This window comes from Henckelia pumila, chromosome 4, assembly GCF_033568475.1.
Source record: "Henckelia pumila isolate YLH828 chromosome 4, ASM3356847v2, whole genome shotgun sequence".
NCBI lineage: Eukaryota > Viridiplantae > Streptophyta > Magnoliopsida > Lamiales > Gesneriaceae > Henckelia > Henckelia pumila.
Genome location: NC_133123.1, coordinates 132,472,739 through 132,597,167, shown reverse-complemented (window position 1 = coordinate 132,597,167; position 124,429 = coordinate 132,472,739). Strand labels below are relative to the sequence as shown.

At 36.7% G+C, this 124,429-nt stretch overlaps 6 protein-coding genes, 2 long non-coding RNA genes and 1 other non-coding gene across 16 annotated transcripts; 4 read left to right on the top strand and 5 right to left on the bottom strand.

Moving 5' to 3' along the window:
• Positions 1 to 3,916: 3,916 nt before the first annotated feature.
• LOC140870158 (small nucleolar RNA R71) lies at positions 3,917 to 4,022 on the top strand. The gene has a single exon (XR_012147134.1). It is a non-coding gene; the product is annotated as a small nucleolar RNA R71 (small nucleolar RNA).
• Positions 4,023 to 28,140: 24,118 nt separating this feature from the next.
• Positions 28,141 to 54,556, top strand: LOC140894368 (uncharacterized). Of its 5 annotated transcripts, none has more exons than XM_073302874.1 (32): positions 28,141 to 28,388; positions 29,041 to 29,128; positions 29,520 to 29,628; positions 31,770 to 31,868; positions 32,430 to 32,472; positions 32,958 to 33,029; positions 33,129 to 33,224; positions 33,337 to 33,582; positions 34,339 to 34,522; positions 37,311 to 37,422; positions 37,497 to 37,583; positions 37,815 to 37,953; positions 38,765 to 38,858; positions 38,946 to 39,008; positions 39,121 to 39,230; positions 40,688 to 40,792; positions 41,370 to 41,443; positions 42,869 to 42,944; positions 46,483 to 46,749; positions 47,005 to 47,076; positions 48,630 to 48,701; positions 49,003 to 49,067; positions 49,170 to 49,272; positions 49,354 to 49,485; positions 49,973 to 50,116; positions 51,353 to 51,460; positions 52,444 to 52,494; positions 52,590 to 52,667; positions 52,744 to 52,857; positions 53,073 to 53,269; positions 53,470 to 53,539; positions 53,889 to 54,556. In XM_073302874.1, exons 1-32 carry the CDS (start codon positions 28,305 to 28,307, stop codon positions 54,075 to 54,077), a joined length of 3,543 nt encoding a protein of 1,180 aa, XP_073158975.1. In that variant the 5' UTR covers positions 28,141 to 28,304; the 3' UTR covers positions 54,078 to 54,556. The 5 variants fall into 5 exon arrangements, with proteins under 5 accessions (XP_073158975.1, XP_073158974.1, XP_073158976.1 ...); XM_073302873.1 differs by having other exon boundaries at positions 38,762 to 38,858; XM_073302875.1 differs by having other exon boundaries at positions 28,579 to 29,128; positions 38,762 to 38,858.
• Positions 54,557 to 55,293: 737 nt separating this feature from the next.
• Positions 55,294 to 62,774, top strand: LOC140867658 (elongator complex protein 1). Of its 2 annotated transcripts, XM_073272710.1 has the most exons (6): positions 55,294 to 55,558; positions 55,899 to 56,232; positions 57,520 to 60,577; positions 61,897 to 61,983; positions 62,066 to 62,419; positions 62,511 to 62,774. In XM_073272710.1, exons 1-5 carry the CDS (start codon positions 55,394 to 55,396, stop codon positions 62,376 to 62,378), a joined length of 3,957 nt encoding a protein of 1,318 aa, XP_073128811.1. In that variant the 5' UTR covers positions 55,294 to 55,393; the 3' UTR covers positions 62,379 to 62,419; positions 62,511 to 62,774. The 2 variants fall into 2 exon arrangements, with proteins under 2 accessions (XP_073128811.1, XP_073128810.1); XM_073272709.1 differs by having other exon boundaries at positions 62,066 to 62,774.
• Positions 62,775 to 63,100: 326 nt separating this feature from the next.
• On the bottom strand, positions 63,101 to 66,140 carry LOC140867659 (glucan endo-1,3-beta-glucosidase-like). The gene is made up of 3 exons (XM_073272711.1): positions 64,917 to 66,140; positions 63,504 to 63,771; positions 63,101 to 63,332 (listed from the first exon to the last, which is right to left on the bottom strand). Exons 1-3 carry the CDS (start codon positions 66,003 to 66,005, stop codon positions 63,304 to 63,306), a joined length of 1,386 nt encoding a protein of 461 aa, XP_073128812.1. The 5' UTR covers positions 66,006 to 66,140; the 3' UTR covers positions 63,101 to 63,303.
• Positions 66,141 to 68,518: 2,378 nt separating this feature from the next.
• LOC140866134 (uncharacterized) lies at positions 68,519 to 71,226 on the bottom strand. Of its 2 annotated transcripts, none has more exons than XM_073271037.1 (6): positions 70,965 to 71,226; positions 70,750 to 70,827; positions 70,539 to 70,601; positions 70,284 to 70,385; positions 69,003 to 69,222; positions 68,519 to 68,924 (listed from the first exon to the last, which is right to left on the bottom strand). In XM_073271037.1, exons 1-6 carry the CDS (start codon positions 71,043 to 71,045, stop codon positions 68,809 to 68,811), a joined length of 660 nt encoding a protein of 219 aa, XP_073127138.1. In that variant the 5' UTR covers positions 71,046 to 71,226; the 3' UTR covers positions 68,519 to 68,808. The 2 variants fall into 2 exon arrangements, with proteins under 2 accessions (XP_073127138.1, XP_073127137.1); XM_073271036.1 differs by having other exon boundaries at positions 70,750 to 70,836; positions 70,965 to 71,215.
• An 830-nt stretch (positions 71,227 to 72,056) lies between these two features.
• LOC140866368 (CASP-like protein 5B1) lies at positions 72,057 to 74,632 on the bottom strand. The gene is made up of 3 exons (XM_073271344.1): positions 74,086 to 74,632; positions 72,992 to 73,124; positions 72,057 to 72,566 (listed from the first exon to the last, which is right to left on the bottom strand). The coding sequence occupies exons 1-3, from the start codon at positions 74,214 to 74,216 to the stop codon at positions 72,366 to 72,368; spliced, it is 465 nt and encodes a 154-aa protein (XP_073127445.1). The 5' UTR covers positions 74,217 to 74,632; the 3' UTR covers positions 72,057 to 72,365.
• A 983-nt stretch (positions 74,633 to 75,615) lies between these two features.
• LOC140863820 (uncharacterized) lies at positions 75,616 to 79,923 on the bottom strand. 2 transcript variants are annotated; one of them, XM_073267531.1, is made up of 6 exons: positions 79,720 to 79,923; positions 79,177 to 79,216; positions 79,008 to 79,085; positions 77,524 to 77,686; positions 76,224 to 76,497; positions 75,616 to 76,100 (listed from the first exon to the last, which is right to left on the bottom strand). In XM_073267531.1, the coding sequence occupies exons 1-6, from the start codon at positions 79,771 to 79,773 to the stop codon at positions 75,909 to 75,911; spliced, it is 801 nt and encodes a 266-aa protein (XP_073123632.1). In that variant the 5' UTR covers positions 79,774 to 79,923; the 3' UTR covers positions 75,616 to 75,908. The 2 variants fall into 2 exon arrangements, with proteins under 2 accessions (XP_073123632.1, XP_073123631.1); XM_073267530.1 differs by having other exon boundaries at positions 75,618 to 76,100; positions 78,996 to 79,085.
• A 22,014-nt stretch (positions 79,924 to 101,937) lies between these two features.
• LOC140866924 (uncharacterized) lies at positions 101,938 to 103,949 on the top strand. Its single transcript, XR_012144994.1, has 3 exons — positions 101,938 to 102,256; positions 102,394 to 102,498; positions 103,667 to 103,949. It is a non-coding gene; the product is annotated as an uncharacterized lncRNA (long non-coding RNA).
• Positions 103,950 to 107,239: 3,290 nt separating this feature from the next.
• Positions 107,240 to 109,728, bottom strand: LOC140866778 (uncharacterized). The gene is made up of 2 exons (XR_012144971.1): positions 109,266 to 109,728; positions 107,240 to 107,513 (listed from the first exon to the last, which is right to left on the bottom strand). It is a non-coding gene; the product is annotated as an uncharacterized lncRNA (long non-coding RNA).
• Between the last annotated feature and the right edge of the window lie 14,701 nt (positions 109,729 to 124,429).

Below are 124,429 nucleotides of genomic sequence, written 5' to 3'. Positions count from 1 at the left end.
GTGGTGTCCCAAACCGTGTAAAAATGTTCTTCTGCAAAAATTTTACTACAACACGAGCATCATTAGTAGAGGTGGCGATTGCTTCCACCCATTTCGACACATAATCCACTGCTAATAAGATATAAGTGTAGCCAAAAGAAGGGGGAAAATGACCCATAAAATCAATACCCCACACATCAAATAATTCAACTTCTAAAATGTTTGTGAGGGGTAATTCATGCTTTCTAGAAATATTTCCCGTTCTCTGGCACTTATCACATGATTTCACTAAAGTATAACTATCTTTAAATAACGTAGGCCAATAAAAACCAGACTGTAATACCTTAGCGGCAGTTCGGGTAGCTCCAAAATGTCCTCCATAGGGAGAGGAATGGCATTGTTCCAAAATTTCAGCTGCCTCTTGCCCCGCCACACATCGTCTAATCACTTGATCAGCACAACGTTTGAAAACATAGGGATCATCCCATAAATAGAACTTAACGTCATGGAAAAACTTCTTCTTTTGGTGTCGATTCAACTCTGGAGGCAGAACACCACAAGACAAAAAATTCGCTATATCAGCAAACCAAGGGGTATAGGAACTTACCTCAAAGATCTGTTCATCCGGAAACAGTTCCTTTATGCTTTCCTCCTCCTTCACGTTCTCTAACTCCAATCTCGATAAGTGATCTGCGACTTGATTTTCACTTCCCTTCTTATCCTTGATTTCAAAGTCAAACTCTTGCAACAGTAGGATCCACCTTATCAAGCGTGGCTTAGCGTCCTTTTTTGCAAATAAGTAGCGAATCGCTGCATGGTCAGTATAAACAACTACTTTAGTACCAATTAAATATGGACGGAATTTATCAAAGGCAAAAACTACTGCAAGCATCTCTTTTTCTGTAGTAGTGTAGTTTTGCTGGGCGGCATCCATGGTGCGGCTGGCATAATATATGGCTCTGAAAATTTTATCTCTCCTCTGGCCTAATACTGCGCCCACTGCGTAGTCACTAGCATCACACATAAGCTCAAAGGGCTCCTTCCAATCCGGTGCAATCATGATGGGTGTTGTGGTTAACACTGTCTTTATCTTTTCAAAGGCCTGCAAACAAACATCATCAAAAATGAATGTAGAGTCTTTTTCAAGTAAATTACACAAGGGTTTTGTGATTTTAGAAAAATCCTTGATGAACCGCCGATAAAACCCTGCATGGCCTAAAAAACTTCTGATGCCTTTTATGTTCTTTGGAGGTGGAAGCTTCTCAATTGCAACAACTTTAGCTCGATCTACCTCTAACCCATTGGATGACACTTTATGTCCAAGGACAATGCCCTCTTGAACCATAAAGTGACATTTTTCCCAATTTAGCACTAAATTCTTTTCCTGACACCTCTGCAAAACAAGAGACAAATTATGCAAGCAATGATCAAAAGATGTACCAAATACAGAAAAGTCATCCATAAAAACTTCCATCACGTCCTCCACCATATCTGCAAAAATCGCCATCATACACCGCTGAAAAGTTGCAGGTGCATTACACAATCCAAACGGCATCCTCCTGAAAGCAAACGTGCCATAGGGACACGTAAAAGTGGTCTTCTCCTGATCCTCTGGTGCTATAGCAATTTGATTATAACCTGAATACCCATCTAAGAAGCAGTAATAGCAATAACCAGAAAGTCTATCCAGCATTTGATCAATGAAAGGAAGTGGAAAATGATCCTTACGAGTAGCTTTGTTTAACTTCCTATAGTCTATACAAACTCGCCAGCCAGTTACTGTACGTGTGGAGATTAACTCATTATTTTCGTTTTTAACTACAGTAATCCCACCCTTCTTAGGCACCACTTGAACCGGAGATACCCAACTACTATCAGAAATAGCATAAATCACTCCCGCATTCAGCAACTTTAAAACTTCTTTCTTAACTACCTCTTTCATGGCGGGATTCAACCGCCTCTGATGATCAACATAAGGAGTATACGATTCTTCCATCAAAATTTTATGCATGCAAATTGTTGGACTAATACCCTTAATGTCAGAAATTGACCACCCTAAAGCAGTTTTAAATTTTCTCAGAACTCGCAACAATTTATCTTTTTCTACATCAGACAAATGAGCAGATATAATAACATGACAAGTAGAATTTTCACCAAGGAATTCATAACATAGGTGCGCAGGCAATGCTTTCAGATCATGAGTTTCAGGCGATACCTCAGGTGCACTATTTTCCAATGCTTCAGATTCCTTAGAACTCACCATTTTTTCTTTTGGAGCGCTGTCTAGGAATATTTTTTGTTCATGTAACTCCCAATCTTCTTCCTTATCAACCACCTCGTCCATCACTAAACACCTTTCTAGTGGGTCATTACTTCCTGCACATGAAAAGGAATTATGAGAATTAACAATTTCAATGCTCTTACATGTACTCACCTCGCGTGGCTCCCTCATGGTATGATAAATGTTGAAAATCACAGCTTCACCACCAACGCGAAGTGTGAGCTCTCCTTTATGGACATCGATCAATGCACGTGCAGTAGCTAGAAAGGGTCGTCCAAAGATCAAAGGAGTTTCTTCATCTTCATCCATGTCTAAAATTACGAAATCTGCGGGAAAGATGAACTTGTCGACCTTCACCAAAACATCCTCCACAATACCTCGAGGATATGTGAGACTTCGATCAGCCAACTGTAAAGTGATGGTGGCTGCCCTAACTTCTCCAAGCTCTAAGGTCCTGTAGACAGAAAAAGGCATCAAATTAATACTTGCTCTTAAATCACATAACGCTCTATTAACTTTAGAACCACCAATAAAACAAGGGATAGTAAAACTCCCTGGATCCTTAAGCTTTTGTGGCAATTTTTTCTGCAGGATTGCACTACATTCTTCTGTCAAATTTACCACTTCATTGTCTTGCAGTCTTCTCTTCTTGGACATTACATCTTTGATGAACTTTGCATAGTTAGGCATTTGTTCCAAGGCATCTGCAAATGGAATATTGATGTGTATCTTCTTAAAGATATCTAGAAACTTGGAAAATTGCTCATCAAGTGCCTTCTTCTTAAACCGCTGTGGGTATGGAAGTTGCGGTTTGTACATCGGTTTAGAGTCAGCTTCCTTCTTGGGCTCTTCAACCACAATTTCTTCAGCCACTGATTCTTCTACTTCTTTTTCTCTGCACTTTTATTCAGCTTCTAACTTCTTCCCACTTCTTAACTCAACTGATTTACATTGTTCTTTTGGGTTCACTTCAGTATTGCTTGGAAACTGCCCTCTGTTTTGATCCTTCAGAGCATATGCAAGCTGTCCAATCTGTGTCTCCATGGATTTCATCATAGCTCCCAAACTGCACATGTGTGTCTCCATGCTGTCCATTCGAGTTTCATTCCTCGACATTCGCTTGTTAGATTCAGTAACAAATGTAGACACCACATCTTCCAACGACGCTTTACCTTCCCCTTGATCGGTGTTGAATCCCGGAGGGGGTTTTTCAGCACATTCTTGTTGTTGGCATAAGAAAAGTTTTCATGGTTACGTAAACCAGGATGATAAGTATTAGGAGGAGGGTTACCTCGATAATTTCCATAGCCTCTGGGATTGATATATTGAGCTTCCTCCGGTGGATGAGATTCTTCTATGGCAACCGATACACCTGCAGGTTCTGTGATATTCACTTTGTTCAGAGAAGAAACTTGTGTACTCAACGCAGATAACTGTGCAGTAATGGATGTAAGAGAATCCACACTGTACACTCCCCTCTTGACTCCCGTACGTTCAGATGGCCATTGATAACTATTGATAGTCATCTGTTCCAGCATATCATAAGCTTGAACGGGGTCCTTGGCAAATATAGTACCTCCAGCAGCAGAGTCCACCGACATTCTTGTATGCGTATTTAATCCATTGTAGAAAAACTCTATTTCTTCCCAATCTGCAATATTATGATTAGGACAACGCCTTAACAAATCTTTGTACCTTTCCCATGCCTCATATAGCTGTTCAGAATCATGCTGTTGGAAGGTACTGATCTCAATCTTTAGCTGGGTTGCCTTGGATGGTGGAAAGAATTTCTCTAAGAATTTCATAGCCATGCCCTCCCAAGTTGTTATGCGTCCTAGTGGCAATGCCTGTAGCCAACTCCGTGCTTTGTCCCTAAGAGAAAAAGGAAACAAACGTAAGCGTATTGTATCCTCAGAAACACCATTTATTTTAACAGTATCAGTAATCTCTAGAAAAGTGCGCAAGTGTAAATGAGGGTCAGCTGTGGCAGTTCCATTGAATTGGTTCTGCTGAACCATGTTGATTAATGCCGGCTTCAACTCAAAGTTGTTGGCATTTATTGTCCCTCGAGCGATTCCAGAATAGTGAGCCTGGATCGTCGGCCTGAAATGATCTCTAATTGGCACCAAGGGCAATTCATTAACATTTTCTTCAGCCATGTTAAATTGTTCTTCTCTCCTAGCTCTTCTCAAAGCTCGTGCAGTTCGTTCAATCTCTGGATCAAAGAACAAAGAATTCGCACTTTGAGATCTTCGCATAGACTGAAATTAAGAACAATAACAAATTATTAGTAATTAGATTAAAATAAAGAAAAGCTCTAAATTAAAACTTCGACTAATTGGTAACAAGATTAAAAAATAATCAAAATTATTCCCCGGCAACGGCGCCAAAAACTTGTTGTGAAAAATTACTCGCAAGCGTACGAGTGTCAAGTTTTAGTAAAGTGAAAAATAGAGTGTCGATCCCACAGGGAATAATTTGAAAATATTCAATACTTGCAATTATAATAGTCTTAATTTTATTTAGAAAATTACACTTTAGAGAGTTGATGACAAAGTAAATAAATATAGAAAAATGATAAACGCACACAAACACTATCCTGTAAAGATTATCAATCAAAGGAAAATAGTCTAGAGGTTTGATTTCACCTGGTCTCAACTATATTTAATCTCAATCAATCTATTTTCATGAATTCATGTAAATTAATAACCAAGAACACATAGATTATACTATTTCCCTCTCCCGAGTATCAAATAGAATGTATCAATTACAGATCGATTTCAATATCCCTATACAAAATCTACTTGTAATTATATGTGTGAAACAATGTTCTTTTTAAGTTCTATTAAAGTTATGAGCTCTCCCGAGTCAAATAAACAATTAACAGTGTGAATTATATTGATCCTATTCTAAATCCCCTCTCCCGAGTGCCGGATTCTGAATAAATATGACAAATCAATTTATGGCCAGTAAATTGAAAATACTATCAAACCTAAAATTACAATTAATTTAGAAGAATTCATTCATAAAAATCAACCATTCATAAATATGTCTTGACCAGGCTACATCTACCTCTAGACTTAAAAAGTTTAGTTCATAATAAAATTCATAAAAATATAAATCCTATTCAAAAATTCAAACATAATTCAATCTCAAAAGAAAAAAAATAAAGTAAAGATAACAAATCCGAAGTGTTTCTTCCGTGTCCGGTCGAAAAGTCTTTGTCTTCGTTCCAAACAACTCCAAATCTCGATCGAAAACCTTTTCAACTTTTCTCTCAAGATAATTTTTTGTATAATAGCCGCCGCCTCCTTAGGTCTAAAAAAAATCCTTAAAATATACCCTTAAGATTCGTCCAAACACCTTCCAAAAGTATCCAAAATTTCCCAAAATTAAACACAGCACTTCGTAATACAGACTCCGACGCGCGGGCGCACCACAACAGGCGCGAGCGCGCATAGTCTCCTGTGGATAAATTGTTGAATCACTTCTGTTGACGCGCGGGCGCTCCATTACAGGCGCGGGCGCGCATAGTCGTCTGTCCAAATTTCTTCAAACTACGAACCATCTTCGCTTACTTCGCTCTTTACTTGACTTCTATGATTTTTTTTATCATACTTTCATTATTTCCTGTAATTCCTGACATCCACAAAAACAACAACATCTTCCACATAATACAGCTCGAAACCAAGCAATTATCCAATAATATCAACACAAATTACGTGCACAAAATGCACTTATCAAGTGTAGAGCAGACTATAGGCGTGGACCTAGAGTTGGTAGAGCTTGCACTGATTTGAGGTACGAAAGTACTGTTCGAGATATCCTGACTGAGTATGCATATATTATGTGACCGCATGGTTTATATGTCATTGATTTATGCTGCATTCATTTGCATACTGAGCTATCTCCTTCGAGATGTCTGTTAGTAGGGTTTTTCTCTATCCTGTTAGTGGTTGGACTTTCATCGATTTGGGTCCGGCATATCCACTTGTATTATGGTATGGGAGCCACCTCCTGAAGCGACGGCACAGCGTGCTACATACTAGGGCCCGGTCTGTCTCTGTTATCTGATCCTTGACCTCGAGTTCATAGGGAGTTCACTTTGCATGCATGTATACTCATACTCTCGTACTGAGCGTTTTATGCTCACGTCTCGTACTCTGTGTTTCTGGACACCCTATTCCATGGGGCAGGTTTGCGATTGGACGAGGCGGGTGGATCCAAGAGGGGCTAGTCAGTGGTTGACCGGCTGGAGCTTCGTCTAGGTTTTATTTCTGTTGTTTTGAGGTTGATACAGCTATTCGATTTGGTTGTATATTATTTGGATAAATTACAGATTCTTTTACTTGTGATTGTATAATGTTTATGATTTCCGCAAGATTATTTCTAATATCTGTTTTATTAAGTTAATTGCATACCTAAGTTCTGTTAGTAGGTGATCCAGGTAAGGGTCACTACATTTATGGTATCAGAGCATGCAAAGTATTCTTGGGATTTAGTCTCATCATGAGGTATTTTTGAGATGGCAAATCGTGATGACCAGAGTTCTCATGGCAGTATTGGTGGGCGTTGGGGTGATGCCGACCGAGAGCATCGTCGAGAACGGCGTCATCGTCATCATGACGATGAGCGTTTCACTGTGCGTCGATTCTTAGCTATGGGTCCTAAGCCCTTAATTGGAGGTGAGTCTCCGGAGGATGCGGAGAACTGGTTAGACCGCATGGAGACGAATTTTCAGACTTTCCAATGCACCGAGGAGCAGAAGATGGAGACCCTGGGCTATCTTCTGGATGGACGTGCGTGCAGGTGGTGGAGGTTTACTTCTGCACCCTTTATTGCGGCGAGAGGAGTGGCCACCTGGGCCGAGTTCCGCACAGCTTTCCAAAAGCTTTATTTTCCTCCTGCACTCCGACAGTCGAAGGCAGGCGAGCTACTGAGTCTGCGACAGAGAGCCATGTCTATTAATGAGTATCAGCAGAGGTTCTTTGATCTGCTATCCTATTGCCCCGAGATTGCTGATAGCTCAGAGATGAAGTATAATCTGTTCCTTCAGGGCCTTAACCCTGAGATCCATGACCGTGTGGTGGTTGGCGACGACATGTCCTACGAGGGTTTGGTGAGCCGTTGTCACCAGGCAGAGGATAGCATTCGGCGGAACAGGTCTTTCCCTCAATCGAGGCCTGCTAGTTCTTTGGGTCCCCGTGCCCAATCTTTCAAGAAGTCTGGATCTACTTCTTCCTCTGGCTCTGCTGGTGTTGTCCGTTTCGGTAAGAAGGACAAGTGTGATCACTGTGAGAAGAACCATCCATCCGACAAGTGCCATAGAGCTTCTGGAGCTTGTTTCCGTTGTGGAGAGACTGGTCATATCCGGAGGGATTGTCCACTGTTCGGGGGAGGCGGTTCTGGTTCTGGTTCAGGATCTGGTTCTCAGGCCACCGTTCAGCAGAGGTCGCAGGGACAGCCTGCTGGGAGTTCTCATTTGAGGCCATGAGCTTCTGTCCAGGTGTTTGGCCTGAGACATGATTAGGCAGTGGAGGAGAATGAGAAAGTCATCGCATGTACATTTCTGCTTTATGGTATACCTGCTCTTGTACTTATTGACACTGGTGCATCTCATTCCTTCATTTATGCACGTTTTGTTAAGAGGCATAAGTTACCATGCATTACACTACACGTAGTGATGTCTGTTTCTACTCCGATGGGCCAATCTGTTTTGGCTAAGCGTCTAGTGATGGGTTGCCCTTTAGAGTTCAAAGGGAACATTCTGTTAGCAAATCTCACGGTCCTGGCGATGGACGACTTTGATTGCATTATGGGAATAGATATGTTGACTACCTATCGAGCTTCAGTGGACTGTTATCAGAAATTAGTACGCTTTCATCCGGAGGGGAGTGAGAGCTGGTTTTTCTATGGTGAGGGAGCGCAAATCCCGATGCCTTTGGTAACAGCTTTGAGAGCCTGTCGAGCTCTAGAGTCTGGCGGGGAAGGCTACCTTATCTATGCAGTTGATTTGTCCGCAGAGATTATTGGGATAGAGAGCATTCCTGTTGTGGATGAATTTTCAGATGTATTTCTTGATGAGATTCCGGGTTTTCCTCCTGTTAGGGAAGTCGAGTTTGGCATAGAGTTGATGCCGGGTACTTCGCCTATTTCTCGAGCACCGTATCGTCTGGCTCCGTCAGAGATGCGTGAGTTGAAAAATCAGCTACAGGATCTTTTGGACAAGGGGTACATTCGTCCTAGTGTATCTCCTTGGGGAGCTCCTGTTCTCTTTGTTAAGAAGAAGGATGGGTCAATGCGGCTGTGCATTGACTATCGGCACCTGAATCGAGTCACTGTGAAGAACAAGTATCCGTTGCCTCGTATTGATGACTTGTTTGATCAGCTACAGGGCACGTCAGTTTACTCCAAGATTGACTTGAGATCTGGGTATCATCAGTTGAGAGTCCGTGATCAGGACGTAGCCAAGACTGCATTTCGTACTCGCTATGGGCATTACGAGTTCCTAGTGATGCCATTTGGTTTGACTAATGCGCCGGCTATATTCATGGATCTGATGAACCGTGTTTTCAGGGAGTATTTGGACAAGTTTGTCGTGGTCTTCATTGACGACATCTTGGTGTATTCGCGTAATACGGAAGAGCAAGTTTCTCACTTGCGGTTGGTACTGCAGACTCTTCGAGATGAGCAGTTGTACACCAAGCTGAGCAAGTGTGAGTTCTGGATGGATAGATGGTCTTTCTTGGCCATATCATATCCAGGGAGGGGATTTCTGTTGATCCAAGCAAGATTGAAGCGGTACTTAATTGGTCGCGTCCGACGACAGTTGCTGAGATCCGTAGTTTTCTGGGTCTAGCAGGGTATTATCGTCGCTTCATTCTGAACTTCTCTCAACTAGCTCGACCTTTGACGCAGCTTACCCGCAAGGGTGTGGATTTCGAGTGGTCCTCCAAGTGTGAGGAGAATTTCTGTGAGCTTCGACGGTGGTTGACTTCTGCGCCGGTGTTGGCATTACCGTCAGGATCTGGAGGGTATGTGGTATACACTGATGCTTCTCTTCAGGGGTTAGGTTGTGTTCTGACTCAGAATGGGCATGTGATCGTATACGCTTCTAGACAGTTGAAGCTTCACGAGGACAACTATCCAGTCCATGATTTGGAGTTGGCAGCCATTGTGTTCGCTTTGAAGATCTGGCGTCATTATCTGTATGGCAAGAAATTTGAGATCTTCACCGACCATAAGAGTCTCAAGTATTTGTTCACTCAGGCGGAATTGAACATGAGGCAGAGACGTTGGATGGACTTGCTTAAGGACTATGATTGCGAGATTAAGTACCATCCGGGAGCTGCTAATCTCACCGCTAATGCTTTGAGTCGCAAGATGCGACTATCCGCACTTCAGACTTGTTTGATGTCTAGTGCGATCAGTGACTGTTGTACTTCGGGATATACCTTCAAGCATAAGAAAGGTATGCAGAGTATCCAGATGTTTGCGATATTATCTGAGCCAGCTTTGTATTCTCGGATTCGAGATGCTCAGATGTCTGATTCGAAGACCCAACGTTTAGCTCGTCTAGCTAACGAGGGTAGCTCGTCTGGATTTCATTATCAGTCAGATGGCTTTCTGTGTTTGTCTGGTAGGCTTGTGATTCCGCAGGATGAAGAGTTGCGAGAAGAGATTTTGTCTCAGGCGCATCGCACTAAGTTGAGTATTCATCCTGGAAGCAACAAGATGTACAAGGATCTACGTACTCGTTTCTGGTGGAAGGGTATGAAACGCAGTGTTTATCAGTTTGTTTCGAGATGTTTGGTGTGTCAACAGGTCAAAGCAGAGCACCGACGACCTGGAGGATTGCTTCACAGTCTGCCTATTCCTGAATGGAAATGGGAGTTTATCACAATGGACTTTGTGACCCATTTGCCGGTATCTCCGAGGAACTGTGATGCTATCTGGGTTGTGGTGGACCGACTCACCAAGTCAGCGCATTTTATTGCCTATAGCCGGGAGTACAATGTGGATCATATGGCTCGGTTGTACATTCAGGAGATCGTTCGACTTCATGGAGTGCCTGTGAGCATTGTCAGCGATCGGGACCCCAGGTTTACTTCTAGATTCTGGGGGAGTGTTCAGCGTGCGATGGGTACTACTCTCAGTTTGAGTACTGCCTATCATCCGGAGACTGATGGTCAGTCAGAGCGCACTATCCGTACTTTGGAGGATATGCTTAGAGCGTGCGTCATGGATTTTGGTTCAGCCTGGCAGGATCATTTGCCGTTGATCGAGTTCGCGTACAACAACAGCTATCATACTAGTATTGGGATGGCACCTTTTGAGGCGTTGTATGTGCGACATTGTCGTACTCCACTCTTCTGGAAAGAAGTGGGGGAGAGACAGACTGAGGGACTGGAGCTTATCCAGCAGGTGGTAGACATTGTCGATCAGATCAAGAAACGGATTAAGACTGCACAGGATCGTCAGGCCAGCTATGCTAATATCAAGCGTAGGCCTTTGCAGTTCGATATCGGGGAGAAAGTGTTTCTGAGAGTGTCACCTTTCCGCAAGATTCTCAGATTTGGCCTTAAGGGCAAGTTATCTCCCAGGTTTATCGGTCCGTTTGAGATTTTGGAAAGCATTGGCGATTTGGCTTATCGACTAGCTTTGCCACCGCATCTATCCAGTATTCACGACGTGTTCCAAGTATCTCTGTTGCGACGGTATGTGGCGGATGAATCTCATATTCTGCAGCGGTCTGAGGTTCAGGTGAACAAGGATTTGACTTATGTTGAGAAACCTATTCGTATCCTGGATTATAAGGATAAGGTTTTGCGGAACAAAGTCATTCCTTTGGTTTTAGTTCAGTGGCAGCGTCGAGGCACTGAGGAAGCTACTTGGGAGCTTGAGGACAAGATGCGTGAAGACCATCCTGAGTTGTTTTGATTTCATTCTTAAGTTGTATTCAGTTGCAAACTCTGTAAACGTTTGATTTGAATAAAGAATGTTTCTGATTTCTGTATTACATTCAGTACTTAAGATCTGATTTCGAGGACAAAATATCTTAAGTGGGGGAGAATGTAGTAGCCCGTAACCAAAATCAGTAATTAAGGAATTAATCATAATTACTTGGATAGAGTTCGGAAGCTCCGAAGGTGAGTTCGGAAGTTTCGAATAGGATCGGAAGCTCCGATGCAGGATCGGAAGCTCCGATGGTATTACGTCAGGCGTGACGTGTGGCAAGATCGAAAGCTCCGATCAGGATCGAAAGCTCCGATCACCCCTATCCGAAGTCAACAAGTGATATTTTGACACGTGGCAGATCAGGATCTTCGGAAGCTCCGATGGCAGGATCGGACGTTCCGATCGAGGATCGGAAGCTCCGATCGTTGTCTATAAATAGAGGGTCGAGGCTTCATTTCCGATTGCCAATTCCGAGTATTTTCCTCTCCTTTCTAGTCTATTCGAGTTGTTCTAGCCTTCCTAGGCTTGACCCGGCGGTCGGCGAGGCGTTCGGAAGTCGTAGCGGAGTTGTGCCCAAGTTCTGGAGGCATCGACATCAAAGGGCTAACGACGGACGAAGGTATAGCTTTTGCTTCCTATGAATATTTAGGAGTATGCAATAGCTTAGTTAAGGCTTTTAGAGCACTTTAATGATAGTAGTATCATTTGGCAGTGTAGAGCAGACTATAGGCGTGGACCTAGAGTTGGTAGAGCTTGCACTGATTTGAGGTACGAAAGTACTGTTCGAGATATCCTGACTGAGTATGCATGTATTATGTGACCGCATGGTTTATATGTCATTGATTTATGCTGCATTCATTTGCATACTGAGCTATCTCCTTCGAGATGTCTGTTAGTAGGGTTTTTCCCTATCCTGTTAGTGGTTGGACTTCCATCGATTTGGGTCCGGCATATCCACTTGTATTATGGTATGGGAGCCACCTCCTAAAGCGACGGCACAGCGTGCTACATACCAGGGCCCGGTCTGTCTCTGTTATCTGATCCTTGACCTCGAGTTCATAGGGAGTTCACTTTGCATGCATGTATACTCATACTCTCGTACTGAGTGTTTTATGCTCACGTCTCGTACTCTGTGTTTCTGGACACCCTATTCCATGGGGCAGGTTTGCGATTGGACGAGGCGGGTGGATCCAAGAGGGGCTAGTCAGTGGTTGACCGGCTGGAGCTTCGTCTAGGTTTTATTTCTGTTGTTTTGAGGTTGATACAGCTATTCGATTTGGTTGTATATTATTTGGATAAATTACAGATTCCTTTACTTGGGATTGTATAATGTTTATGGTTTTCGCAAGATTATTTCTAGTATCTGTTTTATTAAGTTAATTGCATGCCTAAGTTCTGTTAGTAGGTGATCCGGGTAAGGGTCACTACAATAGATAAGGTAGCCTTCCCCGCCAGACTCTAGAGCTCGACAGGCTCTCAAAGCTGATACCAAAGGCATCGGGGGTCGCGCTCCCTCACCATAGAAAAACCAGCTCTCACTCCCTTCCGTATGAAAGCGTACTAATCTCTGATAGCAGTCCACTGAAGCTCGATAGGTAGTCAACATATCTATCCCTAGAATGCAATCAAAGTCGTCCATCGCCAGGACCATGAGATTCGCAATCAAAATGTTACCCTCGAACTCTAAATGGCAACCCATCACTAGACGCTTAGCCAAAGCAGATTGACCCGTCGGAGTAGAAACAGACATCATTACGTTTAGTGCAATGCATGGTAACTTATGCCTCTTAACAAAACGTGCAAAAATGAAGGAATGAGATGCACCAGTGTCAATAAGTACAAGAGCAGGTATACCATAAAGCATAAATGTACCTGCGATGACTTTCTCATTCTCCTCCACTGCCTGATCATGCCTCAAGGCAAACACCTGGCCAGAAGCTCGTGGCCTCAAATGAGAACTCCCAGCAGGCTGTCCCTGCGACCTCTGCTGAACGGTGGCCTGAGAACCAGATCCTGAACCAGAACCAGAACCGCCTCCCCCAGATAGTGGACAATCCCTCCGGATATGACCCACCTCGCCGCAACGAAAATAAGCTCCAGAAGCTCTACGACACTTGTCGGATGGATGGTTCTTCCCACAGTGATCACACTTGTCCTTCCTACCAAAACGGACAACACCAGCAGAGCCATAGGAAGAAGAAGTAGATCCAGACTTCTTGAAAGGTTGGGCACGGGGACCCAAAGAACTAGCAGGTCTCGACTGAGAGAAAGACCTGTTCCGCCGAATGCTGTCCTCCGCCTGGTGACAATGGCTCACCAAACCCTCGTAGGACATGTCGTCGTCAACCGCCACACGGTCATGGATCTCAGGGTTAAGGCCCTAAAGGAACATGTTATACTTCATATGGGAGCTGTCAGCAATCTCCGGACAATAAGATAACAGATCGAGAAACTTCTGCTGATACTCCTCGATACTCATGGCTCCCTGACGCAGACTCAGAAGCTCACCTGCCTTTGCCTGTCGGAGAGCAGGAGGAAAATACATCTTATAGAAAGCTGTACGAAACTCGGCCCAGGTGGCCACTCCTCTAACCGAAACCAAAGGTGCAGAAGTAATCCTCCACCACCTGCGGGCACGTCCCTCTAGAAGATAGCCCAGTGTCTCCATCTTCTGATCCTTGGTGCAGTGCAATGTCTGAAAGGTCGTCTCCATGCGTTCCAACCAGTTCTCAGCTTCCTCCGGAGGCTCACCTCCAACTAAGGGCTTAGGACCCATAGCTAAGAATCGACGCACAGTGAAACGCTCGTCGTCATGATGACGATGACGCCGTTCTCGACGACGCTCTCGATCGGCATCGCCCCAACGACCGCCTCCACTTCCGTGACTACTCTAATCATCGTAGTTTGCCATCTACAAAAATACCTCATGATGAGACTAAATCCCAAGAATACTTTTGCATGCTCTGATACCATAAATGTAGTGACCCTTATCTGGATCACCTACTAAACAGAACTTAGGCATGCAATTAACTTAATTAAACAGATATCAGAATAAACTTGCGGAAACCATAAACAAATACAATCCCAAGGAAAGGAATCTGTAATTTATCCAAATATTATACAACCAAATCGAATAACTGTATCAACCCAAAACAACAGAAATAAAACCTAGACGAAGCTCCAGCTGGCCAACCACTGCCTAGCCCCTCTTGGATCCACCTGCCTCGTCCAATCGCAAACCTGCCCCATGGAATAGGGTGTCCAGAAACACAGAGTACGAGACGTGAGTATAAAACCTCAGTACGAGAGTATGAGTATACATGCATGCAAAGTGAACTCCCTATAAACTCGAGGTCAAGGATCACATAACAGAGATGAAAGAGTGGGTGCCCAGTGAGCCAACTTGTGGCTATGGGCTTTGATGACTCTTTGTACAAACAATCTTTTGTTTAATATTATTTACACTTTTATTAATGGCAATGACTTTATCTTTCTTCATATTGTTATATTGTGATATACTATTGTTGTTTTGATAAAGACCTTGAATGTACTATAGTGTATGTAAGATGTGGTAGAACATGGAGATGTCTATCATGAAACATGTCTTATAGTCACTGTATATTCTAAAACCGTTCCTAGTCGATTGAGCCGTCCGAGAATAAGGATAAGGATCGCTCGAGTTTGAGACTAGCATTTGCGATGCGGAGTACCACGTTTCATTGGTAGGGAACATGGAGATGTTCGAAGCATGCAAATGGATATTCATAGGATGAATAATCGAACTACCCTATCCGGACTTTCCAAGTGGTTATCACTTATCGAGTGGATAAAGTCCGCGGTTTTGGTTGTACACCATTAGTCCTTACGACTTGAAACATCATGGAGACTCTATATGCTAGTACTGTGCTTTGACTCGTTTACCGACTCTATGAGGGTCATCAGGTGTCGGGATTGGGTACAGTTACAATACATATAGGAGTCGATGCATTGTTGTCAAGGATTCACCACATACTTGCGAGTGTGGATATCCTATGCGATCTGAGGAGATATTAGTGTGACAAATCTCTGGCCAGAGTACTTGATGTGATTTAAGAAATGGTTTCTTAGTAGCACATGCGATGTCACTAATTTTATCTTCAAGATGTATTGCATAGTTATCGAATCTTGAGCGACTCTCGATATACCAATGATTGTTGATTCGATCGGGATATATGGATGAAGGGACCGTACTGTACGCTAACCAAAATCTACTGGTTCTTGTAGGCACTATCAGTGATACCTAGGGAATCATGGGGCGATGTTGCTAGGCGCTCTACCATGATTCGTTGGGCAAGTCGGAAAGTGTTGTTCCGAGTCACAAGGAGTTGTGAGCCCACGGCTAGCTGTATCCCTGAACCATTGAGGGTCACACAGTGTAATGGAGTTTTAATCCCCGTTGAGATAGTTAAATTTAAAGAGTTAAATTTAATGAATAAAGAAGTTGGACTTCTTAAATAAGAGTAAGGGAGTAGGATTTCCTAAAATGACATAGGGATGGACATTTTTGGAAATCACTGAATTCGGATTCAGGAAAATTTATCTTGACTTTAAAATATGCAGAAATGGTTTCTGTGCACATTGGTGAAATCGGTTCATCAATCGGAGTCACGATGAATTTTATATTAATTTCTGAACATGCGGGCTTTGCCTGTCGGGCCTCAACTTATGACTAATGGGCCCTAAGGTGTTAGTGGCCTGCATTATAAATAAGTTATTGCAGTACAGAAATTACACACAACAGGTCATAATTTTGAGAGACAAAAATCGAAAACCCTAGCCTCCCTCTCTCAGTATTCGGCCGCCCCTCCCTCTCTGTCAGAGATTTTCCGGTCTGTGATTTTTGAATTGCAGACAGGATTAGCGAATCAAATTCGTTATTCTCTTCGCAGAAAACTTCTGGTAGATTTTCTAGTGCAATCTATCAGAGGGATTAAACCTCTATTCGTGGACCTGATAGAAGGAGTTCATCAGTTCCTGGGAGATACAAGAAGCGCAGAGAAATCTGTGTGGTGTCCAATAATCTCGCTTCGAGATTGAAGGTAAAATTTAATAATTGTTATTTAATTTTACACACACTTATAATTTAATCGTTGAACGGTTGATACTCACACTATGGAATTGTTCCATAATAAAATTTTTAAACTTCCGCTGCACCGGGTATCAATCGTGATTGATCTGAACGCCAGTTTTTTCCAACAGTGGTATCAAAGCCAGGTTGCTCAAATCAAACGATTAAATTAATCGATTGCACAAAAAAATTTTTGAGTCTCGGTTTTTGAAACAAAATAAATATTTTTAAATAAAAAAAAAAAAATTTCGGGGCAAAACCCGGGCAGCGATTGGATCGCTGCCCGGTGGGGCAGCAATTGTTGCTGCCCCGGGCGGCGCACGGCGCCGCCCAGGGGCGGCGCTCAGCGCCGCCAGGGCAGCGCTGGGCGCTGCCCAGGGCGGCGCACGGCGCCGCCCAGGGGCGACGCTCGGCGCCGCCCAGGGGCGGCACCAGGCGCCGCCAGGGCAGCAACTGTTGCTGCCCTAAAGGGGCAGCCGGGCTGCCCCGGCCCGCGCCCACGGGTGCGGGCCGGCCCGGGAGTGTCCCGGGCGGCCCGCGGGAAAAAATTAAATTTTTTATTTAAAATTAATTTTAATGTGTTAAAATTTTATTTTTGGTCCGGTCAAAAATTGTTTTTGATTGGTTCACGAGATTTCGGATCGAATTGTTCGAGTCCGTAAATTTTAAAATTGATTTTTGGATAAATTTGAATTTTTTGAAAATTTTAATATTTTATCCTTAAATTGAATTTTGAAATCAATTATTTTTGGTACAATTGATGATAAGATTTGATCTTATGGATATATTAAGTAAAATATGATTTTATCTATAAAATTGGATTTTGTAGATAAAATATGATTTTATTTGATAAAGAGATAAAATATGATTTTATATGTAAAATAAGATTTTATATATAAAATATGATTTTATCCTGTTTAAATTTGAATTGCCACTGCATGTTATCCAATAAATTAATTTGAATTAAATGTTATTGGATAAGGATGATCGATTGCCATGACCAATTTTGTAGGTGTATGTTAGGAATTTACATTTGTTTTTATTGTTGTTGGTTTTATTAATGGGCCTGGTTTATGGCCCAGTATGAATGTCATATGTAATAAAAGTGGGCTTGGTTTATGGCCCGTTCCCACCCCCTAAAAATGTATCCCCTACTTGTCATTGTTATTTATTGTAAATACATTAGATTTAGTGGGAGATCAAGATTTGAAGATGGTGGGCCCAGCAGACAATAAAGACTGAAGAAATGTAAATTGGAAGCACATGTAATAGGATTGCATTGCATACTGCATATTACCTAGGATTGGACTAAGACTCGTGATTGGCAACCACGGGTCAATTAGAAATGGAATCGATCATCCTATATAATATATGATATTATGATTGTATGCATGTTTTAGACATAATTGCGTGAATCCGGCAAGCATGCAATAAAATGATTATGATGAGACAAATTTTTTATAATTAAAATCCCTCATTTTAAATATGATTTAAAATTGATATCAAGATAAATAAAGGAAATTTAAATTTGTTTAAATGTTCCTACCTTCCATCAACGGTCAATGTATGTGATGCTACCAGCGGATACGGTCCGGCTCATATTATTGGGGGGGCCCGTTCGTCGGAAAGCTGTACATTGGATCGACAAATGTTGTAAGTTGGGTGGAACTCCCATGGGATCGGCTCATATTATTGGGGGATCCACATGGCGACCGTCCATCACAACTTAATATTGATGGGTCATCTTGACATGTCACTTTAAACGGCGTCATATTATTGGGCCCTTATTGGACATGAGGTAAATACATGGGGGTTGCTTTGGAAGCAATTGGGCTCTACCTTTTGAGAATTATGGTTGGCTGATATTATTCGGGACCATAAGTTTGTCAATTGGACTCCATGTTCTCACTAAGAAAAAAGTTTTCCGTTTTCACTAGAGGGTAGTGAAATCGTTAAAATAGTGGGAGTGAGATTCATAGAATAAATTTCGCCTATTTTATGTCTTAGTAAATTGCTTAAACAATCATCGATAATTGTCTGTTTCATCTCAGTAATCCACATGTTTCTATTCTCCAACAAAACAAACTTACTGGCGCAAACAATACAGAATGATTCCATAAGTTAAGATTGTCCTAAGTTCGGAAAAGATTTTCTAAAGTGTTAGAAAAGGCTTCTCCGAAAACAGCCCCGGCTGATGTAACTGCCGAAAGGTTGGCCGAACTAGAGAAATGGTTGGACCATAATCTCAAGGCCAAATGTTACATGCAAAATTGGACAAGTCTAAACAAGTTTGCCATCACTGCAAGAAACCCGGTCATTGGAAACGTAACTGCAAGGAATACCTCAAGCAGTTGCGAACTGCAAAGGGTATGTTTTACATTAAAATGTTTTTCTTAATACTACTTCTTGGGTATTGGATACCAGATGTAGATCTCATATTTGCAATGAGTTGCAAATGATGACAAGAAGTAATAGGCTAAGGATGGGTGAGACCCAGTCAAGGCTCGGGAATGGTTCCAGAGATAAATCCAAAGCTATAGGAGACATTTTTGCAGAACAATTTTAAGTTTTTTTGAGAGATGTTTTATTTGTTCCAGATTTGATTAAAAACATTATTTCTGTTTCTATGCTTGATAGAGATAGTTATTCTTGCAATTTTGTGAATGGGATTTGCAATATTTACAAGAATGAATGTTTGATTGGAAATGGACAACTTGAAAACGATCTATACAACTTAAAACTAAAAGACGTTCCAATAAATTATGCTGATAAACCGGCAACAGCAAACAAAAGGAAAATCGATAGTCAAAACCCGGCAAACCTTTGGCACGCTAGGCTAGGCCATATTTCCTCAAGCAGAATGAACAAGCTAGTGGGAGAGGGCATGTTTGATATGTCTGATATTAACTCTCTACCTACTTGTGAATCCTGCCTAAAAGGAAAAATGACTAAATCTCCTTTTAAGGGGAAACCTGAGCGTAGTCAAAATCTGTTGGATTTGATCCATACAGATGTTTGTGGACCATTTAGAGTTGGGACTCAATATGGCCACACCTACTTCATTACCTTTACTGACGATTATTCAAGGTATGGGTATTTATATTTAATGAAATATAAGTCTGAAGCATTTGAAAAGTTCAAAGAATTCAAGGCTGAAGTAGAAAACAAGCTAGGTAAAAGTATTAAAGCACTTCGATCGGATCGAGGTGGAGAATACTTAAGTACCGAGTTTTTGGACTATCTAAAAGAGAATGGGATTCTCTCTCAGTGGACTCCTCCTATGACACCACAACTTAATGGTGTATCGGAGCGTCGTAATCGAACTTTGTTGGACATGGTTCGATCCATGATGAGCTTCACTGAACTTCCACCTTCGTTTTGGGGCTATGCGCTTGAAACGGCGGTATTGTTGTTGAACAACGTCCACACTAAAGCAGTGGACAAAACACCATACGAGTTATGGAATGGCAAAGCTCCTAAGTATTCGTACTTGAGGATTTGGGGATGTCCTGCTTACGTGAAGCGGACAGTGGGAGATAAGTTGGATAGTCGATCCAGCTTATGTTATTTTGTAGGGTATCCGAAGAATTCAATCGGATATTATTTCTATTATCCTGCTGAAACAAAGGTGTTTGTTTCTAGGAATGCCACCTTCTTGGAGAAGGAGTTCTTATTGGATAAGAAAGGCGAGATGATGGAACTCGAAGAAGTTCGAGAAGAACCCGAAATACAAAATAACGATCCTACGCCGCAGGAACCATTACCGGACACGCCTGAACCTAGAAGATCCGAGAGGACTTCTAGACCTCCTGTTCGATATGGTCTTCTTCTTGAAGGGGATCAAGATGAACCCGACATTGGATGTGATCAAAGAAACTTCAAGGAAGCAATTTCTGATGCGGATTCAAATTTATGGCTTGAAGCTATGCAGTCTGAATTGGATTCGATGCATACAAACCAAGTTTGGTCTTTAGTAGATCCTCCTGATGGAATTGTTCCAATAGGGTGTAAATGGATCTACAAGAGAAAGCTTGGGCCTGATGGTAAGGTATTGACCTACAAGGCACGATTGGTGGCAAAAGGTTATACTCAAAGACAAGGAGTTGACTATGATGAAACCTTTTCACCAGTTGCAATGTTCAAGTCCATAAGAATCCTTATTGCCATAGCTGCATGGTATGACTATGAGATATGGCAAATGGATGTGAAGACTGCCTTTCTTAATGGAGACATTAAGGAAGAAATCTATATGAAGCAGCCTGAGGGGTTCACATCCATGGGAAGCGAGCATAAGGTATGCAAGCTTCAGAGATCAATTTATGGTCTAAAACAAGCATCAAGAAGTTGGAACCAGAAATTTGATGAAACAATAAAAGATTTTGGTTTCATCAAGAACCCGGAGGAACCATGCGTGTACAAGAAAGTAGTTAAGGATGCTGTGACATTCTTAATACTTTATGTTGATGACATCCTACTCATTGGGAATGACGTAGGGATGTTGCAGTCAACAAAGATATGGTTATCAGGTAGATTCTCGATGAAGGATTTGGGTGAGGCATCCTACATTCTTGGGATACAGATCTATAGGGATAGATCTAAGAGAATGATAGGACTCACACAATCAACCTACATCGATACCATATTGAAACGGTTTTCAATGGATGGGTCCAAGAGAGGACATCTACCCATGTGTCATGGAGTTTCTCTATCCAAGTCTATGTGTCCCAAGACTGATGCAGAGATAGAGAATATGACACATGTACCATATGCGTCAGCTATAGGTAGTATCATGTATGGGATGATATCTACCAGACCGGATGTAGCATTTGCTCTGAGTGTCACGAGCAGATATCAAGCTAATCCCGGTCAAATGCATTGGAAATCCGTGAAGGACATTCTTAAGTACTTACGAAGGACTAAGAATATGTTCATGGTATATGGAGGACGAGATCTGAAATTGGAAGGCTATACCGACTCTAGCTTCCAAAGTGACGTGGATGACTCGAAGTCAACCTCTGGATTTGTGTTCATGCTCAATGGCGGTGCTGTCTCTTGGAAGAGTTCCAAGCAGGACACCACAGCGGATTCCACCACTGAGGCTGAATACATTGCAGCATCAGCTGCTGCTAAAGAGGCCGTTTGGATAAGGAAGTTCGTCCAAGAGTTGGGCGTCATTCCTGAATTTGTTGGTCCAGTCCCGGTGTACTGTGACAACACGGGTGCCGTTGCTCAAGCAAAGGAACCAAGGTCTCATCAAAGATCCAAACACGTACTGAGGAAATACCACATCATCCGGGAGATTGTGGAAAGAGGAGACATCACTGTCGAACGAGTGGCCTCTGCAGACAATATCGCTGATCCACTTACGAAGCCCTTGCCGGGACCATTGTTTGACAAACATCGCGAAGCAATGGGTCTACGTAGTATGACTAGTTGGCTATAGGGCAAGTGGGAGATTGAAAGAGTGGGTGCCCAGTGAGCCAACTTGTGGCTATGGGCTTTGATGACTCTTTGTACAAACAATCTTTTGTTTAATATTATTTACACTTTTATTAATGGCAATGACTTTATCTTTCTTCATATTGTTATATTGTGATATACTATTGTTGTTTTGATAAAGACCTTGAATGTACTATAGTGTATGTAAGATGTGGTAGAACATGGAGATGTCTATCATGAAACATGTCTTATAGTCACTGTATATTCTAAAACCGTTCCTAGTCGATTGAGCCGTCCGAGAATAAGGATAAGGATCGCTCGAGTTTGAGACTAGCATTTGCGATGCGGAGTACCACGTTTCATTGGTAGGGAACATGGAGATGTTCGAAGCATGCAAATGGATATTCATAGGATGAATAATCGAACTACCCTATCCGGACTTTCCAAGTGGTTATCACTTATCGAGTGGATAAAGTCCGCGGTTTTGGTTGTACACCATTAGTCCTTACGACTTGAAACATCATGGAGACTCTATATGCTAGTACTGTGCTTTGACTCGTTTACCGACTCTATGGGGGTCATCAGGTGTCGGGATTGGGTACAATTACAACACATATAGGAGTCGATGCATTGTTGTCAAGGATTCACCACATACTTGCGAGTGTGGATATCCTATGCGATCTGAGGAGATATTAGTGTGACAAATCTCTGGCCAGAGTACTTGATGTGATTTAAGAAATGGTTTCTTAGTAGCACATGCGATGTCACTAATTTGATCTTCAAGATGTATTGCATAGTTATCGAATCTTGAGCGACTCTCGATATACCAATGGTTGTTGATTCGATCGGGATATATGGATGAAGGGACCGTACTGTACGCTAACCAAAATCTACTGGTTCTTGTAGGCACTATCAGTGATACCTAGGGAATCATGGGGCGATGTTGCTAGGCGCTCTACCATGATTCGTTGGGCAAGTCGGAAAGTGTTGTTCCGAGTCACAAGGAGTTGTGAGCACACGGCTAGCTGTATCCCTGAACCATTGAGGGTCACACAGTGTAATGGAGTTTTAATCCCCGTTGAGATAGTTAAATTTAAAGAGTTAAATTTAATGAATAAAGAAGTTGGACTTCTTAAATAAGAGTAAGGGAGTAGGATTTCCTAAAATGACATAGGGATGGACATTTTTGGAAATCACTTAATTCGGATTCAGGAAAATTTATCTTGACTTTAAAATATGCAGAAATGGTTTCTGTGCACATTGGTGAAATCGGTTCATCAATCGGAGTCACGATGAATTTTATATTAATTTCTGAACATGCGGGCTTTGCCTGTCGGGCCTCAACTTATGACTAATGGGCCCTAAGGTGTTAGTGGCCTGCATTATAAATAAGTTATTGCAGTACAGAAATTACACACAACAGGTCATAATTTTGAGAGACAAAAATCGAAAACCCTAGCCTCCCTCTCTCAGTATTCGGCCGCCCCTCCCTCTCTGTCAGAGATTTTCCGGTCTGTGATTTTTGAATTGCAGACAGGATTAGCGAATCAAATTCGTTATTCTCTTCGCAGAAAACTTCTGATAGATTTTCTAGTGCAATCTATCAGAGGGATTAAACCTCTATTCGTGGACCTGATAGAAGGAGTTCATCAGTTCCTGGGAGATACAAGAAGCGCAGAGAAATCTGTGTGGTGTCCAATAATCTCGCTTCGAGATTGAAGGTAAAATTTAATAATTGTTATTTAATTTTACACACACTTATAATTTAATCGTTGAACGGTTGATACTCACACTATGGAATTGTTCCATAATAAAATTTTTAAACTTCCGCTGCACCGGGTATCAATCGTGATTGATCTGAACGCCAGTTTTTTCCAACAAGAGACAGACCGGGCCCTGGTATGTAGCACACTGTGTCGTCGCTTCAGGAGGTGACTCCCATACCATAATACCAGTGGATATGCCGGACCCAAATCGATGGAAGTCCAACCACTAACAGGATAGGGAAAAACCTACTAACAGACATCTCGAAGGAGATAGCTCAGTATGTAAATGAATGCAGCATAAATCAATGACATATAAACTATGCAGTCACATAATACATGCATACTCAGTCAGGATATCTCGAACAGTACTTCCGTACCTCAAATCAGTGCAAGCTCTACCAACTCTAGGTCCACGCCTATAGTCTGCTCTACATTGCCAAATGATACTACTATCATTAAAGTGCTCTAAAAGCCTTAACTAAGCTATTGCATACTCCTAAATATTTATAGAAAGCAAAAGCTATACCTTCGTCCGTCGTTAGCCCTTTGATGTCGAGTGCCTCAAAACTAGGCCACAGCTCTGCTACGACGCCTGGATCGCTATGCCACTTTCGAATTCCCCACGGGACGCCTAGAATTCCCTAGATCTGAGTTAGAAGGCTAAGGAATTGAGAGAGAAGAGAGGAATTGGTGCATTCAAATGTGAGCTCGGCACCCCCTATTTATAGACGACGATCGGAACCTCCGTTTCTCGATCGAAACATCCGATCACGATCGGAACGTCCGATCCCGACATCGGAGCTTCCGATCTCGCTTATCTGCCACGTGTCAAAATCTCACTGGTTGAATTCGGATAGAGGTGATCGGAACTTCCGATCCTGCCACACGTCATGCCTGACATAATTCGATCGGAGCTTCCGATCGCTCCTTCGGAGCTTTCGATCCTGTTCGGAGCTTCCGAACCATTCCCAAGTAATTATGATTAATTCCTTAATTACTTATTTTGGTTACGGGCTACTACATTCTTGAACCGCTCATAGTATTCCTGTAGTGATTCCCCTGAGTATTGCTTGATTTCATAGATTTCCTTCTGGATGTTCGCAGCTCTAGAAGCTGAGAAATACTTTTCCAGAAAGATTATTTTCATCTCCGTCCAAGTTGTGATAGAACCAGAGGGTAAGTAATATAGTCAATCTTTAGCAGCACTCTTCAAAGAGAAAGAAAAGACTCTCAGCTGAATCTGCTCTTCTGTCACTCCATGGGGTTTCATACTCGTGCAAACCACGTGGAATTCCATTAGATGTTTATTCGGGTCCTCACCTACAAGACCATGAAAGGAGGGTAATAAGTGAATCAATCCAGATTTAAGTTCGAAAGTGGCATTATTTTCTAATGTAGGAAAAGTAATGCATAAGGGTTGTTGATTGGTATCAGGAGTGCCCAATTGTCTAAGACTCAGATTAGCATTAGCCGCCATTTCTTCTTCTGGAAATGCAGTTCGAGCAGCTTCCCCTTGTTGTTGCCTATGAATTTCTCTCATTCGCCTGTGCAAAGTCCTTTCGATTTCTGGGTCGTAAAGAAATTCTTATTCAGCAAAATCACCTGAAAGCATGAACGAGAGAACTAGAAACAAAGAAAAGATAGGAGAGTTATATTAAACAAAACAAAACAAAAATAAAAAAAAGAACACAATAAATTAAACACCGTTCCCCGGCAACGACGCCAAAATTTGGCAGCGCTAAGTCGTATCGCGCCCAAATTACCCAACTCAATCAGATAACCAAGAATATATAGTAGTGTGAGTAGGGATCTTTCCACGAGGAAAGATAAATTTAATGTGTTCTAAATAAAACAAAGGGAGTTTTTTAGTTTTTGGATTAACTACTAAAAATCAAGCAATTAAAGATAAATATAATCACTAACATGCAATAATGAAAATTTAACTGGAGAGATCAATAAGAGACAAGCCTTAGTATCGGTCGACTACACCCTTGATATTTATTCATTCAATCATCGATTCCCTAAAAATAATTAATCTGATCAAATATTCATCATTGAAAATCAAATTTCTGTTTCACCTTAATCTTAGTTAATTAGACACCAGTGTTCTAGATTAACCCTTACCAATAAATTAATCCGGATTCCAGTGATCTAGATTTAAATTTAAAGTAGCATTCAAACAAGTAAAACTGACGAATCTAGACAACACATACACCAACGGCTGTATTTAATCTAGTTAAAAGTTGTTCCTACGATTTAATAAATTCAACAGCAGAAAATATTAAACGTAGTTGCTTCGCAAATTAGTTAATTCAAACAATTACGGATTTGAATTCTATATTAGCTATAGTTTGCATAGCAAAATCCTAAGATGGTCAATCTGAAAATTTCGCATACAAACATGAAATAAAACAGATCAACTATTGATACTCAATAAGAATTAAACAATGAAAATCGAATCTCATGAATAAATTATAACAAAGTTTCGTCTCCCTCAACCAATAATAAAAGTTTAGCTACAACGATTCATAAAAAACTCAAGAAAAATTCAAAAGAAATGAAGAAATCTTAAGAGAGAGTTGTCAAACAAAACCTAGCCGCCTTAGAGAGATGTCAAAGTCTGATAATCCTCTCCCAAAAATGGAATAAAAGCCTAATAAAAACTAGAGTTCGAAATAAAAGAGTTTCCAAAATTACAAAATCTTTCCCGAACAGACTAGCGCGCTCGATCCCATGAGTTCATTGGATCGAGCGCATGAAAAGTTACGAACCCACTGTTTTGAATTTCCTCGGCCGCGCTCGATCGCGTGAGTTCCTTGGATCGAGCGCATGAAAAATGCGTTACCTACTTCCTTAAATCTTCAGATGTCGCGCTCGATCCTATGAGTATATCCGATCGAGCGCATGAAACTTTGCAAAAATCCGATTTCTTCTTAAAACTTGCTAATTCCTACACATTAAACCCGGGAGTAGATTATGTAGCTAAATGCATGCATAAAACAAAACTACGATTAAACATGAACAAAGACATATGAATGTATGCAAAACACTAACAAAATGACATTAAAATATGCAAACAAAACACGACTATCAGATGACGTGAGCAATAAATCGACATGTAGGAAGTATGTGTATACATTTATATATGATGAATATATGCAAATATATTGGATGCCAAAGATTAATATAAGATCAATCATGCTCAGTTTAGAGGTGCCATGTTGTGTAGCACTCCGTGCCGCATTAAAGGTTGCCCCTACATCAACCAAGATCGTGAACAACATATGTCCATGACTACCATAATCGACGAATGCGACTCCCAACATTCAATAATCCAAGAAACAAACGGCTGAGACCCTCAATATCGTGTGAGAATATGACACCCTATAATAAAAACAATGGCGCGAACGATTAATTGCTTGTACGTAATGTATGAGTATGATATCTAAATGCATGTTCATGAACTTATACTGGCGATCTGGGATCAAATACCGGAAACTAATGTTTAGTATGTATGCACCTAAGTGTGTAGCACTATATGTTCCAAATAAGTAGTGGGTGGTTCACACACATTATTAGACTTTGAACATGCAACGTTCCGAACCACCATAACACTCTGCGCCATCGTACCAATGGGTGGTTTCGATACCCGAACGTCAAAGAAAAACAAGGGTTGAGTGGCCCCAATCAATCAAACAACTGTCTCAAAAGACAACATACACAATGTGATATGCAATGCCACGTATATGGCACGATAATAAAAAAACATGCATCACACGACAGATAAAATCTGACATATAGACATGTATGTTCAGTTGGATAACTTGGTTAGTACTTACATATAGCTAACACTAGTCTGGGAATGAATAAGCTCTGATCCTAGTCCTAGACAATATATTGGTATCATTAACCCTGAATACCTATTTATCTATATCACACACTCAATAAATACCGTGGTATGTGAATCATGCATGCGCCCATCGATAGCCATTTTGAAACAATAACTACGCCAACTGCTCATGGCATTGACGGTTTTTCCAAAATAACTTCAGAATCGAGCCATGGCACAAAGACATGGCTCAAAACATATAAAACATGAACTGAAATCAAGAGAAACTCAATCAAGGCCGTCTAATATTTTGAATAACGAAGGGAAAGCATAAGCATATTTATAAGCTGAGTTTGTGCGGTCCGAGCTCAAAATTTAGATGGTCCGAACTGTGCATGCTGCTATGTATCATGCTCAAACCTATCTAGACACCTAAATTTGATAGGTCCAAACTACTCGGTACACTTTTTACACATAAGACATCTAATTGACTATGCAAAGGTCTGAATTGTTTTTGGAAAGTCCAAACCGATGATCCCGATAGTTTCAAACTGTTCGACAATTTCAAACTGAGTTCGGTGGTTCCAAACCACGTGACATTTATAATAATCTCAGTTTCTTTAATTAATAACATATAATAATATTTTCAGATATTATTTTGACAAATAAATAAATAATAAATAAATAAATAAAATAGTAAAAACTGACAATGATTTTATATATTGAAAAATATAATTTAGAACTTCTTTTTTGTTCTGTTTTTTTTTTTTCAGTGTATAATTCCTCCATTGAAGCCCTCAGTTTACCATAGCCGATCGAGTCCACTCGGAACAACAACCGAATCCCTGCTAGCCTGACGCCACTACCGCAAGGACTAGGCATAGTTCACTACTCACTGGTGCCATTAGTGCTCTAGTCTCCGAATCACTTCAGTCTGTGGCAACGATGCATCAAGGCTACGAGGCCGCTGATTTGTCTCAGCTTCAAGCCACCATGCAAGCTATTGAAATTGCCTGCAATTCGATCCAGGTTTCGTTTTGTTTCGTTTTGTTTCCCCCCATTTTTGCTGCTTGTAAATTCCGTGGGGCCTTGATGACACATTAATGCTCACGTTTTGGAGAGAACTTTCTACGTGCTTCTTGTACTAGGATTCCGAAACATGGGTTGATTTTCATCTCGTCATAGAGGGGATGTTACCATAATGTTAGTGTGATTATAGGTTAAATTACGGTGCATATGGATCAAGACGCACCACTGCAGGCCTGGTTTCTCAAAGGGGCCAAATGTTTTAAGAGTCCCCCTCTTCATAGGGTGGATTAATATTTAAGGAGGAAGGCTCACTCTCACGGGAGCTTGCTTATCGAGGGATGATCTTCAAATTTTAGAGGCGATGCACTTAATAGATTAATGTTCGATTGGATTTGGTCCCGATTTGTTCGTATTTAGACCATGTATTCTGATTGGATTGTCAACCTATCGATTTGAAAGATGGATGGGAAGGATGTCTTATGCTTTAATTATACATTTCTATTTATTTGTTAAAACATCTTGTTTCCTACAAAAAAGTCAATTACTTAGTATTTCGTATGTAAGTTTGAAAACGCCTTAGAGATGCTTGTGTAATGATTTTTCTTTCTTGGGATACATGAACTTGTGAAAATATATGGGAATGATTAAGCAGAGACACATCAATCCGGCTGCAGCTGAGGCCACAATATTGTCTTTAAGCCAGTCTTCTCGGCCATACCAGGCATGTAAATTTATTCTAGGTATGTTTGCGTAAAAAATGCACATGATCTTTATTGTATTTTATCAATGTTGACTTAGATGTTTGCGTGAAACCTAGTAGTTTTTAGGGTCTCTGAGCCATAAGTGGTTCTATTGTTGCTTACACTTCAAACTTAATATGGTTGTCTACTACGTTCCTAGCAATTAGTTATCATCTGGCTAAAGGCATGTATTGGTTCAACAAATGTCATAGCCTGTTGTACTTATTAATACTAATGGATGCTGAACACCATATCTACATCCTTTTATGATGTCTATAAAATTTTGTTCTAGCATTTTTGACATTTGGAAATGCAAATCAAATGAGTCTCGTAACCTTGATCTAGCCAAGTTAAGGAATGTTTTTTTACTGAGAGTACCATGGTCATCCAGAAAATTCCCAGTTGGCAAGTGCAAGATTTCAGGCTGCTGGAGCAATTAGAGATGCAGCTGTACGAGAATGGGGATTCCTTGAGGCTAATGACAGGATAGGGTTGATCAGGTAACTTTAGAAGTGAGTTTGGTAGATGGTACACTAGCTTGGTTAGTTTTGTGCTAGTAGATCAATTATCACATACAAGAACTAGTACTTCGAGTATCACATTTTATAGTTTTTGGTGGATTTTATTTGAATGTCATGTCCAAAGATGCATCATCAATCAAAGCTGAAGCATTTGGCCAATCTGATTAAATTTATCACGGTCATTTGAATTGTTTCAGTCCACCATGATACCGCTTTGATTGTCTTCAAAGTTAAAATAGAGGCTTGCGTAGCTCAAACTTTTTTTTTTGATAGGAAACTATATTATATTAAAAAAAATTTTTAATAACAAAAAGCGGACCAGCAGTTCGCACTTGCATAGCTCAATTAAACAGTAATCAAAGAACTTTTAAGCATAAAGATTTGATAGATGATTACAATACAATCATGATCCTAGGGGTAAAATGCACATCATTTCGAAATACACCCTGGTAGACTGCTATGATTATCAGGGTGATTTTTTTGGGCTTTAGTTTTCGGCTTTTTACTAATTAAAAGTGACAAGTTAGAACAAAATATGATTTACGGTTATCAGTTTTAGGGGCCTTATAGTTTCAAAAGTTGATCTAGTAAATGCATATTTGAGAATGACATACTATACATAGGTGCTATGATTTAACATCGATCACTCTGCCGTCTGTATATCTTTATATTTATCCCAAGTGCCTCTACTTGTCAACATTGAATGTATCCTGTTATCTCGAATGCACAATCTTCTTTTAGTAGCACCCACATCTACCTTTTATCTAATAAAGTCGTTTATATATCTTTAGTTATTTTTCAATAATTCTTCCATCTTAGTATTTGCATCTCAACTGCATCTGTGTTCTACGTATGTTGTCTTTTAATAGACCAAAAACTCAATTAAGTACATGTGGTTAGAACACATGACACACGGATATTTTTCTTTAAATATAAAAGACATTTTGTGGTAGCCTACAACTTCATTGGTTCGAAGTTGAGTATTTCATTAGCCACTTGGACTCAAGCTCGGGGTTGAGTAAATTTTGAGTTACTTGAGCTCAAGGTTGACATGCTCGATTTTTTCTGATTATCTATTACTCTTGATGCTTAACATGGTATTTACCAAATCCCTTTCTATTTTTTTAAATAAAAAATAGATATTTACTTAAAACAAATATTAAAAATGTTTTAACAATTAAATAATATAACTTGAGCTCATGTATCTTGATGATCACTCATGTAAGTAAAAGATAGTTGAGCTTGAGTTGAGCGTTGACCGAGCCCATGAGTGGCTCAGTATGTGTATATCCCTTATTTTGTAGTCACGTAAAACTTATATTACACTCACCCAATTCATACATCCGGGTGCTTACATAGTTCGCTATCTTCATCAGTATTTCATTCTCTTGTATGATTGATTTAAGATGTGAAATGTAGGATTAGAAACAAACAAAATTGAGATGAATAATACTCATTTCCATATCTGAACTCAAGCTTGAACTTTCATTGGCTGCCTGAAGCTCGAAAATAAATTCTTTTTGGGTTCAAGTTCCATTCGAATTAAAGTTATGAATTTAGCTCCATTTGTTTGTTTTGAACTTAGTTATCGGGCTCCATTGTTCTTACGAACTTAATTATCAAGCTCCATGACTCTAGAGAGAGTTACGTGGAGAGTATAAAAGGGGTTTGCATATGGGAAGCAAGCTGGAAAAATAGCTCATAAAAGTGGCCTTTTTCTATAGTTTCTTTAGGATTTGAGAACTAATAATTGCTGTCTTTAATGCTTCTTTTGCATTTTGTTTTGTGATGCATATGAGAGAGAACTCGTTATCAGCTGAATTATATCCCCATAGGTCTTCCTATCGGTTGTTTTGGTTTTAATTTGCCTCGGTAAGGTTCTTTTCTTTTCTTGGAAGAAGTAAGTTTTCTCTCTTTTGCACGGAACAAAAAGTTGTGTTGTAGTATTGCGCACTTTGATGAAGCTCTTGCATTGCTTTGTGCTTAAGTCCTTGTGATACCCTTGACCTCAGTTTGTGAGTTTCAAAATTGTTCTCTGCTTAAAATTCCAGCTTCCGAAAGGTATTTATCTTGATATGGCATATTGCACCATAGTTGACCAGTGCTACACTCTATTGCAGTTTTTGTCTGTGGTTTATCATGAAACACGCAAGCTCACCTGAGGGTTATGTTTTAGTGAAAGTGGGTTCTGTGGCTGCTCAACTGCTCAAAAGGGGTTGGTAAGTTGTTTGAATCCAAGGGACAAATATATGGCATTTCCTTAAATGTACGGATATTGAATGCCCATCGCTTTATGTTTATGTTGGGGAAGAAACTTCCTATGCGCTATGAATGAGTATTCATGTGGTCTTTACACCTTTCTATTGGTTTTAGTACCAAGAAATAATGGTATAAATTGAGAGGATAGAATAATAAATTGAGAGGATAGAATAGAACTTGTGGTGAGTCGACAAAGAAAAGGAAGTATTATGCTTGATTGTCTGTGGGCCAAGCAATTGGTATTTGTGTAAAAAATATTGTTGACAGGTTATGCACACGGTTTCTCAGATAATTGTTTTTTGCATGGAGGATGCTGGAGATGTAATACATGATATTTTAAAATTTCCCGTCCAGTGTGTATCTTAATGAATGCTACATTCTGAAACAACTCTTATGTGTTTGGAGGATTTAAAATCTTTTTTGAATGTTAATTTCTTCACGTTGTAGTTAACTGGAATTTTCTTGTTAACCAATTGTTGATGGCTATTGTAAATTTTTTTATTTTCATTTTTTTTTGGTAGGTTGGATTTTGCTGCTGAAGAGAAGGAGAGAATTTTCCTTGAGGTATGGCAAATAAAAAATTTACGCGATTTTTTTTATCCTTTAGAGTACATTTGAAGCAGTATTGATAATTTTTTTTTTTAATTTGGGTTGTTGATTCCCATTATGTTGTCATAGGTAAAAGTCTATAAGGGATTCAGTTCCTTGCCTACATAACTATAAGAGCGATAGTCTATTGTCTTACTATGCTGTCATGGCTTTTGGTTTTTAGTTTAGTTTCCTTGGTTGGGTTGGTTGGACAACAATTATAACTAATTTTTTTACGGAAACCGGGATGCTTACCAAAGTTTTTGACAAAAAAGAATTTCATTTCTCAAGATTTTTACTTCACGTCTCTATCAAGTTTGGGACTAATTTATTAGGAAGTATGAGTTCTATTACCCAATGTCTACATTTGAGAAGGGGTTCTTGTTTCTCAAGTTTTCCTAAACCTTCTATTGTCTCCTTTGGCGTTCATACTTGAAAAGTCTTATATTTTTACACTGCAGGTGAAACAGGCTATAACTGGTGTCCATGGCCTTGATGCACAATTTGTTGGAATCAATTTTTTGGAATCTGTGGTATGTTTATTAGTCCTTGCATTTGTTCTTCCAAGAATTGTTTTTTTTTTCTTTTCAGAATTTGCTCTGATGTACCACACGTGGTATATTCCTGGTTAGGTGTCTGAATTTTCACCTTCTACATCAACCGCTCTGGGCCTTCCCAGAGAATTCCACGAGAAGTGTCGAACATCTTTAGAGCATACCTTCATAAAGGTTAACATTTGTCTAATGCTTGTCCTTACTATGGTTGGAGAGTTTCTTACTTGACTCTCTTCATTTCATATCTGTTTATATGTATTTTTTCCTCATATTTCACTCTTCACAGGCATTTTACTGTTGGGTGCAAGACGCTGCTTTTATCGTCTCAAACAGAATAGTCGGAATCGATGCTGCAGTTCCTGAATCCAAAGTCTGTTCAGCTGCACTACGTCTGATGCTTCAAATCCTGAATTGGGATTTTCGAGGCAACAAAAGTACTGATGAGAGTTCTATAAAAGGGATTGATGTGTTTTGTGACAGAATGAAGCCAGAAAGTGACTCCTTTAAAAGGTCTGAATGTGTCTTGGTTCAGGTGAGTGACGACATAGCACATGCCTATCTCCAAAGAGTGAAATTATCGGAGATGGTTCTAGTTTGAGCAAAATATTTCATTGCCTAGTGTTGGTGTATTAGTTTGTGTGTCACATCGGTTGACTAAATAATCTGGGAACCCTTTATATAAACAATGACAAACCTCCCCCCTTGAGTTAGCTTTTGGGGTGAGTTAGGTCCAAGTCATTTTTTAACATGGTATCAGAACCTGGGTTCCGCTGTTATGTGTTGGACTGCCATAGTTGGCCTCACCCGTCCCATAGTTGGCCACCCGTTAAATTTCTCCGCCCTCCAGTCGTTTCATTCCTGGGCGTGAGAGGGGTGCGTTGGTGTATTAGTTTGTGTCCGACATCGGTTGGCTAAATAACCCGAGAGCCCTTTATATAGATAAGGGCAAACCTCCCCCCTTGAGCTAACTTTTGGGGTGTGTTAGGTCTAAGTCAATTCTTAACACTTAGGATGATTAATTGAAACCTACATCTTTGCTTTTAGTATGCTTGGATGCAAAGTACGGGGTTTGAGTTTGTAAGTTTGTAACCTAATATTCAGGAAGATTATTTGTAAATTTTTTATTCTAATTTAATTAGCCTCGAAGAAGATGCTTTTGATTATGCCGATATTTAGATTGTTTTTTTTAATCTTATATATAAAATTTAGCCTATGTAGGCACGTGTCTAGTCATTTTACTTTCTGAATGTGATTTTCGTAATTGTTTCTTCTTTGGCGCTTCTTGTAGCCTGGTACTGCCTGGCGTGATGTGTTGATTTCAAGTGGTCATGTTGGGTGGCTTCTGAACTTGTATGGAGCACTTAGACAGAAGTTTTCATGTGAAGGTTACTGGCTTGACTGTCCTCTTGCAGTTTCTGCCCGAAGACTTCTAGTGCAATTTTGCTCTTTATCAGGAACCATATTTCCGCCTGGTAATTTATTCCTTTTATCTTTTTTTCAAGCCTGAATGTTTTAAATGCCCTTTTATTTTGATGGATCTCAACTTCTGTAGCATAACATGTGATTGTGCTTCTTTTTTTTTTTTTTTTTTTTTTATCAGAAACATAAATATTATTAATAATTAAAATAATTAAAGTACAAATTGTGGACCAGTGATCCACTAATCCTCAAAAGAGGTTCAAGTAAATCTAGCTCAAAGCTAAGCTCCAATCCCTATACAAATCTGAAATAGCAAAAGGTTGAAATTCTTTTATATTGTGTAACCAAGTTGATCCGCTCAACTTTATCTTGTCCCAAGTAACTTCAATCGAATCTTCTTCATCTTAAAAGATCCTTCTGTTTCTTTCTAGCCAAACAATCCAACAAACGCAATGCACTAAAACACCCCACAAAATTTGCCCCCTAGTTCCCCGTGACCAACCCAAATCTGCTCCGAATAGCTCTCTCGCGGAACCTGGTGCCACCCATGACAAACCCACTTCCTGCAGCAGCAACCACCATAAGGAACTTGTGTATGTACAATGAACCAACAAATGATCTTGACTCTCTGCCCTTTGTTTGCACAATACACACCAATTAGGGCTCAAGGAGCAATTCGGAAACCTCCTTTGAATCACATCACAAGTCGGCAATCTTCCCAACACCGCTGTCCATGCGAATACCTTTACCTTAAAGGGAATCTTAGCCTTCAAGATAATGTGAGAAAGATCGAATTTTGGATACAAATCATCCGAGAAGAAGGAATCAAAGAAGGATTTAACTGAAAACACTCCTGAGTCAACCCACTTCCACCTCCGAACATCCTCCCCTCCCTCCACTAAGCTAACCCTACCCAAAACTTCCAACAAACTAGACAACTCACCCAGCTCCTCATCCCTAATATTACGACGAAGATGCAAATCCCACGAAGGAGAATTTAACGAAGAGATGGAGTCGCTAGAAAGAAAATGAGAAATGGATTTATTTTTCTTTGTTAACTCTCACCGTGTTGTCGGGTCTATAGTTTTATTTGCTTAGGGTTAACGATCCATTATACTTGGTGCTCTTTATAGACCAACTTTATTTTGATATTCTACAGAAAGCAACATGGATCTATATAAAAGGGCAGTGGAGTAGGCCGTTCTCATTAGTATTTGGTTTTAAGAAAGATAAACAATATTTTTATTTAGAAATAATGTTTATTAGTTATGGTTGTTTTCTGGCAGCTATGTGTCTAGGGGTGCAAACGAACCGAATCGAGCCGAATAATGGTAAAATTTTAAAGTTCGAATTCGGCTCGATAAAAGTATATTCGAGTTCGAGCTCGATTCGAAGTTCGATAATTTCAAATATTTTGGCTCGAGTTCGGCTCGAAATGAAGTTCGAGTTCGAGTTCGGTTCAAAATATTCGAACCTATTCGTGAACTATTCGGATATTATGGTTCGAAAGCTCGAAATGTATATATATTATTATATAATTATATTATATTAATTAAATATTAAGGCTCGCGAACTATCGAAAAAAGTAATTTCGGCTCGAGCTCGGCTCGAAAAAAAGTTCGAACATGTTCGAATTCGGTTCGAGTTCGATAAGCTCGAATACGAATCAAATATTTATCGAGCGGGCTTGTAAAACTCACGAACATGTTCGGTTCGTTTGCACCCCTAGTCTAGACCAATTTCAGAAGAGAAAATTTAAAGAAGAGAGTATTAGATTAACCTACCTGAGATCCTTCAAATCGTATAATTGCTCTCCCCTGAAATTGTAATAGTGCCCTCTCAGGGTTTAAAATTCATACACTTTCTGTGATGGGTCTGGGTTTAAGGGTGGTATTAGGCCAGATCAAAATATGAAGGATCTAGAATAACATGTACGAGAATGGGAAAAAAGAAAGAGGGGGGGGGGGGGGGGGGTGGGTGTAGAGTGTTAGTATTTTAGGTAGAGTAGAATTTTGTTGAGATAGGTAACTAGCATTATTAACGAGGAGAGAAAATATGTTCTGTTCGGACATCTTTCTAACTCTTGAGGCCATTCTCTCTTGAGAGAATACTATCATTATTTTGTAACTAACTTTTATTATTCGTGAAATAAAAGTCTTCTTGTTGAATCATATTCTTGGATATACCCACACTTTCATATACATTAACTGCTAAATATTTATTTGTACCTTCACTATAAACACAACAAATGTACAATGTTCGGATCAAGTAATGACTGCAAGAGGGGGGAGGCTTGTGTAATTTGATCATATTAGGGAAAGTCAATGGAATATTCCCGATTATTGGGTTTTTTTTTTCAAATTTGTTTGTGCTTCTACTAAGAAGTTATTGGTGTTAATGCATATGCAGGAGCTTATATTTGTGCTATTCACCATTTTGCCTATGTTGGGCCTTTCTGCATTGAACTTTTGTTGACGTTCTTAAACTGTTTTATGAAGCTGGAAGTAATTGTTCTAAATGAAATTGTAAGCTGTTTTTTTGGTGACTCTTACCTTGGTCAATTCTCTCTCTCGGAAGTTACACACTTTCTGGTTGACTTTTAATTCTCTAAGTTTTGACCCTTTACTGAATTTTGTTGCTGTCGAAAGGAAGATTATTTCTTTTTAATAATTGCTCGTGAAGAATTTACCGAGGACATATGTGTTAACTCTAACACTTACTGTGCTTTATATTTCCCTTTGGTTTTATATCAGCTCCCTTTTTTCCGCTTCGGGTGCATTCGTTTACAATCTACACTAGTTGCTAGTCTGTGTTGATAATTATTTTTTCCCCATAATTTAGATAATGGGTACACACAAAGGCAACTCCTTCTGCTGCTGCTAGCTGGAATTTTACCATGGGTTGAACCACCTGATGCTGTTTCAAAAGTGATAGAATGGGGAAAAAGCGAAAGGTCAGGGATTGTCATCACTGTCTCTTTCTTGATTTGTTACAAATTTGATGAATGACTTGTTCAATAATCTCCAGTGAACTGCTTGATGGTTGCCGTGCACTGTTGTCCATTGCAACTGTGACTTCACCACTTGTGTTCGATGAGCTTTTGAAATCTATGAGGTCAGTCAAATTTATGGAACTGAAAAAACTGGTTATATTAAGCATCTTAATATTTTGGCTCAAACATTAATAAGTCAGAAGTTTATTCCTTTCACATCTGTACTTATGTTGGAAGGGTTTTTTGATTAATAATACTTATGGACATCCCAATAAAAAACGACTGGTCTTGGATAGAGAGTAATATTTAGTGTAATGTTTTGGACTTAGTTGAGTAATTTACTTTATGCTCAGGCCTCATGGCACGCTTGGCCTATTATCTGACCTGACATGTGAAGTCATTAAAGATCTTGCGAGAAATCGCACTGAGGAAGAGACCTGGAGTTGGATAGCCCGTGATATTTTATTAGATACTTGGACTGCACTGCTCATGGTATATGCTGTTGCAGACTGAATTTTATGTCACTTGCATAAACTGTAGCCACCGCATTCCTGTTTCTTACCATCATATAATTATTAATATATAACAAATATATATTTGTGTTTCTACATCTTTGTTATGGGTAAAGCTTGATTAAACATGCTCACACACTATAATTTATATTGATAGGGGTTTGTTCAGAAAATGGGTGTTGGTTACCATTTGTTTTGGCAATATTAGATTTAGAATGCTCTGGGATTGAGATTTTTAAGCATTATGTTGGCGTTTGTCAGCAACTGAGCACTCAGTAGTTAGTATTGTTATTTTTGGATAGAAACAGTTGTTGGCGGGCACATCTTATAGCTTAATTTCTCCTTGATAGAGAGATCTAGTGAAGTTGGAAAATGAAAAGTTGCGGTCTGTTTCACAAAGTAATCAGTGTATTGAGGCAATATGTACTTAAAACCTTTTCATGATGGATATGGATATGGGGAATGCCCTGGATGTGTTTTTATGTACTTCTTTGATATATCGAGGTCACAATGATAATGGTTGTCAATTTTGCATGTTATTAACACATTGAAGTAATCGGTCGGACAATTTAACATAAATCTTAGTGGTCTTAGTGCCACCTAAAATTTCCCAGTAGGAGCGTATAATTTAGACCTGCTTTACTCACTACAAAGTATAGATGCATTTATCCCTTGATATATCAGTATCAATTCTTGGCATGGGTAAGACCATCCGCCATCGTTCACGGTAATATCTGTTAAAACTTAATTCTTCTGCTGGCTTTTTTTTTTTTTTTTTTAATTTACAGCAGTTGGATGGTGGTGGACATCTTGAATCCCTTCCACCTGAAGGGATCATTGAAGCTGGCAATCTTTTTACGCAGATAGTAGAGTTCGAATTGAAGTGTAATTTCATATGCTTTCAACAATATAGAGCTCATTTCACCTTCAAAAGTATCGTGCTTTCCAATGACCTTTTTTGTTTCTCACCAGCTGCTTCTGCATCTGTCTTCAGTGATGAGAATGAATATGGTTATTTTCAGTCTTCTATATCAGGTAAATAACGGAATGAGTGACTTTACCAGTGCTATCAGTCATAATTTCGATGTACATACCATCTTCAGCATCTCAATGAGTTTTTTCATGCTTTATGTGTATTTTTTTGTAGCCATGGATGAGAGATTGAGTTCTTATGCTCTTATTGCTCGATCAGCGATAGGTGTTACGGTCCCTTTTCTCACCAAACTTTTCTCAGATCTCTTCATAAGGCTTCATCAGGTATGTTTATCAGTTGACATTTCGTTGCTTACTCAATCCTTTCTGTGGTATGGATGTGATGTATTTTTAATTTATTTTTCGTCTACTTGATACCGGTTTCCTGGTTGTACTAGGTGTTTCTATATTTGTCTGCGTTTCTCCATAGTCCAAAAAATAGAACACAGAACTCAGCAACCAGGAAACACATATCAAGTAGACGGAACACAAGTAAACATCTTTATGCAGCTAGATCTTTCAGGTAGTGTTGTAGGTGCCTCCTGGACACCCATTAGATGAAACATTGAACTTTTACTTTTCTGTACCTTATACAGCTTGATCATTCAGGTATTTTTGTAGGCGCCTCCTTGACACCCATTATTTTTCTGTACTTTCGGTGGTGACTAGCATATAGCACGTGCGTTGCACGTGGAATCACATTTCCTATAAATAAAAATTAATAAATTAGATGTTGTGATGGATTAACATAAATACAGAAGACATGAGAGGAAATTGTGTGGGTATGTTATTTTGTTCATACTTTTTTTTAAATATTAAATAGGATTACTAACATTGAACATTTGAACTTAGTTGTTTCCTGTGATCTATTTTCTTTTTATATCAAATATGATGAGTAATGTTGAATGTTTGAAATTATTTACTTTTTTATGTTTTAGAGTTGTAGCACAGTCAAATTATATGCAATATTTCTGTTACATGCTTAATTGTGAAATTTTCTTTTTTCCTATTATTAATAATTGTTTGGTTTAATTTTCTTAAGATGTCATAAAAAAACATATACAAAAATTAAAATTATAAAATCAATTGGTATTAAGTGAAATGAATTAAACTCACCTGTACTTGGTAGTATATTTGCGACAACATGTTTATTTTGAATAAACCCCATAATTATTGAATGTACTCCTCGGCAAAGTTATAATGAAATTATTTTAAATAGGGAGTCGTTAATTTCTTTTGTAATTAGCGGATATCTTGTCCGCCTTTTGTAAGATTTGGTTACAACAACAGTTTTTAAAAAACACTTATTTAAGTGCTTTTTTAGAAGCCAGAAATTTTGGCTTTTTTGTTTCTTCTTATACTTCTATTTAAATTTGTGTAAAAAACAATTTTCAACATTTATTCTAACGCTAAAACCGCTTCTGGTTTTTTTAATAAAAACACTTTAAAAGTTGGACTTATTTAAGTGTTTTTTTAAGCTACAAGCTTTTGTGTACAAACTCACCCTAAAACCGGAATTACTAAATAAAAGACACTCCATAATAATGGAACAAATAGAAACTTCTGATATTCTCTATGGGTGTGATGCCTTGCTATTTTTATTTGTTGTGCTATTATCTTTCTTTTCATAACCACTATTTATCATCTAAGTTTACCTCAAATTGAGCAGTCATCTAGCATTTTGGCATCTTACTTCCTGTTTTTTATGAAATCTCTTCTTCCTGTTTTCTCACCAAATGAAGGGAAAAGGCATTAGTGATCCAACTGAAACTTTGGAAGAACTGTATTCTCTATTGCTCATAGCTGGACACGTTTTGGCTGATGAAGGGCAGAGTGAAACACCTTTGGTAAGATGGTTTTCATTTTTTTTTCTTTCTTAAAATTGCTCTACGCCACCATTTTTGAAATTTTTGGTGACTTGATTTTTCTTTCGGGAGAGTTCTTGAGGCAGTCTGTGCAGCTAACAACATAATTGATCTTCTCTTCTCACCCTGACTTTTAGTGGATTCTAGGTTGCCTGATCCAATGTTCCACACACAGCGTCTATGGCATCTAGTAGTTGTGTTTGTTGAAGTTTGAATATCTGGCACTTAAACCATAAATTATTTAGTTTGAATTGCTAGTTTTTGGATTGACAATTGTCCAGTGAAAACTGTTTATTCAAGTTGTGGGTATGAATAAGATCCCGTAAATCATTTCAGGTCTGCTATTAACTCTTGAATTTTAAGCTTTAAAACACTGTGCTGTGTCTGATTTAATCTGCGACAATGACATTTGCCTCGTGTTTACATTCACTTGTCTGCTGGAGACCATGGTCGAATTTATTCTAGCTATACCAGGATTCACTTTCACATCTCTGATTCTCTATATGACAGAACGATGATGATATTATAGCTTTCCATTTGTAAAACATTAACTTTTCAGGTGCCGAAGGAGATTCAGACCCATTTTACAGATACCGTGGAGGCAGATAAACACCCTGTTGTTGTTCTTTATAGGTAGGATACCTTCTAGCACATTCTGTGACGACTTTGTCCCATTTGAGTGAAGTATTCCATTCTGTTTAATTGTTCTTCTTCTTGAAGGGCTATTTATGTATCCCTGCTGCAAATCTTCTATTTCTTGGTGAATTTAAATAGACATCAACATTAACAACCTGAATACGTAAGTAAGGTTGATGAGAAAATATCGGCACCTGTAAACTTATAGTTAATAGGAACTTTACAAATATGTTTTTTTGATTGGGCTGATGAGAAAAACAGACATCCTTTCATTAACAAATTTTCAAAATCTCTTTATAACTTGGAATTTTAAGGAATGTGAATTTCTTACAGAATGTAAGATTTTTCTATTTTGTTTCTTCAGAACTTTCCACATCCTTTCTCCTGATATCTAATTTGATATGAAGTTTAATGTCCTAAGTTTTATTGCTAGGAGAGTAGATGAACCGTCTCTACTCCCTCATGATTGAAGGATTCTATCACTGTTATCCAGACTATTGACACTGCTCCTAGGTGAGTAGGTGTAAAGACTTTGGTTCTGGGCAGAATGGCTATGGCTCAAAGCTGTTGTGTGGAGTGCTGATGTTTACGAATTGTTAAAACGTGCTTTGAAGGGATTTGATAAAGGTTCACTATACCCAAAGCTCCTCAGAGTGTTGTACTTCTTGTCACTTAATGATTCTATAGTTTTAACTTAGTTGCTGTTCTCCACTGTGGGAGATAAGTAACACGAAACTTGGTGGATAAAACATCTTTTACTGGTTTGGCATAACACTCTCCTCACCATAAATTTACTTCTAAGTCACTGTTAAGGCACAGCCAAACGGACAGCTAGACCTGTCATTAGAGTGAGGTCTCTCTATCGTGCACATTTTGCAATATACTAAAACAAGCTGTTAATTGCACAATAGGATGTAGTGGATCGTCACAGTTGACTCCAAGTACATTTTGTAAATTGGCTAGTTATGAATATTCATTTGTTAAGATTTATTGACCACAAGAATGCAAGGATTGTAATGAAGTGTCAATGACTGTATGGTGGAAGCTTGACTATAATTGGATACAAGCACATGTTTTGATGAGTACAGATAACTTTAAGTTAGATGGTGTATGTTATTATCAGCATACTGATATCTTTGTACATTCTACAAAAATATCTTGAAAGCGGCGTTTCCTTTCCATTTGGAGGAAAGGGGATGCAAAGAGCAATAGATTTTGGTCATGTACTGGTAGCATATTTAGTTCACAACTTTGGGATTTGGGATCAATATGCAGATAATGTCAAAGTTGCCCTATATAAGGTTGCCCACCCAGTCAATCAACTTCCAAGATTCTTCTTTGTATTGTGCTTCTTTCTGTTAAAATGATGTCTAATTATGTTCAATTCTCCATAGAATTTATTCAACTCTTTTACATGTTTAGTTCAATCCTAAAGTTTGCTGAGCAAAGTTTAGATCCAGAAAGTAGAGCGTCATTCTTCAGTCCTCGACTCATGGAGGTACTAATAGTTTTTGTTATTTTGGTCATTTCCTTGTTAGTTTTCGTTTCGCAAACTTTTTAAACCTTATTTTGTCCAGGCAGGGCACAGCTGTGTGTGTGCGTGTATTATTTATTTATTTATTTTGCATTTTCAAGTGAATGGTGTAAAGATTGATGTAAATTGTTTGTGTTCATTACGTCCAATCATACCAAATATGCTGATTTTGACCTCAGCATGACTTTGCGTCCTAACCTATGCAGCTTGAAACATTGTTTTAAGAGGCTTGGGCTTCTGCATATTGATGCTTTTAGACCAAAAGCCCAGGCAGAACCCCACGAGCAAGTTCCCGACCATTATGACTTCAATTTTGCGTGAATGGAGCAATTTCAGTAACTCGTGTTGGGTTCGGCTGCCTCTACTCTCCAGTTTTAAAGATAAATATGTGAATCTGATAACAATAGCGTGGCATGAGTTTTAAGTTATTATAAAACTTTCAATTGATGGGCTTGTACTTTATATAATTTATATCGAAACTGCTTGAAATTTCTAACTGTAAGAAGTTTTTTTTTTGATAGGAAACTATAATTTTATATATAAAATTAGATTAGAAGATTTACAAAAAGTGGACTAGTGGTCCACCGAGGCTAACTGTTATCCAAAGCAAACAACCCCAGTTATCAAACTAAATCAAAGCCAATTTTCAATCCCTATACAAGTCTAAAATAGCCAAATATTGAAATTTAGAACCCTTGTGGGCCCACATGGATACTGTCAATTTGATCTTGTCCCAAATTTCCTTCACTGATTCTTCACTATCTTCAAAAATTCTTCTGTTCCTCTCCAGCCATAACGACCAACACACGCAATGAACCACTATTAACCAAAAAACTTTCCCTTTCTCTCCAAGCCGAACTCCTAAATCAGTTGCATAAAGGTCTTTTGTTGAGTTCGGCATTACCCAAGATAATCCCAATTCCTTGAGAACAAGGTTCCATAAGGAGCCAAAGAACGGGCAATGAATAATCATGTGGTCATGAGTCTCTCCCCCCTGTTTGCATAGCACACACCAGTTCGGGCTAAGGGAGATATTCGGGAGCCTCTTTTGAATCAAATCACAGGTAGGTAATCTTCCCAACGCAGCTGTCCATGAGAAAACCTGAACCTTTGTCGGAATAGGGGCTTTCCAGATAGGGTGAAAAAGAGAGAAGCTAGGGAATTGCTCCTCTGGAAAGAAGGACTCGTAGAAAGACTTTACTGAAAATACGCTTGAGCTGTCCCACACCCATTTCCTCACATCCTCCGCTCCCTCTATTAAGTTTACCCCCTCAAAACTTCCAGCAGATTACCTAGCTGGGCCAACTCATCATCCCTCAAATCGCGTCTAAAATGCAAATTCCAAGATATAGAGTTAGAGGAAAAAGATGGATCTCGACAAAGGAAAAAAAAATCTGTCTATTGTGCTCCCTAGAAATCTGAAAGAGGTTAGGAAAAAGATCCTTAAAACTAGAATTTCCCACCCAGCAATCTTCCCAAAATCTAAATCTATCCCCCCCTAAAACCACAGCCCTCACAGAGTGACTGAAAGCCAGATACGTCCTCGATATGAATTTCCACGGACTTCTAAAAGTGTTGTGTCTAGCCAATCCCGCATCCCTACCGTTATCTTGAACTCCGTATTTACTCGCTATAATTTTCTTCCAAAAAGTGTCACCCTCCGTCGAGAATCGCCACCACCATTTACCTAGCAAAGCCTTGTTTCGGAGGCAAAGATTACCTATTCCCAAGCCTACTCTATCTTTTGGTTTACAAACTTTATCCCATCCTACCAGATGACAATGGTTCTCCCCATCCGGTCCATCCCACAAAAAGTTCCGCATAAGTTTCTCCATATCCTCTGCAACGCCTCGTGGAATCCTAAACAGCGACATAAAATACAAGGGAAGGGCATTCATGACCGCCGAAATCAGCGTGAGTCTGCCGCCTCTCGAGAGGAAAGCTTTCTTCCAACTAGCTAACCTTTTAGACATCTTGAATATCACTGGTTCCCAGAATGAAACCCTTAATGGGTTCCCTCCCAATGGTACTCCAAGGTATTGAATGGGCCAAGATTCCACCCCACAACCAATCTCCCTAGCCAACCCTTCCTCCACTTCTTTCTCACAGTTACAGCTCAACAGTGCACTTTTCTCCTTGTTGATCTTTAATCCGGACATTTCACAGAAAATGAACAAGATGTCCATCAGCATTCTCACATGATTCTCATTATGCGCAAAAAACAGAGCATCATCGGCAAATTGAATGTGAGAGACCTCAAATCTATCCCTCCCTATCTCCCAACCTCTAAAGATATCTAGAGACTTTGCCTTGTCAATCAATCTTCCCAAAACATCCGCCACCAAGTTAAACAGAAACGGAGATAAAGGGTCTCCCTGTCGTAACCCTTTCTCCCCCTTAAATTTACCGGTTGGTCTCCCGTTAACAAAAACTGAATAACATACATTGCTGAGACATCCTTTAATCCATTTCCTCCATCTATTCCCAAACCCTTTCTTATGGAGAACAAAATCTAAGAATCGCCAATTAACGTTATCATAGGCTTTCTCAAAATCCGCCTTGAATACCCAGCCTCTCTTCTTCTTCAATCTGAATTCTTCCACCGCTTCATTCGCTATCAAGCAACAATCCAAGATTTGACGACCTTCAATGAAAGCGCTCTGTGAATGCGCAATGGTGATCTCTAGCACCTTCTTGAGACGCGACGCTAGTACCTTAGCGATTATCTTGTAAAGACTAGTGACTAGGCTAATCGGTCTAAAATCCTTGATGCGCAGTGATTCTTTCTTTTTTGGTACCAAACAGATATAAGTTTCATTCGTTACTCCATTCACAATACTCTATTCTATATCTTGAGCCACAACCACTTAATTGTATGACCAAATTACACCAAAATAAATTTACTATTATACCCCTCCAGAGTAGAATTTTACAATTATAATATTACCCTTATTTTATAATATAAATCAAACTAATTACCCAAAAAAAAAAGGAATTAAAATCCAAATAAACTTTTTACAAAAATAAAAGACCGTACAAGCACACAACACGTGTAAAGAGGAACTAATGTAAATAATGTCATTATCAGTGGCTCTAATTTTGCTTGCTATCAGCTCTATGAAATCACCAAAATTATCTGTGCATTTTTCATGAAAAAGATAGTTATTCAAGGAAAGACTCTTGAAATGAGAAAGTATCAAAAGGGGAAGGATGGATTGCTTGGTAGCAGAATTTGAGTATGATGCACTGTAGATGGCAGTTTGAAATAGATGATGTAAACGAAATCTATTTGTCTGTTGTAGTTGCACAGAATACTTCGAAGTTCAGCTACTGCAAAAATAAATTGTTTCCCTGCTTGGAATAGAAGTCGACAAATAGTAAATAAACATTTTTACCTCGTTTCCTGATTTAAAATTTTCCAGGAACCTTTCCAGGCATGTGGTCCTGGTTACTGCAAGTAATTGAACTTTCTCTTAGTTACATTTCTGGCTTATATATGCAGGCAGTTGTATGGTTCCTTGCAAGATGGTCTTCAACTTACCTGATGCCACCTGAAATTACTAATGTAAACAAAAGCAGTTTTAAAAGTAAATACAATGCTCAACTGGATCCTATAAGCCCAACATTGGTTCCCTCCAATCTATCAGTTCCCGCAGACGCATTGCTTAGTTTCTGTGATGAGAATAATCAAGGAAAAGTCGTTCTTGATATTGTTATTCGCATCTCTTTGACAACACTAGTTTCATACCCTGGGGAGAAGGACTTGCAGGTACTACTGGTTTTTGGTTTTTGATGTTTTCATCCATACAGGTTTTGGGCCTATTCTTACATTGTTATGTGGCTTATTGGATACTTTATTTTGAATTGTTTATAACTGACTGAATGTGAGATATTACTCTAATTAACATTCATTTTCGGAATTTTGAATTTGGTTGCTGTGCTCAAGAATTTATAAATTTATAATGCAGTAGTAAGATTGACAAATCGATGTTGTTAAATATTAACTTGCTGTTTGGGATGGTAGGCTCTTACATGTTACCAACTGCTTCATGGACTTGTTCGTCGGAGGAACATTATTGCTCACCTGGTTACCTTGGTCAGTTTTTGCACCTCTCTTTGCTCACAATTTTTTTTTCCTTTTCCATCTCATTTTGGCTGCATTTTGCTTTAAACGAGTTAGAACATAATATTCCTTGAGAAGTTGCTTCAATTTTCTTATATACCAATTTATTATTTTCTGGTAATGGTGCATCCTTGTCTTGTCTTGTCTTTGTCTTTTTTTTTTAAATATAATAAACGAGATCATATTATATATATAAAAAAGATCATGTAATAATTACAAAAACCAGAAAAGTTATCTGCAGACGGAACCATTAGAACCCACTATATATCAACAAAATATAACTCCCCAATCTCTGACTAAATCTAGGGTCGAGAACATAGCAACTCTTTATGATTCCTAATCCATATTGAAGCCCTCAACTTGATCTTTTCTCAACACATATTTCCCGATCCCGCTTTATCTTAAAAAATTCTCTTGTTCCACCTGACCAATATATGTCAGCAAGATGAACATGGTATTGCCACATGACAATGCTTAAAACCATGTTTAATATAAAATTGAACATGGAAATATTAAGGGGTGGTTTGTATTTGTTTCCGGTGACCTGTTTGCATAAAATAATTTATTTTAAAAATGTAATGGAGAATGAACTTTATGTTTGGTTATCTTAGACAACAGTAGAATCGCGTAGATTTTATCTGGTAATTGATTTAATAAGAATATGTGGGTAATGTAAAAGTATGGAATTATATTGTATCAAAATTTAATATAATAATCGAGAATTTTTAGGGGTCTATGGAAATTCGAATGAATAGTCGTGATTATATTTGGAGATGTGAAACTGAGTTTTTAGATGAGAAAATGAAAATGAGATGATAATGTTTTTGTTAGAGAACTCTTTTTAAAAAATAAATCCGAACTAGCCTCTATAGTGATGTACAAAGCCTTTAACCACGAGACGTTTTTGGAAGTTGCATTGAAAAAGTTTGTTGCTACACTGTGTGTAGTGCCTGTATTCTGGTGGTTTGGAGATTTTTGTACGAGATCCTAGTTGATTACATTCTTGATAGCTGTATCATGCAACATGTGTGGAAGTTATATTGAAAATTTACTTGCTTGACCGTCAAGTGCCTGTATTCGGGTGGTTTTGGAGATTTTAGAGTGAGAAACCTATTCAATTACATACTTTATAGATACTAGTGACTCTATGCACGCGATTCATGCACACATAAATTTTTTTTGTTTTAAATAATTTGTGTAAAAAATCTATAGATTATTCTAAAATTAAAAACTTTTAAAATGTTTTGTGATAATAAATTTTTTTATTTTACGGTGATAAGAATATTTTATAATCTTATAATATAGATAATGATAAAAATATAATTTATTAGGATACAATAGTTTAGATAAGATACATGTTTACTAAAATAGTTTTTTACGATTTTTTTATTAAATAAAATAGATTTTTGTAATTTGAGAAGGACTATTTTTGGTTTATCAAAAAACACACCAAGACACCAGAGTTAGTTATTTGTGATTTTATTTCTATGTATTGGCTTGTGGAATATATGATGTTATTTATGCAGGGCTCATGGCGTGATTTTGCAAATGCCTTTGCTAATGAAAGCGTCTTTTTCACATTAAATGCTCCTCACCAGGTAATTAATTCTACATTTGTTGTAATCAGAGGAAGAACTCCTTTGTTCTTAGATTGATGAGTCTTGACATAAATCAGCGTTTACTTATATTTTCCATCTATTGTTGGACATAAGCATGAATGTGTTGAAAGAAAATGTCTTGCAAAAAATAATTTTTCCTCTTAGTTATTTATTTATTTTTCTTGATTACTGTTTCTTCCCTACTTCTCCACTCGTTATTTCTCTTCCTTCACTGTTCACCTCTATATACAGTATCGTTCCTGAAGTTCTTCATAAGTACTACATCTCTCTTTCATTGCAGCGTTCACTTGCTCAGACACTTGTTGTTTCAGCTTCGGGCCTGAAAACTCCCGATGAATCAAATCAGTGAGTTTGTATAGTGATTTCTTTCACAGGTCTTCAATTCTTACTGGTGATCATTTGATTATGGGGTATAAAATAACTTGTTCTTTATTTAAATTATTTTAGGTATGTAAAAAATCTGATGAGTCACATGACAGCGCATTTTATAGACTTGTCAAGCAAGAAGGATCTCAAAACCATTGCTCAACAACCTGATATCATTTTGTTGGTAAATTATGTTTGTACTTTTATGCGTTGTGTGTAAAATATGCATTGAATGGATAGATGACATCAGTATGACATCCCATAGGTAAGTTGCTTATTGGAGCGACTTCGGGGAGTTGCCAGCGCCTCAGAACCTAAAACACAGAAGGCTATATATGACCTGGGATTCTCCGTTTTGAACCCTGTCTTGATTTTTCTTCAAGCATACAAAGATGAGGTATTTGATTACGCGTGATAATCATCTCTCTGTTTTGGGCTGCTTGCTTTTGAATCATGTTTGAAATTTTAAAATTTGATTATGCAGTGGTAAGAATTGCATTGTTATTGATCCAGGGCTGGTTAGTTGTCAAGCTATGTAATACTCGCTTGATTTTGAGATTGTATTTTAAGTTTGAAAATACCGGTCCTTTTACACATAAGAAAGCAAGAAGAGCCAATACCCAGATTTAGTAATTTGGGTTTATGTATCATGACCACTAATAATGGATCTCTGAATTATTTAACTTGTCTGTGAACTTTGAATTGCTTTATTTTGTGATTTTCTTAATACTTTAATTCATAGAACTTGTTTGTGAACTTTAAAATGACCTTTTTGTGATTTTCTTGATAATTTAATTACATTTTTTCAGTATCTTCTTCATTGGTCAATGAATATTTTTGCTAGGAGAAGGGTTAATTTTTCGTTCCTCTTCCTGTTATTTCAGCCTGTAATTGTCTACCTTCTGCTCAAATTTGTTGTCAATTGGGTGGATGGTCAAATCATCTATCTAGAGGCTCAAGAAACTGCTGCCGTGGTTAACTTCTGCGTGCGTTTGCTTCAGCTTTACTCCTCTCACAATATCGGCAAGGTAATGTGCTTCACTACTACTAGTGGCAGTAACATCCCTTCTAAACAGAAGGATGGAACTGTAAATAATTTTGAATTCATTTTGTGTGATTGTTATAATAATTAGTGTGAGTGTACTTGTTCCATGTGTGATGGATATATGCAAAGTAACGTAGATAACTTTGATCAGAACAATCATGCTTTGTTTGTGTTGAATTCCTAAGGATGTCAATAGGTTTGCTAAAATTAGGGTTTGCACGTACTTGAGATCTGACTCTTTGAAATTATGATGAATCAATATATGTCTTCTAACTCGTCACTCATCTGATCTGTTACATAATTATTATATTAATAATATTTTTTTGATACATTTAATTTTTAACTATAATGTTATGTCAAAGATTAAATAAAAAGATTCAAATTATTATTATTATTTTACTAAAATAAAATCGATCAAATTCTTTTCCTAATAAAATAAACTCAATTGAATTAACTAGCCTAGTCGTTGTCTCATTAAAAAATGCTTCATAAAGTTTTTCTTACTTATCAAACATGGTATTACAAAATGATAATACTTCACACTTAATATTATGGAACTTTTTTGTTGAATGATATTATTTAATGTATAATCATAAAATTAGAACTAAAATTATGTTTACTATTTACATCATTCAGCGATCAACGATGAATACACATTAATGCCTCCAAATTAAATGGGTTGGGTCTTATAGAATTCGTCACCTGATACAAACCCACCATTATAGAAAAATCAATTCCTATTACCCAACCCGTATCTAGTTATCTTATTAAAACCTGCCCTAAATGAGTCAGGCCTGGACCCATCAAATAGAAAGTGGTAGGTGCTCTCCGTTTTGTCGTCTGGTCCAACATGGCTAACCAAGGCAAAACATGTGTAATAGGTCACTGTCGCCTACCATGCATTAGTGAACAATAGTATTAAGGAGTTCATCCATTTTGTGTTCTTCCTATGGCAATATAATGGTAAAATTGGTAAAGATGAATATGACCCAATCCAACTGTTACATATAATTACACCTTGGATAATTTGTAGTTCGCTATTTATATTTTCTTCTCATTTTAACCAATTGTTGCCTTATTATCTAGTTGTTTAAATATATCCTTGTTTGGTGTAACAATCTTACTCTTATGTAGAATTATGAGGGTGGATCGTGATATTATCATGATGGTCATTCTTACTTTCGTGTCTGTGGACCCTGACATATGTCTGCCTTGTCAGATTTCAGTGGGCCTTTCAAACAGCTTACGTGCTGAAGCAGATGCGGAGAAATACAAGGATCTACGCATGCTCCTGAAACTTCTTTCAAATCTCTGTTCAAAGGATCTGGTGACTCATCTGTACTAATTATTCGCCTGATATACATTTCTTTTTTTTTCTCCACTACAGCCCTCATGAGTTTTTTTTTAATGTTTTGCTATCTATACGATGTCAACTTGCATTAATTGCCGGAGATTACATCTGTTCCAAAAGTTGTCCTCGTTGTGCTCACCGCTTATCTGGCCTCGAACTTCTTGACTTGAGTTATTCACATAAAACATTGAGTTTCTCGCATATCTGAGCAAAGGTTTTTGTGCCCTCCACTCTTTATCGGTTGTGGGACGATTGTGACTTGCTTCGAAAGTATTTTGCAACTTTTGCTATCTAAAATTGGTTAAAACATTTGAGGCCAGTGGTTTCATTTTCTGGCAAGACATTCAGATAGGCTGGTTAATTTCTCAAGCCCTCCTAGCTATATAGCACGGAGCGTACTTTGAAAAAATATCGGTATTTGATTATAATACAGCCTAGACGAAAGTAATTGCAGAATTCATCTTCAAAATGTCAGCAGTTTTAAATAAACGGCAGTATAAATAATTTAATTATACATTGTATCTGGTAACGATATCACCGAGCACATAGATTTGAGCGATGTCGAATATTAATATGCTGAAGATGTGCTGTTAATGAATGGTTTTGCTGATTTGGTAATGCCTTCAATTTCTCTGTCCTGTATTATAAACTATCAAGAGATAACCTTTGAAGAATGTATGGCTGCTATGCAACTTGTAGGAGTGCATCAAGGCATTTGAACTTGTATTTTATTTTAGTGGTTGTGGTCCTTTATCCCATTGGTCTTGGGAAAGGAAAAAAGATATTGTATGTTGTGTAGGATAACAAAGTAAACGGTAAGAAAAAGGTATTTGATTTTAGTATTCTGTATTGGACTGAGGAGGCACTGAGAACCTTGCTTTTCTTGTTAGTGTTGGCCATTTAACTTGTTCCATGTGCTTTGTGATGCTTGCAAGGCTGATATTAAGATGTTTTCTCAGGTGGACTTCACATCTGAACCTCTTGAGACTCATGGTATAAATATTTCTCAGGTATATTCCGTAAGATCTTGGTTAAAGCTAAAGATCTTGAATTTCATCTTGTGGTGCATGTCATTGTAATTGTCCCCACCTCATTTTTCTTTCAGGTAGTATATATGGGGCTTCATATTGTAACTCCTCTTATAACGGTAGACCTGCTGAAATATCCTAAACTTTGTCATGGAGTAAGGACCTTTACTTAGTGGGTTGCAGGAATTATTATTGCCATGGAAACTTATTTTCTGTCTTATCATTGGACAGTATTTCTCATTGTTATCTGACCTTCTGGAGGTCTATCCTGAAATGATTGCACAACTAAACCGTCAGGCTTTCAATCATATACTTGGAACTCTTGAATTTGGTCTACATCATCAGGTAATTCTGGCCTTCAGAGTTTGCGCTGTTTATATATAATAATAATATATACTGGATCACGATATTATGTTTAGATGTTTGTAGGCGAGGTCCTTATTTAGCGTAACTGAGTAAAAGTTGATTCAAGCTTTTATAAACTGTGATTCCAAATGTCTTTATGTCACCCTTTCCATTGTGATGCTATATTAGTTATCTTTCCCTTGCTTGGTGATTAGGATATTGAAGTTGTTGATTTATGTCTAAGAGCACTAAAAGCAATGGCATCACACCATTACAAAGAAGGAATTGCTGGTAAAGCTGGTTTAGGATCTCATGCTACCAGTTACAAGGACCCTGATGGAGAATTCCACGAAGGCATTCTCAGTCGATTCCTTCGATCGTTGCTGCAACTACTACTTTTTGAAGACTACAGGTGAGGTGTTGAGAAACTTAATCCTATTGCTCCAGAAAGTATAACCTTTTATATGACCATTATTATTATGAGATTAAAGACAAGTCAAACTATATATTCTTATTTTAGTACATTGGAGCACAATGTCTAATGCACTCACTTGATAGTCCTCTTGTTTTGGTGTTCGGAAAGACGAATTTTTAACTTGCTTTTTGCTTCAGCGCTGATCTTGTTGGCTCCGCAGCAGATGCCCTATTTCCATTGATTCTCTGTGAACAGAATGTTTATCAGGTAGCTAGGTTACACTTCTTTTTCTATTTTTCTTTCTATTTTCTTCTCAGTTAGTGTTTGTCTTCAACATGCTCAATTACATACAATCATGTTTGTGGTGCTGTTAGATGCAGTAGTACAGGGTTTTGAGGATTTGATTATATCACATGAGCCACTTATTATACCCGGCATTAATGAAGTTAGAAGTTGTTTCCTCACCGTTTCAAGCGGGGATAGATGTTCCTAGTGAAACTCCTATGTACTTTCAATCTCACGTTTGAATTCTTATGACAAACCATGTGCAGTGATGCCACAAAGTTACCGTCATCTCTTGCCCATCTTTTATATTTCTGATGAATGTTTCTTGCAGAAATTGGCAAATGAGTTGCTTGAAAGGCAGGCAACCCAAACACTTAGAGCACGGTTGACAAATGCTTTCCAGTCTCTGACAAGTTCAAACAATCTTTCTTTGACACTTGACCGTGTAAACTACCAGAGATTCAGGAAAAATTTACATAGTTTTCTCCTATCAGTTCGTGGATTTCTCCGCACCATATAGTACAAGCAGACAGCGCCTTCAGATTGTTCTAGAACTCTAATTTTTGTCTGGGTTAGAGGGATCTAGAGGGATCGCTTCTCATTCCTTCACTCTCCTGGGCACGCACAACATATTCTATCAATCTCCAGGTCTCAGAACTTACTATTAAGACAGTTGTGGCTCTGAACACCTGCACTAGGAAGGCTGAAAGCACAAAATATGATCTGATAGCACATCACTTGAAAACCCATATCCTTGGAAATTTGGTGGCTTCACATTCATTGATGATGGCATCATATGGATCGATCTCCCTTGCGCGCTCATATACTACCATGAAATGTATCCGTTGTATTCTAGTCTGCTGTATCTATCATCCAAAGCCAAGTGAGAGGACATGTATGTAAATTTTTGTACTTTATGGACACACTCTCCTTCCAAATTAAATTCCAAGGGACAAGAAATTAACGGCAGTTTTATAATCAAAATGTTTGTTTTTATCAGCTTTGGGTCGAACATAGAACATGCTTACATGCCTATAATCTCCCAAAGTTTTAATTGTTCTTCAGTTTTGTTTAAAACTAAGCATATGGATGAAAAGGAAGCAAATTGAATGTTATTTTAGCTTATGTTTGAGCTTCAATTATTGAATATCCGGGATTTGTCGCTACAATAGTGGATATCAGTTGTTCATCTTTAGATTCAAATAAATGATAGACATTAGTTTCACGAACATCAAAAGTTTAGAGTGGACAGGATTCGAGATAATAAAATTTTCATTTTTTTTTGAAATAAAATTTTCATTTTCAATAATCAATTAAGATAATAAAATGAAAGATATCATGGTTAATATTATAATTTTTATTTAATGACTATATATGATAAACAATTGATGATTTAATTGATATATTAAACGATCTAACAACGTATCAACCTAATCAAATTGTTCCTCGGGACACGATACAATATGGCATATGTAATGCCACCCTTTTCTTGCATGATAAGTTTCAGCTGCCCAATCATGTTTTTCCACTTGGTCCGCGATCATTAAAACTATCGAGTTTTAGTGATCGCGAACCAAGTGGGAAAACATGGTTGAACGTGTGAAAATTTTTCAATATATAATAAAGTAAAACAATAAAATTAAAAGGATGTGGGTTGATTTGCAATAACGCAAAACTTCAGGGAGTAAATGCAGATAGTGCACTAGGTTAATATATAAGCACTCTCCAACGACCTTCAGCTAAAACCCACAAAACCTCAGTGAGGTAATCACGCTGTGGTAGGCTTGGACCAAACCACGAACCGCCAATCGAATTGAAAAATTCACCGAGTAAGAGATGAATAATCTGAAGATTTCTTGGGAGATGGCTGCGAGGCTGCAGTTACAGTCTGAAAGTGGGGAGGAGTTCCTCCGGTTGTCGGCCATTGACGTGGAGCGCGACCGCCTCTTCTTCGCTTCATCCTCAAACTTCATTTACACAACAGAGAATCTTTCATCTCAAGTATGAAAACATTTTTATTTTATTCTGTTTACTTTGTAGTTTCTCGGTACAGTCTTCCAGAATTTAGTGCAGGTGGGATTTTTTTTTTTTTTTTGGGTGTGTAGCCTGAAGATTATGGATGTGTTTTACGAATCACGGTATTATGCATGTGTATATAACAAATTAAGCTGCATAAATAAGAAAGCTTTTATCTTTGATAAATATTCATGATTTGTGAAATTGTCCAAGTCAAAGGCTAATCTCTTTCCAAACTTATTTTTGATGATTATGCACCAAGTTTCTCGATCTCTCAATTGCTCTGTATCTATATATCTCCTGAAGAATCTTTTTGCACAACCAGACGGAAGGAGCTTGGAGTAAGACCTCATTACCTGCTTCGGCTCAGCTTATTGATCTAGAAGCTGGAGATTACATTACTTGTTTAGAATATGTCATGGAAAAGGAAGCCTTGCTCATGGGAACTTCTTATGGTCTTCTATTACTCTATAATGTGGATGATAATGCAACAGAAATTGTTGGGCGAGTCGAAGGTGGTGTCAGGTGCATCTCACTAAGTCCAGATGGTGATGTGTTCGGTATGGTCACTGGTTTTCAGCAGATTCTAGTGATGAATCTTGACTGGGATCTGTTGTATGAGATGACAATCGATGATTTGTCAGAAGATATTGACGTACGTAAGGACTTTTTACCATATTCTTTAAATTTAAACTTGATGTGAGTCAATCATGCATAAGCTGCCTCTTATGTTTAACTTGGTGACATCTGTTTAATTTTGCGTTTTTTTTTCGGGGGCTTGAAGGAAACATTTTTCGCTCTCAACGACGATAGTTCATAAAATGTATATGGATGGTTTTGTGATATAATACTAAGATTGCATTATGAGTTAATTCTTTTCAAAGAGAGATTTTTGGAATGCTGAGGAAAGTTTTCAAAATTTCTTTCACTCACACTCACTCTTCAGGGGAGACTTGCGCAAATGGATTAGTGTGAAAATTTGTTTGCAAGAATAGGTTCCTCTTGTTATTTTGATTTTTTGCAACTGACCCCTATCTTTTGGTAGCTTTGCACACAACAATTTCTTCTTGTGCCCTTTCCAGGCCTTTTTCTTAATCACTAGGCAACATTTAAATTCCAATTGAAAAATTGTACATTGTCATTATTGCTAGTAAGAGAGTTATGTGGTTTATGAAGGGAGAGTGGAGAAGATGCACATAAAAACATACTGCAACTATCATGGAATTGTGAGCAGATGAGAAATAGCATTTACACCAACCTTATTGTAGTTGGTGAAATATAGAAGTCATCATTATCGATCGGGTTGATAGATGTGGATGACTAGATAAAGGATTCGGAAATATTCATTTGGTGGTGTGGTTTAATGTTGACCGAGTGTAGTAAACCTCAAAAACATGATTTTGGAAGAGGCAGGTATAATGGATTTTTTTCCTACGATCCTTTGCTTTTTTATTGTCTTGATTATAATGCAAAAAATGTTTAGTACTGGAGAATAAATGGCCCTGGGTGATTTCCATTGGTCATATGCATGGACTTTAGGCCGAGATTTGGGAAGAAATGGCCGGCTTTTCTGCAATATGGTAGTTGATTGCATCTGCTGGTCTGTTTGGTGGGAGCGAAACAGGATGATTTTTTTACCAAGATGAATCGGCTGATGATTGCTGGGAAATGATTAAGATTAGGGTCCCTTGTTGGTGTCAGTCTACTGCGGATCTTAAATTTTTCTGTGTCAAAACTTTCTAGGGATTGGAGTCTTATTTTTTGTCAGTTGGCTCGAGTTTCTAGATTTTGGTAGTTTTTTGTTGAGTTGACCTCTGGTCCACCTGTTTTATGTAATTATCTTTATTTCTAGTTAATAATATTCGGTTTCCTATAAAAAAATAATAATTTAGCATCGAGATGGAGTTGTGCAGTGTATTCATGCGATGTGTTGGATTGTGTTTCAGATGAATTAGCATCTTCAGCTGAATTTTTATTTGACAATCCCATTTCATGGAGGGGCGATGGCAAGTTTTTTGCAGCTCTAAGCAAGGTGCACGATTCATTTCCCTCAAATAAAAAGCTTAAAGTTTGGGAACGTGACTCAGGGGCGCTCCATGCTGTCTCAGAAGCAAGGCCCTTCATGGGATCAGTATTGGACTGGATTCAAAGTGGAGGAAAAATTGCTGCTGTCTATGATCGAAGTGAAGAAAAGAAATGCCCATCTATAGTCTTTTTTGAGAGAAATGGTTTAGAGAGAAGCTCATTCAGTATCAATGAGGGAATTGAGGCTACCATAGACTTTCTGAGGTTCAACTGTAACTCTGATCTTCTTGCTGCTATTGTTAGAAATGAAACATATGATACCCTCAAGATTTGGTTTTTTAGTAATAATCACTGGTACTTAAAGCAGGAGATTAGATATGCAAAGAATGATAAAGTGAACTTCATGTGGGATCCGACAAAACCTCTTCGGTTGATTGGTTGGACTCTCAGTGGCCAAATTGTAAGCTACAAGTTTGTTTGGGTCACAGCTGTAAGGGATAATTCTACAGCATTTGTCATTGATGGCTCAAAGATACTGGTAACCCCATTAGCGTTGTCCCTGATTCCACCTCCTATGTATTGTTTTAGCTTAGAGTTTCCTAGCGCTGTTCGTGATATGACTTACTGCTCCAAAGTTTCACAAAATCGTCTGGCTGCTACTCTGTCAGATGGAGGTTTAAGTATTGTGGAGCTTCCTTTGCTTGAACAATGGGATGAGCTGGAAGGGAACCATTTTAAAGTTGAGGCTTCATCTTCTGGTACAGAATTTGGATCTTTGCTACATCTGTCTTGGTTGGATTCACACGTGCTTCTTGGTGTTTCCTATTTTAGTTTTGGTTATAGTAATAGCACTAAGAGAACCCTGTTTGATAAGGATGGCAGTCTTGGTTATTACCTGATGGAAATTGAGATCAGTTGCTCTGAAAATCGAGTTCCTAGTTCAGTGACATCCTCAGGTTGGCACTGTGAAATTTCGAGTCAGAATTATCTTGAAACAGTGGTTATTGGTATAGCTTCTGTGCCATCTTGTAAATCTTTGGCATTTGTTCAGTTTGATGGTGGAAAATTATCTGAGTACATCCCAAAGTCAGGAGCGAATAGGGGAGCCAGTCTTCATAAATGTGACAATAAGGATTTCTTGTTGTCCTGTCCTCAGATGGATATCGCTCAAGTTGGAGATTTTGCACCAGATAAATTGTTACTTTTTGGGCTTGATGACAATGGCAGATTGCATACTGAGGGGAGGATATTATGTAAGAACTGCGGGAGCTTTTCATTTTACTCGAATTCTGGTGATTCAACAATGACTCATTTGGTGATTGCAACGAAACAGGATTTACTATTTATTGTTGACTTTGGTGATATTGTGCGTGGAGAATTGGAACAGAAGTATGAGAATTTCATGCCTTTTGTGAAGAGTAGAAAGTCTGAAACTGAAAGCATTTATATAAATATATGGGAGAGAGGGGCCCAAGTTGTAGGTGTCCTCCATGGAGACGAGTCGGCTATCATACTGCAGACACCTCGAGGAAATCTTGAATGTGTGTATCCCAGGAAATTGGTCCTTGCTTCAATTGTGAATTCTTTGGACAAAGGTCATTTCATAGATGCCTTGCTCATGGTAAGACGACATAGGATAGATTTTAATATTATTGTTGACCATTGTGGTTGGCAAACCTTTGTTCAGTCAGCTGCAGATTTTGTCAGACAGGTAAGAGATTTGAGCTACATAACAGAGTTTGTTTGTGGCTTAAAAAGTATAAATATCACGGAGACACTGTACAAAAATCACTTGTCCGCGCATCGCATAAAGGATGAATGCAAAGACCTAAAGGCTTCAAATGATGATAATAAAGTAAACTCTGTCCTGAGGGCCATACGCAAGGCGCTTGAGGAGAACATCGAGGATAGTCCTTTAAGAGAGATTTGCATTCTGACCACTTTAGCTAAAAATGACCCCCCAGCTCTGGAACAGGCTTTGGAAAAAGTAAAGTTTATCCGAGAAATGGAGCTCTCTGGAACTGATGATTCAAAGAGAACGTTTTACCCTTCATCTGAGGAAGCTCTGAAGCATCTGTTATGGCTGTCTGATTCAGTGGCAGTTTTTGAAGCTGCTTTGGGGCTTTATGATTTAAATCTTGCTGCTATTGTTGCCTTAAATTCACAAAAGGATCCTAAAGAATTTCTGCCACTGCTTGAAGAATTAGAAAACATGCCAATGCTTTTGATGAAGTATAAAATCGACCTTAAACTGAGAAGATATGAAAGTGCTCTGAGGCACATTTTTTCTGGTGGAGACCCTTACTATAAAGATTTTACGAACCTGCTGATGAATGTTCCTGAACTATATCCTTTGGGTCTTCAGTTGATTGATGAGCCGCATAAAAAACGGCAAATTCTTGAAGCATGGGGAGATCATCTTTTTTCTTCAAAATGCTTTGAGGATGCTGCTACCACCTATTTGTGTTGCTTCCATCTAGAAAAAGCTCTAAAGGCTTATCGTGCTTGTGGCAATTGGAGGGGGGTTCTGACAGTAGCTGGCCTCAATAAACTTGGGAAGGTTGAGCTTTTGCATTTGGCACGTGAACTCTGTGAGGAGCTTCAGGCACTTGGTAAATTAGGCGATGCTGCTAAAATAGTATTAGATTATTGCGGTGATATAAATAATGGCATCAGCTTATTGGTCCAAGCAAGAGAATGGGAAGAGGCTTTGAGAATTGCTTTTCTGCACCACAGAGACGACCTGGTTTCAGTAGTGAAAAGTTCTTCTCTGGAGTGTGCTAGCTTGCTTATTGGAGAATACAATGAAGGGATGGAAAAAGCTGGCAAGTACTTGACCCGCTACTTGGCGGTTCGTCAAAGAAGATTGTTACTTGCTGCAACAATTCAATCTGACGAGCGATCTGTGGGCTATCTTGACGATGAAACAGCTTCACAAGCTAGCACTACTTTCAGTGAGTTGAGTGCATATACCACAGGGTAAGTTTTTGCTGAATCTTCAGCTGTCTCTAGCACATAGTTTTGTCTTACTTCCTTTTTTTTTGAGTTGCTTATTTTTGCTAGTAATGTTGGCCAATATCTTTTAGCATGGCACCATCGCACTAGTGTATATTTTCCTCTTCTCTTGATGCCCCTGCTCTATCTATGGCATCTATGGACGCAGGATACCCTTAAATCTTACTACTGCTTGGCTGATTCATTTTGTTAGTGGCATGCAAGTGGTTTTCCTTTCCTTTCTTTTTTTTTTTTTTTTGCAATCATCCTTTAGAGTGGCCAATCAAGTCTGCCATCTGTATCTCCTTCCCTTTACAGGTAGTTCTAGAGGTTGAACAATCTTAGATGTCCAATACTCCCTCTTCCTTACTCTTGGTTCTCAGGTTTGGTTCTGAATATGTAGTCTTTTCCGTTAACCAAATCTCACTATCACGAGGACAGTGGTCCAAATAATTGACTAAAATACTTTTCTTTCAAATTTATTGTCATCTTGCTGCACCTGAAGGCTCTGTTGTATGTTTCACTTCATCCATCCAATATTATTCCTAGGTGCAACATCTTTTCTATATTTCATTCCTGTAATAGAATCTTTCTAGATGCAATTGCTTCCGCTCAGGCACTTTACTCCTTTGTGACCACTCTCCCTCTATATACCTAGTTTGGCCAACTTCAATGAATTTACTTTATTTTCATTATTATATTCTATTCAGGCTAGAATCTTTCTAGATGCAATTGCTTCCGCTCAGGCACTTTACTCCTTTGTGACCACTCTCCCTCTATATACCTAGTTTGGCCAACTTCAATGAATTTACTTTATTTTCATTATTATATTCTATTAGCCTGAAGCCTAGACGCCTCCAGAACTCTATTTGTTGGGGGCTTGTCTCCTGTCTCATCATATAACTATTATTATCCATATATAACAAATGTGAGATATCATCTTATGTGCACCTACTTCGCTGATCTGATATTGCTGTCCGCGATATGAGCCAAGTGTGAATTCAAATTTAGACTTCTATAATTAAGAACTGACATTCATTTGCCAGTCTGTCTCCTGTATTCTGCTGGTGATGTTATTTCTTTTTTCTGTCTCCTACTCTCATGTATTCCGCTAGGAGGGCCACTCATTACCATCAATAATCTGTTGACTTCTACTGTTCATTGATAAAAATTGGTGGCTACTGGCTTCGTTGGACTTTTGTATTCTTTATCTAAAAACCATGAAGCCATCAAATACCAAATTGTGATATCTTCGAATTCACGTGGACATGCTTTGTACTAATTGTTTCACTTCTCTTGAGCAGGACCAGAAAGGGTTCAACGATTTCTCTGAGCACGTCTGCTAGGGGAAGAGGGCGTCAACGAAATAGAGGGAAAATAAGAGCTGGAAGGTAAATATTACTTCTATGTATATTTTATTTTCCTTAATCGGGGGGAAACTTTTCATAAGAGAAAATACCTTTTGCTATCCAGCCCGAGCGAGGAGATGGCTCTAGTAGAGCATTTGAAGGGAATGTCTCTAACCGAAGGAGCAAAATGTGAGCTTAAATCTCTGCTGGCTTGTCTTGTGATACTCAGTGAAGAAGAAACTGCTCGGAAATTGCAGCGTAGTGCCGAAAAGTTCCAGGTCTCTCAAATCGCAGCAGTAAAGTTAACCGAGGATGCGATGCCTAGTGACAGTGTCGATGAACATGTGTTTTTGTTGGAACGATACATTCAGAATGTGCGAAAGGAACCGTTGCTTGATTCAGAGGCCTTCTCGTGGATGTCAAAAGTACTGCTTTGATCCTCTCCGCCAACTCTCCTGTGTATCGATTTTTGTGCACGGTAAAATTTACTTTCATAACAAGAACAGTTGACTCAACAAAATTTGGAACTCGGGCTAATTCTATCTTCCATTCGAGGCTCTGATCTACAGATACTACTCAGTCTGATGTATAAGAACTAAAGCGATTAGCCTGTGCGATCCTTGTTGGAAACCAAACATCCGAACCAATGCACATATTTGCATTTAGTGTTGGTTTTCCGTCCACAGACGTCAGAAAATGCAGAGAGAAAATGTAACGTAAAATTTTCAAAGCTATAATCGGGGACAGTTGTAATGGGCTTTAGATTCTCAAAAGCCCAACAGGCAAACCTTAAGACATTCCTAACGTTTATATCATTGCCATGTTTTGTGAAAGGCTGGCAAGTGAATGTGAAACCGAAGCAATAAAAATATATTTATTTATTTAACACAAAATTTCAAATCCTTGGATCGGATTTTGAAACAAATGAATGCAATGGATTTGATATATGAATTTAAAATCAAATTCCTCTAGGGCGACCATGAGTTTGGAGAACAAATTGAAACTTTAAATTTTGGAAAGGGTTATGGAAGAAGACATTTTTTCAACCATGACTTTAACTTCAATACATATTAGTTTCTATACTTCATATTTGACCTTCACTTCCCTTAATACGATGTAATTTTTACAATGTGAGCGTCAGTAGAATTTCAAGAAGATGAAAACAAATAACTTGATATCTATTAATCAAGAATAGCGCAATCAATTCACGGTGGGATTTTAAAAAGGACTATATTTACTGACTACACATGATAAGATGTCAGTTAACTATAAAAATTATTAAAGGGATCCAAAATTCATAAACTATGCCGAGACAGACGAGGTTCCCAGTCACAGTGTATCCTCATCCAGCTTCTTGTGGATTTAAGAAGTGTATTTGCATGCTCCATAACCTGACCAAAACAAATAAATGTACATACATCAGATTCACATTAAATTTATTATGATAAAAATAATAATGAGATTTTAACTTTCCCATGTTTCATCCTTACATTTTGCTTTTAAACATGCCACAGCCAAAAATTGGATAACCATAATTGCCGTGGGGGAATATGAAAGCTTACTTGGGTCGTTTGTAGTGAGGGTGCCGGTTCCGGCGAAGTCGCAGTTGAAGTCATTTCTGCCTTCGGCTTGGTAGTAAGAGTTCATTATAAAGGACGCGTGCGCCCGCACCGTGTTGGGGTCGAAGCACAAGCCACCGGGCTGAATCGGACCGCAGTTCACCCCTTGGCTGCACACGTAGTTTATGTTGGCCTGAAGCGCGGCGTCGTTCGCCGCCGGCTTCGGCACACACCACTTCTTCCCTGCTGCTGGTGCTGGTGTTGGAACAGGCTGCACCATCAGAATATTCATTAAGATAAATCATTGAACACAATAATTTACAAAGAGAGCAATTAAATAGGAGTAAATTATGTAATTGCACTCAGTAAAATTTACTTGTTCTTGTTGTATATAACAAAATTTACTCTTTCAGAATTTTTTTTAAAATTTGAACATAAGAAGTATCAACAAAGTATAATAAAGAAAAAAAGCAAGTGGTGCTAAAAGGCAAAAAGAATATATAAAAGGCAGAAGTAAGCTGGAACATAGAATATTTCAAAATAGAACATACACATAGTTACAAAAATATGCGAATGGTAAAAAATTGAATATACAGCTCATGCACCTTTATGCTTAATTAACAGATACAATTGTGGATCCATGCGCTAATTAAGTTATTTTCTTTTCATTTTTCGTAAGAAAATTTTGACTTCTAACGTTCATATACATTTTTTAATCAATATATGATACGTTGATGCTTTGGATTCTCAAACTTTAATCAATCTTGCTTATATTCATGAATGTTGAGTAGTAAATAAGTAATAGAAATTATGATGAAAAAACATGGGTGGGTTCTTTTTTTTGGGAAAAAAAAAAAGAAAAAATTATGTCAAAAGATTGGCGTGTGACAAATTTACTTTTTTCTCCGTGATAATTGGAGACATTAATGCACAGAAAAGTGCTTGTCAATCTAGAAATGTCCAGTTTGATTTATTATTACTACGTTACGTTCGAATAATTAAGCTTGTAATAAAATTATTGTACTGATAATAAATAGATCATGAGATGGTCAATTGATGACAAAATCCAAAACAATTTATACATAATTAATTAACTAAATTTGCATGCTTACAATCTTCGCCCTCAATTAAATTTAAGAAAAATATATGCATGTTGTTAATTAATTAATTTTGTACGATCTCAACTATCATGCAATATTTTTCCAATATACATATATATTGAAAATTATGATACATATATATTTAAACACAATCCACGTCATCTCATATTTGTAAAAAGGACTCGAAAACATTTACTATAAATAATAATAGTAAAATTTTAAAATAAGCTGTGTTTTTTTTTCCGAGAGGTCCAAAAAAAAATTCAAAACAAGACAAAAAGAAGGTAAATAAATAAATAAATAAATAAATTCTAACCTTTGCGGGAGCAGGTCCGGCGCCGGCCCGCATGATACCAACGTCGTACACGGCGGAGAAATCCGGTCGGAAAAGCCCGAAATTCCTCTCTGCGAGAGAGCCCGTTTTCTGATTCTCATTAAACAGCGCGAAGATATAAGTCTCGAACCTCCGGTGCGGCATCAATGGCGTCCCTCTCCCGGAATTGTAATGCCCCACGAGACCTCCGTTGTACGACGCCGCATTTACCACCGAGCATTTGGGCTGCTCGAAAGTCTCCCCCTGCGAAGCCCAGCCCGTCTCGCCGGCGACAATGTCCACATCTCCGTACCCCAATCTCTTCATCGACATGTGCACAGCGTCCAGCAACAAATCGAACATGTTCCCGTAGGTTCTCTTGGAGTATCTGTCGTAATATCCTTTGTTGGGTCGGAACAAAGCGAAATCCGCGTTTTCGGGGCTGTATCCGAAGTACGGGTATGGGTTCACCATGAAAGGCGACTTGGATTCACGGAGGAACTGGAGCATCGGAGCGAGAACCCCGACGTCCCATCCGGGTCGGAACCTCCCGAGGCTGGGTGGCTCGGATCGTTCGAGGATTCCGAGGGAGTGAGCTGACGTCACCTGGATGTCCTTGATCCCGGAGAGGAGGAGAGCTTTGTGGACGCTTCTCATGGCGGAGACGAGGTTGTCGATGAGGCTCTGCGGGCCCCAGTGGAGGATTTCGTTGCCGACGAGGATGTAGTTGATCTTGGTCCGCGGGTGGAATGGCTTGATGTTGGCGGCCACCCAGCGGCGGGCGTAGCGGACGTTGGTGAGGGAGGGGATCTCGCCGTTGGGTATGGTGACGGCGACGAGTATCCCCGTGTCGGCGAAGGCCCGGAGGATGTCTGGGTTCACATCGAAGATTTTGATGCGGTCGATGGTGGTCTTGTCTTTGAGGAACGCCGCCACTTGAGCAGGCGGCGGGAGGTTGTCGCCGAGGGTGCCGTAGTTGACGCCTATGCAGCTCACGTCGGAGATGTGGAGGAGGAGGAGGAGGAAGAAGATGGCGGCGGCGGCGGCGGCCGAAGGTTGTGGGGAACGACGAATCCTTGATGACACCGCCATTTGTGATGTGTGAATTATTAAAAATAAAGCAACAAGAAGAGAAAGTGAAGAGGATTATTGTTATTACATATTACAAGATTATATAAAGAATGAAATGATGATGAAGAGTAAATCTAGGGGAAATACATTTTTTATTACAACAAACAAAGGTTGAATTTTTTTAAGCAGTGGAAAATGGTGAGTCGACAAATGGTCAAACAACACAGGCAATCCTTCGTAGACCATTCTATTATCATATCCTTATTATTATGTATACTATACATAATGATGATGATGATTATGATAGTGATAATGTAGTTAATGACCTTTTGAAAATCGGATACATTCGGTGATGTTGATATATGATTCATGTAAAATTTATTTAATATATATTATTTTTGATATAAAAAAAAACATGAGTTTTATGTTTGGATATGGCAGTTATGAATACAATACTTTCACGTATTTTTTTTTGTTTTTTTGGTTTCTTTCACGTATTAATAAGAATAAAGTGAATCTTATTAAAAAAAGAAAAAGAAAAAAATAATTAAGTGAATTCGTCGAGAAAAAAAAATTGAAGTGAAAATATTAAAATTCTGCTACTTATTTTGAAGTTAAAAAGTCAGCCTGGAAAAATAACACGTGTGACGAAGCATACATATAACATACTAATCGTCTTTGCTTTGCGTATACAAATTGTTGTTTTACTTTTATGTTTAACTATTTAATTTTTATATTAAATTAAATTTAGCATTTGATTATAATAAAATGAATGACGTTCTTTAAATAAAAAGGATTTAAAAGTATATTAACACAAGATTCTTCTTTAAAAAAAACCACGTGATTTACAAAATTCAAAAAAAGTTTCCACCATTTTCCAACATTTAAGGTTTTTTGTTTATAAGAAAAATACCCTCATTATTCCACGTGTAATCTTCATTTATTTATGTTTTAAAGGAAATAAAAATATATCTGTATAAATTAGCACATACTACGAGAAAACGCGTATCCGAAACCGGGAATGGTGTCTGATGGTAAGAATAAGACTACTGCGTGTCTAAAAAGTGTACAAAATTATAATCCCAAATATGATTTACTTTTCTCAGTTGAATTGTGGGTTTTTTTTTTCAAAATATAACTACTGCGTGTCTAAAAAGCGTACAAAATTACTTTTCTCTAGATTAAATGAAAATAATTTAATATAATTTTTTAGAAATATATAAATACACTACAAGATAAATAATGTATCATTGTGGGAATAAATAGTTACTTGGAGAAATAATATAATTTATCACTGATTATTATAATTACAAAAAATGGTAGAGTAGATAACTCCAACAATAATATATACTAACTTTTTGCACACGCAATGTGTGTGTCTATCAAATTATCATATTAAAAATAATTTATGAAAAAAGTTAATTTTTTTTACCAATCCTAAGCAGGTAATATATGTGAGAGTTGGTTAATGAATTTTTAAATTAAAATATGTCAAACATAAAGCATGAAATTGGGGAAAAGTTGTATGAAAATAAATTGAAATTGCAAAATAGTTTATTTATTTATTAGATAGGGTTATTTTTGAAAGTTCACATAAAAATACCAAAAAATGGCTAATATAACACCCGCTTTATTAAATAGTAATAGATAATATTTGATAAATTGAAAAAATTAGTAACAATTAGAATGATCCTTGGAAAATTATTGTTAAGTTTTCTTCGTAAAGTAACCAATACTCTGTTGAATTGTGGGTTTGATCCGATGCGGCGATACCGAACAATCTTACTGGATCCACTTAATTGGGCTTTTTGTTAAAAATATAAATGGGCTTTTACATACAATTTTTATCCATCCATATATAAAAGAACGTAGCCCATTTTCCAAACCCTAAAATCAGGATCTTTTGCTGCAGTGAATTCTGTGATGCGAAGCCGAAGTCATTTTTGGCTTCAGAAGTTGAGAATACATAGCAATGTCTTCTGGAAGCAATCTCAAACACTACCTTTTGGGCTGTGATTACGAAGAGAGAGGCCTGAGTGGGGAGTGGCGGGGTATAATATTTATCCCTCCATGCAAAAACTCGAATCCTTGCAGAGAAAAATGGATGGATTGAGATGAAAATATGAACGAGTGCCGCCCCCTTTGTGCAAAAGGGTTGGCCTTTCTGGCAATTTGTCTTCGATTTTCATCTCATGACATTTTTTTTTCCCTTTTGTTGGTTCGGATCTGAGTTTTTGGCCACCATGATCGACCTTTTCCAAATTTACACTTGATATGAGCCCTCTTTTATCTTTTCTTTTTTTAGGGAAATTTTTTTTTAATGACCCACAAACTCTGAGTGCAACAGAGGAAAAAAAAATTTTGCCGTTAGATTCTCTTTCTTTTTTATTTACTCATGCACTAATTAAGTCAAGAAGTACAATACATTGATCTATTTTGTAGTGCCTTAAAACTCTTAACCATTAGATCCCAAAACGAACAAGTAATCCATTATTTTAAGACGACGGGGGTTGTAAGAACAATACAATAACATGTAATAAACGAGGGTATCGATTATGAAGTCATGTGTTTCAAAAAGATACAAAATTATTTTTCCTGCTGGTCATTTTCAATGCACCTATCGTCCAAATTCAGCTTAAGTACACAGCAATGTTCACTAAAACTAATCTCGTCCTTGTCAAAGAATGTCACAAAAATTTGTGTGGAGTTTTCAAAGACTCAGGTCCTGACTCCGAGCCACACGGATGGCATGGTTTTAAGATCACTTCAATCTCAAGCTTTTCCACATGCATCCGAGAAAATATCAAGCATGATTCTTTATGCCTTAAGGTTGTTTCAATCCTTGGCAAATAAGATAAATCTCTCTGGAACAAGATCTAGTTGCTCGAGGTCTCAGCCAGGACGCCTTTCGGAAGAGTGGTTTACATATTTGGCTCAATTCTGCAGGTAAAAAAAAATCTAAAGATTTTAAAGGTTTATACAGGAAGGTAAAGAAAATTTTAGGAAAAGCAGTAGCACCTTTTACATCTTCACTTTCAAGAAGCTTAACGACTAGGTGTCCCCCAAGTTGCAGTACACCAGAACCACTTGATTGTGTCTCTGGACGAGCAAGGGCATCTGTTCCAACGGCCAAATTGATTGCTTGCATTCCCAGTTCGGCGGATAAAGCAGAATCTCGACTGGTGATTCCAGAAACAGGGGGGCACATGTCGGACAGTATCACGGAGAAGCCTTTATGCTAAATACATAAATAAAAAGACTAGATCTTAATATCATGAACAAGAGCAGAGCCATCAAGGGGGGGCATGCACAGAGGCAGATAGGACTGTTAGCTTGATTTAGCATTTAGGTTGGATTTTTTATTGGAAGTAACATCTCTCAAACATGCAACGATACAAGGAAAAACAAAAGAGCATTCAAAAACTTGAGTGGATGAGAAGTGGGTACAGAACAATTTCATATTCCCTCGTGTATAAAACAAAATTGGAATCCAGAATCCCAGAACTTAATGTAAAATTCCCTAAAATTGTTAGCAAGGGATACCCAAAGCTAGGTTCCAGGCCAAAGTTATTGAAGTATCAAAGGATTGAGTTGGCACGGTTTGTCATGCGACTCATGCCATGATACTACGTTAAAAACCATTAATCAAAAACCTCAAAGTGAGAGAATGTAAATCAATGAATATTTTTCGATTTTAATCTAATTTATGAAAGAATATCACGATGGGAAAAGACGACCAAGAGATCAATGAAATAGCAGAGTTGATCAAACAAATCAATCACTTCCAAGAAAACACTAGAAAGCGGAATTCTTAGGCTTAAACCTTCCAGGACGCAAATGAATTGTTGCTTTAAAATTATTAACAAATTGTCATAGAGAATGTAACACAAGCCTGTGAAAAGACTTGACTTAAAGACCAAAATATGTAGAAATAAGTATAGCTTCTATAAGAAAGAACCATTCAAACACTGTAAAAACAGCAAAACACAAATGAATCAAAAGAAAAGAAAAACTTTTATCATTCATACTAATCACTCTAATAATAATAATAATTCCTAAATAATGAATACTGTTTGAATTTCCATCCACCGAAACAGACACTAGGTAACCGTAGAAGATTGATCAAAACCAAAACCGAGAGTTGTTGAAAACTAAATTACGAATTAACAAACACTAGGTAACTGTAGAAGATTGATCTTGAAAACAAGGAGAGCATTTGCAGTAAACAGAAAGCAATAAACAATACACTCAATTATATAAGAATCCGGAAATTGAGTATTTCTATGGAAAATAGTATACCTGGGGAGAGAGAGCTTTAACTTGTTCCCTTGGTAAACTCATAACATCAGCACATACAGTTTTAACCCTCGAATCACAATACAGAGATGGAACCTTCACCTTCTGTCCTGCCACAAATTGATGAACAATTTTCACCACACCAAACTAAAGAGTCATGTTATAATTTCGAAAGAATTTAACAAGGGCCTTGTCTGCATACAAAATAACACACATTTACATCGCAAAAGCTTAGTGTGTAATGATTGGAGGCACTACCTTGATGTCAATCCCAACAACAGCTCCTCCATTTATCAACGGGCCCAGGTTTTGACAAGCAACCTAGATCCTCACAATACCCATTAAATTACATTTTTTGTCCCATTAATATTTGTTTGCAAAAATAACACTGATAATCACATTTATTTTGTCCTCAAGACACATGAAGAAAATAGTAACTTAAAGAGATAAACGTGTTACTATAGGTTACCTGAAGCCAAGCACCGGGAGCACACCCAAGATCAAGAACAGAAGAACCAGCTGTTATGAGTTTGTACTGCTTCTGCATCTGAACCAACTGCGCTTTCCCAATTCCGATTCCAAGAAAGAACGAGAGAGGGAAAAAAAACATTTCTTACACACAAATTGGACATGATATACAACTGTGTTCAAGTGAAATCGAAAAGAGAGGAGAAAAGGAGAGACCTTGAAGGCGGAGCGGGCAACATAACCCAGTCGTTGAGCTTCTCTGTAGAAGAAATCGGGCGCCCCTGCCCCTCCACTCATTCTGCTCCAGGAATGTTGCGGCGGCCGGCGGGAGCCCACTCGGGTCCAGTTTTGGTTACACACTGGGCGACAGGTAATTTGGAATACTTAAGTCGCGGTTTGTGCAAAAGCCCGTGGATATTTTCAAGAGACCTCACTTGGTCCGTCCTGTCACATGGAATAAGTGGATTAAGATGGTTTTTTGACCCAACAAAATGACGGATTGGACCAACACCTAAAATCAGAGGCGTTAAAACGGACTAGTGAGATGAGTCAGTTTATAATTTACAATTCGTTGTAACCCGTCATTAGGTAAGATTGGTCGACTCACTTTTTAGACGGATTGATAAAACACCAATCCAATTCATTTATTTTAGTTGACGAGCGGATCGACTCAACTGATTTATGTGTGATTTGATGGGTTGAGCCGAGCCGACTTTCAAGTCAACGTTAGACGGGGTGAGGTGGCCGACAAGCCATTTGATAAGTTAAAAAATTTCAACTCAACCCATCTATTTTATATGGTTGGATGAGCCAAATGACAAGCCTAACTTATTTTGATATCTCTGTCTAAAATAGATAGATTATATTGATGTTCTCTAGAGCTGTATTATGTGCCCGCTTTGAAAATGTGTCCGTCTGCTTTGAAACCTCTTTATATTTTCTCGTGTATTTATTCAAGTCCTATGATGTTCCCCATGCATCCATTGTTTCGCGTTTGGTGTTTAATTTTAGTTTTTCAAGTATATGATTTCAAAGCTAGTTTGATTTAATTATTTCAATGAAAATTGGTATTATAACAGGTATATATGGATTTTAGCTCTTTCTGAATTAAATTTGGCAATTTCTTATTTCACCATTAAACTATACAAAAAGATATTAGCCATCTCTAACGATTGGTGCAAGAACAGAGTATGCCCAAGCACCAGATTACACTGTGTGCAAATGCATGCGAAAATTAACCTATCCTCGAACCAAACCAAACGGAGATTCCTGCTTGACACTGAAGATTTCGAGAAATCTTTTTATTTTTATTTTTCGGAAGATTCAAATTTCCACTCTCCAAAGGCCCTCGGCTCAAGACTGGAAGAAGCACGAGGGAAAAAGTTGAACTTTGTAGTATCAAGATAAGATCTACTGTTTCGAGAAGGGGTTAAAACATCGTACATCAGGAATCGTCAAAAATATACAGCCCTCAAATGATACACAAACGCATATGTACACAAATATGCAAAAACCATTTCCCGCATGCATTATAAACTCATTCTGTTTAAATTGACGCGACAAGCCAGCCACGCTCTTGTGTCTGAATAAAAAGGTTTCAATATCAACCTACTCTGTTCATAACGATGCCACAAGCCAAAACGTGACATATGAAGAATAGGCAATAAGAAACCATGAGGCAAATGCCAAAGCTATGGATATCCGAAACATATCGCATGAAAATTTGGGCTCTATCACACAGATGCGTGTATCTCTGGTAAAGAGGACCATAACACCAGCAGACGAGCTAGCAGCCGCAAGTGATAGAGTAGCTGTAACCTGTGGAAGGAACGAATTAGTTAAGAGTTTAAATTCCACTTCTGGATTGAAATCACAGTGGGATAGGAATGACCTCTGCAGGATATAATGACCAAAACTAGATCAAGAAACATTATCTATCACACTACTGTTAAATTGAATTTGCATTTCGAGACACCGTGAAACTAAAAATAGACCAAAAACTCTGTTGCATTCTGAAGACAGATTTCTACGCATCCATCAAATTGAACACTCTGTGTTGCATAAAATGGCATTAGGCTTCTGTATTATCCTAAATCAACTCAAACTCCATAAAACAACTCTCTTTTTGGCAAGTGTATAATCAGAGGCTTTGTTTGATAGTCCCTTTGTTTCAAGACACTGATATAATGTTACATGCGAGTGTGGAAGTATTTCAAACAAAGGTTAAGAGACACGTTAGTTACCCAATCGCCAACAACAAGAAGACTGACTATGAAGTGATTATGAAGGTCTTTGTTGAATCTCAAAGCATGTATGTCCAGGCATGCAAGTCCAAAGCTCCACAAAACTTGAAGCCCCATGGATGCAATTAAGTAGCTGTTAAAATATGCAAACAGATCAGCAATCTTTGGGTAAATTCCATGATTCAGACACCAGAAAAAAAATGTCATTATAGAATGGACCAAGCATCTCAAAATTATTGAATTCAAAATAACGTAAGCAGGCAATTTCAAGCAGTAGAACAGATGTTGCCATTTCAGCCAAGTATCAGAGAACCAAAGTTGAACTTCAGTACTGATTTCAGGGAAAGCGAAGTGGAACGCACAAAAAATATGATAGAAATTTCTTTTTCAGCCATGACAAACTGAATAACACAGCACATACAGTCAAATCAAGGAGCCAAATATAACAAGCCCCTCAACTCACTTTCTGGCTAAACTATGGGAGTTTCAAACAGAACTGGAAAGAGGGAGCCAACATTTCAACTAGATCAATAAGCACCAGTTCTGCGTTGAAACCCCCGGTGATCTAGTGGCACCTTGGCAGTCTTTACGACAGATTTCGAAACCATTACAAGCAACCACTCTCACTTGAACTTCGTTTTCCTTTTTTAAACCAAAAAAAAAAACTTATGTTACATTATTGGAAACTGTTTCCTAGTCACTCTCGTAGAAATTAATGTACACACATCTCCCATCGAAATCTTTTGTTGCACATGTTTTGGAGAATTTTCAGAATAGGTTTCACATTCTTCTACGGTAGTTTCCATTAGATTTAAGTTTTAGTCATCTACTTACATAGGCAAACACCTGCAATTTACGTGCATAGTGCGTGGTTTGTTTAATGAAACCCAATTTGGAAAACACCCAAAACAGAAACTCTATCCAATATTTCTCCTTTCAAAACTTCTCATCTACTACTTTTAGCAGACACGACCAAACCCCAAATACCATTTGAAGTCTATTTGTAACATTATTTTCCAACAACCGCATGCAATGCAACCCATATATAGAAAACAGCAAATCGGTGAGAAAAGAAAACAAAAGGAAGAAATTACCAAAAAGCGGTAGTAGTAGAGAAGCCAGAAGCAGAAGCCATAATCCCAATAGAACCAGCTGCACAAAAACACTGTCCAATCCTTATTACTAGACCACTCTTTTTCCCTGGACTGCCAAACACCTCTTTCATCTCTCTTTCCCAGCACCCTCTGAATTTTAGCGTCTTTTTTTTTATGGTCAAAGATCAAATTTCTACGAGGTGGGTTTTTCTCCACAACAATCAAGGATTCAAATTATCGGATAAAAAAAAAAACTTCATGATTTTTTAAACAGAAAACGTCAAATTTCTCTTTGCTCTCTTCATCGAGAAAGATGGCATACTGGGACGATCTTCCGATTTCACAGCACTGCCATGAGAATTGAATTAATTGGGAAATGGGACTGAAACTTTTTTCCTTTTTTTTTTGGTGAATCAAAACAGAACCCCTTCAAATAATCTGCTGCGATTTCGTGCAACTTTTCAGCATTTGCGGGTATTAACACAATAAATAAATAAATAATATTAAAAATAAAAATTAACAGAAATATTATAAAGTTGAAAAAAGGTTAATGGTTATGGGAATGTGCGTAAACTTTAAAGTTTTTGTAAATGATGAATAACGTGACAGTAATAGATTGTTCGAAAAACAAAAAAACAAAACAAAACAAAGCGTGCTATTTTTTACATTGCCCATTATGAATTTTGTTGTTGGTTGTAAATCTGGATTGGCAAATAATATTTATCTCAAGATACTGTTGGTTCACATATTTTAATAATAATATAATATAATATAATATAATATAATTATATAGAAGTAGTTTTTTTTTTCAAGTATTATATAAAAGTAGTTTTGATACTTTCTTTGAAATAAATTTTTTTAACTGTTTCTTTTTTTCAAAGGAACAATTTCGAAACTGTTTTGATTCCACAAATATTTTATAAGATGAAAAAATTGAGATAAGTGTCATATAAGAGTTTACATGTTCTTTATGATTTTCTCATCATAATCAAATTAAGAGAGAAAAAATACTCATATTCACCATGGGTTAAGGACCACTTTTCTGAAAGCGAGAGCATATATAGTTTTGTGTAATAATAAACTAACATCTATGCAATTGCTGCGTACCAGTTAATTCTTTTTTATGTATGATTTGGAATTAAATTAATATTTAGATTATCAACCATTCGTATTGAAAATTTTGTACCTATTTTGTTGTAATTCGTAAAATTATTTTTCTGGATAATGGCTAAGGGGAAAAAATTACAATTTCTCATAGATTGTTGAACACATTTTATTTTTAAGTCAAGAACCAGTCAACGAATAAACCATTGCTTCTCCATTGAACAGCCATCACACAAAGGAAGAAAATTTTAAATTTTTTAAGATACAATATTTGTCTTGTCTGATCAAAATTTTGCATATAACTTTTCCTAATTTAACATTTGACTGAACAATGAAATCTCCAAGTAACTGAAAAAAGCGATTCATTGTATGAAAAAACACCTTTAAAGAAGAAGAAGAAGAAGAAGAATATCGTTGCACACAGCACACTAACGAAATTAACTAAACCAGTCAGGTCCAAACTCCCCGCTATTATAACAACACAACTGATATGACCAAGTATTTGTTAATTGCACATTCAAAAACCACCTCTTTTACACATTTTGATCTATTTTAATTTGTTAGAATACTAACACCCAACAAACTACGAGCAAAAAGGGTTATGAGTGTAAACATTTCCGTCTAAAAATACAAAATAAAACAAAATTATTTTACGAGCCCAGGTTTCTCTTCCGTAACAAATGCACAGGATAGCGTCAGCAAACCATACCAGTATGTAGCTAAGCGAAGAACCACATTTTGATAAAGACTGACAAGCCCATTTGCAGCACGAATGCAGAAATGACCACAATCGTGAGTTGACTATTCTGGATATAAGATCTGAGGTTCAAAGCAACAAAGCTCGATGATGCAGCACCAGCGATTAATATTATAGTCCATCGTAAAAATTCAACTGGAATGACCAGCAGAAACTGGAAGTAACCAAAACAAGTTAATGTCACACATCACATTCCGAACACATTGGTAATAAACGACTTGCAATAAGTATGCATAAGATTGAATTGTTTGTCCATAAGATAGTCATTTATACTTACAGAGCTCAGGACAAAAATGAAAAGGGAATATCCCCACAAGCACCAAAAGCGAACAAGGCTGGCAGTTGACCCCATGTATTGAAGCAAAAAGTAGTACGCGAGTGGAACTACGAGCGCATAACCATATATGGATCCCGCTGCCACATTTACATAGTTGACATCAAAGGTCCATGACGAAATTTGGCTGCTTCTTCTTTGCATCAGGTAGGTGGCACAGTTTCCGAGGGAAGCAATCACAAAAACCAACGTTGTGGAGATCCAGACAAGACCGTAACTGAAATATGATAAATAGTCAGGATTCCAGATGAGTCTGATCAATCAGACATGGAAAAGGACCACATTCTTCATCGAAAATAATTCCGTTTTCAGAAAATATATATTAAAAAAATGTCCTCGTTTAGAGAGGATTGTTGTCATAGCATCCTGATTAATGTATCTTCTTTCTTATTGGAATTCTAGAATATGGCAAGCTGCCAATCCACATGTCCACATGGGGAGAAATGTAAGACACTGAACTTCTCGTCAATCATAAGTCATCAATTAAACACCATATGCCAATTCAAATATCTTCATTGACTGGAAAAAATGCACTGAGTTCCATTGTAAAAGGCGTTTAGACAAAACGGAAACAAATAGAAATATGTTTCAGTTCTACTAAACTTGAACAGGAACAAGAAGAAATTAGAGATAGGCTCCTAATAAACGACAAAAAGTTACGTTCCGTGGCGCTTTATCTAAGCCCATCATTGTGTTATGTGGTTTTGCTGTCAACAGAAGTAATACTATCATGCTAAAGTTGTTCCACAGTATTTTACAAGGGAATTTTTTCCAACCGACTGGATTATTTGAAACATCACAAAATATGTACACTTCCAAAAGAATCCTTGAGACCAATGCCAAATAGTTTGGTCGAGGGCCATTTCAATTAATTTTTTTTAATCTATAAACAAACATTTCCTAAATTCTCTCCTGCCATATTCATATAAATTTGTATCTTAATTTAAAGTTCACGTAGAAAACTAGCCGAAAAGTAACCAGTGCAATTTATTGAATTATCATATGTGCAATCCAACAGATTATTTAGTTTTTTTCTCAGCACTCGCCGATATATGCATCAATATCTACACCAGGCAAGATGCTACCCCCCATGAAAAGAAAGGAATCAGGGAACGATATGAGGCGTGATTCACTTCAGACATGGAGGAAAAACGAACAAATTCTTTTTTGATAAAGAAATTATATAAAAATCAAGCATCAAAAGAATGTCAATAAGAGTATATACAATCATCATACAACTTACAGATCAGGGTTTGCATCAATTTTGCTGACAAAATCTCCAGTGATAGGATATAAAGAACTAATCAATCTGTTCAACACAATATCTGTGTCTACATTGAAATATTGTGTGTAGGAAGAGATGTTAAAGAATCCCTTCCAATTTGTTTGCTGCTGCTCTCCACCATCTGCAACCATTAGCCTTAGTACATAATTAAATTGCACAAGAAAGATCCTTTAACTCCAATCATTAACCGATTCAATTATCTAACACTTAAAAAGGACTTGGGATAACAATGGATACATCATCCACACAAATATCTAAGAATCATTCTCTCATGAGAAAAGTTCACCTTTTATCCAAACATCTGGCGTAACGAGTATTCTGTTTGTTCCTTGATAGTTAATACGAGATAAGCAAAAGAGAGAACTAACAGCAAATTAACATCATGCATTGAACAGGAAAATCCCCACACATCCTATCTGACACATTCCATTCTCGCTAAAACTTGTATGAGATTTCATCGCCTGAAAACCATTAGATCAATCTCTATACTTTTACTTTTATTCATATATTTCACCATTACTGTTCGTGTTTCCATTTCCAGTGTAAGATGTAGGTGAAACAATGTTGACCGTTGATAACCGAATACTACACATGGCTCAGATGAGAGAGATAGAGATGCATCAATCTTATTATTCAACTTTCTATGTGAATGGTTCCACAATGATAAAAAAAAAAAAAAAAAGTCCTGCACGTGAAAAGAAGAATTATCACCTTGGGTCAATTCATTACTTGGTAAACACCACACAATTTGACCATAATAGAATATAAGGGTGCCAAATGAGACATTTTTACTTTTTGGGTTGATAATGTGTTGTACAGGTCAAATGATAAAGAATATCGATAATGAATTTGGTGATTGGCGGATTGAAAAAGAAGCAGGGCAGGTTCCTCTTGAGAGAGAAATTAATAGTTTATATAAAGGCTCGGAATTTATGCGGCCTTACTTGCAAAAACACATGGATGAAGGAGCTAACGCCCTGGTGCTCCTTGATCTTTAGAAAGGAAACTAGCGACAGTACATCAGGTCGTGATTTCAAGAAAGGATGGGGACTGATAGAATGTATCTCAGTCCCTTCTCTGTTATTTCCAGGCATTTCACATTTAATTGCCTATCTACCCACTTTACCCAATCAGCGATAGTTCGGACTTTGTAGTGCTCTAATATTTTTTAGCTATTATACCATAACGAAGAACATGCAGAATACAACCGCATTCAACTTCCTTCCTCAACCCAGGGTTCGTTGTTTGGAAATATGTATTCTCATAAAATTAGAAGGATGATAGAAACAAAGTGATGCTTTAATCTATACTACCAGAACACAGACAGCACCATTTTTCAACAAAGACAAATGCAAAATGCTGCAGTTTCCACACACTTTGATCCCTGTGAAATAACTGCCATCAAAGAGTTGATGAGGAAAAATTCTTACCACTGGACCCACCTACAGTTTGATATCCCTGACCCTGACCCCCACCTCCACTATTGTTGGGAGGAAATATTTGCAAGTTTGCACCAGGGACTACAAGGAGTTTCAAAATTGAACTTATAAGCTTTGGTGGTCAAGATTCATCCAACGAATACGAGTGAATCTTTGATACAGAAGCTCATACCTTCTTTATTGATGGTCTTGTGGTCTTCACTAACAACAGCCTGCAAGCGTGCAATAAATTTTTAACATGGAGCTACGATTTCAGCTTAATAGCTGATTCAATTTGGTATCCAAACATGTGTAATCATGATTTTGAATTAATCATCAAAGCACCAAATTCGTGTTGGCTTATGATTACTTAATTACGACAGCCTCGACCACCATCCTGCACTATATAAGGAAGTATGAAATAGAAATTATCATATTAAGCAGTATTCCGGTAATTCACTCCCTAGTAAGTAACTAAGGCCCAATTTCCTCGGAAATCTAACGCATTTTACACAAGAAAGTAGAAAACAACCCAAAATTGACAATAAAGGTACGTCCTTGGGAACGAAGACGAGATTTCGTTAATTTTTCCAGCTCTCCGAGCTCCAAAAGAGAGTAAATAAATTTATAGCACCGATATTCATAGCTCAAACAGATGAGATTCGATCAAATAACTTAACGTAGCCAGCCTATAACAAAATTTCTCGTAAAAAGCTAGATAACTGTAAATGCGTACCGGAACAGAACCGAGCAAGTGGCTGGAGGGAAGATTGGAGAAGGATTCTTCCATCGGATTCAGTCGATTCACGAAACGGGAAACACGTTGTATTGAAAAATAGTGATGCTAGATTGGGTAAATTGTCGCAATAGCAAAAATGTTGGGGGTGTCTTGTGACATCGAATGCCTCGGTGTAATGCTTAGTCTGCAAGTTCCAAGACTTTCGAAAATATTGAAATATATCGCATTAATTTAAGCTCACATATCGCGGATCGTATAATATTAGATCAAATTGGTGATAAATCCTCAAATTCAAACTTGATTTTGCCCTAACTCCCTACTCATATGATTCTTTGCAATAGCTCTCTAGGACCCAAAACTTGAATATTTAATTGTTTAATTCTTGTACTGGATTTATGCTTTTTTATGCTAAAATTCTAAAGACTTTATGCTAAAATCTGAAGATTTTGTGCTTATTCATGGTACAAAGAATTATCCGTAAAAATGGTATCAAAGCCTTAGGTTAATTATTCAGACATAATATTATTCGTTAATTTATGACTTTCTTTGTTGAGGATAAGATTTTTTTTTTTAAGATGATTTCAAACGAATGTTTGAATCAAGAGGATTTTATTCATATGAAATCCTATAAACAAGTTAATCTATTCACAATAGATTACGTACAACAGGTTGTGATTAATGCTCTTAATTTTGAAGAGATAAAGAAAAAATGATTTCTAACTCTCAATTTTTAGAGATTACCCCAGATTCCTCTAAACTCTCCGGAGATCTTAGAGAAATTCAAAAGAGAATACAATATTACAGCAATCAGCTGTATGAAATACCTCGGAAAATTGAAGAAATCCTTAAGAAACTAGAAGAAATTCTTGAAAACCTAAAGGATCTTCAAAATAAAATCATAAATCTAGAACACACTTCGGGTTCTAGAAAAGGAAATACAGGAGGAAGGTTACCACTCTCATTTGGTACCGAACCTTTGTTACATCAGAAAGGTAAAACCAAAATGGTCCAAAAACCTTTAACCAATGATAAAATGATGATTAATCTTATAAAAGCAGTATCAGAGAAAAACACTATCTGATGACTACTTTAGAAAGATTAAATTTCGAGGATCTACAAGATCTTGCGGATTTTTTTGCGAATCTCAAAGTAGTAGATCTAAAAATGAATTCCCCTGAGGGTGAACAACCCATAGGGAATCCCCCAAGATATGTGGTTAAAACAGAAGAACCACATAGTGAGTTCCAGGTTGGAGAAAATTCACATCCAGCAGGAACCAGATCAAGAAGGAGTAAAATCCCTCTCCATCAAACTCCTTACAGAAAAACTGTTTTAGATCCAATACATCCTTACGGGGTTATGTTAAACCTTGATGTTTTGGACTTCAAAAACAGAGAAGATCTTATAGATGATTGGACGTCAGCTATGAGAATAGCAGCAGGGACATTAGATCTCAATAAAGAAGGATTCATTAAACTTCTAAAAATGAGTTTAATGGGATCTGTTAAGATCGCATGAGAGATGACTATGCCAGAAACTAAGGAATCAATCTTAGCAGGAGAATCCCTCAGCGAGATTGGAGAAAGAATGGCCACCCTATTTAAAGCACAATTCATAGGGGTGGACTATTTCAATAATCAAGATACAGAGAAAAAGAGAAGATATACTCAAGCTTTTTATAGCCTCGAGTTACATGATATCTGCTTAGTTGATGAATACATTATGTTATTCATTAAATACAGATGGAATTCGGGAGTCGAGAAAAATATAGCTATTCAGCTATTTTTTGCAAAAATACCAAGTCCTTGGAGAGAAATGCTGATTAAAGAATATGTTCCAGACAATCTTGATACATTGGCAAAACGTGCCTCCTTTTTGAAAGGAAAATTAGCAGAATGGTGTCATATGGCAGCATTACAGAAGAACTATAAGAAAATAAGGGGTATAGATAAGCGTACACCTTTGTATTGTAGAGAAAATGATCTTCCAACGATCATTGGAAACAGATCACAGAGATTTAAAAGGAAGAAATTCAGAAATAATCCCTATAATAAAGAATGAAAATTTCTTGGAAACCAATAACATTTTGGTCCAAACAAAAGGCCAGATCCTATAGATCAGGTAGAAGAAGTGGACCTACAAGAACATCCCCAGCAATAGGCTAATCACAAAGCAGGGGAAGAACACCATCAAGAAGAACTTTCAGAAGAACTCATACAAGAGCAAGTGAAAGTTTCAAGGATTGCAACTGCTGGACATGTGGAGCAAGAGGACATATATCTACAAATTGTTCAGAAAACAAGAAAAAAAGGAGTTAAACTCTTTGAAGCAACACCAAATATGGATGATGCAGTCTTCTTTCAAGATCTAGTCCAAGTATATAAATTTGAGGATATCCCCTCAGATGAAAGCATATACGAAGAAGAGATATTGTTTAGTCGAGAAGTTTCTGAGAATGAATCAGAATCAGAATAAGAGTAAAGATTCCGTGTTTCGCCATGAAACACATGAAAGTTTGGCTGGGTTCTTTAGCCAAACCACGATATCTCATAATATGGTCCAAAGGTTTATGAGAGAAAATCCAACATTACAGAAGTACCAAGAATTTTCGGCAGGACAAGTTGAAAGAGTCTTAGGAAACCTAGGGCTAAAACAAAGAAGACATAATTTGATTTATAAGGTATCCAGAAGGAAAATGGCGATCCCTATGAAATTAACCAGTAATCAAATTGAAATTCAGTTAATTCCCTTTGAAGAAATTCGAGAAGAATTACAGAAATTAAAAGCAGAAGTAGCAAAGACAATGTCTTGGATTCATATTGGAGCAATCCAGATTATGATCAAGGCTAATTTTAAAGAGGGAATAGATTCACCCATAGATATCGTAGTATGCGATAAAAGAATGGAAAATATACAAGATGCGGTTCTAGGAACTATCTCGGGAAATTTATGTGCAGGAAAAATTGTGGGAGTTATTTATCCAAGAATAGCCTACAATTTAGCTGATAGAGATTTTAGTCGAGCCTTGACTTTGCATCAAAACTTCAAGGAAAAAAGACTAATGAAGGAAGGTAATTGTAGTGACCCGTATCCAGAATTAACGATTAATGAATAATTAATCGTGTAATCATGTTTAGATCAAGTAAAACATGATTAAGGAAATTCCAAATGGGTTAACGAAGTTCAGAAATGGATTCAGGACACTCAAAAATATCCGGGAAGGTTCCAAGGGTTTGGATGGTTCGGAAGCTACGAACCAAGTCAGGAGGCTCCGAACTGGATCGGAGGATCCGAACTCAGGATCGGAGGCTCCGAAGTGGATCGGACGCTCCGTCGGTGAGATCGGACGTTCCGATCGGGACCAGGGCAAACGTCATCACTTACGTCAGCAAGGTGACATCATGGCTGACGTAATATTGGGCGATCGGACGCTCCAAAGATGGAATCGGAGGTTCCGATCGTGTTCGGACGTTCCGAATCGGGTTCGGAGGCTCCGAACTCCGTCTATAAATAGGGGGCCGATATTTCATTTTCAAGTACACCTTTCCCTCTCTTCTCTCTGATTCCTAAGCCTTTTAACTCAGATCTAGGGAGTTCTAGGCATCCTATTGGAAATCCGGAAGTGGCATAGCGATCCCGACGTCGAGGCGGAGATGTGCCTAAGTTTTGAGGCAATTGTCATCAGCGGGCTGACGACGGACGCAGGTATAGCTATGGTCTCTTTAAAATTATTTAGGAGTATGCAATAGCTTAATTAAGGCTTGTAGAGCTTAATTATTGATGCATGAGTATTTGCATTGTAGAGCTGATATAGGATTGGAACCTAGAGCGGGACTTCTAGGAACTGCCTGTAGTAAGGTACGCAAGTACAGACTGAGATTGCCAGCGGGTTTTGCATGCTTATATGTTGCATTTTTATGTCATTCATTATGCAGCATGTGCATATCATATTGTGCCTGTCCATCTTGTGAGATGAGCCACGTATGGTCGCTCAGCCCTGTCTGGACGGTTGATGTCTAGGGCCTATTGACTGACGGGTCATGGGTGGCTAGCATCGGGGGACACGGTCCACGTCCTGTAGGAATGAGCAGCATACGCAGGGTTTGCTCCCCGGGTTGTACCACTCATGTCCTAGGCGCCATTACTGAGCAGTTGTATACAGTTATCCCAGATATGGATACCCTATCATTTGCATGCATCATATTTGTATGTTTTACCCAGTTCTTTCGTATTGAGCTTAGAGCTCACGTTCAGTATTTTCTGTGTACCTGGACACCCCATTCGACGGGGCAGGTGTAGGTGCAGGATTGAGCGCCAGGAGCTTGGAGTAGCCAGCGACCAGTGAAGACAACAGGATTAGCTGCAGGTTTTGCCTTTAGGCTATTTATTCGATTTGGTTGTATAAATCGAATTGATTTAACCGGTTGTATTCTGCCGGTATGTTTTTATTTAAGTCTTTTGCAGCGATTTATTTAATGCATGTTTAATTATGCTCTTAACTCTGATTAGGTAGTGGATCCGGGTAGGGTCGCTACATTTATTGGTATCAGAGCATATGCATGCAAGAGACTTGGGATATAGTAAGGAAACTTTTGGGTTATCCTTATAGGATGGATGAGACCTTGGAAGAAGTGATGATGCGGCAATTAGTTTGCCCAGAGATTATCGTCATCGGCAGGATTTCTAAAGATTTGGCTTAGGGGATTCCAGCAAGTGCGGACAGGAGTGATGGATCGTGTTTGAGTTTTCAAGACTTCTACTCATGTGGATCCTAGTTTTGGATCGAGTACCGGATGCCAGAGGCAGTGGCAGAGCATTGGATGGGACGCACTTGATGCTTGCATCTGTATCGTCCATACCATGATGACACTACTCTGAAGATTCTCCAGTCGTAGTTGGAGAGATTGTCAGATAGACCTTCACCAGAGAATGCCTCGAGTGCCTAAAGCATGACAGGTTTCGAGCGTGAGGTCTTTAACCTCATGCAGAACATGGTTTTTTCGGTATGCTGATATCGATACTTTCGGTAGGCACACGGGAAACTTCATGTTCAGAAGCATGATTTGGTTACAAGAAGAACACTGATGGTAGGTCGTGAGCAGAAGGGGTCGACTGACATGCACTGACGCAGAGCATAGCTGGTTAGCTATCACGAGCCATTTCTCCAGAGTTCTTCGTAGGAGGACATGTAGAGAGACTTGGTCGGGAGTATGCTTGTATCGATGCGTGTGTCGATTAGAAGCTTCATGCTCAAGAAACGAAGACTAGTACGATGATTTAAATACTGTATTGATGTAGTTGTAAACAGTATTTCAGTTGTAATGAATCATCATACTAAGGTTGTATCATTTCAAGTTCGATTGTACATTTCATTGTATTTTGAATACTGTATATATTACATGGGATTGTAATTGAGAAATTGTACATAAATGGAAGCAATGATACATGTTTTATTTATCCAGCAATTCATGAATGATTGCGAGTGATTTTGCTAGGATTGGCATTGTTTTAGTTGATTAGCGTTCAACTATTGTAGCTCATGGGATTGGAGTGGGCCGATTGTGACTGTTTGACTTGTGGTTAGTCTAGGCGTTTTCCTAGGTTTGACCTAGTTAGTTGGTGGACTAAGTTAGTGCCAGCGATGAGTGGACTCATCTAGAGGCATTAAGGGTATTGTTCGGTTTAGAACATTTGGGTTTTGTTCTAGGTTGTTTCCTTGAGAACAGTAGGCTGTCTGACCTTTGTTAGGTTGAGACTTGTGATGATGGGTTTTCATCGAGATACCAGGTCCAGTATATGCCGAGAGTTGTGGACTATGACCAGGACTAGACGTGATGGGGTGCGACCCTATGCCAGTATTACTCTGGGAGTCTTTGTACTTCAGAGGTTATCTGGGAGCCTTCGTGCTTCAGGATTGGCGGTGGAAAGGCTACTCAGTCTAGGGATTTGGTGACAATCACGACGAGGTATGACCTAGGATTAAATATCAGGTTTGATATCGATGGTTTGATATCGTCTGGTGTGCCAGAGATATAGTTTGAGTATTCTGCTGTGGAACCAGTCATGGAGGGATTTTCTTGACAAGTGTGTACTCTGAGCAGATAGGTTTTAACCTTTAAGTTACTGCTATACGTGTGGATCTAGTAGGTGGACGGATTTCTACCAACGATGACTAGGGGTTGTCATCAGAGTTGTGGTTAGAATTTTCTTATGATAGGAATTATCCGAGATACTGGATGGGATACTGATTCAAGACTTAGACTCGAATAGGAGAATTACTTCATGATGATCGACTTCATCTGTGATGGTTTATACCATATGCTAAGGATTGTATATGACTATTTAAAATATGGGGAAGCATGGCCTATGACCGTGAAACCTTGGTGGTTGTCCAGGTGGGTTATCATGGTAAGCTACCTCAGTCTTAATTTGTTGCACAATCTTAGCGTGAGATATAATCAGGAGAAAGTCCGGGAATGTTGGGAATCTTTGGAATTCCTTAGGTATAACTTTGGACTTGACGAATTGCGATGTTCATCCTGAATGAACGAGGCAAGGATAGTGAGTCCGGTGATTGCGCTAAGTACTGTCTGATATTTTCAGAGGTTGAGCGTAGGATTTTCCATGGAATGGAAATGGGCTTAGTTTATCTTGATGTTTGCCTTGGGTGAACAAGACAACGATTAGTAGTGCTAAAGTGGCACGGGAATTGTGCTAATGACTACTAGTGTCAATTGGCTAACTCTGTCAGAGTTAGGATGATTAAAGTTCAGAATACGAAGCAGCGTTTAGTAGTGCTGAAAAGGCGTAGGACTTGTGCCAAGTAAACTACTTATGTACTGTGATCTGACACCGTTTGGAAATGGTTCTTTGTGGCAGCTGAGTCATGGTTATTGGCCGAGCCATGTAGGTTGGATGATCAGTGGTGGTTTGATCTGATAAGTGCGAGCTTAAGTAGATCGACGAATTCGATTGGTTGAGCCAATCAGGGTTGATCAGGATGTAGCAATTAAGGAGTACTTGGGATAGTATTTTATTGCTTAGTGCTTATGGGATGAGTACTGGATACCATCTCAGAGAATTTGACAATTCGGATGATTTAGGGTCTCTAGGTTGCCAGGGACTAATCTACCGAAAGATTATGATTGACTTGTATGATCAAGTTAGGTGCTAACTTGACAGTAGAGACAAGCAAGGGATTTGGTAATTTCCAAGGATTATGCATTCTTGTTAAGAAGGAAGCTGATATTGATCCAATCAATTGCTTAGTGATAGCGATAGGTCAGGAAAGGATCATGTTGTTTTCCATTGAATAACAATAGTGAAGATTGTTGACCGGATATTTCGGTTAAGTGAGGGCATCTATGTGTACCGTTGTGGTTGGATCCGACGAATAGTTGGAAATGCTAATGGACATTAGCAAGAAAACATCAGTTGTCTGATCTGTGTGACATTAGCTAGGATCTGATCCTCGAAGATCTAGCAGGATTGTGTCACTAGTCTTCTAGCGTGTGATGAACGATGTCTCTGAAATGACAGAGATAGTTAAGGGTCGACTTAATAGCCAACGAGGTTGCCTTTGGGGACGAAGATTTTGCAAGATCGTGACGGATCGAGTTGTTCTTTCGAGTCAGTGAGTCACATCTATGCGGATTGTTTTGTCAAGAATATTGCACGTTAGCAATAAACGATATTCGGATGTGCGTCGAGTGGCAAGTTACTTCGAGCACAAGTATTTCCCAGGATTGACTAGGGAATCGATGAATTAGTTCGTTCAGTGCTGAGACTGATGCGTTCGGCAAGGGAGCGATTTGAATATTGAGAATCCGTTGGGATTTAGTTCCAGGATCAGTATGTTCAACCTTGGGAGATTGGTATGAGCTGATGGTATTATCAGAGACTTTGAGTTGAGTTATACCAGGTGCAATGATTGTCGATTTCGAGACGAAATAGGAAGCGTTTCCATATGTCTGTGCACTGTGAAATGTCCCAGTCGAGTATATTGGTGGGAGCTTGCCTTAGTTTTGATGTGTGTACAGTGATTGCGAGTATGTATAACTATCAGGAGGATGTCCAACGATTGAGATTCATGGGTGAATAACCTATGGTTGAGATGATGCAGATCATCAGAGGTGTAATGACTTCCATTGCAATGAATGCGTGATTTCGAAGGCCAATGGCTAGGAGATGACTTAGTGTCATTATTAGTGATCGATGATAGTTTTCATCTAGGCATAGTGTTGAGTTATACTGAGAAACGTGAACTGAGATTTGCACTGGACATGGTATTGAATTCCCCGTATTGCTTGGGAAGCTCTTTGCTTTGGTAAGGCATGGGAAGGATGCCAGTCTGGAAATCGTGTTAAGCAGTTATGTTGTAGTATGACCTTGTGTCAACTAGATTCTTGGGGAGAAATTTGGGCTTTGTTGTGTCGGCACAGTGTTGGAAATAGTGTTTCTAACTAGAGGTGTTGAGCACCGAGAACTTTTGGAACCATTAGATGGTTAATTTGATTAGTGATTCGACGATTGTCGTAAACCAGTCAGGTTATGACTTGGTCTTCGTCAGTATAAGATTTCCTTTAAAACGATAATCTTGATCAAGCGGGCATTGTATCCTTCGTGGTCAGGAAGATCGTGGTTCGAGTGAAGGATGTATCAGTGTTACGATACGCTAGCGCTAGGGAAGTTCGACTGTCGACCAGTAGCGTAGTAATATTCTGTGAAAGAATATTAATGCGGTTCAGCATTAATGAAGCTTGCAGAGAATTCGACGGGAGTCTGAGTGTGTCAGAGGATATTTCGACCAGACACTCGAGCAAGGGTTTCTTGTACGTTCTCGAGGTTTACCCTAGATTTCGAGGACGAAATCTTTTAAGGGGGGGAGAATGTAGTAACCCGTATCCAGAATTAACGATTAATGAATAATTAATCGTGTAATCATGTTTAGATCAAGTAAAACATGATTAAAAAAATTCCAAATGGGTTAACGGAGTTCAGAAATGGATTCAGGACACTCAAAAATAGCCGGGAAGGTTCCAAGGGTTCGGATGGTTCGGAAGCTCCGAACCAAGTCAGGAGGCTCCGAACTGGATCGGAGGATCCGAACTCAAGATCGGAGGCTCCGAAGTGGATCGGACGCTCCGTCGGTGAGATCGGACGTTCCGATCGGGACCGGGGCAAACGTCATCGCTTACGTCAGCAAGGTGACGTCATGGCTGATGTAATATTGGGCGATCGGACGCTCCGAAGATGGAATCGGAGGTTCCGATCGTGTTCGGACGTTCCGAACCGGGTTCGGAGGCTCCGAACTCCGTCTATAAATAGGGGGCCGAGATTTCATTTTCAAGTACACCTTTCCCTCTCTTCTCTCTGATTCCTAAGCCTTCTAACTCAGATCTAGGGAGTTCTAGGCATCCTATTGGGAATCCAGAAGTGGCATAGCGATCCCGACGTCGAGGCGGAGATGTGCCTAAGTTTTGAGGCAATTGTCATCAGCGGGCTGACGACGGACGCAGGTATAGCTATGGTCTCCTTAAAATTATTTAGGAGTATGCAATAGCTTAATTAAGGCTTGTAGAGCTTAATTATTGATGTATGGATATTTGCATTGTAGAGCTGATATAGGCTTGGAACCTAGAGCGGGACTGCTAGGAACTGCCTGTAGTAATGTATGCAAGTACAGACTGAGATTGCCAGTGGGTTTTGCATGCTTATATGTTGAATTTGTATGTCATTCATTATGCAGCATGTGCATATCATATTGTGTCTGTCCATCTTGTGAGATGAGCCACGTAGGGTCGCTCAGCCCTGTCTGGACGGTTGATGTCTAGGGCCTATTGACTGACGGGTCATGGGTGGCTAGCATCGGGGGACACGGTCCACGTCCTGTAGGAATGAGCAGCGTATGCAGGGTTTGCTCCCCGGGTTGTACCACTCATGTCCTAGGCGCCATTACTGAGCAGTTGTATACAGTTATCCCAGATATGGATACCCTATCATTTGCATGCATCATATTTGTATGTTTTATCCAGTGCTTTCGTATTAAGCTTAGAGCTCACGTCCAGTCTTTTCTGTGTACCTGGACACCCCATTCGACGGGGCAGGTGTAGGTGCAGGATTGAGCGCCAGGAGCTTGGAGTAGCCAGCGACCAGTGAAGATAGCAGGATTAGCTGTAGGTTTTGCCTTTAGGCTATTTATTCGATTTGGTTTTATAAATCGAATTGGTTTAACCGGTTGTATTCTGCCGGTATGTTTTTATTTAAGTCTTCCACAGCGATTTATTTAATGCATGTTTAATTATGCTCTTAACTCTGATTAGGTAGTGGACCCGGGTAGGGTCGCTACAGTAATAGACCATATTCTATTACGTATCAAATTTCTTATGCTCTTTCTAATACTCATCATTCTAAATTATTTATTAGAAATGAGTTCATTGAAATTCCAGAGATCTTTGGGAAAGTTGCTCAAGCAATATACCTGGAAAGAATCGAGTTTCCTTTAATTCAGGAAACAAACATTCAAATTTATGACAAACCGGTTTTATATAGAGACCTTAAAATAGAACCCCGAAGGTTATCTTTCCAAGGAGACAGAATGACAAGCAGGAGATGGGACAAATCTCCTATTCAAGAAATTCCACCAGAAGAAAAAGAGTTTTCTATAATAGGAAAACTTAGATCTCCAGAAGGATGGAAAGAAGTGAAAATAGTATTCGAAATTACAAGTCATCGGAACTTGTTCCCTTGTAACTCGATTTACTATTTGGAACAACAGAAAAAAGGAACTTACCAAGGAGTAATAAATATTGGAGAATTGGAAGTTCAAATCTGGGGAATTCCAGGAAAAGAAATGGATCAACTCATTCTTGGTCTAGAATTCCTGGAGGACCATAAACCATGGAAACGCCTTGAAAAAGGAATAGAGTTCATGGCAAAATAAAAGACTTGGAGGATTCAATAAGAATTCTACTACATGGAAAACCAAGAGAATTGGATAAGGGACAATCCCTTAATCAGATTCGAGAACTGTGTTCACAGACAGAGGAAGAAACAACAGTTGAAATTAGTAAGTCATGAACATGATTTACTAGAACGCATTGAAGAAGTAGAAATGAGTAACCATACTCTACCTTCTGAGGCCTTAGGGAAACTAAAGGTAAATAGTCTTAATCGGATTACTGAGTTACAATACAGTCTGTTAAAAATGGCAGGGCCATTTAGTAATCCCTTTAAAAAATAACAACAAGTCCTTTCTCCATATACATTCCGATAGGGATGTTATATGAACAATATAAGGCTGAGTATTTTGCAGCTTATATTGACTCGGGAGCAGGAATTTGTACAGCAAAAAGAGGAGTCTTCCCTGAAGAATGTGAAGAGGAATTGCCAAAAATTACTAGACGAGATTTCTCTCGAAGAATTTTAATTCTTTGCAAAGGAATAAAACAAGCAGAGATCCTTATGGGAGGTGCAGGTCAAACACCTTGGTACAAGGTAAAAACACCACCAATCTATTTCCATGATACAGGAGCTGATATCCTGTTAGTAAATAACTTCTTACAAATGTTTAAGAAGTACACACAAGACAATGAGTCAAGAAGACTTATGTTCACTACAATTTGTGATCATAAAATTATCGTTCAAAGACTCAAGGTTGCTTTTTTATCGACCGATAACATTTCGCAGCCAGCGTGGTGATAAAAGACAACTTCTTTCACCCAAAAATGAAAGATCCAAGAAGGTTTGGAGAAACCATGTTGAAAATAACAACAGAACAAGAACTCCAAATAGAGGATATGGAGCTTCTCAAGGTAACTCTAAATCACAGAGATATAGAGTTATAAAATAAAGTATCCCTTGAAAATGTCAAAAAGAGGCTCAAAAAAAGTTACAACGAGCATCCTTTGGCATGGTGGGATAGAAATCAACTCAAAGCCAGTCTTACTTAAAAGGAAGGCAAAGAATATGAATTCGTCAGATATAAGCCTATCCCGATGAACAGATCAAAGGTGTAATGCCCCGATTTTATCATAATTGAGTTTAATTGAGATAATCAGGATTTTCAGTATTTGAGGGCCGTTTGATAATTCGCAGGGGGTCATTTTGAAAAATTTGAAGAATTGAGGGACCGAAATGCAAAAATGGGATTTTATATATATTATATCATGCAACTTGTTTCACCATCACATCAACCTTTTCTCCTTCCTCCTCCCTTCTCCATTTCGTACGTACTAAATCTGGAAGCCATGAAGATCGATTCTTCAAGCTTTTCTTTCGTCCGATTCGCACTATCCGACCGTTAGATTTTCATTCCGAGTTGAGATTCACGATCACCGCAACGAGGGCTTCATTTTGACGTAAGTTTTGCTAGGATCCTCGAATTTTGATTTTTGTCGGGTTGTCAGAATTTGATAATCTTGGAGTATGTTGTGCTTGAGCTAGCATAGATCGTGTATTCGAAGTCGGTTTGGAAAAAGATCGAAGTTTGGATTTTATATGATTTTTGGAGTATTAATTCGAAAATGGGGTTGTTGGATTTTGATGGATTTGATTGATTTTGGATTGTTTGGTTGGTTTAGAAGATGATGTGGATGGTTTGGGATTGTTTGTTGTTGTTGGAGATTTTTGGTTTGACCGTTTATAGCCGTTATGCCGTCGAAATCGAGTTTGGATTATCGGTTGTTTAGTTTCGGTTTGATTTCCGGGTTTGATTGACTTGGTAGATTGATACCGAATCCGTATATTCTTCATTTTCAGATTTGGATTGGAGTTTCGGGTTTGGATTGAACTTGGAAGTTGAATCGAATCGAGAGTTGGAGACGATATATTGATTGAATTTCTTTGTTTCGATTGTTGTGATTCGATTGATTATTTATTTGAGTTCGTTGTTATTTTTCAGATTTGAATCCTCGACGGACTTGAAAGGTAAAAGACGACATTGATTCGAATGGGGTAGAATACTCGAGTTCGATTTATTCTCGAGCCCCGAAAATCACATACTGCATGTTAATTGCTGGCGTTGAACTTGATTGATTATGTTGTTTACACTTGCATTCATATTGAGCCGAATATTCAATTCGTTTTGAATTTAGACGATTTAGGGAGCTATATTGAAGTGGTCTTGGATTTCGAGTTTTTCCAAGTACTAGAATACTTCTTATAGTTGCTCTGAAGTCTAGGGGTTTGAGTCGTGCGACATCTGCCCCGAATGGGTGTGTAGGTGGGTTTTTGTAGTGACTTGGCCTCGGGATCCCAACCAAGTACCGATTGATATTTCGATTATCTGACTTGATAGTCCCGAGCTTTTGAAGCCATGCATACATTCACTCTCTTTTGAGTTATTGATGATTGTTACATTTCGATATGAGATGTTTAACTGATATTGTATGCTTGTTCCTTTTACTTAGAAATTATATTTCTAACCGGGTTATCCGGCTGTTGTCTTTGTTTGTATGTGTACTTGGAAACAGGAGGATCAGGAGCCGAACCGAGTCGTTTGGGTTAGCTTGGGGTGAGAATGATAGAAGTGAGACGCCGTGTCGTAGAGTTGTGTCTTTTGAACTTGGATATTTTGATTAGTCGATTGATTGATATCGTCGAACTTAGTTTGTATTTCAACTTGTACTGTATTGTATTATGCATGTGGAATTCGTAGTGCATGTATTTGTTTTGAAGCATTGAATGGCTTGGATTGATTTGATTAGCCTCATTTCTGTTCTGTTGTAATTATGGGCAGCAACCTTGTTTTTTTGGGTGCGCTCGATCCCACGAGTTCGTAGGATCGAGCGTAGCCCTTGTTTCCCCCGGGCAGCAGATTGCACTTTTGTAGTGCGCTCGATCGCACGAGTTCGTGCGATCGAGCGCGGTACTATTCACCCGTAAAAAAAAAAAATTTGATTCGTTTTTCCGCGGCTTCTCGTGTTCGATTGTGTTTAATTAATCAAGATTAGTAGATTAAAAACGGGGTCTCACATTAAGTGGTATCAGAGAGATAAGATTCTTGGATTTGAACTAGAGTGAGCGGGGTAGATCGAGTTCGCATGAATTGAATTCTCGCATGTGATTGATTTATTTAAATGATTACTTCAAATACGTGCGAGCATGCTTTATCGATTCTTGAATTAATTGAATTACATGAGTTGTGATTTAATTTATAAAGCATGAATTATGTGATATTATATGTTTCCAAATATCATTGAGATTCATGGGTTCTCAGAGCAGAGTTTTGGACACCGAGGTTTTGAGGTTGAGATTTAGTTTGAGTTGAGATATTGTGTCCTAACCTTTGTTATCAGATGACACCTCGACGATCTTTGAGAAAGAATCCATCACCTTTGACTCCTCCTTCTACTGAGAATCCGCCGCCAGTTATAACTCCTCCGAATGATCAGGATAGTACCGGAGTGGATCAGTTTGATGCAACTGCGACCCCGATGGAGACTCTATTGAAGAGATTTCGATCCTTCCGACCGCCTACCTTGACTGGCACCGAGAACTCCGTTGACTGTGAGAGTTGGCTAGAGGATATTGATCAGCTCTTTGATTCTCTCGACTATACTGATGACCGCAGGATCAGGTTAGTTATTCACCAGCTTCAGGGTGTTGCCAAGAATTGGTGGACCACGACCAAGAGGGCCAATGAGAATCGAGGCACCGTTATCACTTGGAGTTTGTTCAAGGCCGAGTTCTACAAGCGGTTCTTTCCGGTCACGTATCGAAAGGAAAAGGGTGCCGAATTTTCGAATCTGAAGCAAGGGAATCTGAGTATCGAGGAGTACGTGAGTAAGTTTGACAGTCTCTTGAGGTTTGCACCTCATATTGCAGATCATGAGGAAGCCAAGGCCGATCACTTTATCAATGGCTTGAATCCTGAGATCTTTACCTTGGTCAATACCGGGAGACCCAACAACTTTGCAGATGATATGGATCAGGCAAAGGGAGCCGAAGCCGGAATTTTGATGCAACGAGGTAATCAGGTAGCTCCTCAGCAGCAACAGATATCTTTTCCGAATCAGCCTGTTCAGTTTCAGCCGCAACAATCCCAGTATCAGTACCAACCTTCTCAGCAGTCGAATCAGCCTCAGAGGTTTGAGGGAGGCAACAGTGGCAGAAACAGGCGAGATCAGTATCGGCCGAAGGGGAAGAATTTCAAGAAGTCTGGGAACAGTTCATCGAGTTCCAGTGGCTCTAGACAGTTCAGTTCTGGACAGAATTCAGGGTCTTCAGGAGCATCGTGTAGCAAGTGTGGAGGACGCCACCCAAGTGATCAGTGTCGAGGCGTGTTTGGTAGTTGCAATATTTGCCAGCAGCCAGGTCACTTTGCTAGAGTCTGTCCTCAACGAGGATCCGATAGAGCTCAGAGCGGCAGTTCTTCTCGACCGCCAGCTCAGCCCAAGAGATCAGATTCTGCAGTCCATTCTTTTCAGCCCCAGCATCAATCTCGTCAGGGAGGTAATCAGAATCAGAACCAACCTCCTCGACAGCAGGCAAGGGTGTTTGCCCTGACAGAGGATCAGGCCAATGCAGCTCCGAATGACGTGATAGCAGGTAACTGTTCGATCTTTGATTATCCTGCGTTTGTTTTGATTGATACGGGTGCTTTTCACTGTTTTATTTCTGAAAGATTTGTCGTGATGCATGATTTATTTGCTGAGCCATTATCTGATGTTGTTTCGATTACTTCACCTTTGGGTGGAGGAATTATTTCGGTGAGAATGGTCCGTAACTGTGTGTTAGAATCCGAGGGGAATTCGATTGAGATTGAATGCATTGTACTTGGATTATCTGACTTTGACTGTATTGTCGGGATTGATGCTCTGACCAAGTATAGGGCGACAGTAGATTGCTTTCAGAAAGTGGTTTGTTTCAGACCTGAGATGGCAGATGATTGGAAGTTTTTCGGTAAGGGTTCTCGATCCAGGATTCCTTTGATTTCTGCGTTGTCCATGTCTCGTTTGCTTCAGAGAGGAGCAGAAGGATTCCTGATTTATGCATTGGATGTTCAGAGGTCTAGTCCTGAGTTGACTGAGATACCGGTGGTTAGCGAGTTTTCTGATATATTTCCAGACGAGATTCCTGGTTTGCCGCCGATTCGAGAGATTGAGTTTAGCATCGAACTTACACCAGGTACTCAGCCCATTTCGAAAGCACCTTATCGGATGGCTCCGTTAGAATTGAAAGAGTTGAAGGAGCAGTTAGAAGATTTGATTGCCAAGGGATACATCCGACCTAGCGTATCGCCTTGGGGTGCTCCAGTGCTCTTTGTGAGGAAGAAAGACGGTTCTATGCGACTCTGCATCGACTATCGCCAGTTGAATCAAGCGACGGTCAAGAACAAGTATCCTCTACCTAGGATCGACGATCTTTTCGATCAACTACAGGGTTCTTCAGTGTATTCGAAGATAGATCTGAGATCAGGGTATCATCAGCTGAGAGTTCGCGACGAGGATGTGCCTAAGACAGCTTTCAGAACCAGATATGGGCATTTTGAGTTCGTAGTCATGCCGTTTGGTTTGACAAATGCTCCAGCAGTTTTCATGGATCTGATGAATCGTATCTTTCAGCGGTATTTGGATGAGTTCGTCATTATCTTCATTGACAATATTCTGATCTATTCGAAGAACCGTCATTAAATTTTTGATTGTTTGAAAGAAATAGTTTTATTATATATGAGTGTGCATATGCATACATAAATATGCATGTGAGTGTGTGTTACATGTTATGTAAGGCTCGAAAATATTAAATTATTAATTATGGGATTTGAGAATTAAATTTAAAGTACAACTGAATAGATACTGATTAGAAGAGAATAGAAGCAGATTCGAAGTAATAATCTGACAAGAGATTGAAAGATGAAGTGAGATACGAAATGCAGAGTGGATGATTGAAGTGAGAATCACTTCAGATAATCATTCAGTCTATTAGATTTGATATTCTGGATGAATACGATTTCGAGGACGAAATCATTTTTTAGAGGGGAGGAATTGTAAGGCCCGAAAATATTAAATTATTAATTATGGGATTTGAGAATTAAATTCAATATTATGGGTTAATATCGATTTGAGAAGTGAAAGAAATTATAGATTTAATTTCCGAGCCAAAAATATTTAATTTGAGAATTTATGGATTTTGAGAATTAAATTCCGAGAATTCTTAAATTAAAAGAATAAATATTCGATTTGAATATTTATGGGATTTAAGATTAAATTCCATGTTTCGGGAATTAAAGACGATTATTTTGAAGATACAACCCGATCAGGGACTGATTTGAAAATATCGAAGTTGCAAGGGTTAAAGTGCAAACGGTCGGGATTATTTAATTAATCCAAATTTAATTTATTTTAATCCAAGTATATTTAATTTGGGAATATTTAGAGTTTCGATTTTAATTCTAATATTCTTAAATTATTTTGGATTGAAATTGAATTAAAAAAAAGGCCGAGGACTGAATTGCAATTAATGAAGACTTGAGGGACTAAATTGCAAATATTCAATACATATCAGATTTTCTGAAGCTTACTCAGCCTTGAAACGTGTAAATATTGTGTAAACTTCAGAATTCAGAAAAGTTGAACAGAGGAGCTCGAACCTTCTTCCATTTCCTTTGCTTTTCGATTTTCAAACGTCGATAACTTTTGTTTCGCTCGTCCGATTTCAATTCCGAAAGATGTTCTGGAATCCTTGCGATGAGAGATTTGATTTTATGTAAGTATTTTGTTATCTCGGCATGTTTTGAAGAACGAAATTTTGCAGAGATCAGATTATGACTTGATGTTTGTGTTCTTGAATTCGTATGCCGTTATATATCGAAGCTGGATTGAAAATGAACTAAGGAATGAACTTGTTATGATGTCCAGCTTACATTTGATATATTTAGCTGCTGATATGATTAATTGAATGATGAATTCAGCTGATATAAGTGATACGAATGACTGAATTGATTAGAAAGGAATTCGATACCGAGTCGGTTCCGATTTTCAATCGGTACGCCGCCGGTTGATGTTTTAGGATCAGTTTTGATAACCAAAGATTGAATTGAGATGTTAGTGAAATGTTAGCGATGATATAGAATTTTTATTTCTCAGTTTCAGTCACGTTTGAAAGACGAACGATGCAAGACTTCAAGTTATATCGAATAAGAAAAAGTTGAAGTTTGAAATGATGTTGATTGAATCTATATTGATGGGTTTGATTCAATTCTGAAATGATTGAATAGAATGAGTTTTGCTTTGCATGTTTTTGATGATATGTTTCAGAGTTTAATAGGAGACTATTGACTCAAGAACCTCAACTTAAAAATCGAAGAAGAAGTGATCAAGATTGAAGTGAATTTGATTGAAGATGGATTGAGGTTTGAATGATCAGATTCTTGTAGGAGTTATTGTACTTCCTATTCAGATGTGGAACATCTTCAACTCGAGAATGAAAGGTATAATGACGACATCGCGAGTCAGGGACTGTAAAACTCAAGAACGACTATTCTTGAGTTATCCCGAACAAATCACATACTTGTTTAAGTACTTGTTCTTGAGGTAGAACTTATGTTATTGTCGATCCATCACAGGTAGTGGATCTTTATTGCTTTTGATATGATTGTATATTGAGTTGATTCTATACCAAGGTTGCGGTTAACCTTATTTGCGAGTCGTTTACGAACTCGTTAGATGGATATCCATGTCAAGATCGTTTACGAATCTTGATGGCAATGAAGTGAGAAGAATCAATTCTTGAGATAAGCGCGCTATATAAATAGAAGTCTTGATTTGAAGTTGAGTCGATATATGCGTTATTTTTACTCTATTCTTGAGTTGACATGTTTAGAGTTGATATGAATTTATTTAACACATTTATATATCGATTATACTGAGAATGATTTCTCATCGGAGTTTATCCGGCTGTTGTTTGATTTTGTATGTGTGCATCACAACAGATGGGGCAGGAGCTGGTCTGAGATGACATTGACAGCTTGGGAGCGAGACTTAGCACGTGAGGACTCGGGTTTATAGCTGAACGAATATGTATTAGAGTACATCAAACCTAGTAGAAGACTTGAGACTTGAAGCTCACTTATGACTTTAGTGTAGCTTATGATTTAATGCCTTTTACGTTATCTGTTTGATGTAAGAATCGCATGATTAGATGCTCAAGTTGTTGTAAATGATTATATGCATGTTCCTAGTTATTGTAGCATGCTTTTGATCGATTTGTATTGAGGTTATTTGACTTGGTTCCAAGTTTTGACAGCAAAAATCAGCAGCAGATTTCGAGCACAAGTTAGCTCGCTCGATCGGGTGAAAGTTTTCGATCGAGCGAGGCCTGTATTCTTGGGCAGAAAATATGAAATTTCTTGCTCGCTCGATCGGCTGTTTTTGCCCGATCGAGCGAGGCCAAAAGTAATTCAGACCCGAGAGCATGATTTTTCTTGCTTGCTCGATCGGCTGATTTTGCCCGATCGAGCGAGGCTCTGAAATTTAAAAAAAAAAATAAAAATTCTGCTCTTGATTTAATATTTTTTAATTATTTGATTAATTGTTTAATTAATCATTAGCTGCCCTAAAACGAGATTAGCAACCCGAGGTCCCCACATGTTATATCCAGTTTAATAATATAAAATGAAATGATATAATATAATATAATATATTTAATTTTTACACAAAAATTTAGGCAATGCTTTGTATATGTGATGAGATTATTAGTGTACATATAATTTTTGGTATAAGTATATTTTATTGAACGATTTTTTTAAAATTCTAAATAAAAACATAAATTTGTTTGCTTGGTTTTTTTGTGTTTAGGACTAAAAGTCCGACAAAAATCTGGTACCGAAATTGCCCCTGGTCAGTGTGCACATACAACCTCACGTGAGAAAAAACTAATTACAAATCTCTTTTCAATCTTCTTCTCATTCGACATCCACACACACTGCTGCACCGCCGAGTATTATGTAGACGATGAAGTAGGGCAAAGGGTTGAATGGGAAACAATTTTCATTGTCACTTCTACTGTACATATATGGACTGATAATACCTTTGTCAAAATGGGATTAATTTACCATATTTTTCCAGCTTGAACAATGTATAATGTCGGGCTTGACGATATCAACAGTTGGCGTAAAAACGAGTCAAACGGCTGACTAAGGAGCTAGTACTCACCTAAACCCACGTACCAAACTCACCCTCACGAGTTTGTTTTGCAAATCAATTTTCTTAGAAAAATTTTCGATCTGACTCAAGCGATGAAAAAAACATTATTTTTACGTTAAAAATATTTCTTTTTATGGTAGATATAGACGAAATCGACTAGTCTTACAGATATAGGATCCGTAATTTAAAGCATCTCCAATGGAGGTTCAAAATTGATGGTTCAAAATTTGAAAAAAAAAAAAAAAAAAAAATGAACCCACTGCCATTGTGGGTAGTGGGTTCATGGTTCAAATTAAAAACATGATTCAAATATATGAACCATGTTCAAAATTGTACTTTCTGAAAAGTGTACAGGGAAATGCATTCTCTTTCCTTTTTTTTTTTTAATGTTAAAAACACAATTATTATTTTTTTTTTGTAAAATTTTGTTCACGATTGAAACTTACGTTATCTTCATATTTTTTGTTTTAATTTTTTAAACTTTTATTAAAATTATTTTTATAATAAAATTTACTAAATTATTAAAAAATGTATATGATTAATTAAATTAAAATTATTGTCATAAACATTTATTTAGTTATATAATTTATAATTATTACTATAAACAATTCAATGCAATTTTTTTAACTTGTATTTGAAGTTTGTAGTGTGTTTTGTTATATGTGCATCCTACTACACTTAGTAGCATGCCTTTTTCATTTAAGTAATTTTTTTAACAAAATTTTTGAATTTTTAAAATATAACATAATACTCTATATAAAATTTAAATTATTTTAATTAACATTTAGTTAAAATATTATTTTTTATTATAAAAATTAAGATTTTTTATATTTTGAAATTTGAAGTATGTAGTGTGTTTTATTTATATGTACATGCTACTATAGTAGCATGCCTTTTTCATTTAAGTAGTTTTTATTTAACAAAATTTTTGAATTTTTAAAATATAGCATAACACTTTATATCAAATTTAAAATATTTTTATTAATATTTAGTTAAAAGATTATTTTTTATTATAAAAATTACGATTTTTTTAACTTGAAATTTGAAGTTTGTAAATTAACTAACTACATGAATAAAAATTATTACTTTAAATATATATTTAGTTAAATATGTATGTGCAAAATTTATAAATAATAGTAAATTATAATGAAGGGATGTATGTGTGATTGGATAGCGGGACCCCCAATAGTTGTGAGTTTTTGGATTTATAATTGAGGATGAAAAATTTAAAAAACAATGAATTTTAAATTTTTGATGTAACAGTATAGGTGTTAAAATGAACACATTTTTGGATCCATCGTTGGAGATGCCCTTATACCATCTCCCGAGAAATACATACTCTAGTTTTTACCTTTTTTTATGAGTTGACCAAATCAATAAATGATCTGGTGTTTATATTATATATTGTCTGGACGGTATATGAATGTTGAAAAATAGGTTAAAAGTGAATGAATTTTTTTATTATATATTTGTAAAACGCTACTTTTTCAAACTTTATTGTAAAAATAAATAAATTACACAAGGCTCAAAAACACTAATACAGCGTGGTTGGGCATAAAGTCGTCGGCTCGGTGGAGCCGTGTGTGTGTCTCACGTGGTATTTGATTGGTTGTGAGTGAAAACTGATAAATAGCCTTTGTCCATATAAATAAATGAATAAATAAGTCTGATAATAAATAATAATAATTGATTATGAGAATTCCAAAAAGAAGAATATATAAGACAAAAAAAATGTGAGTGACAAATTGTGAATCAAATCAACCACTCCAAACAATGACCCACTTTAATTTGACTATTAAGATAATAATTTGTACTTTACGAGAACTCATACATATGTTGTAATAAAGGTTTGTGTTTGAAAAGAGTTTTTCACGGAGAAAAAAAAAATCCTCTTATTTGAGGTTATTAGTTTTTCCATCTTCTTTTTATTAGTATTTTCATGTAGTTTGGTTGAATTAGGTGAGTTATACATACGGTTAATTAGAAATAAATCCTCAATCCAAACCTCAACTTCATTATCAGTCCCTGTGTCATAAAATTATGTTATGCACTCCCTGATAACACCACAATCTTTGTTTTCAGTCCCTATTCACGTTTTATCTCAATTTAGGGCATTCCCTTTTTGCCACGTCACTTTCTTCCCTTTCCCAATCTCCATTCTCACGTAAATCCCTAGCCAGTATCCACCATTTCCACCATTTCCCATCTATTTATCTCCTCCTCCAGTTTCTATTTTCCATCGGGAAAATTAAATCCCAATTTCTATCTCTTCTCATCAACGTCCATAACCCACGGAAAATCCAGGGCCGTAGGAACCCATCGACTTGCGACGCCTGTGGATGAAAATTTGGAAGCCGGCGACAACAAGTTGAAGCAAAGCAACGGAGAAAGTGAGTTTATTGTGATATGTTTGTTCAATTTGGCCATTTTTTTTTTTTTTTTTGCAATTTTTCTGCCAAATTTTTTTAATTTTCTCAAATATGTAGAAATAAATTTTTAAAAATAATTGTATGTCAATGAGATGTAGGAACCCACACAAAATCTATGGGATGTAGGAACCCACCGACCTGCAACACCATGGAAAACGATTTTGAAGTGGGTGACGACGAGCCGAAGCAAAGCAAACAAGAAAGTGAGTTTTTTTTTTATTAGTTTGTTCAATTTGGTTTTGCAATTTGTGTCGGATTGTTTTAATCTATGGCTCCTCTTCCAATATATCTTCTTCTTTCGCATTCAGTGATATTCGCAATTTCCTCCCAAATCTATGAAAATCAATTTTTGAAACCTATTGTACGATTAGTAATGCACTATGGAGATTAGAGAGCAGATTCATGAATGTAACCAGATAATTGAGCTCAGAACTCCTATTTTTCTTTCATTAATTAAATACACCATGTGATCTATGATTTACAAAAATCAATGATTCTACGCTAAAAAAAGGAAATGTGTTTTCTAAACACAATTCCTAGTTTACGGAACTTGTAAACAATGCTACTCTTCAATTGAAACCAGAGACAATCAAGTATTCATAATCTGTTAGCAATTTTTTATGCGATGTGTGTCGGATTATTTTATTTGAATCTGTTTCTTGTTTATTTATTGGATTATTTGATATGTGTTGTTTTTTCTTCTAATTGTGTTGGGTTATCTTTGATTTTTGTTGGTATCAAGGGATAATTATATTCGTTCAGTTTCAACATCAAATTATTTGTTTGTCAGTGGTATACCTCAAATTTCTAGTTAGATCCACTTTCAATTTTTTATTGAGCAGCCTCTATTGAATCACTATTATTATGCACACCTAGATCTCACATCGTCACACTAATTCACTTCCCAAATTCTCAATACTAATTAACATTGCTGCTGTATTTATAGTCATATATATTATTTTTTATTGTTGTATTGTTGTTGTAGTTTGTGTACGAAATTTGTGTTGCTCTTTTTGATTGCCACTAGTTTATCTTTGATTTATGCTGATTTCATCGAATCATGCTGGTTTTTTTTAATTGTACTGGTTCGTCTTTGAATTATTCTACCTTCTCTTTTATTTGTGCTGGTTTGTTAACTTAGAGGGATTTTCTTAAAAGAAATGCATGAAAGAAGTTTAATTTTTAGAGATTTTCTTAAAAAGCCTACATGAAAGTAGTATAGTGAGTTTTGTCTTTCAGATTAAATTGTTTTGTCAAATCAGATAATTTTGAGATGTTTAACTTATAATTAATAATCTTAAAGTCATATATTTGTGTCATACACTATTACGATCAATGTGAAAACAACTAACATGTTTTCCCAATTCACAGGCAAATAAGGTAGAACGGAGAATTTGCGACGACACGTCTTCAAGAAGATGTGCTCGATCCAGCGGAAATATTGATGTCATGACGGAGAGCGGATCTCTGAAAGAGATTTAAGAGCATGTATCGCAGCAATAATTTATCCGACAAATAGTCATGTGGATTTAAATTTATTTTGTGTTTATGTTGACATTGTTTTTTTTTTTTTTTTAAGATATAAATGATGGTAAAAAGTTATCTTTTCTAAGTCTTATGCATTAATTCGATAAAAGAGTTCAAAATAATATCACATTGTTCTCAAAATTTTATATGCTCGGTTTCCTACGTTTTATACATATATAAGTATTATTTATATCGAATTCATATTATTCTATATCAAAAATAAGTTATTTTGTGTCAACTATTAAGTTTACAGTATTTTGTTCATGAAAGATATAAATTATAATGGTAAGAAGTTATTTTTTCTAATTCTTAAGCATTAATTTGATAAAAGAGTTCAAAAGGAGATCGCATTGTTATCTGAAGTTTATATGTCCGATTTGCTATGTTTTGTACCTATTTAAGTACTATTTATATCGAATTCAGATTATTGTATACCAAAAACAAGCTATTTTGTGTTAATAATTAAATTGACAATTTTTGTTCTTGATAGATAAAAAATTATTTTTTTTCTAAGTCTTATGCATTAATTTGACTAGTACTTGAGGCACACGCGTTGCGTGTGTAATATAATAAACAAATATCATATATGACATAAAGGTATTGTATTTATATTTTAAAGTGTTTTCATATAAATAATGTTTAAGATTGAAGTCTAAAAATCCGAAAATGTTATATTTTTGTAAAAAATTTAGATTTTATATCAAAATAAAATTGTTAAAAATTATTTTTTGTAAATCTCCCATATTTCTCATTTTATCAATTAAATACTTGAAATCATGTACATATTTAAGTACATCAAGTATACAGATGTTATAATAGGGTACACATTGGGGACATTAGAGCACATATATATCAAATATGAGTAGCCATTCGCACGAGATATACTAATGCCAAATTGATAAAATGAGAAATAAATAATCAATTACTTGAAATCAAGTATAACTTGAAGTATATCAAGTACAAACATGTTAAAATAAGGTACATATTGAGGACAATAAAGTACATGCATATGTATCAAATATGAGTGTTGTGAATTTTTTGCCCAACCCACGCAAATGTGTATATGCGCATGGGTTTCATATGAGTTATAAGGAATTTTCTACCCAACCCACGCGGACGTGGGGATGCGTGTGGCTTCCCTGCACGCTGAAATAAAGTACATATTCAAGTAAATAAGGTACAATAGTATCAAAATAAGGTACACAACGAGCTGAATTTAGTACATATTTCTCACAATATATTCATTCCATCCAGTACATTTCCATCCAGTACATATCCAAGTAAATAAGGTACAATAGTATTAAAATAAGGTACATAATGTGGTGAATATATCACATATTTCTCCAACTTGAGTATTTACACAAAAAAACCACACTAATGTCAATTGATAAGTAAATAATAAAATAGTCAAACAAGGTACATATGTAAGTAAATCAGATACATCTAAATATAAATATGATACATATAGGGGTTAATAGAGCACATTGTTATCGAATTTGAGCGTGAATACAGTACAGATCGGGGTAAACCAAACACATTTCAAAACGTCGTGTTCTTAGAAAAACGTAGATCAATATTATAGCACATTTGATCGATTTCTCGCTAATTACTTCATATGGAATGTTCACTTGGATAAAACCAACTCCTTACCACATATATGGTGCATGTGCAAAATGAGATAGTGAAACCATTTGATATCTACTCAATAGAGTATCATTTACGTGAAATCACAAGTATTACATCGGATTTATTTACTAAGTTAATGAGGCGAATATAGGACATGCATGTGCACTTTGGGTAGTCACGCAAATTTTTTGGCTAATAAAAACTTACCAATAAATAATTAAAGAGCTAACTACGGTACATATTAAAGTAAATAAGGTACAACCAAGCCCATGGTTAAGTACATATAAGCATAAATAAAGTACAGATCGTGGTAAACCAAGCACATTTTAATAATTTCATGTCACAAGTACACTTGATGATTATACGCGGTACAAATTTCTGTATATCAAGTACATATGAGCGTGAATACAGTACAGATCGGGGTAAACCAAACACATTTCAAAACGTCATGTTCTTAGAAGAACGTAGATCAATATTATAACACATGTGATCGATTTCTCGCTAATTACTTCATATGGAATGTTCACTTAGAGAAAACCAACTCCTTACTACATATATGGTGCATGTGCAAAATGAGATAGAGAAACCATTTGATATCTACTCAATAGAGTATCATTTACGTTAAATCGCAAGTATGACATCAGATTTATTTACTAAGTTAATGAGATAAATGTAGGACATATATGTGCACTTTGGGTAGTCACTCAAATTTTTTGGCTAATAAAAACTTACCAATAAATAATTAAAGAGCTAACTACAGTACATATTTAAGTAAATAAGGTACAACCAAGCCCATGGTTAAGTACATATAAGCGTGAATAAAGTACGGATCGTGGTAAACTTAGCACATTTTAATAATTTTATGTCACAAGTACACTTGATGATTATACGTGATACAAATTTCTGTATATCAAGTACATATGAACGTGAATACAGTAAAGATCGGGGTAAACCAAACACATTTCAAAACTTCATGTTTTTAAAAGAACGTAGATCAATATTATAGCACATGTGATCAATTTCTCGCCAATTACTTCATATGGAATGTTCACTTGGAGAAAACCAACTCCTTACCACATATATGGTGCATGTGCAAAATGAGATAGTGAAACCATTTGATATCTACTCAATAGAGTATCATTTACGTGAAATCACAAGTATTACATCGGATTTATTTACTAAGTTAATGAGGTGAATATAAGACATGCATGTGCACTTTGGGTAGTCACGCAAATTTTTTGGCTAATAAAAACTTACCAATAAATAATTAAAGAACTAACTACGGTACATATTTAAGTAAATAAGGTATAACCAATCCCATGGTTAAGTACATATAAGCGTGAATAAAGTTCAGATCGTGGTAAACCAAGCACATTTTAATAATTTCATGTCACAAGTACACTTGATGATTATACGTGGTACAAATTTCTGTATATCAAGTACATATAAACGTGAATACAGTACAGATCGAGGTAATCCAAACACATTTCAAAACGTCGTGTTCTTAGAAGAACGTAGATCAAGATTATAGCACATGTGATCGATTTCTCGCTAATTACTTCATATGGAATGTTCACTTGGAGAAAACCAACTCCTTACCACATATATGGTGCATGTGCAAAATGAGATAGTAAAACCATTTGATATCTACTCAATAGAGTATCATTTACGTGAAATCGCAAGTATGACATCGGATTTATTTACTAAGTTAATGAGCTGAATATAGGACATGCATGTGCACTTTGGATAGTCACTCAAATTTTTTTGCTAATAAAAAAACTTACCAATAAATAATTAAAAAGCTAACCACGGTACATATTTAAGTAAATAAGGTACAACCAAACTCATGATTAAGTACATATAAGCGTGAATAAAGTTCAGATCGTGATAACAACGTTGAGTTCAACGTTGCACTTTTGATCGATATACTTAGCTCCCCGTTGAGTTTTGGTTCAAGCTTATTTTTCAACTTTCTGAAATAGGTTGAATATCGTCGTGACATCGCATATTTCTCCTTCGCCTATAAGATTCATTCTCATCAATATATTTTTTTGCTTAAATATTTCTGCATAAGAACATGAAAAAAAATATCAAGATAACGAATTTAAATACAAAAAGTAAATTTCTAAATTTCATTGAAAAATTGTATCATCAAATTCTGTAAAATAATAAACCTATACTAAATACAAAACGTAAACCACAAAATAAATGTAAGATTCTACATCCAATTTGAATATGTAAATAAATCAACTTTCTCTTTGTTAATCTTGTCATTGTTCTATACAAACACAATGCTTAATAATTAAATCATTAATCGGAAGTCCTAGACCAAAAAAAAGGAAGATATTCAAAAGACACAAAATATCATAGAAGTTCAGCTTCACACAATAACTTGTGAGAACCAATCACCCAATTTAAATGCATGACAAATAAGAAAGTTTTAATCTTGAAATTTGAATCCTACCACCCAATTTCAATATAATGCATGAAAAATAAAAAAAATAACTAATACTGAATCTTACTGCCAACACCAAGAATTTTAATTTTTAACTATCTCCATTTTGAAATCAGACTAATTTTTTCCCTCAAATTTGGTGACAAAAACAAAAGGGTTGAACAAAGTATCAAAATTCAATAAATATAATCCCAATCAACAATTAAACCATCAACACCAAGAAGGAACAAAGCAAACCCCAATATCAAGAAAAAACTGTTCGACAATATAATAATAAAAAAAGAAGAACAACAAAACAGTAGTATCAACAAATATTCACAAAAGAAAATCAACTCCGAAACACAAGTAAATCAATGGCAAATCGAACAAAACCTGCACATAAAAAAAACCAATAATAAATTGAACAAAAACCTGCAAAATTAAACAAAAAGTAAAGGAAAATCGAACAAAAACCTACAGCCAAAAAAATTAATCAAAACCCATAAGAAAACCAAACAAAACCTTTCGAAAAATCTAACAAAAAACTACCGTAAATCGAAGAAAAACCAGCAGCAAAAAAATGAGACAAATTGAAGAGAAACCAGTACAAAGACAAGATTATTTTTTAGTGGAGTGCAATTTCACTGATGGAGAAGACGTAGCGGTTAAATGGAGGAGAAAACAAGGGTAAATAAGTAGAGGCGGCCGTAGCAACAACGAGACAATTTTTTTGGAGTTCTTATTTTCTGATGAAACGTTTTTCCAGAGACAAGCGTGACTGAAGAAGAAGAAAAGAATGAAGGAAAAATAAATGAACAAGCCCTTTAATTATAAGGGCAAACATTAAATTTTCAACTAAGTAGTAATTAAAAAGATTTTGCGCATGTCAAGTCTTCGAAAAAATTAGTTATAATTTCATAAGAACATAAATTTTTCATTCTACCGTTTGGATTAGTACTTCAGTCTAAACCCCAAAAAACCGTGCGAAGTAATTGTACAAGCAATCGAACAAAAATTGTGACAAATCGAACAAAGAACATTAAAACTACAACAACAGATCGGCGACACGAATCCAAATAATAGAAAAAAAATAGAAATCCGATCACAAGTCATTGTACTACTGTCCTATGGCTCGTTTAAGAAAATCCTCTAAATTCAAAAAAACAAGCAAGAAGGAAACGAAGAATAGAAACAAGTTTCTATTTTATTGATTCATATAGAGAAGTACACGATGCACCCTAACCATCTAATCGTACAAGCCTAAGAATAACAATAAGTATATAATGTAAAGAATTCACAATATTTCCAACCCAATCCAATACAATAGCAAATACAATTGGAAAAATCGAACCAAAATATCAAAAATTGAAGAAAAAGAATCACCTCCTAAGTCTGATCTGTTGCACCGGCCATCCTCGAAGTCTCGCTCTTCAAAGCCTTATTTCATCGGTGTCGCAGGTGAGTAGGTTGCTCGGCAGTGTTTTTTCTCGCATCAAGTTGAGAATAGGAGAAGAGTGATTTACAGAATAAAAAATCAAAATATTTTTTGTTGCTTTGACGTTGGCTAAGTGAAACGGTGTCAATACCTTCCTTCGGCCGGTGGATTTCGCCGGTCGTTGGCCAAGTCGGCAGTTGGATGATTTGGGGCTAAGAATTTCTGTAGTGAGCGTGAAAGAGGAGAGGAGAATAAGGAGAGATAATAATAATTAAGGGAAATTCTGTATTTAATGGGATATAAAATAAAATAAAAATGAGAAACAAGTTAAAAGGTGAAACAGGGAGTGATGAAAATTTTTTTGGATGTGTCAGAGAGTGTAGACAAAATTTTTCTGAGGCAGGGACTGAAGGTAAATTCATGTTTTGGTTTATGGATTTATCCCGAATTCACCCTACATACATATACATTCAGTTTGGTATCACGTTAATGGATCAAATCAAATTATTCTGTATGACTCAAGTTTAATTAATCTATATTACGTAATAAAAGCCTCGAGTGATGAGTTGGCGAATTCTATCATTTTCCTTTGTTTTCTCTCTTCAACCCCCTCTTTTCTCTCATTTTCAGTTTACCAACAAAATAATTCAAATTATTTAACATTAAAAATAAATTAATTATATGTAATTTTAAAATATAATAAATATATGTATAGTATTGGTGTGAGTGTGCGTGTGTGTGAATTAGGCAATTAAAAAAATAATAATTTCTTGATTGCACCGAACAAGGTTGCTTTCCGCCAAATAAAAAATAAAAATAAAAAAAGAGAGAGAGAGTAATTGGGACCCAGTTCCTAATTATTAATTATGAGAGATTAATATATATTTCTAATGCGTCCAGGTAGCCTGTAGGGGCCGACAATTCTTGCGCACATTCAATCAATCGTGAATTTATAGACTATAGTATAGTAACCTGTTATTTTTTTTGACAAAGTATAGTAACCTGTTATTATTTCTGTCAAGTATTATAAAAGTTATGGAAAATGGCATATATCACTCTAGTGAAATATTGGGTTTGCTGATAATCTCTTATAAAAATTTTTAAGTTAATAACCCTCTGTGATTTTAGATCTGTAGCATACACACTCTTTCCAGCGAAAAATAACGAAAATACTCCTAATTAAATAAATAATTAAATTAATTTTGTTTTACAATTTTTTATTTAATTGAATAAAATAATCAAATTTTAATTAAATAAATATGAAAATTATATATAATTATTTTATATTAATAGTTGTTATACATGAAATATTTTTAAATAGTAAATTGTATTATTACATTAAATTATGTAATAAGTTTAATTATTTTTAAATATAATTTAATATTTAAATTAATTAAAGTGATTGTATAAATAAACTTAATTGAAAATATAAGTTAATGCATTGGTGTTTTCATTTAAATCTTCAATAAATGGTGATAAATTAAAGAGTTCATAAAAGTCAAAGAGCAATTTCGTCATTTTTTAGCCAGAATGGTGTGTATGCTACAGATATAGAATCACAAAGGGCTACTAATTCAAAAAAATTTCATAGAAAGTTATCAGCAAATCCGGGATTTCACAGGGGTGATATATGTCATTTTCCCTAAAAGTTATTTAATTTTCATATAGATTTTAAAAATTAGATTTTAACCTTTTTCTTAACTCATTTTTACTATCTTTACTATATTATAATACATAAACCCATATAAAAACTATATTTGATCATTTTAATGTATTTTCAAATTTATCTTTTATCATTCTTCTAAGATGTTTAATAATGGAGGTCCAAAAAAGTAAATTTCGTATTTAAAATTTTTTCACATTTTGTTCCACTATCCTCATTATCCTAACATTTAAACAATAATTATAATTAAATTCAAGTTCATAAAATAATATTTAATTTCAAATAATATATATTTTATGCACATGTAACACATGTGCTCTATGTACTAGTATTATAATATACATAAACCCCATAAAAAACCATATTTGGTAATTTTAATGTATTTCCAAATTTATTCTTTATCATTCTTCTAATATGTTTAATAATGGATGTCCAAAAAAGTAAATTTCTTATTCAAAAACTCTCCACATTTTGTTCCACTATCCCCATTATCCTAACCACTATCACATTAATTATCATAACATTTAAACAAAAATTATAATTAAACTCAAGTTTATAAAATAATATTTAATTTCAGATAATAAATATTTTATACACATGCAACGCATGTGCTCCGTGCACTAGTTATAAGGGCATGATTGGTATGAGGAATGAAATGCGAATGGAATGATCATTCCCATGGGAATGACCATCATTCCATCCAAAAATGAATGGAATGGTCATTCTGACTCTCTTTTTTTATTTTTGTAAAATATTTTTTTTTATTTAGTTTATTTCTAACAATCTAACCATATATAATAATTATAATAATAATAATAATAATATAATAACAATAATAATTAATATTATATATAAAACAACAAATTATTATATAATTATTTTACTATTTTGTATAATAATTATTATCACGTATAGATCCTTATTAGTATTATGATTTATTTATTTATCTATTATTATTTATAAAATATTAATTAAAAATTATTTATTTATTTATTATTGTTATAATAAAAATATATTATATTATTTATTATTATTTTTATAACTAATATTAATAAAATAATAATAACTATATTATTTTTATTATTATAATAATTATTTATTTTTATTATTTTAAAAAATATTATCTTATTAAAAAATATTTTAAAAATTATTCATATTAATATATAAGTTAAATTAAATTAAATAGAATAATTTTATAATATTATTAATTTATTATTTAATAATAACAACAACATCAACAATAACAACACATATGAGTAGTAATTATTTTTTTCTTTTTGCTTAAAAATATTTGATTATTAAAATAATTTTATTTCATTCCTTTCATTTTTTTTCCGATACCAATTATTGGAATGAAATAAAAGTAACATTTTATTCCTATTATTATTTCATTCCAAAGTTGATTCAATTCCTTCCTTATTTCATTCTAATGTACCAATCATGCCCTAAGAGTGGCTACACATATTCCAAGATTTAAGTTAATATGATGTATTTATAAAAATAAGAAAAACATAATATTTATTTTGAAATATATATCATATTTTTATGTGTGTGTGTGTGTCTATATATATATATATATATATATATATAGGTTTGTTCCTTCGCACACTAGTATATATATAGGTTTGTTCCCCTGCAATAAGTGTGCACGAGAATCGGGGTATATTTCTTTTAACCTCGGTCAACCATTTTTTTAAAAAAATGACTCCTGCAATGTATTTCAAATACACTTAAGGAGGTTATTTTTTTAAAAAATAGTTGATCAGGTCTATATACCCAAATATCTCGAACCATGGGCGCCAGCTGAGGTGGCGTTTAGCTGGGTCCCACCCCAAATTTTTTCTTTCTTTCTTTTTACGTTTTTAAAAAACAATTTGGGCCCAAAAATTGTCATCTTCAATTGTCATATTATGTTCACGCAGCCGGCACCCCTTCGAGGCATTTAAAAAAATGACCTTAGTTCGTCTTCAATTTTGGTCAAATGACCTTACAGATTTTTTTTAAGTCAATTACCTCCATTTTGATTAAAAACCAATTTATATTAATTTACACTAAACTAATCATTGTACTTTTTGAAAAATAAAATAATAAAATAATAAAATAATTATATATTATAATTAACGTGATTGGTCAAATTCATACTTTGGCTTTCTCTCCTATTTTCTCTCAGTTTCTCTTCTGCACTCTGATTTCTTCTTCTCTTCTCATTTTCATTCACTCAATGTGATTTTTTTTTCTGGGCTCCATTCACAAGTTAGGTATGCAGATTTTGTGATGGTCTTATTTTCTTCTTGTGTGATTTATTTTCTCAATTCACAAGCTAGATATTCATATTTTGCCCTACCTTTTTTTTGTAAGCTTGTATGCAGATTTTGTGATGGTTTTTTTTGTTTATAATGTTGGTCTCTCATGGTTGTTGTGGATTCTCTCCGTAGTTTATAATGGTCTCTCATAATTATATGATGGTCTCCTAGCCTTGTCGTGGATGGTCTATGTAGTTTTATAATGGTCTCTCGTAGTTATATGATGGTCTCGTAGCCTATAATTTTTTTTCTCTCATAGTTATATGATGGTCTCTTAGCCTTGCCGTGGATGGTCTATGTAGTCTCTCATAGTTATATTATGGTCTTTTAGCCTATAAAATTTTTGCTCTCGTAGTTATATATCATCTCCTAACCTTGCTATGGATGGTCTCTGCAGTTTTATAATGGTCTAACATAGTTATATGATGGTCTCCTAACCTATAATTTTTTTTGCTCACATAGTTATATGATGGTCTCCTAACCTTGTCGTGATGGTCTCTGTAGTTTTATGATGGTCTTTCATAGTTATATGATGGTCTCCTAGCTTATAATTATTTTGCCAAAAAAAATTGAAATATTCTTAACATTGATTTTGTTGTTAATGCAAGATGTCCACAATAAATATTCATTCTGTTGGGGAGTTTGGTAGACGTAAATGAAATGAGGTTGTCATTATGATAGATTGGTTTGCGTGATGATATATTGCTTTGATGGTCTCTTGATGGTCACATGATGGTCTTCCCGGCTTCACGATGGTCTCTCATGGTCTTTGTCCAGTGGTCGCCCAGCATATGGTTGTGCATGGTCTCTAATGGTCTATAATGGTCTTCTTAGTCGTCCAATGGTCGTACGACATTGTAATGGTCATCATAGTTTTGCGTGGTTTTTGGTAGCCATTAATGATCATCTTAGTTTTTCATGATCTCTGATAGTCTCTAATGGTCACCATAGTTGTCTGGTGGTTGTCCAACATTGTAATGGATTCATATGTTATTTGACTTATTTCAACTCAACATAACATTATTAAGTCATGTTATATCTATATATCTACATATATTATATATGTCATGAATGTCATATTATATCTCTATAAGTTATGATATATATTTATTACATCTACAATATATAATAATTTGTTGTACATCACAATATGTCATAGCATATATATATGTACATTATGATATATATTTATAATGACACATCTCAATATATATTATATCATACATAAAAAGATTTAGTCTAACAAAATATATCACATGTTTATGACATATAGCTACAATATGTTACATTACAACACAATATATCGTGATATATCTATATCTCTATATATCATACCATATTTCATGTATGTAAATGATATATTTATATGTTATGATGGTGTGCATCACAATATGTAATATACAAAAATATACATATGTAAGATATGATATATGGATTTATGATATGTATGTTACGATTTGTTGTACATCATAATATGTCATAGTATACCTATGTAAATTATGATATATATTTATGACACATCTCAATATATATTATATCATACATAAAAAGATTTAGTTTACCAAAATATATCACCTGTTTATGACATATAGCTACAATATGTTACATTACAACACAATATATCATGGTATATCTATATCTCTATATATCATACCATATTTCATGTATGTAAATGATATATTGATATGTTATGATGTTGTGCATCACAATATATGTCATAATATACATAAATATACATATGTAATTTATGATATATGGATTTATGATATGTATGTTACGATTTGTTGTACATCACAATATGTCATAGTATACCTATGTAAATTATGATATATATATTTATGACGCATCTCAATATATATTATATCATACATAAAAAGATTTAGTTAACAAAATATATCAAATTTTTATGACATATAGCGACAATATGTTACATTACAACACAATATATCGTGGTATATCTATATCTCTATATATCATACCATATTTCATGTATGTAAATGATATATTTATATGTTATGATGGTGTGCATCACAATATGTAATATACAAAAATATACATATGTAAGATATGATATATGAATTTATGATATGTATGTTACGATTTGTTGTACATCATAATATGTCATAGTATACCTATGTAAATTATGATATATATTTATGACACATCTCAATATATATATCATACATAAAAAGATTTAGTCTAACAAAATATATCACCTGTTTATGACATATAGCTACAATATGTTACATTACAACACAATATATCGTGATATATCTATATCTCTATATATCATACCATATTTCATGTATGTAAATGATATATTGATATGTTATGATGTTGTGCATCACAATATATGTCATAATATACATAAATATACATATGTAAGTTATGATATATGGATTTATGATATGTATGTTACGATTTGTTGTACATCACAATATGTCATAGTATACCTATGTAAATTATGATATATATATTTATGACGCATCTCAATATATATTATATCATACATAAAAAGATTTAGTTAACAAAATATATCAAATTTTTATGACATATAGCTACAATATGTTACATTACAACACAATATATCGTGGTATATCTATATCTCTATATATCATACCATATTTCATGTATGTAAATGATATATTTATATGTTATGATATTGTCCATCACAATATGCCATAATATACATAAATATACTATGTAAGTTATGATATATGGATTTATGATATGTATGTTACGATTTGTTGTGCATCACAATATGTCATAGTATACGTACCTATGTAAATTATGATATATATATATATATATATATTTATGAGGCATCTCAATATATATTATATCATACATAAAAATATTTAGTCTAACAAAATATATCACATGTTATGACATATAGCTACAATATGTTATTTTACAACACAACATATCGTGATATATCTATATTTCTATTATCATACCATATTTCATGTATGTAAATGTTATATTTATATGTTATATGATGTTTTGCATCACAATATGTCATAATATACATAAATATACATATGTATATTATGATATATGGATTTATGATATATATGTTACGATTTGTTGTACATCATAATATGTCATTGTATACCTATGTAAATTATGATATATATATATATATATATATTTATTTATAATTATATATATTTATGACGCATCTCAATATATATATCATGCATAAAAAGATTTAGTATAATAAAATATATCACATGTTTATGACATATAGCTACAATATATTACATTGCAACACAATATATATCATGATATACATAAGACCATTGAGAAACTGTGCTAAGAGACCATGCCACTTTACCGTGATAAAAGACCATGCCTCTTTACCGAAGACAGTTACGAGACCGTGCCACTTTACAAAAGACCATTGCAGAACGATAATTACAGATGACAGAGACCATGCAACTTAACAAAGATCATTGCAGAATGATCATTACAGATGACCGGGACCATGCAACCTTAGAAAATACTATTAGACAACCTTCAATAAGACTATTAGTGATCGGAGACCATGCAAAGACCATTAGATGACCTTCAATAAGACCATTAGTGACCGAAGACCATGCAAAGACCATTAGATGACCTTCAATAAGACCATTAGTGACCGAAGGCCATGCAAAGACCATTAGTGACCGGAGACCATGCAACCTTAGCAAAGACCATTAATGACCTTCAATGAGACAACTAGACATTCAACACCTAAACATGCATATATTTCCAATGCAACCCAGCATATGATCCACAACAATATTCAAAAAATCAACACTTCAATTCAACAAGATCAACAAAGTTCTAACATAACAAAATATATAATATGTCTATTTTCCACTCAATGTCCAAAGCTCATTCCAAATAAATAAAGTAAAGTACTTTCTAAAATCAGCAACTTTTCTGGGTTTAGACTATTCATTATTATCTTCGATATTTATTTGTAACGTGCTTGGACTTTGTTAGTTTGCACTTGAAAGCTTTTTTTCTGGGAGATAGTTGAGTATATAAATTTACCTGTGTTTGTAAGACAAAATAATATCAAAATGATATCAATTTTAAGATTACATGATAGAAAAAAAAAACAAAAACAAAACAATAACCGCCTCACCCTATTCGTCAAAATATAAGCAAAATATGGTCTTTACACATTATAAAAATGGTCTCCGTAGACCATCTAAAGGTCTCTAAAACCATCCAATGGTCTTCTCAGCAAAAACACGGTGCACATCAAAAAAATGATATCCAAGGCACATTTTTTTCATTTTTTTCTTCGTTTCCAGTAAAAAAAAATGAAAGAGTTGAATAAATAAAAAAAATCCAGAGAAAGTTCATGGCCAAGAGGAAAGGCACACATAATAAAAATGATCTACATAGAAATGGTATCCATAGACAGTCTCCAGAAACTATTTAATCTTGAGGCAAAACATGTAAATAAACTAGTGCAAAAAATATCATAAACCATTGAAAGGTCTCCAAAAACCATCTAATGGTCTCTATAATCCAAAATCTCTATAACTCATATCAAGGAGCTGATAATTGTCGAACTTGACCAAGTAAACTTTCTTCAAACATTTATTCAATTTTCGATCTGTTCATTATTAATAATTTCGAAAACAAAAGATTTCAAAATTTTAAATATAAATGGCCCCTTCCATCCCCTGGAAGCCCTAAATTCACAATATTCAAACTTATTTGCATCTCAATTCTGCCAAATTAGTCGTTGCTAAGTTAGGGCATTTCACAGATATTTCAAATTGATCTATGAAAAATCACCTATATCTTCAAATCATACAAAACATCAAAATCCAAAAACTATTGCAAACAAATTTCACAAAATTTTTGCAAAATAGATAAATAAACTTACAAGAACTCTTTCATTCGACATCGTAAGTAGCAATCGTGTGTGGTGAAGAAGATGGGCTCTCGAAAAATATGATTGTGGGAGGAAGAAGATGGCCACTGGAGTGTCAATATATTTTTTGGAGAAATATATGGAAGAATAGAGAAAGATGGTCACATGAGGGAAGATGGTTTCTGGAGACTATAAGGAAGAAGGATTTACGAGCGAGGCAAGGCAAGGGGTTTACAGAAGAAGTGAAATCTGGTTTTAAATTTTAATGTTTGGATTTGTGAATAAAGATGTTTTAATAATTTATTTAGTAGGGATATTTTGGTAATATAATAAATGAAGGTTATTTTTTAAAATTGGTATAAGGTGAAGGTCATATTTCTAAATCTTCCCACCCCTTCACGCACCCAAGCATGACCATCTTCCTCCCATGGATTTCTCTATTGTTGAGCTCATCTCCTCCCATGGCTTTCTCTTACTTCTGGTCGAGATAGAGAGACGAAGATGAGTGGTCGGAGAACAGTTGGTCAGGGGCGGTAAGTGTTATATTGTTCGCGAGGGTGGTTTCCATTCGATTCAGCGCGGGCGCTCGTTCGAGTTCCAATCGAGAGCCTTGATCATAGGGTTGACTTGGCTTACCCAGATATAGAGTTTCAGACAAAGGTGGTGATGATTTGAGCGTCCAAGAACGGTCCAAATATGAAATTACAGGGGACCAGGGACTGAGCCACCCCAAAGGCTGGGGTCGGCTCTAGACCTGGTTTTTTTTTTTTTTTTTTTTATAAAGTTATTAGTAAATGTGTTTTTTATTTTTTATTGGGTTTCAGCCCTAGTTAAAAAAAAAATTGGGTCTTTAGCCCATTGAATTTACGTAGCCTATTAAATTTAATTAGTACATTGAATTTTTTTATCCCATTAAATTTAATTATCCAATTAAAAATAACACTCATGTGAATATATGACTCATTAATCGATTTCTCTATTTCTCCCTGAGCTCAAAATCGGTTAATAGATATGATAGTAAAATTTTAAATATCTCCTTAATGACCAAGTTTATTGTTGAAAATTTGTTAATTCTTAAGTTTATTTGTTTGGATAAGTCAATTTTTATTTGTAGTGATACATTTTGTTGAATTCTTAGACTATAATTGAGATTATGTTTGTGTTTTGCATTTATTTGGGTTGTCATCGATTTATAGCTTGTATATTGATTCTATCTCATTACTTGTATTGTTCGAGAAAATGGTTGCCAAAAATTTTCTTTTCATCTTGCATTTTTTTTCTTTTTCGTTGTGCTTTTTGGAACTTTATTGTTACATGTTGGATGTATAAAACCAGTTAGTTTTCTAAAAAATTAATTGTATATTTATTTCATAATAAGCTGGTTTTTCTAATGGAAGTTCAATGACGACGAACATCCCGTCAAAGGACAGTCAGCCCAGGGTAGAAAAAATTTCTGGCTACGCTCCCCTACAGGGGACCATCAAAGTTGGCTGGTCGGGAAAAATTTCTCGAGATATTCTGGCCATGAAGGATATGGTGATGAATGCACGAGATGGGCGGCGAGCTACGTGGCTGGCCGTGGTGAAAGTGATAGGTCGTGATTTAGTGAAGGTGATTGGAGTGGTGAAGCTGTGAAGATGATGATGAGTTTGTTTTTTTACCACCTTAGCTGCCGCCCATGGTTCCCTTGCACACTAGTGTGCAGAGAAACAAACGTGTGTGTGTGTGTATATATATATATGTATATATATATATGCTATTGTTTTGCACTAGAAAAGACCATGTAAGATGACTTTCCTAGAGAAAGTATGTCAAACATAATTGACTCCAGCAGTTAAATTTCTTAATCTTTCTCTCATATAAATAAAATTTCTTATCATCCCGAAAAAAATAAAAAAAATTACTTATCATTCCCAACTAGTAGTATATTGACTTCCATTTTTTGTCATGTTAGGATGGAAACAACGAAGAATGATGATTCAATTTCACTGATAAAACCTGAATTCCTGGTTAAACAAAAACACCAATGTGTTAAAATTATTCTTAATAAATAAATAAGAAAATCTTCAAATAAAGATGTATAATATTAAAACAGACTTACATCTCCAAAAAGGTATATTTTTCGTCCAAGAGATTTGATAACTCCCTTATTGAACCATGACATTCATGCATATGGTTGAGAACTTAAAATGAAATATACCTAACACTGAGTGTTTTCTCACAACTTTTAGCACAACAATTATTTGCATTATCATAGGCCAACACATTTACGAAATCATGCATTAGAATCAGCAAACAAGTCTCTCATAAAAAAGAAATCAAAACTTCACATAAATTCATCAAATTTTTTCACACCTTCCCCCCAAAAATAAATACGTGCATTGTCCCCAATGAACATAAATAAATAAAAATAAGGGACACGTACTTCAGACACCGAGCATGGGGATTCGGCACTTATCACCATCATCATACGTCTTCTCTCCCAAAATTTCTTTTTTCTTTTTTTTTAGGTGGAGGGGTAGCGCCTAGGCGCTTAAGGGACCAACGCCTAGGCACTTGTCTGCAGTGCCTAGGCTCCGTAGCTTCGCATTTTGGCCTAATTTCAGAGCTTAGACACTAATTTTTGGGGACTGGACGTTAGGAGAGAAGACGGAGGTACTTCTAGATAATATGTTGGACTTATGGTCATCGACGCATATCACATGGTACTTTTGAATACCTCCATGAGATATTATAAATGTCACGATAGTGTACAATGTTGATATTGAAATTTCATTTGCACTCGACCTCACTTTTGATATCGGTGACATTCTTTGACACTCTGGTTAAATTCTTATATAGTCGAGAGGATACCACCGCCGAAATGTCTGTATCATTCCAGTGTCGGCACATGGAACAATCTCTGCAAGTGCTACCATGTGTGGGATGAAAATTAAAAATAAAATAAAATCATACTTGGGCGCAGCTCACACTAGTGTGCATGGGAACAAACCTGTATATACTATATATATATATGTATCACTATGCTATTGATTTGCACTAGAAAAAACTATTTAAGATGACTTTCCTAGATAAAGTATGTGAAACATAATTAACTCCAACAGTTAGATTTCTTACTCTTTCTCTCATATGCATAAAACTCCTTATCATCCTTAAAAAAAATTTAAAAAAATTACTTATCTTCCCCAACTATTAGTATAATGAATTACCATTTTTTGTCAAATTAGGATGACAACAGCGATTAATGATTATTCAATTTCACTGATAAAACCTGAATTCCGAATTAAACAAAAACACCAGTGTGTTAGAATTATTCTGATTAAATAAATAAAAAATATTCAAAAAAAGATGTATAATATTAAAACCGACTTACATCTCCGAAAGGGTATATTTTTCGTTCAAGAGATTTGATAACTCCCTTATTGAACCATGTCATTCATGCATATGAGTGAAAACTCAAAATAAAATATAGCTAACATTGATCGTTTTCTCACAACTTTTAGCAAAACCATTATTTTTATTATCCTAGGTCAACACATTTACAAAATCATGCATTAGACTCAGCAAAAGTCAGACACTCATCAAATAGCAATCATAACTTCGAATTAATCCATCAAATTTTTTCACACCCCCAAACTTAAATATGTCCACTATCTCCAATGAACATAAATAAATAAAAATAAGAGACACGTATCTCGAACACCGATCATCTGGATTCGGCGCTATCACCATCATCATGTGTCTTCTCTCCCAAAAGTTTTTTTTTTCATTTTATCTTTTTTTTGGTGGGGGTGGGGGGGGGGGGGGTGGGGGGTAGCGCCTAGGCATCTGTCATCAGCGCCTAGGCTCCGTAGTTTCCTATTTTGGCCTCATTTCAGCGCTTAGGCACAGATTTTTGGGGCCTAGGCATTGGGAGAGAATACGGAGGTGCTCCTGGAGAGTGTGCTAGACTTATGGTCATCCGCCATGTCACATTGTATTTTTGAATACCTCCATGAGATTTTATAAATATCACGATAGTGTACAATGCTGATATTGAAATTTCATTTGCACTCGGCCTCACTTTTGATATAAGTGGAATTCTTTGATATTCCGGTTAAATTCTTATATAGTCGAGAGGAGACCACCACCGAAATGTCTATATCATTCTAGTGTCGGCACATGGAACAAACCCTGCAAGTGCTGCCATGTGTGGAATGAAAATTTTAAAAAATAAAATGATACTGGGTGGCGGCTGGCGCCCATATGTGCAGGGAACAAACCTATATATATATATCACTATGCTATTGCTTTGTACAAGAAAAGACCATTTAAAATGAATTTCCTAGAATAGCATATGAAACATAATTAACTCCAGCAGTTAGATTTCTTACTCTTTCTCTCATATGCATAAAATTTTTTATCATCCTGAAAATAAATAAAAAAATTACTTATCATCCCCAACTAGTAGTATAATTACTTACTATTTTTTGTCATATTAGGATGGCTGTTATAAAAATTGAATTCCTAATTAAACAAAAACATCAATATGTTAGAATTATTCTGATTAAATAAATAAGAAAATCTTCAAATAAAGATGTATAAAATTAAAACATACTTACATCTCCAAAAGGTTATATTTTTCGCTCAAGAGATTTGATAACACCCTTATTGAATTATGGCATTCGTGCATATGGGTGAAAACTCAAAATAAAAAATAGCTAACACTGACTGTTTTCTCACAACTTTTAGCACAATAATATTTTTATTATCATAGGTCAACACATTTACAAAATCATGCATTAAACGCAAGAAAAAAATCACTCACCAAAAAGCAATCATCACTTCAAATTAATTCATCAATTTTTTTCATACCTTCCCCCAAATTTAAATACGTGCATTGTCCTCAATAAACATAAATAAATAAAAATAAGGTTCACGTACCTCGGGCATCGAGCGTCGGGATTCGACGCTATCACCATCATTCTCCGCTTCTCTCCCAAATTTTTTAATTCTTTTTCTCTTTTTTCAACCTAAGCACTTGTCTGCAGCGCTTAGGCTCCGCAATTTCGAATTTCGGCCTCATTTCAGCGGTTAGGCACTGATTTTTGGGGCCTAGGCGTTGGGAGAGAAGACGGAGGTGTTGCTGTTGAGTGTGCTAGAATTATGGTCATCCGTGCGGTTGAGTAGATGCTACCCGCAGGGTAGTGACCTGCGGATGACGTGGCGGCTCATGATTGGTTAAAATCAGTGGGCCTCACGTGGAACCCACTAATTTTGACCAATCATGGGGTTACACATCACTCGCAGGGTAGTGTCCTGCGGGCGGCATGTACTAAACCCATCCGCGCATATCACATGGTATTTTTGAATTCCTCCATGAGATATTATAAATGTCACGATAGTATACAATGCTGATATTGAAATTGCATTTGCACTCGACCTCACTTTTGATATCAGTGACATTCTTTGACACTCCAGATAAATTTTTATATAGTCGAGAGGAAACCACCACCGAAATGTTTGTATCATTCAAGTGTCGGCACATGGAACAAACCCTGCAAGTGATGCCATGTGTACAATGTTGTACCTATGATTTTTAGGGTGAGTAGAACTTACAAATAAAAAGTATGGTAAAAAAGATTTTAAAAATATTAATAATATCTTATTTTTTTTATTTGAAAGAGTACATACTATAATTTAAAATAAATAATTGAGAAAAAAACATATTAATTATGTAATAATGAAAAGAGTAGTCATGTACAATGAAACTCACATTTTTATAAATAAATAAATATTATATATATAATAATATAATATAATAGATTATTTAAGTGCAAATTGCTCAAAAATCCCCAATACAAACATGTTTTGCTCTGCACTCCCTAGTCACTTTTTTGTACCATATTTTTTGTTAATTTGTACCACATCTTGTATGGTTTTGTACCACATCTTGTATTGTTTTGTACCACATTTTATGACTAGGGACCCCAAAGCAAAACATGTTTGCATTTGGGAATTTTTGAGCAAATTGCCCTTTATTTAACCGTGAAAATATGTTTTATATATTTGACCCTAAGTTATTAGTTAAATTAACTTATTTGTTATCATTTATTATAATTTTTTTAACTAGATATCAGTATTACTTTATCATCTACATATTATTTATTATTATTCTTATAATTAATTACTTTTAATATTATAAGTGACATTACAGGGTTGATCACGGTGTAGTTTTGAGATTTTTTTTAAAATATTTACCAACCGAATTGTCATCGACGGTCGGTG

Excerpts from the sequence above, each read along its gene's own strand:
- LOC140894368 (XM_073302873.1), top strand. The coding sequence starts at position 28,305 with ATGCATCAAGGCTACGAGGCCGCTGATTTGTCTCAGCTTCAAGCCACC. Across the intron at positions 33,583-34,338 it reads CTGAATGTGTCTTGGTTCAG|CCTGGTACTGCCTGGCGTGA; the intron begins GTGAGTGACGAC and ends CGCTTCTTGTAG. Across the intron at positions 53,270-53,469 it reads CTACTTTTTGAAGACTACAG|CGCTGATCTTGTTGGCTCCG; the intron begins GTGAGGTGTTGA and ends TTTTTGCTTCAG.
- LOC140867658 (XM_073272710.1), top strand. The coding sequence starts at position 55,394 with ATGAATAATCTGAAGATTTCTTGGGAGATGGCTGCGAGGCTGCAGTTA. Across the intron at positions 56,233-57,519 it reads GTCAGAAGATATTGACGTAC|ATGAATTAGCATCTTCAGCT; the intron begins GTAAGGACTTTT and ends ATTGTGTTTCAG. Across the intron at positions 60,578-61,896 it reads TTGAGTGCATATACCACAGG|GACCAGAAAGGGTTCAACGA; the intron begins GTAAGTTTTTGC and ends TCTCTTGAGCAG.
- LOC140867659 (XM_073272711.1), bottom strand. The coding sequence starts at position 66,005 with ATGGCGGTGTCATCAAGGATTCGTCGTTCCCCACAACCTTCGGCCGCC. Across the intron at positions 63,772-64,916 it reads CCGGACCTGCTCCCGCAAAG|CCTGTTCCAACACCAGCACC; the intron begins GTTAGAATTTAT and ends CTGATGGTGCAG. Across the intron at positions 63,333-63,503 it reads CCTCACTACAAACGACCCAA|GTTATGGAGCATGCAAATAC; the intron begins GTAAGCTTTCAT and ends TGTTTTGGTCAG.
- LOC140866134 (XM_073271036.1), bottom strand. The coding sequence starts at position 71,045 with ATGAGTGGAGGGGCAGGGGCGCCCGATTTCTTCTACAGAGAAGCTCAA. Across the intron at positions 70,386-70,538 it reads TTGTTGGGATTGACATCAAG|AAGGTGAAGGTTCCATCTCT; the intron begins GTAGTGCCTCCA and ends GTGGCAGGACAG. Across the intron at positions 68,925-69,002 it reads TGAAAGTGAAGATGTAAAAG|AATTGAGCCAAATATGTAAA; the intron begins GTGCTACTGCTT and ends TTTTACCTGCAG.
- LOC140866368 (XM_073271344.1), bottom strand. The coding sequence starts at position 74,216 with ATGAAAGAGGTGTTTGGCAGTCCAGGGAAAAAGAGTGGTCTAGTAATA. Across the intron at positions 73,125-74,085 it reads TCTACTACTACCGCTTTTTG|CTACTTAATTGCATCCATGG; the intron begins GTAATTTCTTCC and ends ATATTTTAACAG. Across the intron at positions 72,567-72,991 it reads TTCTTGTTGTTGGCGATTGG|GTTACAGCTACTCTATCACT; the intron begins GTAACTAACGTG and ends TTCCTTCCACAG.
- LOC140863820 (XM_073267530.1), bottom strand. The coding sequence starts at position 79,773 with ATGGAAGAATCCTTCTCCAATCTTCCCTCCAGCCACTTGCTCGGTTCT. Across the intron at positions 79,217-79,719 it reads ACTTGCTCGGTTCTGTTCCG|GCTGTTGTTAGTGAAGACCA; the intron begins GTACGCATTTAC and ends GCACGCTTGCAG. Across the intron at positions 79,086-79,176 it reads CAAGACCATCAATAAAGAAG|TCCCTGGTGCAAACTTGCAA; the intron begins GTATGAGCTTCT and ends AACTCCTTGTAG.